The 138369-nt window shown below is 46.9% G+C and overlaps 4 protein-coding genes and 1 pseudogene across 5 annotated transcripts; 1 reads left to right on the top strand and 4 right to left on the bottom strand.

Moving 5' to 3' along the window:
* Positions 1 to 4575: 4575 nt before the first annotated feature.
* Positions 4576 to 11623, bottom strand: CPA1 (carboxypeptidase A1). The gene is made up of 10 exons (XM_036247001.1): positions 11542 to 11623; positions 11052 to 11133; positions 10397 to 10630; positions 10056 to 10157; positions 9180 to 9281; positions 8898 to 9008; positions 8186 to 8276; positions 7492 to 7691; positions 6898 to 6982; positions 4576 to 4847 (listed from the first exon to the last, which is right to left on the bottom strand). The coding sequence occupies exons 1-10, from the start codon at positions 11604 to 11606 to the stop codon at positions 4660 to 4662; spliced, it is 1260 nt and encodes a 419-aa protein (XP_036102894.1). The 5' UTR covers positions 11607 to 11623; the 3' UTR covers positions 4576 to 4659.
* Positions 11624 to 27329: 15706 nt separating this feature from the next.
* Positions 27330 to 50319, bottom strand: CPA5 (carboxypeptidase A5). Of its 2 annotated transcripts, XM_036246956.1 has the most exons (12): positions 49934 to 50319; positions 47566 to 47777; positions 45813 to 45894; positions 44630 to 44764; positions 35727 to 35825; positions 34432 to 34533; positions 32846 to 32947; positions 32400 to 32510; positions 31821 to 31911; positions 28443 to 28642; positions 28070 to 28154; positions 27330 to 27635 (listed from the first exon to the last, which is right to left on the bottom strand). In XM_036246956.1, the coding sequence occupies exons 2-12, from the start codon at positions 47679 to 47681 to the stop codon at positions 27448 to 27450; spliced, it is 1311 nt and encodes a 436-aa protein (XP_036102849.1). In that variant the 5' UTR covers positions 47682 to 47777; positions 49934 to 50319; the 3' UTR covers positions 27330 to 27447. The 2 variants fall into 2 exon arrangements, with proteins under 2 accessions (XP_036102849.1, XP_036102850.1); XM_036246957.1 differs by lacking the exons at positions 28070 to 28154; positions 49934 to 50319 and having other exon boundaries at positions 47566 to 47681.
* A 21403-nt stretch (positions 50320 to 71722) lies between these two features.
* CPA4 (carboxypeptidase A4) lies at positions 71723 to 96009 on the bottom strand. Its single transcript, XM_036246959.1, has 11 exons — positions 95903 to 96009; positions 89847 to 89928; positions 89305 to 89439; positions 87990 to 88088; positions 84789 to 84890; positions 83450 to 83554; positions 82630 to 82740; positions 80553 to 80643; positions 78722 to 78921; positions 77586 to 77670; positions 71723 to 72036 (listed from the first exon to the last, which is right to left on the bottom strand). The coding sequence occupies exons 1-11, from the start codon at positions 95968 to 95970 to the stop codon at positions 71849 to 71851; spliced, it is 1266 nt and encodes a 421-aa protein (XP_036102852.1). The 5' UTR covers positions 95971 to 96009; the 3' UTR covers positions 71723 to 71848.
* A 3319-nt stretch (positions 96010 to 99328) lies between these two features.
* Positions 99329 to 122434, bottom strand: CPA2 (carboxypeptidase A2). The gene is made up of 11 exons (XM_036246893.1): positions 122351 to 122434; positions 120077 to 120158; positions 119285 to 119419; positions 117806 to 117901; positions 115872 to 115973; positions 113749 to 113847; positions 112318 to 112428; positions 111101 to 111191; positions 109320 to 109519; positions 107512 to 107596; positions 99329 to 99560 (listed from the first exon to the last, which is right to left on the bottom strand). The coding sequence occupies exons 1-11, from the start codon at positions 122413 to 122415 to the stop codon at positions 99373 to 99375; spliced, it is 1254 nt and encodes a 417-aa protein (XP_036102786.1). The 5' UTR covers positions 122416 to 122434; the 3' UTR covers positions 99329 to 99372.
* On the top strand, positions 107802 to 107900 carry LOC118620629 (annotated as a pseudogene).
* Positions 122435 to 138369: the final 15935 nt, after the last annotated feature.

Genomic DNA, 138369 nt, shown 5'->3' with positions numbered 1-138369 from the left:
CTGAAAGCTTTGGGGAGGATTCCTTACCCTTCGACAGTTTTTCAGAGTTCACGGGTGCTCTGTGCTGTTTCTTCGGAGCTCTTCCGTCCTCTGGCCCTTTGGATGTTGTAGTTGGTCATATCAGTTTCCTGAAAGTAGCATCTGGGTCTTAGTGTGTTCACGGAACGGTGTTGCCGTTCTTAGAGTCCCCAGAACAAGGGTCTGTCTGCATCCTCAAATCCACCTCGTCCCACTCACCCTTGCAAAACAATTGCTGAGATGATGAATAGCCCTGCACTGGATGAGGGACCAGTGAGGTCATATCTGGATTGTATTCAATGACATTTCAATTTCAACTTCAGGCCAAAGCCAGAAAGCTAAACGTGCGTATCTGAGTGTTAATTCAGGAGACCACCCGAAGGGTTCTCATGGACCACCAGTGGCTCATAGGCCGTATATAGTGGGCCAAGAAAAAAGTGAAATGAGTTCATTGAAAACTAAGGATTTTTGAAAAGCCCTTGAGAATAGGCATAATCAGTTAGCATAGTCAGTTCCCCAGATTGCCAGGGGAACAATCTGAGCAGAAAAGGCTCTTGGGAATTTTCCTCCGAGCTACAGCAGAGTGCTTAGGGAATGGTCCCCAACTGGGGGACACGAGTAACCCCCTTCCCTGGGTAGAAACACTGCTGCTTCCAGCTCTAGCTAAAGTGTAAGTTTTTCCAAAGATAAGAAAGTTGCATTGTTCTGGGCAATTGATGGTGAAATCTGATTCCAGAGCAGAAGAAATGGCAAATTATAAAAAAGAATCTGGGCTCAAATTAAGATGGCTCTTTAGATGTTTAATGTTGATAATAAGTTGATACTAAATAACTTTACCCACAGGTTTTATGGTGTATTTTTAAGCAGCCTCCACTCGATTATTAACATTCATTGCAAGAAATCCAGAAAAGTATAGAGAGGAAAACCATCACCACTCCCCAGGGCAATCATAATTATTGTTGGGGAATGTATCCTTCTGGGCATAGTATTTGTGTGTGTGTAATATCTGTGTGTGTGTGTGTGTGTGTGTGTGTGTGTGTGTGTGTGAGAGACAAAAATGAGATTCATGCTCAACATACTATTTTGTAACCAACTTCTTTTTTTAACAACTGTGTTGAAGCACCAATCATCATAAAATTCACCCATTTTAAATATACAATTTAATGTTACCGTAAGTTTACAGAGCTGTGCAACCATCCACTACCCTATTTCAGAACATTTGTATGTCACGGCCCACCTCTACTTAGGATAGTGTGACCATTTTTCCATGTCAACACAGACCTCAATGGCTTCACAATACTCCATTGTATAAACCTGTCAGATCAGTATCAATATGGTATCTACTTAGGTTCTTTTCATTTAAATTTTTATTATTGCAACCATGTACATACATATTTTTGAACTTATCTGAATATTTTAATAAAATAAATTCTTCCAAGTGGACTTTCTGGGTCAAAGGGGCACTACATTGAAAATTTTTATGTACTTTGCCAAGTTGCCCTCCAGGAAGGTGTAAATTTATCCTCCCACCAGGAGGATATGACAGGTCTTATTTCTTCATACCCTTGTCGGTCTTTTTATTCTTTGTCAGTCTGATGGGAGAAAAATGATATATTTGTTTTTCTTTTGTGTATAAAAAGATTACTCAGAGGATCAGTATCTTTCATACATTTATTGGCTTTTTGTGTTTCTTCTTTAGGGAATTGCCTATTTTTCTTTTGAAATATTAGTCTATTTTTCGAATCCCTTTTACTTATAAGAGCTCATTCTCCCTCGAGGTTGTTAATACTTTTTTATATATTCTACAATACTTTCTAAAATGTTTGCTTCTTTTAGCTTTTGTGTTTTTATTTATAAAATAAATTTTTTATAAATTGTGCAGCTGGTGTGAGCATCTCCCATGACTGAGAGGTCCGGTTCGATTCCTGGTCAGGGCACATGCCTGGGTTGTGGGCTCGACCCCAGTAGTGGGCGTGTGGGAGGCAGCCGATCGATGTTTCTATCTCTCCCTTCCTCTCTCTCTAAAAGAATCAACCAATTTTTAAAAAAAAGAAATTTAAATAAAAATTTTCAGCACTAGATTTTAAAAAATATGTATCTGCAAACAAAATGTAATGCTCTTCCTGCACTGAAAGTACAAAAGAAAAGTATTAATGACGTCCATGTCTTCACTTAACAGGCAGTTATTAAGTGCCCACTATGTGCCAAATACTTGGCCAACCAATAGGGATTAAGTGTTCAAGAGAACAATGCAATCCTGCCCTCCTGGAATTTTCATTCTAGTGCTTCATTCCTTGTCTTTTCTGCTTTCTTGACTCTTACTTGCTCAGAGCCTTACTTTCTAAACTACAGCTTGGGAAATTCAAAATAACTTGGAAGCCTATAATATACAGATTATGAAATTCATGAGTTCATTAGTAAAAGCAGAGAACATTTAACAAATATATATTGGGCATTTGTATGTCAAGTACTATTGATGTTTTTGGAGATTGAATATCAAACAGTATTTCCTACTCTCAGAGAGTACAGTTTATTTTATTTTATTTTATCCCTACCTGAGTATATTTTTCTATTTATCTTCAGGTAGAGGTAGAGGTAGAGTTAGAGGAAGGGAGAGAGAGAGAGAGTGAAACATCTATGTGAGAGAGACACATCAATTGGTTGCCTCCTACAGGACCTTGACCAAGGCCGGGGATTGAACCTGCAACCTAGGTACATGCCCTTGACTGGGAATCGAACCCTTGACCCTTTAGTCCAAGGGCTGACGCTCTAAATCCTGAGCCAAACCAGCCAGGGCCATAGTTTATTTTAAATTAAGCAGTCTAACCTCTTGAAATCTACCTAATCCAGTTTGTTTAAATGATATTTCTTGCTAACAGTATTTTTTCACTTATCAATCTTTATTAAACAAAAAATAAGATCAGCTTTTTACTTGCCCAAATTGAACCATTAAAATTGGTTTCAGCTTATCTTTATAGATTGAAGGAAAATGTTTCCCAAAAGATAACTTAAGGAAGTGTTTTAAAATCTTTAGCTCATGTTTCTATAAAGACTGAAACACTATTTTACCTTGCCTTGTATAAGTTTATGTATATTGTATGTGTAGTCAGCCTGGTTCTTTTTGTTTTTTAGAATGTTTGGTAGCAAAATATATATATATATAAAAATTTAAAAACCTGCAAGATGAAAATTTCCCGAGGGTCCCTTAAAAAAAAAAAGAAAAGCATTTGACCTTCAGACCATTTTATGTGGGAAAGACAAGGCATATCTGTGGAGCTGCACGCATGGTGACATCCCAACCTGGCTGGTGTCGTGGTGGGATGGAAGAGGGTGCCCTTGCACCCCTCTCCTCTGTTTACGGAGCTGCCAATCCACCCCCACCCACTTCCCAGCGACGCCTATAGGAGTCCATCTTAGGGGTAGAAATTATGGCCACTTGAAAGCGTGGGCTTCACTTGGGATGTGGGAGCAGCTCCCCACTCTACAGTCACACCTTAAGAGATTTGGAAGCCCTGGCCAGTTTGGCTCAGCGGTGAGAGTGTCGGCCTGCGGACCAGAGAGACTCGGGTTCAGTTCCCGCTAAGGGCATGTACCTCGGTTGCAGTTTGTCTCTGGCCCCTATTGGGGTTGTGGGGGTGACGACCAGTCAATGTGTGTCTCTCACATCAATGTTTCTCTCCCCCACCCCTTCTTCTCTATCTGAATAGCAAATATGTCCTCAGGTGAGGATAAAAAAAAGAGAGATTTGGAAAAAACAATGTAGATTCTTGCTTTGAAAAAACTTGAGATATCCTATATATTGTTGTGCTAGCCACTGATGTGATATCACAGCCATCAGGATCACCACGCCAAGGGAGGGAAGGCAAATTCTAGGCTCTGTGGAGGGTATGACAAGGAGAGCCTCATGTTGGAGAAATTTCGCAAATGTTAAGGGGCGGAGGTGGGTGAGACAGGAGAGGGAGCAGAGACAGTGGACAGAAAGATTCCGGGAAGGATGCGCAAAAGTAAAGGAAACCATTTCAGTCCCTAACGGCAAAGTCTTCGTGATAAACTACAGTTCATAGACTGTCCCGGGCTCCATGTTCTTCATCTTCAGAAAATGATTCCATTTAACCTAATTGCTCTCCTCCAGTTTCATTCAGGAGCGGGAGACATATTTGCTTTGCCTGGCTGCAACCTCCATCTGGGGCAGCAGTGGCCACCCGATTATCCTATTCCATACTCAAAGTTATCGCTGTGGTAGATGAATGGGTCCCACCAGCTAGACTGTCGTAGGAGCGGAATTCCTCGCCACAGCGGGGTGCCAGGCATTTGGTTCGCAGCTGTGACTGCTGCTTGCTCCTAAGGTATGAACAAATCACCCCACTGACGAGCTGAGCTCAGGGTGGTCTAATTAAAACAGATGCCACTTGGATACAACTTCACAGGACCTTGGAATGCGGGGGGATTTAGGGGTCATCTAGTCCAACCACCCACACATTTGCAGTGAGGCCTGCAGGAACTAAATCACTCCTGCCCCAGCTCGAAAAGGCAGACGCGCCACATGTGTTCCCACACGCACACCCCGAGATCCTGCTCCGTCTACACTCAAACTTTATTTGGTTGCCAGAGAGGCTCCAGAGGAGGAGCCGAAGGGCCGGTTCAGTAGGGGTGGTCCCTGGTGTGCTCCATGATGGTCTGCAGCGCCAGCCAGGTCTCCTGGGCCGTGGGGATGATCTGGGAGGCGGGCAGCAGGAAGCCATAGCGCCCGGTGTCGCGGAGCTCGAAGGTGTAGGAGTACTTGATGCCCTGGTTGTAGGTCCAGTCGATGGTGCCTCCGCTGGCTCGGTCTGGGGCAGGAACAGAAATGGGAGGACAAAGGTCAGTCGCTTTGAACCGTTTCCATGGGCCGGGCTGATGGGCCAGAGCCCAGAGCGTCTGCAGTGTTGGTTGGAGTCAGCGTCTTCTCAGTGCCTGCTGCTAAACAAGCAGCCTGGCTTCCTCCCAAGTAACTGCCCTGAAAGTCCTCTGCCCAAGAGGCCCAGGGCCATGGACCAGCAACGGTTCCCCTCTCCCTGGGGAGTGTGAGAAAGTTCCTGCAGTTGCAAAAGCCCGACTGGAAACTGCTTCCACCCTCCAGGGGCCACTGTGGTCAAGCCTCCAAATATACCAGCGCTACCCACTTGGGTAACCAGGGTTTGTCCCCCGGGGCTGTCGTCTGCAGGGGAGAGTGCAGAGGGCCCCAGCCAAAGCAGAATTCCTTGTCTGTCTGCTCAGAAGAAACTTTGCCCAGACTCGCAGCTGGCAGGTTGGGCAGGGAAGAGGGAGGCGGCTGCATATCAGAATTTAACGTGACAACACGGAATGAAGCAAAACCTTTGACTCAGGGTTGAAACAGCTTCCAAAGAAGGCCTGGGGTCCAAAAGTCAGGCCAGCCCTGGGGAAAATGTGACCCACCAACACCTGGGCGCCCCGGGCAGGAAGAATGAGAAGTGCGTGCCCCCACCTGCCCAGGGCTCCTGTCCCCTGTCAGTTGGTAAACTTGGTGCTTTTCCTCAGTTCCCCACGGATCTGCCTGCATCCCACTTGTCTCCACAATTCTGTGCTCTCACTTGGCTGCAGTCACCAGGGTCTCTGCACTGTTCCTGCTATTCCCGCAGCACTGGGCCAAACCACATGGTAGGACCTTTGTTCTAGAAGGTTCATTCCTCTGTCTGGAAGCTCTTTCCCAGAAAGATAGCCTCTTGGCTCCCTCCCTTATTTCCCTCAACACTTGTCCAAATTTCGCTCTCTCGGTGAGGCCTCCTCCCCTTCAACATACCCGCCCACTTCCACCCCCAGGATTCCTGAGTCCCCTCACCCTGTTCGGGCTTTCCTTTTACTCCCCAGCACCTAGCACCTAGCATCCTGTATCATTTACTCATGGTCATTGTCAGTCTCCCTGGCCAGAGTGTAAGAGTTTTGATCTACGCTTATTTGATTCCCAAGCATGCAAAGCAGGCCCGGCGCACAGTAGGAGCTCCACAAGCATTTGTCGACTTGATTTCATTCTGCACACTGCACATGTAAGTAAGCTGGGAAAGGGGAGCTATTCTCCAGCTGATGGGCATTGCAGCACGAGTACTTCCCTTTTTTTTGGTTAATCCTCATCCGAGGGTATTTTTCCATTGATTTTTAGATAGAGTGGGAGAGAGGACATCGATGTGAGGGAGACACATTGATTGGTTGCCTCCCACAGGACCTCGACCGAGGCCAGGGACTGAACCTGCAACCCAGGAACATGCCCTGGGAATCGAACCCTTGATCTTTTGGCCCAAGGGCTGACGCTCTAACTGCTGAGCCAAACCAGCCAGGGCAGAAGGAGTACTTTTGAAGTTGAATTTCTTGGTGATCTACAAATGCCAGCAGAACACTCCACCTTCTCTGTGCATGAAGCTGGACTTCACCCCAGGACAAGAGTTCTGAGGAGCTGACATGTTTGTTTGAAGGTATCAAAGAAGGCAGAGAGCCCTGGCCGGTTTGGTTCAGCGGTTAGAGCGTTGGCCTGTGGTCCTGAGAGACCCGGGTTCGGTTCCCGCTAAGGGCATGTACCTCGGTTGCAGTTTGTCCCCAGCCCTGGTTGGTTGTGCGGGTGGAGCCACTCGATGTGTCCCTTTCACATCGATGTTTCTCTCTCTCTCTCTGTTCCTCTCTCTCCCTCCCACTCTACCTGAACAACAACAACAACAACAAAAATGGAAAAAAAAAAAAAGAAGGCAGAGAAAGGGTAGCACTGCCCACTGAGCCAGCAGTTACGAGGTAGGGTTGGGGCCGTTCTCCTTGCCCGTGCCCAGACCTAGGCACCCTTGGCCGACTGACTTTCCTCCTGGGACCACCCGCAGAGACCATGCACCCACTTACAAATTGCTTTGATGATGCTGCCATACTTGAACTTGGTGCCATACAGAGAAGCCAGGGCTGTCACAGCAGACTTGGCCAGCTGATCCTGGAGAAAATGCCAAGTAAAACCACCTGTCATGCCTAGCGACACCAGGCCTGCAGAACAGCAGGGCCAGGGCAGCTCGGGGGCTGGCAGGGTGACCCAGGAACATGCACCCCGCAGAAGCAGGTTCCCTGCAGAGAACACAGGCATGCCAGATCCTGCAGGGCCAGCTCCGGAGCTCAGCAGCCCACAATCCTCTGGCCCTGCAAGAGGTCTCCCTGGCACTTTGATGCCCGTGGGTCGTATGGTAGCTCCAAGTGCGAACTTGACGTACAAGTTCAAAGTCTAGCCCCCACTCTCTGTCATGGGACAGAAGTGACTACCGCTCTGTTCTTCCATTTCCCAGACAAAAAAGTTTCTCTAGTCTGCCTTGCTCGTCTTCCCAAGCCATCAGGGTCCAGGGAGGAACAGGGTGCTGGGCATTGTGTAGGCCCTCGTGCCTGAAGCGGGTGTGATGGATGAAACCCTAGGCCTGCCTAAAGCTGCCTTTGCGATAGGAGGGCGGCTCGCACCAGCTCATCCTGGTCGGGGGTGGGCTCTGTGGTGTAGCCGTAGGGGTAGAGGAGGAGCTGCGAGTAGCTGTGGATGGAGATGAAGGCCTTGATGTTCCCGTGGGTCTTCACGAAGTCCACGATGGACTTGACCTCCGATTCCGAGTTGGCGAACTTGCCGTGGTAAGTCTCTGAGCAGGGGTTCTTGCTGGCTCCGGCCACTGCGCGAGGAGAGGGGAGTCCGCGTTCTTCCCGCGAAGCAGTGTGCCCTCGCGCGGACTTGGGGGGAGGCGGGGTGCAGAGGGCTCACCCCCAACCCCGGATTAAGGAAAGACCAGAGGCCTTTTGTAACCTGGGGGTCCTGCCTCCCTCCCAGCCAGGCTTGGACAGAGATGAGGGGCCCGCCCCAGGAGTAGAGAAGGGGTCTGCCCCAGGAGTAGAGAAGGGGTCCTCAAGCCAAACCAGGTCGCGTGGTGAAGGGGCGGCAGAGGCGAGGAGCCGCAAAACCCTGGGAAGGGCTCAGACCTTCGTTCCATTGAGCGGAACCTGCTCGTTGCAGACGAGGGCCACCGGGCCTCAGAGTGCCCCCTCCTCCCCGGGGGTGCAGAGGCGGCTGGCACCCCTCTGCGGGGCCGGATGGGCGGGGCACCGGGACACCGGAGGGTAAGAAAGCATCGGGGTCCACCCCGGCTCCCCAGCTTGCACCGGGCCTTACACCCAAAGCCGGCGTCCCAGTTCCGGTTGGGGTCCACCCCCACGCAGGAAGAGCCGGCCGTGATCGATCGAGTCTTGCGCCACAGGCGGTTCTGGGGAAGGAATCAGACCCCTGTCCGGCACCGTCCCCACGCGGCCTGGGGCGCAGGGCCCACAGGAGCCGCAGGCTGCGCGGCCTCAGTCAGGCCAAGCACCCCGATGAGGAGCGCGGCGTGGACAGCGTGGGCCCGGACACCACTATCAACAGTTTGTCAGGGGCTCTGCTTGAAGGAGAACGGAGGAGACAGTGGGTGGCGTGTGGCCAGAGGTTTCTTCGAGGGGAAAGTGAGAAAGGCGGAAGGTGCCTCCACCCCCGTGTACGTCTGATCCGGAGCGAGCTCTGCCTGCCGTTCAAGTGACATGACACCAGGAGGTCAGGTCTGGGCAGTGGGTCTCCACTGGGAGTTTGTCCCCCCACTCCCAGACATTCGGCAAGGTCTGAAGACGTTTTCGGTGGGCACAAGAGTACTTGGCAGGATGTGCTAACCACTGGGCACCACAGGCCAGCCCCACACAAACGTCAAGAGCGCAGAGGCTGAGAGCCCTGGTCTGGGGCTGCATGTCCCTTTGCCCTTCCCTCGACTCCTGGGGCTTGAGAATTGGGGTGAGTATCTCGCGGTCTCAGGGTCCAGAGGCCCACCCCACTTTCCCCAAGAACAGGAGAGGGCGTCTACCTTGCTGTGGGTGAAGGCAAAACCGTCGGGGTTGGTGACAATCTCCAGGAAGATGTCCATGTTGTCAAGAATGGCCGTGAAAGCCGGGTTTTGGCCGTAGTCTTGTGTGATCTGGTGGAGGGTTGGGAGGCAGACAGGCAGAGTGGGCCAGGTCAGGCATCTGCCATGCTAGAGCAACAGACACCTGCCCTCGGCCTCCCTGAGCGGTCACTGCTTCTGGATGGGAAGGGGAAGCCAGGGCTTCTGTGGGCCTCGGAGTCCCACTCAGCTCCCCCGACCTACCTTCTTTGCAAACCAGATCCCGCTGGCCTGCGTGACCCACTCGCGGGAATGGATGCCCGTGTCGATCCAGATGGCGGGACGGTTGTTTCCCCCAGTGCTGAACTGAACAAGAAGAGCAGAGAAATGGTCCAGCTTGGGCCTGCCCTACCTCCCTGAAGGGAAATGCACCCGGGCCAGAGGCCACCTGCTCTCTGGGTATCATGATGCCATCACTCAGATGGGGTTCGGGAGCAGGGCCCGGACAAGGACGCGGAAGAACTCGGCCTCCTGCCTCAGCCCAAGCTTGGGGCACGTGGTTCAGCCAGGGTTCCCGCCCTGTCCCTCTGTTGGAGATCACAACCAAACATTTACCTGGATCACCCCAACTCCAGGATACTTTCCACAGTGTGGCACTTGACTGAAAACACTTGGGTCACTCAAAAGTTTAAACTGTGGCCCTGGCTGGTTTGGCTCAGTGGTTAGAGTGTTGGCTCATGGACCAAAGAGTCACGGGTTCGATTCTGGTCTAGGGCACGTACCTCAGTTGCAGTTCGGTCCCCAGCCCTGGTCCGGGTCATGTGGGAGGCAACCAGTCAATGTGTCTCTCTCACATCGATGTCTCTCTCTCTCTTTCTCCCTCCTTCCCACTCTATCTGGAGATAAATGGGAAAATATCCTCGGGTGAGGATTGAAAAACGAACCAAAAACAAAAAAAGTTTAAGTTGTGTGCGCAGATATGCACACGCCTAGACCAGCATGGAAACTCAGACCTCCCCAAATGTGGGCACAGGGAGTTGGTGGACAGCGTGCTCCCTGTGACCCTGAGCTCGCCCACACGCAGCGCGGGTGCCCCTTCTCGCTCGTGTGCCTGTGGGCACCCATACGCAGGCCCATCACCTTCAGCACGTAGATGGGACGGCCCTCGAAGGTCTTGCCGATCTGGAGCTTGCTGACAAGCTGTGGGTTCTCAGCCACCAGCATGTCCATGAAGCCGTAGATCTGAGATGGGAGAGGATGGAAGGCCGGCTTTAATGGCTTCCAGGCACCTGGATGCCTCCTTTAACAGCTCCACCAGCCGGCCAGCTGGGAGGGACCCCTGCAACGGGAAAGAGCCACGGCCCAGACCACCCAGGCCACATGGAGACGGAGCAGATGCCACACACACCCAGGCTCGCGCCACGTTCTGCCCCCCCCCCCAAGAGCTTGGTGCTGGGGGCGTGGCCCCAGAGGCCCCTCACCTCCTCCAGGGTGTGGTAGGTGGCGTAGTTAAAGGTGTCCGTGGAGGCAGCCCGGGCCTGGAAGGCGAACATCTGCTCCTGCTCCTCGTCCAGCAGCGACTGCACGTCCTCGATCATGACGGTGTACTCGATGCCGTGGGCCTCCAGGAAGACTTTGACGGCCTGGACGCTGGGGAAGGGCACTCGGACATCGATGGGAGAGCCAGGCTGGGCCGGGCCCCGCCAGAAGTCCAGCTGGGGAGACAAGAACTGGGACTGGCACAGCGCGCTGGGGAAGGGCCACCTGACGGCGGGTGTTGGCGCCAGAATTTCCCACGGAACTGGGGTTCTTAGGGGCAGAGGATGAAGGGAACCCCTGGGCCCAGCACAGAGCCCAGGACGGTCAGAGAAATGGCCCAGGAAGCACAGTGGGGTACAGAGGACTCTGAGACAACAGGGAGGGGAAAGGACTGGAACGAGGGTCTCCGCTTGCTCAGATGCTCAAGGGCACCGAGATTCAGGAACCGGGGAGTTTAATCACTTCCTAACAGGGATCAGTCCCATGACTCCTTTCTGGGTGGCTTGGAAGAGAGAGCCCAGGCTCCTGAAGATGGGGGGCGGGGCGCTGGCCTGAGAGGTCCCCTGGGTCCTCAGGGAGTGCTCCTTGTCCTCTGACCTGCAGATGCTCCAGCTCCTCCAGCTCCATCACCTTCTGGACCTGGGGTTCATCAGCCACAGAAATTCGGAGCACCTGGTGCCTGGGCAGAGGGGGAGGGGAGGCTGAGGGGCTGAGGAGCCCCAGGTGGCAGGAGGGCGGCAGATGGCCTAGAAACCCCAGCTGGGCTCGGGCCTCTGGGCTGAGCAGGGGGGAGCATGAGGGGTCTAAGCAATAGATGGTCTGGGCTCCTTAGACCCTTCTGGACCCTGCTGCTGTCCCCAGTCCCAGGGTAGACTCTAGGTCTCTCTCTAAAGCCATCAGACCTCCTCCCACCTCCTCTCCTGGAAATTCCCCCTCAGAGCTCAGATAGCTCCAGGGCCAGCAGGCTGTCCTGACAGACAGACTTCTTAGTCCTGGTCCCTGGTCAGCCTGCCTCCCAGGGTGTGGCTGGAGGTTGAACCCTCCGTCTCTCGCCTCCGAGCACCCGTCCTCCTGCCCACACCCTTACCCTACGAAGTCCTCTTTGCCGAGGACAGCCCCCAGCAGGGCACACAGAGTCAGCAGCCCCCGCATGCTGAAGCCGGTTGGGAAGGTCAACTGAGGCTGAGAAAAGATCCTGGGCCCTTTTAAACTCTCCCAGGACCGAGGTCCCCTGGCTGTGCCCAGGGGCGGTCCTTCCCGTGCACCTGGGCACTGTCCCACGGGGGCTCTGAGCTGATACCGTACCGTGGCAGGGAACAGCGCAGCTGGAGAGATAAGCAGGTCTCAGTTCCTTGGCTGTGAGGGGCCAGCCTGGGCCTGAAGGTCAGCTGGGGCTGAAGGCCCCCTCAGCTGGAACCCTGCTTGCCCACAGTCCACAGTTCTGAACCCCAGGCACCCCAGCTGGCCTGGGCGGTGGAGGAGGAGCCAAGACCTTGGAGGAGCCGCACCAGCTGGGCCTCATGCAAAGTGTCCCCTTCTCCACGTCTCTGAGCGCCAATTAGCTTGTTCCGGTGACGGAGCAGACGGACCCTCTCCCCCATCCAGCTCCTGTAGCTGCTGCCCCTCACCACACTGGTTTTGTCCAGGGCTCCCCTGCCCTGTGCATGGCACACCCGCTGGGCACAGCCCCTTGCAAGGCACTCCCCAGCCGCACTCCTAGCAGCCTCGATGGCCATGTGGGAGTCGCTGCAGCAGCTGGGGCAGGAGCCCAGTTCTTGCCAGCCTCCCCCCCACCCACCACCACAGGGCTCAGGGCTCAGGATTGCCCTCGATGGGAACGTGAACAGATGTCATCGGAGTAGAGAGTATGGTGGGAACCAGGGCTGGGGCTGGCACTGCACGTGTACGGGAGAAACTGGCATCGCAGGGGGGAATTCGCTCTGGCTCTGGGTGCTGATCTAACTGCAGATGTTGTAACCCAGGAGAGTCATCCTCACTCAGACATCAAGTAATTTTGAATATTAGGAGCTTTATTACCTGCTCAGGGACTGCAGCCAACCTACACAGAGGAGAACTGCAGCCCCGAGCTCAGGGGGAGGGTTGCTTATATAGGACAGGGGTTACTCAAGAGTTTAGCAGAGCAAGCAAGCTACGTGTACAGAAGCAGATATCAGCTGTTAGTAACTGTATAAGTTGTTTGTTTTATATTTCTTAACATTTATTAAACTCTAGCTTTGAATGCCTCATTGTCCCGTCTGGCATCTCCTGATTAGTTAAGCTCATGGTCATGGCTGATCCATCTCTTTAAGAATTTTTGCAAAAACAACTTGGGCTCAAGGAACCCAGGAGAGGTTCCTTCTTTTAGCAGATGGAGAATAACTGGGTTATAACATTCCCCACTGGTTTTATGCATAGATCAAATCTTTGATCTAATGGCAACCTTTGGTTATGAGAGGCTAGGATTAATTATTTGATAGATTGGACCCTCTCTCTTATGAAAGCTATTAATTTGTTTATCATTATAGGTCTACAGAAATAGTCCTAGAAATAGGAGTATGAGGGGGCCCGCTAGAGAAGAGTAGTGAGCCAGGAGGACCAGTTATGAAGGCCTTCAAATTAGCTATTAGAGGCCTCTTCATTTTTGGCCTGTTCTGCGAGGCGCTTTCTAAGAACCTGAATATTCTCTCTGATGACTCCTATCTATTGGCATAAAAACAGCAAGCTTTCCTTAGTGTTTGAAATGCTGTAAGGTGTCAGTGAGATAACTAGAGACACACAGCAGAATTGTAAAGGAGCACTTTATATCAGCGGGCTGTGGGGGGGCATTCCCCAAATTCTCAGTAACTTGTCTTCTTTGTTGCCTGCTTTTAAAGGCACAAACTATAGAAAAAAAACTACATTTTCTTGGCACCGCTTTTGGCATCGTTAAGGGGGGTCTGATACAGAGAAGGGGGAAAGAGGAGCTTGTTTTGTCAGGGCAGCTATTAATCTTATTTTTCTCATGGTTCCTCTGAGTTCCCCAAGGCCATTATTAACCCCTTATTTTCATATTTTTCTTTGGGTTTCTCAAGGCCCTTATGTTTATAAAGAAAGTCTGCTAGGGTGTGTACGTGTAGTAACTGAGGGTCAGAATGGAGTTATTACATCCCCTTTGTGGTGACATTTTTAAGATTTCCCCCAATATCCTATTTCTAAGTTTCTAGTTCTACTGGAGTATAGATTTATAAAGATTCCCCTGTACAGTTATAATCAGAAAAATTAGAGTCCTAATAAATGCAAGAGTCTCATTTTTAAGGAATCTGGAGAGGCCTCCACTGTCTGTTCCGCTTTTTCCGCCTTCAGCCAGGAATGGTGCAGCCAGACCAGGATGCTGTTGACCTTGACAGCCGTTGGTGCAGGCAGGATGACAGTGTATGGTCCCTTCCAGGCCGGAGTTAGTCCCTGGGTGGTGAATTTCTTTATTTATATCGAATCCCTGAGCTGGAAAGGGTGCACAGGTTTGAGGTGGGCACAGGCAGGGCATCGCAGATGTGTTTATAGATGGCCTTCTGGGAAGATTGCAGGGCCTGTAAGAACTGTAAGAGGGTGAGGGGGAGCAGAGTGGTCCAGTTTTCATTGGTTTCTAAAGTAAATTTGGTTAAGGTTTTTTTTATTATATCCCAGACTGTTATTTTATTATTAGGGGCAAGCTCTCCCCTCTCAGTGTCCTATCTTCTTCCCTTCTTGAGTATTCTTTCAATGTCCTGTCTTCCTGTAATATCTATGTCCCTTTTTTTATCCTTCCTTATCTTTTTATTTCCTCTGCATAATCCTTTTCTTTATATTATTTCCCTCTCCATAATCCTTCTTCAGCTTGCTGATAGACCCTCTACGACTTATATAATCCTTCTTCAACTTACCCAGACCCTCTGCGACTTTCTTAGTCCCTCTGACGTGAACCTGAGAGCTTGCTTAATTTATCTACTGTCTGCACATCCCCTAGCTTTTCTCCTCCTTTCCCTATTTAGATCTATATATTTCTGTTTTCTTCTACCTTCTCCTGTTCCCTGTGACCTTACTGGAGTTCAGTAAGCTTGGTGTAACCTAACAGGGTAGTCTGGTGCAGCTGGTTGACTAAAGTCCGACCTAGAACCTCTGGGACTAACAACCTCCCATCAGGCAGTGTCTACTATCTGTTGCTTTTCTTCATGGCTTGTTTCTGCTTGGTTAAGTCATTTTCTGACCCAGTGTAAGTAGGAGTCAGAGGCAAACTTGGGTTTGGCATGGTGACTGATATCTGGATAGGTCCGCACTGGTTTTAGGGCCATCTGTCAAGTTTCCTTATTTGGAGCACGGTTTCCCCTTGTCTCATCAGAAAGCCTGGATTAGGGTTATGAGTTCAGCCCCTTGGATTGAAGTTCCTCTGTTTAATGACTGAGACCAAATGATATGGTCCAGAGTTACTATTGCTGTCCCAGCATACCTGATTTCTTCCTGGACATAGCTGCTCCCGTCTATGAATAATACCTCATCTGATGATGGCAGTGGGTCATCCTTGAGGTCTGGGCGGCAGTCTGCAGTGCTGATTTCCCCCAGGCCATCCTGCAGAAGTTTCTCCGGGTCATCATCTGGAGGCAGGCTGGCAGGATTGACGGCCAACGTCTCGTGGAACTTGATGTGGAGGCTGGCCTGGAGTGGCAGTGGCCAGCAATTGAATGATCTCTGGAGGAGATCACGTTCGAGTAGGGGGTATGGGCATTCCGGCAGGAACAGAAACAAATGAGTCACAGTATTTTTCCCAAGGTCCATAGTCCTCTTTGAAGTCTAGGGGTAGGTTAGGGTCCCATTGGCTCGGTCAGGACTGAGTCTGCTGCACCAGTGTCTACCAAGAAACTAACTAGTTTGTTCCCTATTGTCTTGTATTATTCTGGGTTCCGGAGGGCTCAGCTGGAAGGAGCCCTAGTCCTGTCATTTTTTTAAATTAAAGACGGCTTTTCATTTTGTTCCTCTATACCTGACTTTGCCCTTGTCTTTTTTATCTCTAATCGGGACCTAGGCCTGCTATCCTGAACCTTCCTCATGTTTCCCTTCCTAGGGTGACCCTGTTCTATGTGTCCTGTTTCCCTTAAGTCTGCTATTATTACCTTTGCTAATTCAGCTAATTGGGCCAATAGGCCTAACAGGAGAACATGGTGAAAAGTGTCTAAGGAAGCCCTTCCCCCAACAGTACCACAGTCAGAGGAATGGGAACATTTCCCCTGACCCCAGGTTTACAAAAGGATGCAGGAAAGGGGAGCAACATCCTAACACATATGTTTATGCGGGGCAGAGTGTTTTTTAACTCTTCAAGAGCACTTTGTACCCGTGCCTGGGATTCCTATATTTAATTCCCTAAAGTTCAGAGAAGCCTGTTGGAAATTAGTTGCTACCAAACCTGCTGCAGAGGAGCAGCCCAGGCTGGCATTGAAAGCATTAACAGATCCAAATTCATCTTCTAGCTTTTCTGTAATAAGAACCTAAAGTAGGCAAATTCAGGTTAATTAACATTTTAGTATATCCTCAAGAGGGGTCCTGAAGGACAAGATAGAATGTCCTCTGGGGCTGGGAGGAGTTAACTGTCCTTCAGGGCAGGCAGAGGCATGCATTGTTAACAAAACTGTTTTTCTTTTCATTTGAACCTCCAGACACTGACATCTCCAATCCAAATATCAATGTATACCTTTTATCAGGATGGGAAACCCCGTACATAACGGACCGCATAGCAAACAAAAGACTCAAGTCAAAAGACCCTTCAGATGGCTAATTAACTCTGAATGTTGGCCACTCCAATTCACAGAGGGTCCGGAGGACCCCAGGATCGGCTGGTGTTCTGTAGCCTTGGGATCTCCTGGAAAAGTCAGAAAAGTTAGCAAGAATGCATTCAAGGGGCGTTGATGGTCCTTGTCCCAACTGAAAGCAAAACAGTTAGAGCAGCAGAGAACATGGAACACAAATAGACAGACAACCGCGGTCAAAACACAAAATACTAATTTCAGAACAGATGCACCCGAAAGTGCCAGATGGAAACCCATCGGTTTCCTGCACCCGAAAGTGCCAGACGCACCCGAAAGTGCCAGATGGAAAGGTGCCAGATGCACTCGAAAGTGCCAGATGGAAACCCACCGGGTCTCCTGCACCCGAAAGTGCCAGATGCACCCGAAAGTGCCAGATGGAAACCCACCGGGTCTCCTGCACCCGAAAGTGCCAGACGCACCCGAAAGTGCCAGATGGAAACCCACCGGGTTTCCCGCACCCGAAAGTGCCAGACGCACCCGAAAGTGCCAGACGCACCCGAAAGTGCCAGATGGAAACCCACCGGGTTTCCTGCACCCGAAAGTGCCAGATGCACTCGAAAGTGCCAGATGGAAACCCACCAGGTCTCCTGCACCCGAAAGTGCCAGATGCACCCGAAAGTGCCAGACGCACCCGAAAGTGCCAGATGCACTCGAAAGTGCCAGATTAAAACAGATTGGTACCAATTTCAGAACAGATGGAAACCCACCGGTTTTCCAGGTCAGGAGTCGGCGTCCCGACCCTGAGGGGGAAGTGCGGTTCAGCGGCGTCCCGCCCGCAACAATCCCAGAACGCTCCGGAGCTACCGAACAGAAAACAGATGGAAGGGGAAATCCCTTACCCAGATCCTCGAGGCTGAAGTCTTAGTCCGAATTAGCCGAATCGAAAGCCAGAACAAATGTAGGTGCAGAGGGCGAGGAGGCAGCCCTCCGCGTGGTCTGAGGAGGTCGACCCCATGGAAAAGGGGGACCTCGCGGCTGATCTCGCTGGGGCCTCCAAATGTTGTAACCCAGGAGAGTCATCCTCACTCAGACATCAAGTAATTTTGAATATTAGGAGCTTTATTACCTGCTCAGGGACTGCAGCCAACCTACACAGAGGAGAACTGCAGCCCCGAGCTCAGGGGGAGGGTTGCTTATATAGGACAGGGGTTACTCAAGAGTTTAGCAGAGCAAGCAAGCTACGTGTACAGAAGCAGATATCAGCTGTTAGTAACTGTATAAGTTGTTTGTTTTATATTTCTTAACATTTATTAAACTCTAGCTTTGAATGCCTCATTGTCCCGTCTGGCATCTCCTGATTAGTTAAGCTCATGGTCATGGCTGATCCATCTCTTTAAGAATTTTTGCAAAAACAACTTGGGCTCAAGGAACCCAGGAGAGGTTCCTTCTTTTAGCAGATGGAGAATAACTGGGTTATAACACAGAGACATCTAACGAAAATCCGCCCTGATCCAGAGGGGCCCCCAGTGGTTCCAGCTCCATCTGGGACCCTGCTCTGTGTCAGAGCCTCAAGCTTGGGCGCTGACAACAGCCGGGGCAGCCCTTTCTGGTTTCCGTCTGTTCCCTCTGCCTCCCCACCCCCACTCCCTACCTGGCCAGACTCCTATGCCAAGGCGGAGTCACCGTTATGTTTACCCACAGCTGCCCTGAGCCCAGCTCTGGGCAGATGATAAAACACTAAATCCTCAGCTTGCTTCCCCTCGGGCAGCCTCCAGGCCGGGGCAAGGCTACGTCCTCCCTGGAGCTTCCCCTGGCTTCTTTCTCTCACTTCTCACCCCTTCTCTGAAGGCTCACCCCGTTGTTCTTCACACAGTGCTCTACTGTGGACGGCGCCCAAGGCAGACTGGGCCTGGTCTCGGGGAGGTCCCCGTCCAGCGGGGAGGACAGAAGTACCCAACTAACCCTGTTCTCTCAGGCCCTCCAAGAAGTTGCCACCAAGACAAGATTAGACGTGCCCGAGACCCACGGGGAGGGATCAGGAGAAGGCAGGTCTGAGGCCTGGGCACGGAGGCGGGGAAGGAGGAGGATGAGCAGGAGGACCTCCGACAGCAGCACAGCGCTGAGACCATTCGGCCGGGCTGCTGCTAATCTCTGCGCCGACATTGTAACTGGGGGAGCCCTGGTCCCACGGAAGGCTGGCACTAGTGCTCGGGGTGTGTCACCAGCTGGGCCGAGCCCGTGGACGTGTGGCTTCATCACCACATGACGGTGGGGCCATCGGTCAACTCTGCTCTCCACGGACTGGTCCTGGATCTCAGGGAGCTCCTGGTCTGCTGGGAAAGATGGAAGTAACCAAGTAACATGCTGGTTCTCGGACAGGCCTTACAAGAAGCTGTCACCAAGACTGAACTAGACACGCGAGACACTTCTCGGGGCACTGTCCTCACTGTGGAGACCGGAGCGGCACGTTTTCTGTGACATGGCATGGAAAGTGCCAGAAGGGCTCTGGACTCAGCCCTCCGGGTCCACACGGGAGGGTCCAGGGGAGACTTTACCATGAGGGTGTCATTTCATCTGTGTCTTCACAACAGGGTTTTGCTGGGCAGGGAAGGGAAGGGGCGCTGCCACACGATTCAGGGTTCGAACCCAAACTCACCCCTGTTCCTCCTGGTTGTTGCTGGAACATTGTTCTATCTCCCCAGCGAGACCACCAGCTCCATCCGATCAGGAGCCGTCTTGCCCGGTCCTCCCCTCCTCCTCCAGGCCCCGCGGTCCTCTCGGGCTCTCCAGTCTGTCCCCCGCCAGGAAGGAAGGTTTTGCAGAGCCTTTCTTCGGTCTGCATTATAAAAACAATATTTATTTTCTATATTTAAATCTAAAGCTGTCCTGTAATTTTGACTGTTGTATGTACACAACACACGTGTGGGGGTCGGCTATTTCTTCAGCCTTCTGTGAATTCCAGAAAGCACAAGCCCCGGGAAAGGGTACCGCCTCCAGCCGCAGGCCAGGGTGTCCGAGAGTCACAGAATCTACGTTCTTGCACAGTGGGAAAGAGCAATCCAGTGCTGCAAACAAATTAGGGCCTGCACTGGCCGGAAGCTGAGGAACTGGGTCTTGGGTGGAGGCTAAGCCCAATTCCCTGCGTTTTTCCAGAGCACCTCAGGAAGCTGAAAAGTGCCCCTTGGCAAAGCCCAGTTTGCCAGAATGGAACCTGGGGCAGAGGGCTACAGCTCTGCCTCCCCAAAGCAGGCGAGGGCAAAGGCCACTTGGCTGACAGCTGGGGGAAGAGGCAGAGAACCAACGCCTATTAGCATGAGAAGGAAACCAGCAGGCTGGCCTCTAGGGCCAAGGACGGTGACCAACAAGGGCCTGACAAAGGCCTGCTGTAGCCTCGCTGAGGAGTGGTCACAGTGTCCCTTCCTTCTTCCTGGCTGAACAAACCCAGATTGTGTGGCACATCCTCAGAAAAGTCACCCCATTCCCAGCTCAGGGACTAAGTCTAAGATCAGGCTAAGACAACGAGGAATCCCATTCCCTTTTGCAGGTGATTGGTTTAGGGGTGGGCATATGACCCAGTTTTGCCAATGAGATGTGAGGGGAGGCCAGCCAAGAAGTTTCTAGACAACGTTTCCTCACTCTTGAGAAAGAGGCACCTTTGTCTGGATATTGTCATGCCTGTTGCCCCTCCTGGGGACTGTATAATATAAAGAATGTACATTTCCTCTTCACTAGTTGGGTTTCTATTTTTGTTGCAAAAAGTATTCCAACTGATGCACTTGTTAAGCTTTTAAGTGCTTGTATGGTCAGAAGACAATACAACGTTAAGCCTGGGGGACCTTTATGTGGCTGCTCGGGGCAGATGCAGCCTCTCCTCCTCCCAGCAAACGGGCAACTGGCCACAAGCTGGGCAACTGGCCACGACAGCCCTGATGCCAGGGACGCCCAAGCGTGATCAGCAGAAGCTCCAAGACAATGCTCAGAGACCCTCAAACCAAAGCCTAGAGAACAGGTTAAAGAAACAGAAGAAACCCAGGTGGTGCGGCTCAGTGGATGGAGTGGTGTCCCAGGGACTGAGAGGGCCCTTTTGGATTCCCGGTCAGGGCACAAGCCCGGGTTGTGGGCTGATCCCCAGTAGGGGGCGTGCAGGAGGCAGCTGATTGATGTTTCTTTCTCATATGGATGCTTCTATTAAAAAAAAAAAAAAAGAGGCAGAAGAACCAGTCTCCGTATTAAGGGTCAAAGGGGACAGTGGACCAGGAGATCCTCGAAGGGCACAAACTGGTGCAGCCAGAATGGCTGGGTCGTAGCCGGGTGAGGCTTCAGCTGTCTCCCTTCGGCCGGTGTGTTTCAGGTTGTGTGCGGCACAGTTGTGTGTATGGGAAGAAAAGTCTAGAAGTAGGGCAGCCAAGAGGTAGACTGTAACGGACACCCCATTCCCCCTCCAGGACCCTCCTCTCTGACTAGAGCACTTCCGTGTCCCTTCGCCCTTGAGGCCATGCGATTCAGGCGGACCACCCACCCACCTTCACCCGGCTCTAGGGAAGAGCCAACACATTCCTTTTTCTCCTCAAGCATTCAAGTTGGTCTTGCTACCTGTGACTGAGAAAATGCACAGCTAACACAAAGACCTTCTCTGACTTCAGGAGAGAGGAAGGAAACGGCCACCACCCATCCCGTGACTCCCGGCGGGCCCTGTGCACCCCACACCTCAGTTTCCTCGGCTCTGAGATGAGGAAGGTGGTCAGAATAACCTCCATAGTCCCTTTCAGCTGCGACACTTCATGATTCTAGGACATTTGGATTTTTTTCCCCTCTTTATTGATTTGAGAGAGAGAGAGGAAGGGAGGGGGAGAGAGAGATAGAAACATCGATGAGAGAACATCCACTGGTCGCCTCCTGCACGCCCCCCACTGGGGATCTGGCCCACAGCCTGGGCATGTGCCCTGACCGGGAATCAAACCGGCAACCTCTTGGTGCATGGGTCAACGCTCAACCTCTGAGCCACACCGGCCGGGCGACATTTAGATCTTTTACTCCCAAAACTATCATAGCTGTGCGGAGCGGTTGGGGCAGGGTAGAGAGAGGCTTTCCAGCTTTGTGGGGAGAGCCGCAGGGCCCCCCTGGCTGGGATGATAACTGTTCCCAGGGCAGTGTAGGTCAGGGGGGCCCACAGCCTGCGGAGGCTCCGTGGGGGTCGCAGGGCTTTGGGGTGGCGTGGAAGGCTGGGAGGAGGACGTTCTGGTGGGGCCTCTTAAGTTTTGTTTTCAGAACTGCGCACCCAGGGCCTACTGTGTGTGTGCTTTGAAGCTGCAGAACTGTCCCTTTAAGGTGGCCGGTGGTGCCTGTCTCCAGAAGGGAGCCAGAGTTTGCTGCGGAGGAAGAGGCACAGCCCAGGTCCCAGACAGACCTGGGAGAGGGGAACCCAGCAGGAAGGCCCAGACTGTGAGGGGGTGGGGGAGGGGAGGTTGCTTCTTCCTGCGCCTGAGAGAAACTGGGAGGGATGTTCCTGGACTTGGGGGCCGGTTGGGGCCCCTGGGGTGTGAGCGCAGAGGCACAGGAGAGCGAAGCTGCAGGGAGAGGCCTCACGAAGGAACACGAACCAGCTCAAACCCGCATCCAGTAGAAGAGCTTTGTTTCCCACATGGTCTTTCCCTTCTGTATTCCCAAGGAAATGTTGGGAATGTGACCCTGTGATCTTAGCTGTGCTCTGGGGAGTCGGCAGAGGTGAGCTGACGGCAGGAGGGTGGGTGAGAGCCACAGAGCAAAGCTGGTTAGGGGACAGCGAGGCCAACTCCAGACCCCAGGGCTGGGGGTGCAGGAGGCCAAGGAGGGACCAGCCAAAATAACGGATTTGCACGCGTGTCCTCATCCCCAAAGACCGCCCCAAGTACTCAGGGAAGGAGACCCTCCTAAGGCCCTACAGGCTGGAGTTGTCCTTCAGGACCCCCCCACCGCACCCCCCAGAAGACGAGTATTTGCCTCCCCAGCTCCAGATGTGGTACGGCCTCACCAGGTCCCCTGGGTTCCCTCTCTGCTTGTACGAATGGCTGCCTGAGCCTTCTTAGGTTTCTAAAGAAGCTTTCTTTTTAAAAAAAAAAAAAAAGTAAAGAAAGAAGTTTTTTTTTAAATTAAAAACAAATTTTTTTGGTAAAGTCATTTTCTCTCTGGCCCCGTCTGGGGCTGTCAGAGGGGAGACAGGAGGATGGGTGAGGGTGCACCTCACCGGACCGCCTGGACCCCAGCCATGAGCCCATCACCCTGGGCCTCCTCGCCTGCCCCACACAGGACTCTCACATTCCACGCTGCCGGCCTGGTTTGTTGTTTTAGGAAAGCAATGACCACAGCACATTCACTGCGGTTCTTTATGGCTTTCCATATGTATAATCGCTCTTTCTCTCCTCGGTTTTTCCAATGTTTTTTTCTTTTAAATAAATGCTCATAAATTTTACTGGTGAAAAGGATGAAAAAACATACCTAAAAGGAGCGGTTTGTTGGGAGGAAAAAATAAAAACTAAGCTGAATGTAGGAAAACTGGACTCCTGTTTAGCATTATATACCTAAGAAATAATTTATTTTGAAAGTGAAGGTTTTATGAAAAAGAGATTATTCTGTAATATCTCTAAAATGTGCATGTCTAAGTCTTGAACTTTTCTTTGATAAACGTAACCCCCAGCTGCCAGCTCCCTGCGCTTGCTGAGGAGACCCCTCAGTCCGAGGAGGAAGACCTCTGGCTTCCGTTCCCCAGCCGTTAGGCTCACATGGGACCTAGAGTATGTTGGATGAACCAGAGGGCCCCAGTCTTTATAACCACAAAAGGAGAGGGCTGGACTAGAAGTTTTTATTGTTGTTGTTAATCCTCACCTAAGGATTGTTTTTTTAGAGAGAGAGAGGAAGGGAGGGAGGGGAGGAGGAGGAAGAGAGAGAGAGAGGAAGGGAGGGAGGGGGTGGAGGAGGAGGGGATAGAGAGAGAGGAAGGGAGGGAGGGGGTGGAGGAGGAGGGGATAGAGAGAGAGAGAGAGAGAGAGAGAGAGCGCGCGCACACGCGATGTGAGACAGACACATTGATTGGTTGCCTCTCCAAAATGCCCCATCCGATCTGGCCCAAGATTGAACCCGAAACCCAGGTTCCTGCCCTTGATCGGGAATCAAACCCACAACCTGTCAGTACTCAGGCCCATGCTCTAAGCACTGAGCCACACAGCGAGGGCCGGACTAGAAGCTTTTAAAGAATCTTATCATCTGGAGAGTTCAATGGCTTATAATTAAGTCAGTCACTTGATAAACTCCAGCAAAGAAAAAGGTCTGCGTCCCCTTCAGAGTAGCTGCTGCAGACTCTGCTGGCTGCCTTCCCAACACCCATCCCCCCTCTCCTCTCCAGCAGAACTCCCATGTTCACTGGGGACAGCACGACGCCCAGCTATAAAGCCATCTCCCAGCCTCCCTTGCTCCCGGGCATGGCCACCCAATACAGTCCCGGCAGTAAGATGTGAGTGAAACCCATGGGTGCGCCAGCTCAGCTGGCTCATGTTTTTTGCCCCTTGCCCTTCCTGCCTGGAATCCGGTTACACAATGGAGGTAGACTAGGGTTTCTATCATCTAATGCTAAACCTAGTCCTAATTTGGACTAGGCTGAGGAGGAGGAACAATCCCTCAACAATATTGAGTACCTACTGCGTGCCCGACAGAACTGAGCAAGGGTGAATAACCCAGACACAGACCCTATCCTCCCAGAGGCCTCAAAGGAGCGGTGGGGACAGACAATAACAAATCAACAAAGACATCAGTGGAGGAAATAAATAAGGCCTTGGGCCCAGCCAGTGTGGCTTAGTGGTTGAGCATCGACCCATGCACCAAGAGGTCACCAGTTCGATTCCCGGTCAGGACACATGCCCAGGATGTGGACCCGTTCCCCAGTGGGGGGCACGCAGGAGGCGGCCAATGATGTTCTCTCTCATCGATGTTTCTGTCTCTCTCTCCCTCTCCCTTCTTCTCTCTCTCAAAGCAATAAAGAAAAAAAACTTTTTAAATAAATAAATAAGGCCTTGGAAAATTGAATAACGGAAGTTCTACTTCCAGGGGGTGGGCCTAGGAGGACTAGAGAGGACATGGTACTGAAGGGGACATTCCGAGGAGTGGGCTGTTTGAAGAAAGAGAAGGATGTTTCAGGCGAGAACGAACAGCCCGTGCAAAGGCCCCGGCGGGGAAGGGGCGGAAGCCCGTGAAACTGGAGCTGGTGAGAGAGGCGTGGACCCAGCGGAGAGGAAGGCAGGGCCAGCCACGCAGCACCTGGGGCGGGTTTTATTTTAAGTCATTGGAGGATTTTAAGGAGAAAGTTGCCTTTGAAGAAGGCACCCGCCTGAAAAGCAGTTTCAGTCCCAACTTTTGTGGGCTGCTGGCTGCACAGAGAGCTTGCCAACGGGGCCGTGGGAGCAAGGTCTGGGCCTGCCGTCCGCAGGGGCTCAGGGCACGTGATTCCGATCACCTGAAGGCCAGGCCCAGGCTGGCGTGCCCCTTCGTCTCTTCCCTCTCTGAGCTGCCTCATCTGAAAACAAGGACAGTGATCGTCCTGCCTCCTGGAGCCGTGAGGACGCACTGTGTTCAACCTGCAGTGCGCCTGGGGGCACGCCTGGCACGTAGTAAGTGCCAGAAAAGCTCTGCTCTGTTCACTGTTACTGGGAAGCCCGCCAGGGTCCAGGCCGCTGGGGCAGTGCTTCTCCAACATAGCAGCAGCATCACCTGGGTCCCATCCCCGGAGATTCTGATCCAGTAGGTCTGAGGTGGCCCAAGAATGTGCATGTCCAACAAGCTTCCAGGTGATGCCAATGCCTGTGGTCTGCAGACCACACTGCTTTAGTCCGGGGCCAGCGCAGCCCTATGGGAACGTTTTGGAGGATGAGCGGCCTCCCACTGTTTTAGCTACCTTCCGCCCCAGTGGGTCATGGCAGAGAGTGGGAGACCCAGAGCCCCAACACCCCCTGGAAGAGGCAGGAGAGCAGGGATCAGTGGTTCTCAGCCTTTAAGGGACCTCAGAACTCCGGGGCAGATGGCAAAAATGCAGACTTGAGGAGTCCACCCTAGAGATTCTGTTTCAGCCTGGGGGTGGAACCCCAAATATTCATGTTAAATAACCCCCTGAATTCTGCTGCACGTGTGGCCAAATGGTGGTTTTGTGACAGTGGTTTTGTTTATAGACAAACCCAAGTTCAAATGTCCTTCAACAACTTTCCATCCGTGCAGCCTTGAATGGCTTTAAAACCTCTCCAAATTGTGCTTTCCTTATCTGAAAAAAATGACCTTATTAATACCAATAATATCCTCCCCATAAGGAGGAAATAAAAACATTTATGCAGAGGGCATAAAAGTTGTAATCACAGACTCCTGTGTGCACAGGTATAACTTGCTTTATTGATCTGTAGTTTGTATTAACTTAGCCCATGACCTCGTATTTCCACTAATAGCAGAAAACTTCAGCTTTGCCATTCTAGATCTCTCACACAACTTCCAGCTTAAAAAACACTCAGCCTCTGCCCTGGCAGGTGTGGCTCAGGGCTTAGCGCATCGACCCACAGCCTGAAGGGTCATGGGTTTGATTCCTGGTCAAGAGCAAGTGCCTGATTTGCACGTTTTATTCTGGCCCTGGTCGGAGTCATGTGGGAGGCAACCAGTCAAAGTGTCTCTCTCACATCAATGTTTCTCTCTCTCTCTCTCTCTCTCTGTCTCTCCCCCTTCCTCCACTTCCACTCTGTCTAAAAAAATCAATGGAAAAATATCCTCACGTGAGGATTAACAAAAAACAAACAAACAAGAAAAAAAGCTCGGTCTCTGTTGGGAAACTGCAGCCCGAACTGGGATTCCCTCCTCTTGCTGGCTCGTCCCCTGGAGATAATCTGGGTTCTTCAAGGGTTCATTACCCTGACCTCCTCGGGCCTCCCCACGGCAGCTCTGGGCCTGGGCACAGGCATCCCCCGGGGCGTGGCCTTCTTGCCTCTGCCTAGAACTTTCTCATTTCTTTGCTCAGAGCTCTCACCAGCTGCTCCGCTAAGGTGTACCCAGCCATGTGGCTGCCTCTAATCACCTGCCCGCACCGTCGCTCAACCACCGACTGTCTGCTGCCCAGGCGCCATATTAGAATGGGCCTATCTAGAGTTTTAATCACCATTGACTCTGCCTTCTTTAACCGGTCCAACCTGTGCTTTTTACAGGTTGGCTGGAAAGGGGGACTTATTCTGCTTTCTTCCTTGTCTGTGATTTATAGTAGAACCTTGTTCTCTGCGTCCTGCCAGGGCCAACGCACAGGTACCCACAATCCTTTTATTTTATGGCAACAACAACAGAAGTCTGGCCCTTGCAAGTAAAAGTTTTGCTTTCTGGCCCCGGCCAGTGTTGCGCAGTGGATAGAGCATTGGCCCGTACACCAGAGTCGAGGGTTGGATTCCCCATCAAGGGCATGTACCTGGGCTGCAGGTTTGATCCCCGGCCTCCGTGCATGGGGAAGGCAACCAAATATTACCCCGTTCCCTCCTTTAACCAAGTGCTGACTTAGCACATGGCCTGGCCTGAACTAACCGCTCAGTGCATAACCACCGTGATGACTATGGCGAAGAGGCGAGAAAGAGGATTTCTTCTCCCTGAATGTGCGCTGCTTTGCTGTGCTGGCTCTGATTGGCTGTGCTTCCAAGACTCGGGAATCCTAGGAGGGTGCCCAGGAGGAAGGTCACGATGGACATTTATGGGGTGAGTGGGATCTTCTGAGGGAGGCCTCTCAAATGTGCCCCTGCCCCCTACCCAGCATGGGAAGTGAAGCAGGAAGAGAAGGTGGCTGCCTCTCTGTGCCCACCTCTCCCGCAAGGGGCTGGAAATGCCAACCCTGGAGATCCACTCTTAGGTCAGACACTGTCTGCTCCAGGCTCATCTTAAGATGTAAACACCACCAAGGGGACAATGTGTATGTTAGCAGCTCCCGGGGGCGAGTTTGTGTTCTGGGCCCTGGGACATGGCAGGAGCAGAAGGCGAGGCCTCGGCCTCCTGAATGCCCGGGGAGAGAAGAGGCGTTGCCAGCTGCCACTGTCTCCTCCTCAGTGCTGAGCCCGAAGGGGCGGCAGTCAGTGCAAGAGACCACCAACCTGTTCAAACTTGCTTTTATTTTCTAAGGGGTTGGGGGGGTGTATAACTTGGGGTTCAGAAGGAGCCCCAGGCCTCAGAGAAGAGGATGACCACCCCTGCTCTGCCCTGTCGTGCTACTAGTAGGGGTGATTCAGGGTGTGTATCATAATGGTCCGAATTGCCATCCACGTCTCCTGGGCCGTGGGGATGATCTGTGTGGCTGGCAACAGGAAGCCATACTGCCCAGTGTCCCGGAGCTCAAAGCTGAAGGAGTACTTGATGCCGCTGTCATAGGCCCAGTCGACGGTGACCCCACTGGCCATGTCTATACAAGAAGGCAAAGAAATTCCCCCAAATGGAAGAACAGAGTGTGGCCACAAGGTACAGAAATATCCTGAGTAGAAAGTGAGCCCTGGAGGCCAAACACATACCCACCCCAAGCCACACCAAGCCTCCCAACCCAGGCCTTAACCTGGGCCACACCCTGCCCACCCGGCCGTTCTCCTGCCCCGGCCAAAAAGAAAGCTCCGTGAGGCCACGAGGCAGAGTCTTCACCCTCCCGGAATGCCGCAGAAAGCCAGGCATCGGGAGCTGCCCCGGAACAGCTCCCTGGTGAGGACATCAGGTCTGGCCCAGCCCCTCTAGACCTATGGCGCTGCCCTGTGGCCTGCCAGGCCTGCCAGTCAGCAAGGAGCCTGCACCTGCCGACCCCAGGTGGACATGGTGCCTCCAGAAGCAGCCAGGGGAAGGCTCACTCACAGAGGGTGGTGCTGATGCTGCCGTAAGTGTACTGCATCCCGTGGACCTTGTACAGGGCCTGCGCTGCGCTCTTGGAGAGATTGCACTGCAAGATGACACCCAGAAGGTGAGAGGCTGGGGCTCCCCACACCGCACACCCTCACCAGCTGCTGAGAAACGGAGTTAGGAGTCCTGGAAGTTGAATGTGTAAGATGGCTCTCGCAAGAAGGGAACACAGGACCTCCAACTTTGGACTTCATCACACATGAGATCGAGCTCCCCACTCCTCCCGACCATGGGGTCACTTGGTCCAGACCCTCATTTCAGAGCGAGGGCCTGAACCCTCTGGGCGTCTGCCCAGTGCCACCCCCAAGCCCTCAGCGGCCAATCTCACCAACTCCTCCTTGCTTGAAACGGGCTCCAGCGAGTAGCCGTAAGGGTACATGAGCATCTGAGAGTAGCTGTGGATGGAGATCAGAGCCTTGATGTTCCTATGGTCTGTGATGAACTTCACAATGGCAGACACCTCCGGCTCCGAGTGAGGGTAGGGCCCGTGGTAAGTCTCTGAGCATGGGTTATCATTAGAACCGTTTCCTGGAAGTCAAAGAAAACCACCCAAAGGGTTCAAATCCCCAGGTTCGGGAAAGACACTCAGTGCTCACAACATTGTCTATGTACACCTCTAGGTTTCCCAGCCTCCTTTGCGGTTTGGTTGAGGCCATGTGTGCAGTAGTGACGTGTCACCTCCAGTTCGAGGCTGTTAGAGCAGGCACAGCTGCTCCACACTCTCTTCTGTCTGTGTGATTGGAAGCAAAAAACTCCGGATAGAAGAAGTGTCCTGGATCCCTCTGCCCCCGCTGGAAGAGACCTGCCAAGGAGAGTCACCTGCCCACTCTGGTCTTCATGTGCATGAAAAACAAACATGCACTGTGCTGAGCCGCTGGGTCTGGAGGCATAATTGTTACTGCTGCATGCCCTAGTCTAATGAATGCATCGGAGGAGTGGAGCTCCCTGGGCTTGTCCTTTGCTTAAGTCCTGACTGTGGCTCCATTAAAAAGGTGAGCCTGTCTCAGCAGTCACCTCCAGAGGAACTCCAGATCGCCAACCTCAGCTTCCCCTATGAACAGCCACCCCTCGGAGCTGACCGTTCATTGCCAAACCTCCACTGCCACGGGAACTTGGGTCAGCTGGAACTGGTGACAGTGACGGTGACGGCTGGAGCTGTGCCCCAGCCCCAGCCCTGGGAGCAACAGGGACTGGGGGCCAGGAAAAGAGAGAATAGATTTCCACAACTGCCTGAGGCTGGTGTGGGAACCACAGATACAAGTCTGAAAATTCTACTTAGGGACCTAAACTGGGGGAGGGGGCAAAGAGGAGCGGGGTCCGTATTTTGTTCACAAATTTAATCTGTTCCATCTCCTCCTAGATTCTTTGCTCCCATCTCTTTCCCTCCTACCCACCCCCCCCAAAGGGCCATTTAGTGGAGGCCTGGGCTGGGCTGGTCCAGATGTGTGGGTTAGGAAAACATCTGGAAAGAGCCATCCCAGAACCTCCTCTCCCTCCTTCCTGAAATGACTGCACACGAGCCTGGTCCAAAGGCCAGGGATCGCCCCAATTTTGGAAGCCTGCTGAGAGCACTGGAGCACCCCTTTCAACCTGCAGGGCAGGGGGCTGGCTGGAGAGCTGGGGACTGGCCCAGGACCAGCTCAGGTGCCGCTCGGGGACGACAGCAAATCGCTCCTCAAGAGTGCAGGTGAGGGCGGTGCGGTGGGAGGGATGATCTACGCATTACTCATTATGCAGTAATTACATGAAGGCAATCATAAAACCATAAACAAAATCTTTCTGCCTGAGTCACCAACCCAGACACATTATCCCTGACCAGAGGCAATCCTCTCCTGGAAGCGCACCCCCTCTCCGTCTGCAGGTCCCACCTGGGGCGGGGGCCCCGCGTAGAAGGGATGTGCCTGCAGGAGCGAGGGTGCGAGGAGCAGTCCCAGGGGCTGGAGTGAGCCCAGCTGACAGTGTCCCTGATTGTTGTGTCTGCCAGGAGCGTCTGCACCTGCTACACTTGATGAATGACAAATAGCAACAGATGAGCAGAGCGGGGAGGCTGAAAGCTTTGTCTGCGTTTGCAGCCCACGCACGGAAAGCCGTTGCCAGCGACCAGGTGGCTTTGCCCAAATATGGAGGAACACTTCAGGCCATTAGTTCTGGTTTGAGCTAAGCAGAATAAACTAATCTTCCCCTGACCAAATGGGAATTAGCTGCCTCCTCTCTCTGCCGCTCACAAAGCCCTCTGAGCCCGCCTGTTTCACAAGTACCTGCTAATGGATTCATTAGCTATTTATTTTTCCTTCTCTAAAAATGTAATTTGTAGCAAGGGGAAGCCTCTGGAAGGACATGGTAAATTATTAAAAGCAGTAATCTTTGGGTAGTGGGATTATGGGAGCTTTTTTCCCCTCTGGGCTTTGTGTGTGTGTGTGTGTGTGTGTGTGTGTTTACTTTGTGTGTATATTGATTTTTTTTTCCTGTGTGAAACAACAAACGTTATTTTCTTTAAGAAGTAATTTGTCTTCCTACTAGCCAGTCCATCTGGGTCAGTGGGCACTCGCTTCGGCCAGTTCTGAGGGGCCGTGTGGATGACCACTTGGGACAGGTGTCTGGCCATTTGGAGGTGGAAATGCCTAATTGTACACAGCTGTGTTCTCTGACACCGGCAGTTACACACACGCCTCAGAATCACAGGAAACCCCCACACTGTGGACCGAGAGCTTCTCTCTGGATACTTCAAAGCTGTCTTTAGTTTTCAATGAGAACAGACCCAAAGAAGGCAGATTTTCAATGGCGGGCATCCAGATCTGGGATGTTCTATCACGTTGGTTTAGCCACCCATCTGTTGATCTGCTTTTCAACAGCAATGGCACTGTCTCCTGTGAAGCCAAACCCCGACCCCCCCCGCAGAGTACAGGTGCCACATCAGGGGCAAAGGGCCGTGCCCACGCAACTCTCTCCTCTGGACACCGTCCTGCCTAGACCCAGGATCCCACCCACTCAAGTACTGCGCTCCCAGGTCCACATACTCTCCGGGCTTTCTGGAGGCCTCAGTTCCCTCTCTAGTCCCATGCCCCGGGCATGGTAAAGCAGGTGTCAGGAAGAACCAAGGAAGTGGGGAGGAAGCTGCCCACGCCTCCCTGAAATCATACAGCCCTGCAGATAAGCCCCGCCCATCAGCCCAGGGTTACAAAGTAATTGGGTCAAAAATTTAAAACCAGGCTCAAGCGGTGCTAATGATCAGGAGTCGGCTTATTCTATATTTGAGTATTGTTCAGGCCTCCCCAGAGGGCAAATTTAGGTCACAGCTCTCAGGAAATGAGTTTGGAGGCATGTTCGTGTGGCCTGCCCCCTTCAGGGACCGGCCAGAGGCATTTCGGGGGCGGCAGAGACTCTGGGTTTTAAACAACCAGCAAGATCCCCTGCACCTCCTCGAGCCCTTCTCTGGCGTATTTCGGATTTGCCCATTGCAGTTAGTCCCCATGCAACACACTGTTTCCATGTTTCTCATGAAGGCTTAGCACATGTACACCCTTCACACACATGTGCCACCTGTCCCCGTCTCCCAAGGCTAATCCTAGGCACGTGCTCGCTGTCCCTGGCCGTGACTCACTGGCATGGGCTAGCCACGTCGCCTCCTAGGTTAAGTCAACAGTCGGACTGTGTGGGAGATGTGTCAAGGACTGGGTCCTCCGGCCCTGCCCCCAGACTGCCATACCTCCAAAGCCCGACTTCCAGTTCCTGTTAAGATCCACACCAATGCAGGCGACTCCGGGTCGGCTGGACTTGTTCTTCCGCCACAGGCGGTTCTGAGAAAGCCCAGGATGGATGACCTGGTTACTGAGCCCATTCCCAGAGGTGGGAGCCCCTGACATCCTGGCCTAGGAAGGAGGGTCTGGGGAAACGGAGGGGCAGAAGGAAGGACTATCTCGGGCAGGATGGGGCTGGCATGGGGGTGGGCTGAGGCTGCAGACCAGACTCTGCAGTTAAAGCCAGGGTTCGAGCACACATATACTTCACGGGCTCGTGCACAGGAACCTGCACACACGGGCCCCCCTCTTGGACACCTGAGCACAGGCGGCCAGCAGCGGCCTTCCCTGAGCAGCAAGAGGGAGGTCGGAGGACAAGAGCCGCAGCTTCGGTACAGAACAGCCCACCTTCCTCAGTGAGACTCTGCAAGGAACCCAAGGGGCCAGTCCTCAGGGAACCTAAGCCCAGCTCCCAAAGACGAAGTGACCTTTCCTCCATCCCCCCAGACCTGACCCCTGGCCCCGACCCACTTCCCAGGTGTCCTTACCATGCTGTGGGTAAAAGCAAACCCGTCAGGGTTGGAGACGATCTCCAGGAAGATGTCCATGGTGTCCAGTATGTTGGTCAGGATGCAGTCCTTGCCATATTCACTGACAATCTGCAAGAAAAAACAGAGGGTACAGGAAGAGGGATGGGCTCTCCTCCAAGGCGGAGCAGGACATTTGCACAGCCAGTGGCTGCAGGCAGAGGGGACATCAGGCTATGAGATGCATCCTTCGTACAGAACCAAAGGCTTGGATTTTAAGCAACTAAAAGGCAGAGGCTAGATGTGAGCTCTGTGCTGCAAAAGACCAGCTGGCAGCTGTTCCAAAGGGCAGGAGGGTAGAGAGCACCCTGAGTTTAAGAAACCAAGTATAATATTTCATCTGGAGGTGCCCTTAAATAGGCAAGCAGCCCCCGCCCCCTACCCCAGCCCCCATCATCCGTGCTGACCTTGTCGGCAGTCCAGATGCCGGTGGCATGGGTGATCCACTCCCGGGAGTGAATTCCAGTGTCGATCCAGATGGCCTGGCGCTGAAACCCTCCCGTGCTGAACTGGGGAAAAGCGCGGGACTCATACAAGTTTGAACCGGGACAGCTACAGGGCTGTCCCTAGGGTGCCTGGAAGGAGGCCCCGGTTGTATCCTCCCTGCCTGGGGTGGCCCTAGGTGCCCAAGAGGGGGGCCTGTATGTGCAGGTTCCTATGCACGAGGCCATGAAGTGCACGCGTGCCTGAACCCTGGCAACACAGCAGTGCTGTGGACAGCAAAGTGATTCAGCCAGAAGCACAGAATTGTAAGTATCCTAGACACTTCTAGTGCCTCTCAAACTTGAAAGGGCACAAGAATCCGCCCCCCTCCCCGCCCCCCCAGGGATCTAACAAAAATGCAGATTCGGATTCAGTAGGTCTGGGGAAGGGTCTGAGATTGGGCATTTCTAACAATCTGGGGATGCTGCTGCTGCGGGTGCAAGACCCACACTTTGAGTAGCAAGGAGTTGGTAAATGGAAGGAAGGAAGGAAGGAAGGAAGGAAGGAAGGAAGGAAGGAAGGAAGGAAGGAAGGAAGGAAGGACGTGGACGCCCCTGGGGTGAACCATCACAGGGACAAAGTCAGGTCCCAAGTTTGGTGAGATCACTTGGCCCTTCAGGAGAGTCCCCAGGGCACTGTAGAGAGCAATAGTGTCTTCTCTGGGGGCTTGATATCAAATGCCCTCATGGTCCACCCTCCTGAGTACCCTTTGGGGCACAGACGAAATTGTTTCCAGTGGATTCCACACTCTACTCTGTCCTGACTCCATTATGACCAAGGTCATTGCCACTGCTATGTCTGCTCAAACTCTGTTTCCAGTGGTCCCTGTGAAGGGCTGGGAGGTTTCCCCATAGACTCAGGCTTATCTGGGGGGCTGCTTGAGCCAGATGTCCTCTGTCTTTTGTAAATGAGGCCTCTATGTACCTCTCTTCCCATTTAGCAGATGAAGTAACTGAGGAAACAGCAAGAATGCCGACCCACCCATACTCATACCCCAAGTCCAGGGTGACCAACTGCCACTCTGTCAGTTCATCTCCGTAGCAACCCTCCCACCTACTTCCTGACCCAGGACATGCCAGGCCACCACACTGTCACCTGTTCATGCCTACAAGGGTGTGCCCCTGATTACCACAGTCCCATAGTTGATAGGTCACCTCAGGACAGGAGTATACACATCTTCTCTTTCCCTAGAACTCCCACCCAGCCCTGGCTGGTGTGGCTCAGTGGGTTGGAGGGTCATCCTGTGCACCAAAGAGTTGTGGGTTCGATTACTGGTCTGGGTGCATGCAGGAGGCAACCAATTGATGTTTCTCTATCACGTTGATGTTTCTCTTTGTCTCTCTCTCTCTCCCTTCTCCTTCTATCTAAAGTCAGTGAACAAATCCTCGAGTGAGGGTTTAAAAATTAATAAATAAAGACCCCCCCACACCCAGCCACGACCCCACATGAGCTCAGTCCTATGCCAGAGGCTCTCACTGTAGGTCTAGTGGTCAACACTATTAGCTTTTACCTTCAGGACAAGAATGGACCGATTTTCAAAGCTCTGGCCAATCTGAATTTTTGAGACAATATTTGCATGCTCAGTTACAAAGCTGTCAATCCAGCTATATATCTGAAAGGAATGAAGTTTATCAGATGGGCAGTTAAGCAAGGAGAGGGTGAACCCCAGGACCTCTCTGAATAGTCTCCTTCTCCCATCCCACCCTCCTTAATGCTCTCCTACCTCCCATGAGGATCTGAAAGAACCCAGATCAAAAACTACAAGAAGACAACCTTCAGGCTTAAGGCAACAAGCTGTGGTCGGCCAGGGTTCCCAGGCTCCTCACCACCATGCAGAGCTAAGGCTTTGCCTGGAAGAACAGCATGTGCTGAGCCTACTCAGTGCCCAGGGTCGGCCTGCAAGGCTCTCTCAGGATGGAAGTTTCTCTTGCTTCCATACAATACGTTTGACAGATTTCATAGACCTTGCAGTGTTATTTTCGGTCTTCTTGCTCCTTGCAGATTCTAAGCCACTTGAAAGCAGGGTTCTTTATCTCTGACATCAATAAATGCTAATGGGTTATATTAATTCATTCTCTTATTCGATACATATCATTGAATTAACAAATATATGAAAGAAAATGGATCCTCTACTACAGGCCTTGTGAAATGGGAAGAGTGAAGATGATGGTGATAGAGGGACAGTACCAATAATGTCACATCCTTCACATGGCACTGGGAGCTGTGCCTTGAGTTTCTTTCTGGACTCTCCTTGCATAGTCTCCTTTATAAACGAGCCACAGTCAGCCATGCCTGCCCCAACTGGCTGTAACTATGATCATGAATTTCTACAACTATAGGCAACTCTGTTCTACAAAATGGCTCTCCAGTATGCCTGGCTTCCTGCCCTTTCTACATTCTAGTACCCACAGTGGGGGCTACTTAACACCAGGAGTGGTTGTGGAGAGATCAAGACCCCTGAATCCCTAGCCAGAGCCTTAGATATAAAGGCGCCTCCACCTGCTCCACTCTGGCCAGCGACGGATCCTGCCTTAGTGTCCCACCTAGTAGACCCATCACTCTGGTCCCGTACCTGCCATGGGCTGACTGTTGAACAGTGGTTCCCTCGATCTGAATCCTGGCTTCTGGATCTCTGAAACTGACTGTCTACCTAGCAGACCTCACCCAATGTCTGCTCTGCACTCCCCAAGTGTCAGTTATGGTCTCCCCTAGACCCCAGAGTTCTTCACTAGTCTTTGCCTAAATCTGGAGACCCTGAGGACCCAAAGGGAAAACAGAGGCCAGAGCCTGACCAAGCAGACCTACCTCCTCCAGGGTGTGGTAAGAGGAGTAACTGAAGCTACTGGTGCTACGCTCCAGCCGACGGGACTTCGCCATGGCTTCTCTCTCCTGATCCAGCAGCACCTAGGTGACAGGAGCACAAATCGGAAGGGAAGGGTGGGATGGGACAGGCATGCCTCTTCTGAGCCTGCCTCAGCTGGCTGTGCACAAGACAGCATCAACACGGGAGAATGAGCCACCCTGAGCGTGAGCCGCAAGGTAAGACGGGATGCCGGGTTTCTGAGCGACTCTTCTGCCTGACAAGCTGGCGCTCATGATGCCACTTCCCAGATGAACACAGGGCAAGGAGCTGGGAGAGCCATGCTCCAAGTCCACCATTGCCACTCACTTACGGTCTAACCTTGGCCTTCATTTCCTGTGTGATCATTGGGACAGCAACTCCTGCCTTGCCCATCTCATAGGATAAAATGTAATCAAGGATATGAAAGTGTTTTGGAAAAGATGCTCATGGTCTACTGCCAACGTTGCTTTTGCCCTCTGTGAACACTCTGTTAAGGCCCTTGTTGAGCCATGAACACTGACCCCTGGGGAAGCAGCGGGCTCCCTGACCCACAGCATCCACTGTGCCCCCAGGAAGTGGCCTAACAATTGGTGTCCAAGCCATTTGGAAAGCCAGTCCAAATCATCATCATTAAAGTGCCAACAGACTTGCACTCACCATCTTAACTGCCCCTTAAGCACCGCGTAGGTAAGCCAAAAGCAATGCCCTCGGGTGTCAATTTGGAGTAGGCACTCAGTCCTCATGTGGTATGTCCCACTGCCCATAGAGAGGGCAATGTCGTGCCCAGGCAGGGCTCACATCCCACGTCATCCTGGGACATTTTCCCCATCTTGGGACTCAGTGGGGTGTGCAGGAGCCCTTCACCCAAGCTTACATACCCTCACACTGGCATCCGGGGACCAAGGCAGCCTGGGGCTCAGCACGGACTGCAGCAGGGGACGTGCCACAGAGGGCGCTGGGAAAACAGGCCCTCAACCCAAAGTTGCCCTGCTTTGCAGCTCACAGTTAAGTCTTGATGATGCCTTGCTTCAGCCAGAGCCTTTCGGTTTACCAGTCATCTTTAACCTCATTACATCATTTGATCTGGTCAGATGACCAGATGACAGGGCAGGAATTGACTATTCATGTTTTAGAGAGAAAACCAATTAAAGAGGTGAAGGGGCCCTGGCCAGTTTGGCTCAGCGGTTAGAGCGTCCGCCTGCGGCCTGGAGAGACCCGGGTTCGGTTCCCGCTAAGGGCACGTACCTCGGTTGCAGTTTGTCCCCGGCCCTGGTTGGTCGTGCGGGTGGCGGCCACTCGATGTGTCCCTTTCACATCGATGTTTCCCTCTCTCTCTCTTCCTCTCTCTCCCTCCCACTCTGTCTGTACAAAAAATGGAAAAAATGTCCTCGGGTGAGGATTAAAAAAAAAATAATAAAATAAAAATAAAAAAATAAAGAGGTGAAGGGACTTAATGGCAAAATTAACCAGGGGCAGAGTTGAGATAAGAAACCATATATCCTAGTTCTTAACCTTGGATTCCTTACGGCCACCTATCCAGCAAAGCTAACAAGAGCCCTGGCTGGTGTCCTCAGTGGTTAGAGCATGGGCCCACGCACCAAAGGGTCGCATGTTTGATTCCCAGCCCCGGTTGGGGCACGTGCAGGAGACAACCAATCAATGTGTCTCTCTCACATCGATGTTTCTCTCTCTCTCTCTCCCCCCTTCCTCCCTCCCTTCCACTCTCTCTAAAAATCAATGAAAAAAATGTCCTCCAGTGAGGACTAACAACAACAAAAAAACCCTAAAAAGAATTATATCTAGATATAGGTATCTATAGATGTAAATGATGATATAAATACAGATATACACATATAGATATGCATATGTAGGTATGTATATAGATATATGGTGTGTCTATGCATGTATGTATACAGATAGTGAGAGCCAGCAAATATGTAAAATGCTGACAACAGGTGAAAGTCCAAGCTATTATTCTTGCAATTAAAAAGTGTTTTAAGCCTGGCCGATATGGCTCAGTGGTTGAGCATTAACCAATGCACCAAGAGGTCACCGGTTCGATTCCCAATCAGGGCACATGTTCAGGTTGTGGGCCAAACCCCCATTGGGGGGCATGCAGAAGGCAGCCAATCTACGTTCTCTCTCATCAATGTTTCCATTTCTCTCTTCCTCTCCCTTCCTCTCCCTATAAAAAAGATCGATAAAGAAAAAAAGTGTTTTGTCCTGGCCGGTTTGGCTCAGCGGTTAGAGCGTCTGCCCTCGGTCCGGAGAGACCCGGGTTCGGTTCCCGCTAAGGGCATGTACCTCGGTTGCAGTTTGTCCCTGGCCCTGGTCGGTTGTGTGGGTGGCAGCCACTCGATGTGTCCCTTTCACATCGATGTTTCTCTCTCTCTCTCCGTTCCTCTCTCTCCCTCCCACTCTACCTGAACAAAAAATGGAAAAATGTCCTCGGGTGAGGATAAAAAAAAAAAAGAAAAAAAGTGTTTTAGAATAATGAAAGAGCAGCACCCTGAGCCAAGGACAAGACACTAAAATGCCAAAAAATAAACCAAACTGCTAACATTAGGATAGAAGAATTATAATTTGACACATTTTTTTTTCCTTTTCTCTGCTTTTACATTTTGGCAACGTCCTTAAACTACTCCAATAAGTAAAACTTTCTAAATGAATAAATAATACTGCAACCCAAACAGAAAGTCCCCCCCGCGAAAGCACAGCCGTCTCGGCCGGAAGGGAGCCCTCCCCACGGCCCCACCAGCTCACTCACAATCTCGCTCGCGTTCTCGGGTTTTACGTGTGGGGCTCGTTTTCTTTTCTTTTTGCGCACCGACTACACGCGAGGCCACCGTGCTTGCAGTTTTGCAGCGGCACTGACTGGGCTGAGGGGGGCCAGCTGGGCCGCCGGCTGAGTCAGAGATGGCTGGAGCAGCCCTGATCCTCACTGGCACGAGCACCACCCTGGGAAGCTCTAACTAAAGGAATTTGTCTGCTTCCCAGGAAACCAGCGGAAATCTCGGCGGCCCCCATGACCCATGTGTGCCCGCCACTGAGCCGGGCACTGCCAGCGTGATGAGCAGCTGCAGGGGAGGGCGCAGGCCGGTGCCCTGCACCGCAGTCGGCCCGTCCGGCTGTGCGGCCCCCGCAGAATAAAGGTGAAGGGTCCATGTGGCACTAAGGAACGTCCTGGGGACTGGTGGAGGCCCAGGCTGTGGGTGACGGTGCAGGACAGTGAGAAGTTGGCAGGAAAGGGCCACAGGGTCCAGCTCTTCCCACGCGGCCAGGGACACCCACAGGAAGACGGCTCCCAAAAGGCGTCCTTTGTTCCGCACGACAGCCTGGAGGCAAACGGGGAGCCAAACTGCGAATATCTTTCCAAACACCCTCGCAGCCCTGGGAGTGCATGTGACACCCGCTTACAAATCGGGAATGCTCAGCCCTCACAGCTGGGCCCCAGTTCCAGGAACATCCATCTGCCTGGCCCCAAAGAGACCCAGATGTTCCTCCCTCGCGGCCGGCAGGGGAGGACGGAGCAGGACCGGCCTGCCGGGCTCAGGAATGCCTAATTACAGCCCTGTCAGGCTTCTCCGAGAAGGGAAGGAAGGAAAACCCTCAGCAGCCAGCCATTTGCCTCCCTGGAAGTCATAACCTGACAGGGAAAGTAATACCGAGGTGTAAATTAATTTATGACAGGAGTGAGGAAGGATGAGGACGTGGAGCAAAGAACAGCACCTCCAGGAAGAGGGAGGGGAGGAGACTGGGGGCCCCAAAAGAGAAGTTAACACCCGAGGGAACGCACGGGCAGAGAAACTCCAACCACAGACATGAGATGGACAGATGGAGACAGTGGGTGGGGGCAGGGGGCGAGCTCTGACCCCCGTGACAACAGCAGTCACTCTCCTCAAGGCCCTGGCTTCTCTTCCAGGCCTAACGTGTGCAATAGCAGCTGCGTGGCTGGTGGCAACCAGGATCCATGCCTACACGGAGGGGGCGGGGCCACAGATTGGGGGTGTTAGAATGGACCCCTGCAGCAGATCAAGGCTGCAATGTGGCATCACTACCTGAAAGGCAAACTTAAACCACCGCGCGCACACACGGACACACACACACACAGACAGACAGACACACACACACGGACAACCTCTGAGAAGGCAGAGGGCACAAGAGCAAAGCAAAGGGTGCCAGTCCTGGAGCCAGACTGTCTCAGACGAAATCCTGATGCTGTCACTAACTTGGGCAAATTGCTAATTTCTCTGTGTCTTCATAAAATGTTATCAGGAAAATGTTATCGTTCAGCACATGTTCTCGTGGAAATTAGAAGGGTTAATACATGTAAAATGCTTAGCACATTGCCTAACATGTAGGAAATACCAGCTGTGGATGATGACTGTGACAATGACAAGACAGCAACAGTGACTCTTGGGGTGACTCCAGGACTGTAATGGAACAATCATTGCAAGGCATGACCAGGAAATCTGGATTGCTCCGGAAGGGAGTGGTGTGTGTAGGACTTGGGACGGCGGAATGCTCTCATTATGGTCACTTGGATGAGTCTGTAAGCAAATGTTGCTGCCTAGGACCAGCAAAGGGGCCGGTCCTTCTGTCCCTGTCCCCTTGGTGCAGCCAGACCGCCTCTCCCTCAGGACCTTGCCCATGACCGCCTCCTCCTCCCCTTGTCTTCTCTTGCACTCATCCCTACCTGTCCTCCTCTCCTCCTTAGAGCTGCACCCCGCCCCCACCCCAGCCGACAGCATTTCCACGCTTGAATCTCTTCCAAACAAGTATTTGCTGAGCACACACTGGGCACTAAAGATATGGCAGCCAACAAAACAAAACTGCCCGTCCTCATGGAGCTTATAGTCTAAGAGGGGTGACAGACAATAAACAAGATAAATAAGTAAATTCTATAGGGTATTACAGGGTAGTAAGTGTCAAGGAGAGAAGTGATAAAGAAGAAGGAGGGAGGGAATTGGGGGAGTGTGGAGAAGAAAGGTACAATTTAAAATAAGGTAAAAGGGTGACATGTGAATAAGATTTTGAAAGCAGTGAGGAACTAAGCCATGCAAGTATCTGCAGAAACAGCATTTCAGCTATAAGGACTAGCATGTGCAAAGGCCCTGAGGTATGAATCTGGTCAAGGGCCCTGAGGCAGGAAAGGGTGGGGCAAGTTTGAGGAACAGCGAGGAGTGTCTGAAGCAGAGTGAGCAAGGGGGAAATAGTCAGTGATGTGGGGTGGGACGTAGACCACGTAGAGCCTTACAGCCATTTTAAGGACTTTGACTTTTACTGTGAGCGAGTTGGGAATGACATTGAGCGTTTTAAACAGAGGAATGATACAATCAGACGTGCAACCAAAGGACCCCTCTGGTTGCTGTTTGAAGACTAGGCAAAGAGGAGGCAAGGGTGGAATCAAGGAGGGTAGTTAGAAAACCTCTGGAACAATCCAGGTGAAGGCTGATGGCGTGTTGGCCCAGGTGGTGGCGTGTGGTAAGAGATATTTCAACGGGAGAGCTGATGGAATTTGCTGATGGATTGGCTATGGGATGTGACAAAGGAGTCAAGGATGATTCCAAGTGTTGCCATTTCTTGAGGCGAGGAAGGCTGTGGAGAAGCTTTTGGGGGCCCTGGGAAGCTCGGTTTGGACCCATGAGGTTTGAGACGCCCATTAGACAGCCAGGTGGAAAATGCTGAGTAGGCAGTAAGGTTCAGGTCAGTAGGAGTTCAGGTCGGATATATGAGGTTGGCTAGCGCTGTAAATATGAGAGTATTCAGGAGGTCGAAAGTATTCAATGCCATGATCTTGGATGAAGGGACAGAGGAGAGCTGGGAAACGGAACATGCAAAGGACCAGCCTGTACGATGGGTTCACCCAGGCAAGAACAGATGTCCAGTTTCGCTCTACAGGAGGTGGAGAAATGGGGTGATAGTGGGGGGGGGGGATCAAGGGAGGATTTTTTTGAAGATGAGAGAAATAACTCTATATCTGTATGTTAATGGGAGCAATTCAGTAGAGAGGGGGTGAAGCAATATTTACACTAAATTGTATTTTGCTCTAGATCCTCAGAGCATGGGTGATTTTTGTTTTCTCCTTTGTGCTTTCCCTCTATTTTCCAAATTACCTAACATGAATATTTATTAATTTTGTAATCAGAAAAAAAAAGCCATTAAAATCCACAGAGCTGATTGCTCAAGTGAAGCTTTTGCACGGTGACTCATCCTGCAGAAAATAAAAACCACCACCACCAAAGCGCTGAAAAGAACGAGGAGGTGAAGAAAAATTAAATGCAAATAGAGCTCACTCGAAATCAGATAATTTCTTGCCTTGCCCACTGCAATTTCCTCACCACCCTCCCTCCTGTCAGCCTCTCCCTGCTCCTGTCCCCGACTCAACATTGTCACTGTCAGAGGGATTTTTCTTAAATGCAAATCTGATCCTGTCAGAGACCTCCACTGGCTCCCCTACGGTTTTCAGGATAAAAACTTGACCTCTTCACCCCGCAGAGGATGCCCTTTGTGATCTGGATGGGCCTCATCGCCAATCTGGGGCCCCTTCCCCTCCTGTCCCCCTCTGCTCTTCAGCCACACCGTAATTACCGCCTTTTCAGAGCGACTTGCGGGGCCTCTTGTACTCGCTCCCATAGCAACCTGCTCCACTCCCTCCGTGCTCTCATCCACTCCATTGTAGTCGCTGATTCACCCCTCGGCTCCCCGCCCCCACGACACTCGGCTCCCCTGGATACAGACCCAGTTCTCATCTTTGTATTTCCAGCACCTTGCCCGGTACCCAGAACACAGTAGGCATCTCAGTCTCTGTGCATAGAATGAATGAACCCACCTCTTCTATCTCAAGCATCCCTCTGATCATAGGGGGAGGGGGGGACACATCCCTCCTCAAAACTCTGCAGTGCCTCTGGCCAAAGGGAAGGCGAGCACCAAGGCTTGTCACGCCCATCTCAGCCCACAGCTAACGCATCCTGTCTCCTTTCCTTCTCACACCCACTAACTCAGCTAACATGTATTAAGCCCCAGCTAAGTGGCAGGCCCTGCAGTAGGTGCTGGGGTATAAAGATGGACACGGGGCGCGATCCTGGACCTTGAGGGGCTCGGGGAAGAGGCATTCCTCTGGGCATGCTCCTCCTGAACCTGCCCATCCAGTGATTCCGCAGGCGGCTGTTGAGGGCCCACCGTGCGGGAAACACCGTGCCAAAAACCGGGGCTGAGATGATCCAGAAGACAGGGAGAAACCATGCCTGTGCGTTAATAGCTAAAACATCAGACTGGAGGCCAAAAACCTGAGTAGTGCAAAGCCCTTCCCCTCCTGTTAGCGCCTCTGAGCTTTCCTCCTCCTGGACACCTTTCCCCATCATCACCACAAATCAACTCAACACGGCAGCCCGCCCCACCCCCAGCTCCCTCTCAGCCAAAATCTGATCTCAAATCTGACCATCGGAGCTTGATGCGTTGCAGACAGAGCGAGTTGGCGAAAATCCTGCCTTGCTGGGCTAAGGCTGAGAGTTCAGGGCATTTTACTGAAAATGAGAAAAAAGCACCCCCCCCAAACCCCCACTTCCAGGGATTCCAGAGCTGGGGACCATGGGGGAGGATGACTCGCTTCAAAGAAGTCAGGGAAGGCTCGGAGGTGCCTCTGGAGCTATTCCCGATGTGCAGAAATCAACAGAAACTTTGTAGCGACCTCCGCGTATCTGCTTGCCAAATGCTGCGGGGTTTCCAGGACCAGGAAGGAGCAGGGAAATGCAAACTTCAAAATGCAGGCATGAGCAACAATGAGAACCAAGCACTATTTCTTTTGATGTGGTGGCCTCTCTTGTCTGTGGGAGTTTCCCCATTTTTGTTTGTGGGGATTTAATTAGAGAAATAGCCCACCCCCCACATGTGGAGCGGGAAACAGATGTGCCCGATGAGGATAAAAGTCTTTGAATGGGCCGGAGTGCCCCAGCCCTGTGCTCGCCTGGGAAAGGAATGCCGCCTAATGCGTTTATCCCCTGGCATGTGGTGTCAAGTGTGTGCGCTGCAGGAGACCCTGTGTTCCCACACTCCCAGCCCCAGAGATTAGCTGCAGCGCAGCATGGTTGGGAATGGACCTCTGTGGATCCGAGGCTACAGGTATGCTACACAGGGATGCCCAAAACACCAGGGGAAGGAGGCTGCTGGGAATATCCTTGGAAACAAAACAATGGAAATAGAATTCCAGAGTGTTCAGGAAAGATGCTGTAGGGGGCAGCAACCAGGTGGCAGGGGGGGAAGGGGTACCCAAGAGGAAGTCTCCCTTCGCCCTACCCAAGGGCAGGTCTGCAGCTACTTCTCCCAAAGCCCTTCCTCTGGGAGAAGCCAGCCTGGGAGAGGTGCCTGGTCCGGAGAGCCTGCGGTGGAGGCGGGGCAGGGAAGCCACAGCAGGGCTCACACTGGGCGTCTCTGGAATGTAGGAACTCCCTGGTATGGATGGCTGAGACACGTCAGGGACAGGAGGAGCAGTCAGAAGGCAAAGGGAGCCCTTCAGACTGCCTCCAATGGTGCCTTAAAAAAGCTCCAGCTGCCCGGCCAGTGCGGCTCAGTGGGTTGAGCATCATCTCATGGACTGAGAGGTCCCGGTTCAATTCCCAGTCAGGGCGCATGCCTGGTCGCTGGCTTAATCCTAAATAGGGGATGTGCGGGAGGCAGCCGATCAATGTTTCTCTCTCACATCGATGTTTCTATCATTCTCTCTCTCTCTGTCTCTCAAATATCAATAAAAACATATTTAAAAAAAGAAAAACGAGCTACTTCCTCCTGTCTCACTTCTCCACGTTTAGCTCTGGGTCTTGTTTCTCTGCGTCGAGCCGACCAGAAAGGCGGCGCGGCGGGACCTCACCTGGATGTCCTTTATCATGATGCTGTAAGCGAGGCCGTGAGACTCCAGATACTCTTTGACGTCTTTCAGTTCAGAGTAAGGAACTCTCATGTCCACAGGGAGGCTGGGCCTGGCTGGGCCACGCCAGAAGTCCACCTTATTCACAAAGGAAAGAAAACGGTGCCTTTGCTGCATGTCCTTGCACACAACCTCCACGGCACCCCGGAAAACCAGGTGATCTCTTACAGACACCAAAGGGCCCCAGTTCCAGAATGAAAACCCTGAGGCCAAGCAGAAGGATGGGCAAAAATGAAAAATCCCCAAGTCACCGGGTCTCCTTCCCTAATTTCAAGCACCCTTATCACCCAGGCTCACACTGCAACGTTGTCAGATCCAAAGAGCCCATAGCCGTTGCCAAATGAGACAGCTCCTCATGTGGGACATTAACGTGGACAAGAACCCTGGTTAGAGGACAGAGATATCACTGTCCCCAAACCTAAAGAAGTAGGAGAGGCCTAACCTGGATTCCCAGGGCATACAGCTACTACATCCATTTTTCAACTTACAAAGTGGAGAGAATTGCTCTAAGGTGTTATGAGTCCTGGTTGATAGGGGCGCTCATACAAATACGAACGAGGACTCTGGGTCACATCCAGAAATATCTGGTTGTTTCAACAGTCCTCAAACAAAATCCTTCTATTATAATGGTTGGAGGAAATGTTTTCCATTGTGGAATACTTGCAGAGGACAAATGTTCTTGGAAACAAATGCTCAGGCTGACAGGGACGAGCCCAAATAAAACACAGGCTTGCCAAGCTAAGCCCTTCCAATTCTTTCACTTGGCAAACAGATGTGTCCAGTCTGTGTGTTGCATGGCATCCCACCCAGAGACATGTGTCCCATCCCCCCGACCCCGTGTGGCTTCAGGACATTTCAGCTGTTTTCGGAGCAGCCCCCGACAGGGTCTCCTCAGCAGACCCCCATCCAGGACAAAGGGGAAAGCCAACAAGAGCCGCCCAAACTTCTGGGCAAGTGTTCCCAACCTTTCCTGGAGAGGAGCCACAGCCGATTTTCCCACAGTTCTCTGATCTCTGGCAGAGCCATCAGAGAGCAGGTCTGGGTGCAGGGCGCAGGATGGGAGCCAAAGGTGCAAGCCACTGTGAAGGAGAGAAGAACACGTCCCCAAACCCTGAGGAGTCCTCACCTTCAGGGGCTTCAGGCCCTCCAGGTCCCTGAGAAGTGAAAGTTGCTTGTCATTCTTAGCCAGGACTCGAAGAACCTGGTCTCTGGAAAGACACAGAAGGGGCAGAGGGCGCTGCTGAGACGGACTCCTCGCAGCCGTGCTGCTTGGAGGAGGTGGCGTGGAGATCCGAGACCAGGCTGAGGGGAGCTGGTAGGAAGGCTGGGAGGCAGGCACCCGGGCACATGGAGGCGGGAGGAGCAGGAGGACTTGTAGCTCTGGGAAGACACAAGTCCTTCATCCTGGGGCCAGCAATCTCTCCAGCCGCAAGAACAGACTACCCGGTAGACTAAATAAAGCCTGCCAATGCTACTAATGAACCCAAGGACAAGACAGAGAAGAAAGATGGGGAGGGATGTGGGGGGTGGAGGAAGGTATAAGAACAAGATTAAAAGCCCTGGCCGGTTGCTAAGTGGTTAGCGTGTTGGCCATGCGTTCAATTCCGGTCAAGGGCACGTACCTCGGTTGCAGTTCAGTCCCCGGACCTGGTCGGGGTCGTGCAGGAGGCAACCAATCGATTTGTCTCTCTCACACTGATGTTTCTCTCTCTTTCTCTCTCCCTCCCACTCTATCTGAAGATAAATGAAAAAAAATATCCTTGGGGGAGGATTGAAAAAAAAAAGAACAGGAAGAATGAAGGGGAGAAAGGAATAAATACTGGGGTTACAGGGGCAAACAACGGCCCCAAGTGCTCTTCATACAACGGTCCCAAGGTCATGGTCTTCTCAAACCTCGTGCCCCAACCTGCTTTCTCCCAAGAGCTTGAGGACATGGAAGGGGAGATCAGCCTCACTCTGCCTCCTGGAGCAGCTGAGCTCCTTCCTGTCGCTCTGGAGGGACAGGGAGGCAGCGGAAGTGAGCAGCCTGCGGCGTGGCCCCCGGGGTCTGATGCCTGGGATGATGTTGGCTCCATCCCTGACTGGTTCTGAGACCATGAATGATGACCCTGCTCTCTAAGCTTGTGTCCTCTCTACGGCGGGATCTCTGGGAGGCTGAGAACTCATGTCCTTGCTGACCTGGGATATAACACTGGTGCTCATTGTTATTTAAAGGAGTATAATGCTACATCCATCTGTGGCAGGGTGCATAGTCTTTTGGGGGTTACTAACTTCTTTAAGAATCTGAAGAAAGCTATGAACCCTTCCTCCAGAAAAAAAAAATACATACACAAAATATTTATGTATGATTTCAGGGGATTCTTAGAGCCCTAAAAGCTTATCCAAGAACTCCAGAGTAGCCCTGGCCGGTTTGGCTCAGCGGTTAGAGCGTCCGCCTGCAGTCCGGAGAGACTCGGGTTTGGTTCCCGCTAGGGGCATGTACCTTGGTTGCAGTTTGTCCCCGGCCCTGGTTGGTCGTGCGGGTGGCAGCCACTCGATGTGTCCCTTTCACATCGATGTTTCCCTCTCTCTCTCTTCCTCTCTCTCCCTCCCACTCTGTCTGTACAAAGGATGGAAAAATGTCCTCGGGCGAGGATAAAAGAAAAAAAAGAACCCCAGAGTAAGAATTCTGGGTTTGGGGAGGGACAGTAATACAGCCATGTGTCCCATCCTTGAGCACAAGAGTGAGAGATTACAGAACTGGAAGGGGGTTTAGGATGAGGATCGAAGTCCTGACTCTGTGCCCTGACCAGCTCCCAGCAGGATGGCCACCTCCCCGCTGGGACACCCAGTCCCTGAGCTCCTGGCATCTTCCCTTCTGCTATGGAGCAGTCACTCACCCTGTGAAATTCATTTGGCCCAAAGCTGATGCCAGGAAAAAGCTGCAGACCAGGAGCGTCCATCGGCCCACAGCACAGAGCCCAGGGCCCGAGCCTCCTCGGAGGGTGCCCTGCATGCTCCTTCCTCCAGGCGAGCTTCAGGGGCTTTCTGCGCGCACGGGCATGACCCAGGTCTCAGCACGGCACAGCACCTAAAGGCCGGCAGGCCCGGCCTGACAGTGGGTGTTAGGCTCTCTCTGGGGAGACCCAGTGTGTGACCCCCACACACTGGCCTTGGGAGAGCTAGGGTGGCCCCTCCCCACTTCTAGGCAAATCCTCTCCTGGACAGAGGCGAGGAAAGAGAAAAAGAGGAAGACAGGCCCTTAGCCTTCTTTCTCCCCTGGATGTTTACTGGGTCAGCCTCTTGTGAGCATCAAAGACGCCATCTTGGAAGAAAGATGAGCATAGCCAGAAACCCAAGAAAATCACTCATTTCCTCCCTCCCCATTTAATTGTTTCCTTTTTGCTCTTCTTCTCCCTCCCCATCCACTCACACTTTCCCTGGGCCATATCCTCCTTACACATAGGCTGTGGACGCCACTGAAAAAAATTTGGGTTTAGAGACAGAACTGGGTGCTCGCTTTCTGTCTAAAAGAGCTGGAGCAATTGACCTAATCTCTCTAAACCTCAGTTTACTCATCAGTCAAATGGGGTTAATAACACGTCCCTTATACATCAGATAAGGGGTTAATTTTCAAAATATAAAGAGTACTCACACAACTCAACAAAAGGAAGACAAAGAATTCAATTTAAAAATGGGCAGAGGACCTGAATAGACATCTCTCCAAACAGGACATACAAATGGGCAAGAGACATATGAAAAAAAATGCTCAACATCACTAATCATCAGAGAGATGCAAATTAAAATGACTCTGAGGTCTCACCTCACACCTGTCAGAATGGCCGCCATCAACAAATCATCAAACAACAAGTGCTGGCGAGGGTGTGGAGAAAAGGGGACTCTAGCACACTGCTGGTGGGAATGCAGACTGGTGCAGCCACTGTGGAAATCAATGTGGTGTTTCCTCAAAAAATTTAACATTGAACTGCCATTTAATCCAGTTATCTCACTTCTAGGAATATATCCTAAGAAGCCTGAAACAACAGTAAGAAAAAATAAATGCACCCCTATGATTATAGCAGAAATATTTACAATCGCTAAGGTCTGGAAACAGCCCAAGTGTCCATCAATAGACGAGTGGATAAAAAAGCAGTGGTACATTTACACAATGGAGTACTATGCAGCTGTAAGAAAGAAAGATCTCTTACCCTTTGAGACAACATGGAGGGACCTGGAGAGTATTATGCTGAGTGAAATAAGCCAATCAGAAAAAGACAAATATCACATGATCTCAGTTATTTGTGGAATATGATGAACAAAATAAGCTAATAAACAAAATAGACCCAGAGACATGGAAGTAGGAAACAGACTGACAAACCTCAGAGGGAGAGGGGGTGGGAGGGCGGGGAGAGATAAACCAAAGAACTTATATACATATATGCGTAACCAATGGACACAGACAACAATACTGTGAAGGTGGGGGTGGGGGGGAGACAAGAGCAGGGCGGAGGGTGTCAGTGGGGGGAAAGGAGAAACATCTGTAACAAAAATAAATTAAATAAATAAATAACACCTCCCTTCCCTACCTCATAGGTTTTGGGGGGCGGGGTAGTAGAAGAGACAATGTGGGTGAACTGGCTTGGCAAAGACTTTCAAATGGATTATTATTTCAAAGCCATTAACTCGTTGTCACAACTGCATCTTAGGTCAGTACTCCAATTGCAACAGAGAAGGGGAAGAGAAGAGAACAGGGAGGGGAACAAAGGAAATACACTGTATGAGAAGGAATTCAGTGAAGAGTCCCTTTTCTCTATCTTCGGGTGGTCCCCATTATGCTGGAGTACGTAGGGAGTTTTCTGCTGGACAGGAAGGTCCCTGCAGTCATTATTATAGTTCTCGACAGACAGCAGAGTCAATTTCTCGGTCCTGCTAAAGCCCCGCACAGCCCCCTTTATGGTCTGGCAATAGTAGGAAGGGAGCAGAGGCCAGCACACAGAGCAGTCATATTGGAAGCAGAGACTGAAAGATGATGTCTGAATGGTAAATGATGAATCTAACAGAAAATCCACAGGAGGTAGAGGAGAGGCAGAGACTAAATCCAACAAAGTTGCTCAGCAGAGGATGTCAACAAAAGGCCACTTAACTGTTACCAGCGATTCTCAGAAGCCCCCCTCCCCGTCCATACCTTCCCAGAATGGCCAATTAACCGGCCATGTGTGCAGAGAAGGGAGCTCTTTTATTGACAGAATGCCCTGCTCCCACACCCGCCGGACCTACTCCATTATTTTGTGGGTCAGCTGTTCAGACATGCCAAACTCTCCTAGAACCCCGGTTTTGGGAACTCTCAGACAGAAACACTAGCAAAGGGTTGAAGGACCTAAAATAGAAAGCAATTACGCTTTCCACCCAAGTAACTTTCAGCGTTAGTAGAAATAGAAATAAAAGAATGTATTAGTAAACAATAGCTCAGGGATGTAAGAGAAAAAAAGTGGGGATGGTGCTAATCACCAAAAGTAGCCAGCATCTTCTTGTTCAAAAGCATCATTTTAAGTCACTAATATTAAGACAACCCTCCCTGTGCTTGTTCTGGGCCTGGGGGGAGGGGGAGAGAGATCAAGAGCAAGAGTGGGAGAGACAGAGGAAGAGGGGCAGTTAAGAATTCTCCAGAATTCTATGACAGCACTTCCCATAGAACTTCCTGTGATAATGGAAATGTTCTGTCTTCGCTGTCCAATAGGATCGCCACTGGCCACTAGCAACTGAAGATTTGAGTTTTTAATTGTATTTCATTTTAATTAAGTTGAATAGCCACAGGTGGTAATGGCACTGTGTACACAGCATAGTTCTGTGGTAACTCACCAGCCCGAAAACACTGCCTCCAATGCTGGATTGGAAGCAGAGACACACAACCGTGCTTGATCTAATATCTAATATTGGCATTTCCGTCAAAATTAATTACTCATCGAATCATTTATTTAATAAATGTCTACTGAATGCCTACTATGTGCCAGACACTTGCTAAGATCTGGAAATAAAATAGTGTTATAGACTTGTTCCTTAGATTTCTAGTGAGGTAAGTAGAAAATTAATTTAAAGAGTATACAAATAAATATTTAAATGTAGCTGGTATATGTGCTACAAGGGAAAGGTCCAGTGTGGCACAAGGACTGGTGACATGGATTCCAAATAGACTGAAGGGACAGGGAGAGGTTCCCTAAAGAAGTTTTGTAGGAGGATCTTTATCTCCTGCAGGTGGGTGGATTAGACAGATACCTAACCACTCCTGCTCAAATGAAACAACTGAAATGCTGGATAAAATATGTTAAATAGCTTTTTAAATGTATCACTCAGGTCCTGGACAGTTGCTCAGTGGTTAGAGCATCGGCCCTCAAACCAAATAGTCACAGGTTCGATTCCAGCCAAGGGCATGTACCTCAGTTGCGGTTCATCCCCGGCCCTGGTTGGGGTCGTGCGGGAGGGAACCAGTCAGTATGTGTCTCTCACATCGATGTTTCTCTTTCTCTCTCCCTCTCTCCCACTCTATCTAAAGATAAATGGAAAAATATCCTTGGGTGAGGATAAAAAAAGAAAAAGAAAAATGTATCACTCAATTGCATGAAAGTAACACTCTACAGATCCCAAAAAGAAGTAAAATCAGACACCAGAGCCCTGGCCGGGTGGCTCAGTTGGTTAGAGTGTCGTCCTATACACCAAAAGTTTGTGGATTCAATGCCTGGTTGGGGTGCATGTGGGAGGCAACTGATCAATGTTTCTCTCTCAGATCGATGTTTCTCTCGCTCTAAAAAGTGATATCCTCAGCTGAGGATTAAAATAGTAATAATAATAGCCAGACACCTGAGAGATAAGCAAACTTTCTCCCTAGAGTTCACTGAATCCTTTCCTCTATGGTCATTTGCCTTCTGCTTGGGTATACCTTTTAAAACGTTTCTTGAGTGGAGTTCTCTGTTTTTATTTGTCTGAAAATTCTTTATTTTGCTGGGTTTCAATTCTAGGTCATTATTTTTCTCTCGACATGTTAAAAACATCCCACTGTGCCCTGGCCAGTTTGGCTCAGCAGTTAGAGCATCGGCCTGCGGATGGAGGTCATGGGTTCGATTCCTGGTCAAGGGCACGTATCTGGGTTGCAGGTCCAATCCCTGGCTCCCAGTCAGGGTCGTGAGGGAGGCAACCAATCGATGTATCTCTCTCACATGGATGTTTCTCTCCCCCACCCCCCTTCCACTCTATCCAAAAATCAATGGAAAAATATCCTCAGGTTAGGATTAACAACAACAACAAAAATCCCACTGTCTCTGGCTTCCATTTTTGCGGTCCAAAGTTCCATTTACTGTTCTATAGTAGGTAATCTTTTCTTATCTCTGATTGCTTTGAAGATCTCTTTGTCTCTGATGTCGTGCAGTTTTACCTTCATGTATTCTTCACATACACCACAGTGTGTCTAGATATAGATTTTGTTTTTTTAAGTTTATTATGCCTGAGATTCAGTTGGATTCCTATATCTGGGGATGGCTCGCTTTCCACTATTTTCACAAATTTCTCAGTCATTATATTTTTAAACTTTGCCTCTTTTTCATTCTATCACTTTCTGGAACTTTTGATTACATATGTTAGGTCTTCTCATTCTATCCTCCAACTCTCTTAATCATTCTGTTATATTTCCATTTTATTGTCTCTCTAGGCTACATCTTGGATAATTTATTTTTATCAAATATTTGGGGAGTTTTAGTCCAGTTAGCTGATTCTCCCATAAGCTGAGTTTAATCTGTAATTTAATCAATCTACTAAATTTTAGGTTTCAATTTCTACAGTTCATCAATTCTAAAACAGTTTTTTTCTTATATTTTAATACCTCTGAAATCAGGGTGCATGTCATAATTAGTGGCATCTTGCAATGATAATTGGCAGTGTTTCTGATGGCTCATAAAAGTATAGTGCATCCTAGTTGCATTTCATAGTCAACACAATATGGTGTTCATTTTTACAAGTCCTACTCGATTTTTTTCAAACCCAAATGACAAATTTCTTATCTATTTTAGAGCTCCTTGCTTGTTTCCTTAAATTTATAAAATATAATTAGCCCTGGCCGGTTTGGCTCAGTGGTTAGAGCGTTGGCCTGTGGTCCAGAGAGCCCCAGGTTTGGTTCCCGCTAAGGGCACGTACCTCGGTTGCAGTTTGTCCCTGGCCCTGGTCGGTTGTGCAGGTGGCAGCCACTCGATGTGTTCCTTTCACATAGATGTTTCTCTCTCTCTCTCTCTGTTCCTCTCTCTCCCTCCCACTCTATCTGAACAAAGGATGGAAAAATATCCTCGGGTGAGGATAAAAAAAAAAAAAATTATAAAATATAATTAGTTTATATTCTATTTCAGGTAACTGCAGTGTCTGAAGACTTTGTAAGTCTATTTCTGTTGCAGTGTTTCTGTTGGTTCTTACTCATGGCACATTGTTTTCTTGTGCCATATACCCATTCATCTGTTGAGTCAATCATTTTCTTTGGACCTTTAAGTGTAGACATCCTTGAGGCCTAGATTGAAATTGAAGTCTTCCAGAGAGGATTTGCATTTACTTCTGGGAGTTTCAGGGGGGCCTGCATAGTTAGCACAAATTTAGATCCCAAACTCATGCATGGGCTTACTTGTTGTTACAAATTCTCCGGGGATATTTTCTTCCCGATCACCTAACACCAAGATTTTAAATCCTGGACAATAATGCACATTACTTTCAAATGAGTAATCAGAGTTAGTGTTTTAAGGTCCTGGAATTTTGGGGAGAAAAGGTAGATATTGATAATTTTCTAGACTTTGGTTGAGTGTGCAATGTTCAAATAGCTAGAATAAGAACTGAAAGACTCCAAACAGGTAGAAAGGGTAAAGATTAAATGACAAAAGGGGTGAGGGGTGGGGAGAATAAAGCAAAAGAAAATGAGAAAGGAAGGGTTTTTTTTTAAAGGAATTTTTTTAAATAGGACAAGTAGAAAAGGGACATAAAATGAAGAAACTCACCTACATCTATTTTTAATCATACTGAATGTAAAAGGGTGTAGCTCTCTGGTGAAAGATAAAAATGATCAGAATAGATTTTTTTTAAAAAAAACCTACCTATATATATTCACAAGAGATATGCTTAAAGAATAAGAACAAAGAGAAACTTAAAGTCAAACATGGAAAAAAGATATTCCAGGTAAACGCTAACCAAAAGAAAGCATCTGTAGGTTTATTAATATAACATAAATTTTGATGCAAAAGGTCTAATCAGAAATAAGAGGGTCAGTACATAACAACACTACTTTCAATTTCCCAAGAATATTGACCATATAAAAATATTCTAGAATAATTCTAACAAATAATATGCAGTCCTTCTGAGAGACAATTATAAAACTTTATTGGAAAATGCTAAGGTTCTAAACAAATCTGAAGATATGCTAAGTTTGGGGGTAAGAAAACTCAGTGTCATAAAATTATCCACTCTCCCCAAATAGATCGACAGTAGAGAGTCAATGTAATGCCAGTCAAAAGCCCAACAGTTCCATAGAAGTTCACAAGTTGACGGAAACATATACGTAAACATAAAGATCTTAAGAAGTGTCAAGATAATCCTGAAGAATAACTACTCGGGGAGCTTTCTGTACCAGACAGTAAGACATACTATGAAGCAATAGTAACTGAGACACTGGTGTATCGGTACAGATAGACGAATAGAACATAGCACAGAAACAAAACCAAGCATTCTGGCAATTTCATTTTGTGCAGACTTAACCCAACAGATCGTTGTGGAGCACACAGCAATGCAATAACGTTGCTGGGACAATTGTAGATCTATATGAAGACACTGGAAGGAAGTCCCTATCATACCACATACCAAAATTAATTCTAGGTAGATAAAAATATTTAAATAGATAAGGCAAAAAACTATAACACACTTAGGAGACAATATAGAGAATATTTTTATGACATTGGGATAGGGAATCATTTTTCTAAATAAGACACAAAAGAAAAAAACAAACAAACATAAAGGTTCCCATAAAGGGAGAAATGGATGAAATCAACTACATTAAATTAAGAACTTCTGTTCTTAAGACCCTTGACAGAGAGAAAAAAGCAGACCTCAAACTGAGAGGACATATTTACAACACACAAAACTGGTCAACAGTTAATGTGCATGACATGTAAAAACATCTGTGAATTATTTTTTTAATGGGCAAAAAACATGAAAGGCCATATGAAAATTAGTAATTAATAATCAGGGAAAAACAAATGAAAACCACAGTGAAATTACCACATCACACCACCAAAATGGCAAAAGTTAAAAAGTCTGTCTAGCCCTGGCTGGTGTAGCTAGTTGGTTGAGTGTCACCCCATGCACGGAAGAGTCACAGGGTCAATTCCCAATCAGGGTATATACCCAGGTTTTGGGTTCGATCCCTGGTCAGGGAGCATTCGGGTGGCAACCAATCGATGTCTCTTTCTCCCTTCCTCTTTCTCTGAAAATAAAATAAAATAAAACATATTCCCCAATGAGCATTTTTTAAAAGTCAGTCTATATACCCAATGTTGGCAAAAACAGGGGGCAATAGAATTTCTCTTCCGCCCTGGCCGGTTTGGCTCAGCGGTTAGAGCATCCGCCTGCGGTCCGGAGAGACCCGGGTTCGGTTCCCGCTAAGGGCCCGTACCTCGGTTGCAGTTTGTCCCCGGCCCTGGTTGGTCGTGCGGGTGGCAGCCACTCGATGTGTCCCTTTCACATCGATGTTTCTCTCTCTCTCTCTTCCTCTCTCTCCCTCCCACTCTGTACAAAAAATGGAAAAAAAAAATGTTCTCGGATGAGGACTAAAAAAAAAAGAATTTCTCTTCCACCGCTGGTGGAGCTTTATAAATTGATGAAATCACTTTGGAAAACAGTTGTTACCTAGTCAAATTAAAAATGTACTGCACACCCGACAATTCCAACAATTCTACTCCCAGCTTTGTGTTCTGGAGGACCTGCTGCGCATGTGCACCGAAATACAGGAACAAGTCTGGATAAATGGAGATGGAGTTGTGTTCATACCAACCACAACAGAGTTGAGACAATGAATCAATCACAGCTACACGCAACCATAATGTTGAGTGAAGGAAAAAAAATCAGAACACACGTTGTATGTTTCCATTTAGATGTGCTCAAAGACAGGTAAGACTGAGCAATATATTGTTTAGGAATATGTACACACATGATACATATGAAGAAAAGGAAGGAAATTATGAGCATGGACTAGTGGTTTCATCCAGGGAAGGGAAGGACGTGCCATTGAGGGGCAGTTTCTAAGATTATGTTATGTTCTTGTCCTTAAGCTGAATGATGGGTAAAGAGTGTTGATTTTATTTTTAACAGTGTGTGTAGGTTTTATACAGGCTCTGTGTGTTGCACTTCACAATACAATATTTTAAAGAAAATATGGGAAAGTTAAATTCTTATTTTTCGTAGGGAAAAAATCAATAGATTTTAAAAACCTAAAAAAATCAAGAAGTAGTAATAGAAGAGCCTTCTCTGGGTTTGTGGATGTGAATGTCAAGGCTAAAGAATTCAATATGGCCCTGGCCAGTTTGGCTCAGCGGTTGGAGCGTCGGCCTGCGGTCTGGAGAGACCCGGGTTCGGTTCCCGCTAAGGGCACGTACGTCGGTTGCAGTTTGTCCCCGGCCCTGGTTGGTCGTGCGGGTGGCAGCCACTCGATGTGTCCCTTCATGTCGATGTTTCTCTCTCTCTCTCCCTCCCACTCTATCTATACAAAAAATGGAAAAATATCCTCGGGTGAGGATTAAAAAAAAAAAAGAAAATAAAGAATTCAATATGGCCCGGCTGGCGTGGCTCAGTGGCCAAACGTCGACCCATTCACCAAGAGGTCACCAGTTTGATTCCCAGTCAGGGCACATGCCCAGGATATGGGCCTGATCCTCAGTGGGGCGCATGCGGGAGGCAGCAATATTCTCTCTCATCGATGTTTCTATCTCTCCCTATTTCTCCTTTCCTCTCTCTCTAAAATCAATAAAGAAAAAAACAATTTTTTTAAAAAGAATTCAACATGGTTATTGCTGGAGAGAAATCACGGGAGGAGGAACGGGTATTCTGCTTTTCCTAACGTCTTGCAGAAATACATGACTCTTTAAACTATTTAACTGTATAGCTGATTAAAATACATCTGAAGTTTAAAAGGTGGCATTTGATACCTAGGTGGTGGCCAGGGGCTGGTGGGAGAGGGAAAAACGTGAAAGTCCATCTCACAGAGAGGATTAGTGTTTAGTGGGGCCAGTGTTTCAGTTGGGGAAAATGAAAAAGTTCTGGAGATGGATGGTGAGGGTGGTTGTACAACAGTGTGAATGTAATTAACATCGCTAAACTCTACACTTAAAATGATTAAAGTGGTAAAGTTGATGTTCCATATATTTTACCACACACACACACAAAAATAAAGCTCGGAAAAAAAAAAAAAAAAAGAGAGAGTGACATTTGAGCTGAGTTAGGTGAAGTATGAAGTAGTTAATTAGCTGAAGCAGTGTGAGTAGGTCAGAGGAAATCTGATTCCGGCCCCGAATCCCTTCTTTATTAAAGGTATTAATTCCCACTGCTGGTTGGGAGCCACCCTGAGGGTCTCCAGAGATTGCATGAGGTTGTCCAATATTTGCAAATAAAACTCCCAAACTAAATTATGTTTAATTTCTAAAAGTCCCCTTTGGGTGCTTCATGGAAATAAATATATCTATCGAGCGTAATCCTTTTAAAAAAAAAAAAAAACCCACACACAGAAAAACAGAAGTGTCATCATTCACAGTGCAAAAGGATTCTTTGATTAACAAAGGGATTTACCAGTTTCTTAATATAGCCAGCCCCCACGGTACACTCAAAATGTGATTTAATTAACAAAAATACAGACTTATCCCACCTTCTAGAAATATGCCATACAGGTTCTTTCAAAGGAAATAAAGTAATAAAAATCCAAGAAAACAGCAACCTACCGAAAGGGGGTTAATGCTCTAGACTAGAGTTTCTAGATCCTCTTCATCACTCAACATCATCATTCAAAAGCCCCTCCCCCCAGAAGCCCTACTAACCATATCTCCACTAATCACACTTCGTGCCTCCCTCCACCATTACACATTATATAGATTCTAAGACTGTACAAGCATCTGTCTAACAAACTCCTCATGGTCTGGTGCTGTGTTACATTCAACTGTGTGACCCCAGGAAGCCTGCATACAGCCCAGGCCACTGCCTAGGACCTACTTTTTGATTGATGCACTCGTTCCAATGACTGCCTACAGCTTAGGGAACAAACCCTTGCTTCCTAGGCCTTCACCCTGCCTGTTTCACCAGCTCTGCATCCATCAGCTCAGAGCTCCTAAATCTTTGTTCTGTCCTGCTCCTCATTTTAAGTGAGTGGACCTCATTCTCGCCACCCACAGCCATCACGTGGTGTCATCTTCAAGTGCAGTCCTCCAATGCCAGGGTCTTGCCTTCCCCTCCCCAAGGACAGGTGTCCAGTCCCAAGCTTAGGCCCAGCAGTTGATGATAGGTTCTTAGGCCACCCTCTGCCACATGGCTACCTCCACCTGGGCACCCAGCAGGCCTCCTTCCAACTGCAGGATACCCACCTCCTGTCCTGCTGGGCCAGCCACCTACTAAGGGAGCCCAAGGTCCAGCCCACCTCTACCCAGTCTCTGAAGAGAAGAGAGTTTGCCCAGTGACATGTCCTGGCCCTCAGCCCATAGATCTCACTGCCCTGTGACAGAAGGTCCGGCCACCCAAGGATCACCACTCCATAAGGTACCTACAGCCACAGTCCAAGAGCCTGCGCCCAGTGAGGCAGAGGGTTGGCAGCCGCCACCTCAGAAGCCACTTCCTACTCTTTGGAGGAAGGCTGCCTACAGGACAATGGCCAGCCCCGTGGACAGAGAGCCGCCTGTGAGGCTCCCGTGAAGTCCCTCCTGGAGGAAAGGCAAAGGCGACCTAGGCACAAAGGTGACCCAGGGGCCAGCAAATTCTTTCTGGGAAGGGCCAACAGTAAATATTGTAGGCTTTGGGGGTCCAGAGGTAAGACAGAACAAGCGTTCTCACTGAACAGTCTTGCTTACCCTGAGAAATATGAAAAGCAGTCTTAGCTTGCAGGCTGTACAAAAAAGGTGGAGGCTAGATCCGGCCTGGAGTCTGTAATTTGCCTACCCCTGGTCTAGTTGAAGAGGCAGGTGAATGAAACTATGAGAGAGCTCAAGGTAAATCAGAGACAGAGGTTAGAAGCATGCTTTGATCAAATCCCGTGATCTCCACAGTGAGGCATTCACTCCTATATCGGATAAAAAAAGACATTATTATTATTATTATTATTATGACTGCTACTGTATTTTTTTTTTTTTTTTTTTGGTACGTGCCCTTAGCGGGAACCGAACCCGGGACTCTGGTCCACAGGCGGATGCTCCAACCACTGAGCCAAACCAGCCAGGGCCTACCGTATATTTTTATCTCATCCTTTTTTATTTCAATTTTTGTTTGTGTTTTATAAAATACTTAATATGAATACAATGATATTTACATAGAATTTATAAATATGTAATTACGTATGTTGAGTGTGACATGCTAATTTTTTTTAATTATGGAGGTGCAGTGTGAATAAATTTGAAGAATGCTGGCCTAATGACCTGGCACGAATTGATTCTGAAAAGCTGCACACTGTCACGCCTTCGTCTATATGAGTACCTCTTCTCTGACATGGTGTTGGGTAACAAAAGCTGACTTTTTAAATGGAAATGTATTTAAAGCAATGTTGACAGACATTGGAGAATTTTACCAACCTCGACAACACTGTACTGGGGGGCTACTTGAGCTCTGCTGTGAACAAGGCCGTGCCTCTGGAAGCTGATGTCTGGTCGGAGCTTGGAAACTGCTGCTCCTTTTTGTCACGTTGAATCAGAACCATCTTCCTGCCAGGCAGGTCTTTGGGATCAAGAATTTTAAGAACATGTATTTCTGGATCCACGTTGACTCTAAGCCTTCCTCAACGTACATCGATTATATAGTAACACTACCTGCACATGCCTAACCCTGTCTCCTGTACAGCAGCAGGCTTTGGGGCAACAGTGGGAGTTGTGGGGGGGGGGGCTGCCAATTTAGCTCCCGACCTCACTTGATTTCATCTAAGCAGCAGTGTTTATGCATTATCCCACATTTTGTGAAAATGGGAAACTGAAATGACTAGTGCCAGTGATTAAACAATTCAGATAAATTTGATGCCACTGATATAAAGACGGAAATAAACATTCTGGAAATAAATAGCCTCACTTGGACATTCACTGGACTAATGGTAACTAGGGATTGATCTGGTCTGGAAAAGAATAAAACTATAAAAGATGTTGTCAAAATCCCCAGAAGAGGGTGTGGTGGGGGAGAGATAAACCACGGAACTTATATGCGTGTGTACATGAACAGTGGACATGGACAGCAAAGCTGGGGACAGGGTGGGGAGGGGGGAGGGGGGAATCAGTGCGGGGGGAGAAACATCTGTAACTAAAATAAATTAATTAATAAAAATAAATAAATAAAAATAAATTTAAAAATTTTAAAAAAAGATGTTGTCAAGAACTCTGAAAGGTTGAAGATTTTACCCCGCTTCTAGCTAACAAATTAGCTTGCCGTAGTTTTACAGGTGCCAGCAGAAGACACAAAGCTCCTGGGTCAGAGACAAAGAACGTCATTCATCGTGGCAATGTCAGCATTTGTGCCGGTTCCGTGAGCCCCACTGTCCAGAGAGAAGGCCAGTGACACCTGCTCGGCCAGGAGGTTAACTTGCAGGAGAGGAATCCTGAGTGTAGGGAATCTGAAACCTTTTATGATTTCCATCCTTTTAAATTTGCCGTTTTTTTGTATGTTTGTTTGGTCTTGTTTTGTTTTTATGGCCCAGAATGTGGTCTATCTTGGCGAAAGGTCCGGGAGAGCTTAAGAAGAACATGAATTGTACTGTTGTTGGATGGAGTGTTCCATAAATGTCAATTAGATCAAGTTGATTGATGGTGCTGTTGGGGTCCACTGTATCTTAACTGATTTTCTGACTGCTTGACCTATAGAGTACTGAAAGAAAGGCGTCAGGTCTCCAACCAGATGGTGGATCTGTCTGTCTCTCCTTGATTCTCTGTCTGTTATTGCCTCATGTATTGTGACACTGTTGTTAGGTGTTTACATGTTAAGAATTATATCTTCTTGGAGAATTAAATCCTTCATTGTTACATAATGCCCCTCTTGATCCCTAATAATTTTCCATTTTCTGAAGTCTGCTTTGTCTGAAATTAAGAGAGCCACTACAATTTTCTTTTTGATTCATGTTAGCATGGGATAGTTTTCTCTATCCCTTCTCGTTTAACATATGTGAATGTATTTAAAGTGGAGTTCTTGTAAACAAGTTAATAGTTGAGTCTTGTTTCTTTATCTGGTCTGACAATCTTTGTCTTTTATTTATGTATTTAGACCATTCGCATTTAAATTTATCACTGATATACTTGGAGTAAGAGCTACTGTTTGCCACTGTTTTCTATTAATTATATTTGTTCTTTGTTTCTTTGGTTCCTCCTCTTTTCCCGCCTTCTGTGGTTTTAATTGAGAATTTTCTACAATTATATTTATCTTTTCTCTTGGCATATCAAGTATACTTTTTAAACAATTATTTTATTTTATTTTATTTTATTTTATTTTTTTATCCTCTGCGAGGACATTTTTCCATTTTTTGTTCAGGTAGAGCGGGAGGGAGAGAGAGGAACAGAGAGAGAGAGAAACATCGATGTGAAGGGACACATCGAGTGGCTGCCACCCGCACGACCAACCAGGGCCGGGGACAAACTGCAACCGAGGTACATGCCCTTAAGCGGGAACCGAACCCGGGTCTCTCCAGACCGCAGGCCGATGCTCTAACCGCTGAGCCAAACCGGCCAGGGCTTAAACAATTATTTTAGAAATTGCCCTAGAGTTTGCCATGTGCACTTTTAACTATGTCCACCTTCAAATAACATTATACTACCTCTCATGTAGGGTTTTTTGTTTGTTTGTTTTTTATCCTCACCCGAGGACATTTTTTGCATTTATCTTCAGATAGAGCAGGAGGGAGAAAGGGAGGAAGAGAGACACATCGATGTGAGAGACACATCGACTGGCTGCCAACCACACAACCCAACCAGGGTTGGGGACAAACTGCAACCGAGGTACATGCCCTTAGTGGGAACCAAACCCAGGACTCTCTGGTTCATGGGCCGATGCTCTAACCACTGAGCAAACCAGTCAGGGCTCATATGTAGTTTTATAAGAGTATTCCCAATTCCTCCCCCCTATCCCTTAAGACATTGCTGAAATATATTTCACTTATTCATAAGCTATAATCACAGAATACATTGTTACTGTTATTACTTTAGAGTTATCTTTTAGATCAGTTAAGAATAAGAAAAATATTTTTCTGTTACCTTTATTTATTTCTTTTCCTTCCCTTTATGTAGATACAAATTTCTCACCTATATCATTTTTTCTACCCTCAAAATAACTTTTTTTTAATACTGGTAGTGAATTCCCTCAGTTTTTGTTTGTCTGAGAAAGTTTTTCTCCTTTACTCTTGAAGAATAATCTCACTAGATAAGAATTCTAGGTCAGTGGTTTCTTCTTCCAATTCTTTAAATATTTTACTCCACTCTCTCCTCGCTTGCACGGTTTCTGACAAGAAGCCCTCTACAATTCTTGTTCTTGTTTCCTTATAGATAAGGTGATCTTTCCCCACCTCTGGATTCTTTCCACATTTCCCCTGTCTTTATTTTTCTGTAGTTTGACTATGATGATTATATTTATTATACTGGACAGTAAACAAATCTGCACTTCACTCCAGAGGGAAACATTATCTCTGTCTTCCTGGGCTGTTTGTTGTTCTAACATCCTTGGAAAGGTAATCTGGAATAATCTGGATGTGAAGAAATGTAAAAAGTCCATGAGCACTGTCTCCAACTGATGCATAAAACACTGGGCCCCAGCCAGTTCAGCTCAATGGTTAGATCATCGGCCCACGGACCAAAGAGTCGTGGGTTCATTCCTCAGCCCCAGTCTAGGTCATGTGAGAGGCAACCAATCGATGTGTCTCTCAATCGATGTTCTCTCTCTCTCTCTCCCTCCCTCTCACTCTATCTTAAAAAAAAAAAAAAAATCAATGGAACAAATATCCTTGGGTGAGGATAAAGAATAAATAAATAAATAAAACATTGGGGGGGAAAGCACTGGAGACTGGGTTTAAAACTGCGGTCCTCAACCTTGGCTGTCCATTAGCATCACCTAAGCAGATCATTACACCACGACTGTCCAGAGATTGTTTTAATTGGTCTGGGATGGAAGCCAGGCATCAAGAGTTTGCAAAAGCCCCCAGGTGATTTTAATGTATAGGGCCAGGGTAGAGAACCTGTCTGAAAGACCATGAGGTAAAGTGTAAATAGTAATATATATATTTTAGCTCATTGCTTCCCAAACTTTGCCAGGCATGTGAATTACCTGGGAATCACGTTCGATGCAGATTCTGATTCAGTGGGTCTGGAGCGAGGCCAGAGATGCTGTTTCTGACAAGCTCCCCGGGATCCTCGCCTGATGTTTTCATTCGACTTCGAGTAGAAAGGTTTTGTTTGGCTCACTGGGAATGCACTTCTTTTATAATCCGTGTCCACTGCTAGACGTCATACCTCAGGCTTTATAAACATACAGATTCAGGAATTGGTCATATATGAAAGGAGAAGGCAGCCTGACTCTGGAAGAGTGAAACCCATCTTTTCCTGGGACCCTGGGTTTTGAGATTATGAGAGATTTGAGAGATACTTCATGATGTTGAAAACCAGAGACTTAGAACCCAGGGCCATTGAGTCCCAAGCAACAGCTTTGCTCTGAACTTTGCATCACTCAAATATTGTTGATGATAGCAGTTGGGGGAGTCTCCACAAATCTGGATCCAAGTGTCAGAGAAATAAAAAGTAAAATCCTGATGTTGGAGCAAAAACTCTATCAGGTTTGAGCAACTCAGGAAAACATCTATCAACTTGTTATAATTTCTCCTTCTATTGGAACTACGGGAAATCTTCTCTGGACCACCTCCTCCCAATCTCCTGGCCTAATTCCCAAAGGTCACCACGCGTTGGCCTGCGAGACGGCGGAGCTGGCACCGGCAGCCTCCACCACCCTCAAGCCCTGGCACGAGTTGGAGAGGAACACCCTCTTTCAGGGCAGTGCTGTTCATTGCCAGGTCTTCCCCAGCGTGGCAATTTGTCCACGTTCCAGTTTGAACGAGTATCTTTCTGGCTCCACAAGTCGTGTGTTTGTTTTCCAGAGTAATTGGAAGGCTCCTAGACCTCCTGCCAGGCACCAGGGAGCCCGAGGACATTGAGAAACATGCCTGTTAAATATTAATCCTATTGATGTCCCTAGAGCTGGGGGGCGGGGAGGCTCGGATGGCTTCTTTGACATGCCTCCCAAACAAGTTAATACCTGTCCACCACCAGCCGCATCTGGAAGCGTTTTAGAAATACCACTTCACGCTGATGAGCCAGGTCATCACAGGGCCTGGCATCTGAGCTTTCTAATCCAGATTTGCTGAAATTGGAGCAGAAGGTCTTCGCTTTCCCTGACCTCTGTGTTTTTCACGTCCACTAGAAAAGAACAATGCCAGGGCCAGGTACTCGGAGCTGAGGAAGGAGACGGCCTTGGCCAGTTGGCGAAGTAGAAAGAAGACACTGGGCTCCCTTTGGAGCAGGCGTGAAGCGGACACCGCTGCAGCCTTTCCCTCAATGCCTGCGTGATGCTCCATTATGATGCATCATTATGAGCTTAGGTACTGGAGATCCAAAATAAATAAAACTTTGGCTCTGTCCTTGAGGGAATTACGAGCTCAAAACCTGGGTTAATGGTTTTCTAAGGTTAGGCCCAGCTGTTTAAATACGCAAACAGAATATATCTATTTGTTTGTTGAGAGAAGTGGACATTTTATCATCCAAGGTTTCGAGAGGCTAATAGTTAACTGTAGGGGTTTGTGATTCTGCGGATTGTCTAATCCCCATGAAAGGGCATAAAGTCCTAGAAGTAGTGTCTTTGGTCCATTTTGAATGTTTCAAAATAATTAAAACACTATCCCAAATTATCCCTGGATGACCATCTCAAGCGCAGGCACAGGAGGGGTGCGAACCCATAAGAATCATACTGCAACCCCCCAATTGGCAGTCAGTGGACAGCAGGCAGCAGGGCCAGCCAGGGGGTGACCTGGCTCTGTTTCCTCCCTGAATTCCCTCCCATCACTGCAAACTGGAAGCTCAGTGGCTTCAGAAGCTGGGCACATTATACAGCGCTGTGAGACCGGGGGGACTGGACAAACTCTACGCATTTTAAAGATATTCAAGTTCAGCCCTGGCCGGTTTGGCTCAGCAGTTAGAGCGTCGGCCCGCGGACCAGAAAGTCCCAGGTTCGGTTCCCACTAAGGACACGTACCTCGGTTGCAGTTTGTCCCCGGCCCCAGTTGGGGTTATGGGGGTGGCAACCACTCGATGTATCTCCTTCACGTCGATGTTTCTCTCTCTTCCTCCCTCTTTCCCTCCTGGTCTATCTGAAGATAAATGCAAAAATGTCCTCGGGTGAGGATAAAAAATAAAATAAAGATATTCAAGTTCAAAAACAAAGTCCACATAATGGTGGCCTCTTGGCTTTCTCAGTAACAATCTGTAGAGACAGCCTTGGGACACCACCATTCCCCCGTGTGCGCCTGGGCACAGTACTGCTCTCAGTTCAACAGGGACAGGAATACCCAGTCGGCACAGATCATCAGGTGGTTGTGATAATTTAATTATCCTATATCTACAAAAACATTTTTAAACTATAAATCATTACAAAAATGCAAGCAATTTAACAAATATCAAGTCTTCCTTATCTCTGAAGGTTTGATTTATGTTCTGTCTCTCTTAGAATTTAGGGACATGCATTCCAATCTGTTTTCCAGAAATCCCCTGATAATATTTGTTGGAAAAAGTACTCTTTTCCTGCTGCCCTAACTTGTTGAACGCGCGGCTTATGCAACTGTTAATTTGCTGCCCTGCAGCAAATCGAATCAACAAATATTTACTGGCTGCTGAGCGTGGCCTTGTATGAAATCCAGAAAATGAGGAGATTCGCTTTCTGCATTAAAGGAGCAAATTGGCCAGCTGCACCACAATACCCATATATTCTAGAGGAGGAAAAAACTGCCCGTGCTCTCTGGATGCTCCCAACACACCTGGAGCTTTACTTCAAATACAAGAAACAGCTGGTGTTCATGATTTAAGGCTCAGTACAAATGGTGGAGAGAATTTCTTTTACAAGCTGTCTGTTTTGGCAAAATTCCAGAATTCATCAAACAGAAAGATAAGGATGATGATGATAAAAATGATTCTTCATAGTTGGTCTTAATATAGTGATATAAAAGAAGTGTGATCTACATAGGACATTCCAGAGCTGGGACATACCCTCAAAATAGACTTACAGCAGGGCCTCCCCAGCACCTGTGAAAACCAAAGATGACCCACGTACTTGACACGGTTGTGCTGGGAAGCCGGACCGGGGAGGGTTTTAGGCAATGATTCTTTGTATTAGTCCAGTGAAAGGGCATCCACTTCTATTTAACATGGGGAGAGAAAGAACCCCAATATTCCCACACCCAAATACTAAAAATAATTTAACATCCAACTAGTGATTTTCTGTGAACTATTGAAATCTTTCCCATTAAGTCTCATGAAAAGTTTTTAAAGCCCTGGCCGGTTTGGCTCAGCGCTTAGAGCGTCGGCCCACGGACCAATGAGTTGTGGGTTCAATTCTGGTCAAGGGCATGTACCTCGGTTGTGGTTCGTCCTCAGCCTTGGTTGGGGTCATCCAGGAGGCAGCCAGTCAATGTGTCCCTCTCACGTCCATGTTTCTCTCTCTCTCGCTCTCTCCCTCCCACTCTATCTGAAAAAAAAAAAAAGAAAAGTTAAAAAAAAATTAATCTTCCAATTAGGGGAAATGTCAATGACTTAATCCATAAATGAATGTCCACCACTTGGTGAGAAAAACAATTCCAGCTAACATTGTGCTTGGACTGCCAGGTACGGTGCTGAGCACAGTAGCTCCCTAAACTCTCTTGATAAGCCGTTGTAAATAATATTATTATTCTCATTTTAAAGATGAGGAACCTGGGCTCCCAGAGGTTCCTTCATGGTCCAAGGCCACATGGCTGAGTAAAGGAGCTGGGCTACTCCGTTCTCCACACCATCTGTAACCCCAGAGACAGAAGTGGGTGTGGCCTGCCTGGCAGTAGGCTGGCAGGTCAATGTCTGGCTCCAGCTCTAAGTGGGCAGCACTGGACAGCACCTAATCCCATCCATGGCCATGAACCGTATCCTTCACCCTGCCGGCTACTTCGGGGAGGTCTTCTCTTGGTCCCCATCAGGACTCCGTGTAAGGCCAAGAGATGGCTCAGCAAACCCTCTCCCCATACTACAAACAAACAAACATAAAGAACTCAAAATACTTTTTTCTATAATCAATGTTCACTGGTGTCCTTAACAGTAGAAAATTTCATAGAGACTGATTTCATACAAAAGCCTCTTGAACTGCAGTGTATTTCAGAAACTTAAGAATGTTGCCCCAGTTGGTTTGACTCAGTGGTTAGAGCGTCGGCCTGTGAACCAGAGAGTCCTGGGTTCGGTTCCCGCTAAGGGCATGTACCTCGGTTGCAGTTTGTCCCCGCCCTGGTTGGGGTCCTGTAGGTGGCAACCAGTCAATATTTCTCTCTCTGGGTGTTCCTTCCTCTTTTTCTCCCACTCTATCTGAAGGTGAATGAAAAAAAAAAAAATGTCCTCGGGTGAGGATATAAAGAAAAAGAAAGTTTATGGTTCCAGTTTTCTCTTTTTCAGTGGGGCCTAAATAGAACATATTAATTCTTTGTCTTGGGCAGGACACATATTGCTCTTGAAATTTCCCCCCTGTAAAATGTGGATAATAACATCTAGCGCACCTTTCTCGCGTGGTTTGGGGGAGCATAAAAAGAATACGAAGAAGAAAGTGAAGAACAGTGTTATATACAATCCCAATGGCGATCTTTTCTAAGTTTCCCAACCTAGAGGCCCCACCACAGCCCATCACTCTTACAGCTGCCAGTTTTGTTTTATTTAAAACACTTCTCATTACCCAAATTAAATTTTTTAATTTGTTTACTCGAGTATTTCCTGCCTCTCCAACTACAATGAAATTCCACACAAGAAGAGACGTTTGTCTTCTTTGTTTCCATTGCATTGCCGGCACCTAAAACTGTCCCTGGCGCACGGTAGACACACAATCACGGTATGATGACTAGTAACACCTTTTTGTGTGAAAATCTGTATCTTTATTAACATTCTTCAAATTAGATTTCAGCTGCAGAAAAATAGATTAATCACCCTGGCCAGTGTTGCTCAGTGGTTAGAGCATTGGCCAGAGCACTGAAGGGTCTCGGGTTCGATTCCCAGTCAAGGGCACGTACCTGGGTTACAGGTTGGATCCCTGGCCCTGGTCAGGGAGCATCTGGGAGGCAACCAATCATGTGTTTCTCTCTTTCTTTTTCTCCCTCTCTCACCCTCCTTTCTACTCTCTCTAAAAATCAATGGAAAAAATATCCTCAGATGAGGATTTACCAAAAAATAAATAAATAGATTGATCATAATCCTTGGTTAATGGTATGCTCATCATTGATCCCTGCATGATCCTCTTTTATTATTTATTTAGCTATTTAATTAGGATTATTTAAATCATGTAATAAAAATCTGAAAAGACAGAACCTAAAACAAAAGCTGGGTTTCGTTATCTAACCGTAGGGCCCCGATCCCCATCTCGTCCCTCTGCCTGTCCTCATCATCATTCAGAATCCCAGCTTCTTAGTTTCTTACTGTCTGAAGTCTCTTTCCCTAGAAGCAGAGACTGAGATGATGCGGTTCGGGTGTAAGTGATGTATTGAAGAAGTGCTCAGAAGGGAACTTGGGGAAGCAAGGTGGTGCTGGGGAAAAGCCAGGCAAGAATGCAGAATCAGCTGGAGACTGCTAGAGCACACATTGCACTATAACGTTGACCCACCTCGAGGCAAAAGACTAACTCTTTGTACCCCCAAGTCAGTCAGTCATTGACTGACCTTTGGGTGGGTGCAGAGCCTCCTGGGTGAGGCCCCCCCATTTGGCTAAGGGCAATTTTTCAGAGAAGGATGGAGCCTTGAGCTGTTGGCAGCCAATACTCAGAGCAACTAGGAATCAGTGCACTTGACCAGGAAAAGGGGGTCTGGGCATCTCTCCTACATCTTGCATCCCTTTTTGTAGTTTTATCAAATTTTGTATGTCTTCCTTAAAAGAATGTATATACATTGTTTTCCAGTTATTTGGAACTTTCTTGAAAAAAATCATACTAAATTTTGATGTTGTATAATACTTTTCAGTATGTGAAAATACCATATTTTATTCACCCATTCTCCCACTGAGGGCTTTTGCTATTATGAACAGTGTTGCTAGGAACATTCTCATATGTATCTCCTGTTATACATGTGCAAGAATTGGTGGAGGGTGGGGTGGGTTATGCCTGGGATAGAATAGCTGGGTCATAAAGTATGGACTTTAGAAGATAATGCCAAACTGTTTTCCAAAGTGCTTTTACTAATTCATATGCTCACCAATAATGTATCTACGAGCTCTAGCATCTACATGCTGTCCAACATTTTTTAGTTTTATAAATTGAAGGAGTATACAATGGCATCTCATTGCGGTCTTGATTTGTATGTCCTCCGTCACTAATCATCTCTTCATATGTTTATCAGACATACTTCTTATGTGACATGCTTGCTCCTTTATTTTATCTATTTTTCTATTGAATTATGTGTGATTTTCTTATTTATCTGTAGGAATTCTTTATCTGTCCTTTGTCTGTTGTGTATATTTTAAATATTGTGAATATCTTCCCCTGGTTTGTAACTTTTTTCAGTTTTTTTATGGTGTCTTTTAATAAATAGAAGTTCTTAATTTTATTATAGTCGCAGGTATTCTTTTTATGGCTTTTTACATCCTGTTTAAGAAATTTTTCCCTTGCCCTGGCAGGTTTGGCTCAGCAGTTAGAGCATCGGCTGCGGTCCAGAGAGACCCGGGTTCGGTTCCTGCTAAGGGCATGTACTTCGGTTGCAGTTTGTCCCCGGCCCTGGTTGGTTGTGCGGGTGGCGGCCACTCGATGTGTCCCTTTCACGTTGATGTCTCTCCCCTCCCCCCCACTCTATCTGAACAAAAAATGGAAAAGTGTCCTCGGGTGAGGATAAAAAAAAAAGAACTCTTTCCCTTAATGAATCTAAAGGACAATCTCCATCTTGGGACGGGAGACACAAAGGCAGCAGGTGACGGGTGAGTCACAGAGGTGAGCACTGCCATGCCGACCGAGGCACTATTCGGTCGCAGGCAGCCCTGACCAGCCAGCACAAGCAAGCAGCTGGCTGGCTGACAGGTGTGTTCTGGTTATAGAATTAGATATATCATGTATTAGAGCTCGATACCATTAAAAATTCTAATCATAGACTGTAATTAACTTTCCTTGCTCTGATGCCTCGCTCACTAAACAACCTTGTGATTATAATTTGGCTTTCCATGTATCTTGCCTACAGGGAGAGAATGTACTATCCAGGCCGACGTGAGGATTCAATTCACTAAATAGTTATATGCCATAATGTAAATTAATAAATTCGTATTCTGGTTTTATCATCTGCCTCATCTGAGCTCTGTAGGCGTGAGTCAGCATCCCTGAGTCTAATCAACACGGACACTGAGAATATCAAGCTTCTGAGCTGAAAAACTAAGAACTAGACCCAGGACCAGACTGAAATCACCAAGGCAACACAGCCCTGGAGGCCCCTCGACCTGATGGAGAAGGTCTTCCTACATGTCATGTGATAAGAATAGGGATTAAAATGAACTTTTGACGTTATAAAGAGCTGCATATTCAAAATCGTGGCTTGGTTCCATTCAGGTAAAGGTGAAGAATAGGAGACAATCATAAGACTCATATTGAATATTTATTGGCGTATGAGCACACACCAGATGCTGCACAAATCCTAGGCAGAAGGATAAGATTTACAGACATGTTTGGGGGGGGGTACAGATGGAACATGCTAAGGCAGAATGGAACAAGTGGAGCTTGACTGATGAGGCCTGGCTCCACCGTGGTACTCATGGGCCAGGGTGCAAAATAAAAGACTTTAAAAAAAAAAAAGGAGAAGGAAATACAAGGTACACCGGAGCACAGACAGGAATGTGCCAAGGCAGTGAGATTATCCAGGCCAGAGGAGTGATTTAGGACTTGTAGGGTAAGGGCAACATCTTTGAAGTAAGTTCAAAGGCGAAGTGGAGGTGAGCATGGGACAGAAGAGGATAATTTAGCAATCCTGCTGTTAGAGCATCGCTTTATCCAGAGTTTCTGGATGAGCAGTCCCTATAGGGACACAGACACCCTTCTGATCCCAGTGACCCTGAATAATAAAAGGAAGAATGTGATCAGGACTGTAGTATCTGGGAATCTGGGGCCCAGTGATGAAAAGTGATCCCCTACTTTGCATTCAGGCTCAAAACATACAAAAATAAGAGTGGGGGCTAGGATGATCTATCCTGATGACCCTGCAGGATTTGTTTTTCAAAGAAAAATATGTTCAGTAAGGAGAGAGATAAATTAAAGAAGTCCTTTCTGCATCATCTTTGAGACCAACTGCATTGTTTCCCATAGCACCTGCCTTGGGGCCCCCACAGAGCAAGGTCACCAAGCTTGGCTAGATTGGATAAGATTCGAGAACCATCTCAGATACCCTTTTGTCCCAAAAACGAGGTAGAGACATGCCCCAGTAAGGGGTGATCCTAAGTGTGGCCTAAGGAAAGGCATCCAAAGGGCTCGGCAAAACAGCAGGACAAAAATATGGCAAGTGTCAGAAGCCCCCCTCTCAGGTGTGCCACCACAATGCAGGGGTTTCAGGGAGGGGTGCTGCAGAGGGCTGACCTGTGTCCTCTCCAAAGCCAGAGGCTCTGACACATGCTCCCTTTAATAGTGCCTTCAGCGTGTGTAATACATGGGGATAAGAACGTGCAGACGGAGCAGGCTCCCCATCTAGTAGAGGTGGTCCCGCACATGCTCCATGATGGTCTTCAGCCCCAGCCAGGTCTCCTCTGCAGTGGGGATGATCTGGTTGGCTGGCAGGAGGAAACCATAGTGCCCAGTATCTCTTAACTCAAAAGTGAATGCATACTTGATGCCATTATCATACGCCCAGTCAACGCTGCTCCCGCTGGCTGGATCTGCAAACCAGAAGAGAAAACACCTGTGAAGCCCAGTTTCTTTCAGGGTGAGGTGAGAAGGGGCCGGGAGTTCTGCCTGCCTGCGGGTCCTTAGGGATCCAGGGTTCTTCCTGCAAATCGTTAGGCCTGTGAGCATAAGCACGGGCCCCATCCCTATGTCTCAGGCTGTCCTGCACCATGAGGGTCTTCACTGGTCTCAGATGAGGAGACTTTATTTATTTATTTATTTTTATTTATTTTTTTTTATCCTCATCCAAGGACATTTTTCCATTTTTTGTACAGACAGAGTGGGAGGGAGAGAGAGGAAGAGAGAGAGGGGGAAACATCGATGTGAAAGGGCCACATCGAGTGGCTGCCACCCGCACGACCAACCAGGGCCGGGGACAAACTGCAACCGAGGTACATGCCCTTAGCGGGAACCAAACCCGGGTCTCTCCGGACCGCAGGCGGACGCTCTAACCGCTGAGCCAAACCGGCCAGGGCTCAGATGAGGAGACTTTAAACCCTCATCCCCAACTTGTCACTAACTCATTCCACAGACTCCTGCAGGTCACGTGAAATCAATCTTTACGAGACAGAGTATGGTAGACAGCCTCCAAGACAGTCCCAACGATCCCCGTCCCGAGACAGTCTTGTCCCTATAGAGCGCCCTCCTACACTGATTGGGGCTTTCCCGACCTGTGTAACTAACAAAAGACTGCAGAAATGAAGGTGTGTGACCTCCAAGGCTAGGCCATGAAAGCTACTGTGGCTTCCACCTTGCTCTCTCTTGGATCACTTGTTCCGAGGAAAGCCAGCTGTCAGGTTGCAAGGACACTCGAGCAGCCCGAAAGAGGCTCACGTGGTGAAGAACCGAGGCCTCCCGCCAATAATCGGCACTCACTTGCCAGGTGCCTGAGGGAGCCGTGGTAGACGCTGACCCTCCAGCCCAGTCAAGCATTCAGACAGCAGAAGCCTTGGACGACAACTCGACTGCAACCGAACGAGGGACCCTGAGCCAGAGCCACCCAGCCATGCCCCTCCTGAGTTCCTGACCCACAGAAACAGTGTAGGAAAACAAATGTTCGTTGTTTTAAGCTGCTAAGTTTTAGGATAACCTTTTACATAGCAAGAGATACTGATACACAGAGAGAGCACGGCCCTGGGAACTTCCCTTTGCCAAAAGGTTAGGCAAAGGCAAAAGGCCTGTTGTTCTGCTGCTTCTTAAACTCTACTAGAGCAAAAATCGGGTAAGAGTGCAAAGCATAGCCCTACCAGTGTGGCTCGGTGGTTGAGCATCGACCCATGCACCAAGAGGTCATTGGTTTGATTCCTGGTCAGGGCACATGCCCAGGTTGTGGGCCTGATTCCCAATGGGGGGCATGCAGGAGGCAGCCAATCAATGTTCTCTCTCATCAATGTCTCTCTCTCTCTTTCTCCCCCTCTCCTTTCCTCTCTCTCTAAAGTCAATAAAGAAAAATAAATTTTTTTTAAAAAAAGAGTACAAAACGTAAATGATATTGAACAGTAAAATGATGATGTCAACAGCAGCTATGATTATTGTACATCTACCATGAGCCAGGCATTATACTGGAAAGTTTACATTCATGATCTCACCTAACCTTTGAAACCCCAGTGAGGGTAGGTATTATTGTCCTTGTTTTTCAGATGAGGTCATTTATCTAAGGAACTATAGATGGAAAATGGCAAGGGTGAAATATAAACCCAAGTCCATCTGAGGATAAAGGCCATGCTTTCTTCAACCTACTTCCAGTGCATTTGGTATATGACATGTAGGTTCAATAAATATATGGGACCTTTCGTTTTCCCATTGTTCCGGAGGGCGTTTCTCATGATACCATTTGTGATTGTTCTAGAGATGCTGGCTCCTCTGAGTTACCTGCTCCCTCAGATTACAGAACATGCTCTCCTACACCCTCTGGAATGTTTGTGTGGTTTCCACAGCCTTTCTCTATCCTGAGAACATGCTGAATAAAGAACAGACATTGGCGCCCTGGCCAGTGTGGCTCAGCGGTGAGAGTGTCGGTCCACGGACCAGTGAGTCGCAGGTTCAGTTCTGGTCAAGGGCACGTACGTTGGTTGCGGTTCATCCCCAGCCCTGGGTGGAACCTGCGGGCGGCAACCAGTCGATGTGTCTCTCTCATATCAATGTCTCTCTCTCTTCCCCTCTCTCTTTCCTTCTCTCTCCCTCCCTCCCACTCTATCTGATGATAAACAGAAAACAAACAAACAAAAAAAAAAAAACAGGCATTGGCACCAGAGGTTTCCCGAGGCTACATACAAAGCAAGCTCAAGTGTTTCAGAACTCATTTAAAATTCAGGAAGGAGGCGCTCCGGGCGGTTTGGCTCAGCGGTTGGAGCATCAGCCTGCGGTCCAGAGAGACCCGGGTTCGGTTCCCGCTAAGGGCATGTACCTCGGTTGCGGTTTGTCCTCGGCCCTAGTTGGGTCGTGCGGGTGGCAGCCACTCGATGTGTCCCTTTCACGTCGATGTTTCTCTCTCTGTCTCTCTCTCCCTCTCACTCTAACTGAACAAAAACAAAAAACAAAAAAAATGTCCTCAGGTGAGGATTTAAAAAAAAAAAAAAATTCAGGAAGGAGGCAAGAAGCCCACTGAGCAAAGTGATCAAGTTCATAAACTTCACTTTCTTGGGTCCCTGTTCAAAGTCTATCTACTCTCTAAAATAAATAAATAAATAAACAAACAAATAAATAAATAAATAAATAAAATAAAATAAAAGGCAAATGGGATCATACTATCTACGCTGTTTTGCGCATTGTGTGGGCCCACCTCACTCATTTAAGGGCCGTTTCATTGATGAATGCACCAAATGTGTTTTATCTAGCACTCTGTTGATGGACACTCAGATGCTTAGCAGTCCTCGGTGGATTACCAGTGTTCTGTGACTACAGCAGTGCTGTCATAACCATCCTTGTGAGCCAAATCTAAGGAGCCAAACCAGCCCAAAGAACTTGTTTCCAAGCCCTTAGTAGATCAAAACCAGTAACAGGAAAGGAAAGGGCTGCTGGAGGCAGTTGACCTGAAAGAAGTACAGTCTGACCAGAGGAAGGAAACAGGAAAACTCTAAAGAGCAGAATTAAAGAAGCAAAACAGGCCCGGGCTGTTTAGCACAGGGATTAACTAGTCCAATAGGGCACAGTAGGTCTTCAGGATATAAAAACTGGTGTCCAGGAGGCCACTCAGTCATAAAGAAAGGAGCTTAGCCCTGGTCCATGTGGCTCAGTTGGATGGAAGATCCTTGTCCCGTTCACTAAAAGGCAGCAGGTTCAATTCCTGGTCAGGGCACATACCCAGGTTGTGGGTTGGACCCTAGTTGGGGTGTGTACAGGAGGCAGCCACTCGATCTCTCTTTCTCTTTCTCTCTCTCTCTGTCCTCCCCCTTCCTCTAAGATCAATAAAAAATTAAAAGAAATCAAAAGAAAAGACATGCTCTATTTAAAAAGACAGGAAAGCTCCGTTGGTGTGGCTCAGTGGATTGACTGCCGTCCCACAGACTGAGAGGTCCTGGTTCAGTTCCCGGTCAGGGCACATGTCTGGGTTGTGGGCTTGATCCCCAGTAGGAGGTGTGCAGGAGGCGCTGATCAATGTATCTCTCTCACATCAATGTTTCTATCTCTCTCTCCCTCTCTCTCTAAAAAAAAAAAAAATCAATAAAAACATATTTTTTTAAAAGACAGGAAAGTGTAAAATCCATTTTAGAATGACTTTTATCAATTTTATTTTTCATCTAAAATGGTAAACCTAAGAGAAGGTCCAGTTCTTGAAGGGCAAACTTCAACTATTTGTGTAGCATATTCCATAACCCATGGAGCTGGAGTGTTATCATACAAAAATCTATTACATTTTGGGAAAGCAAAGAGGGCAAACAAAGCCTATAAAGAACACAGGAGATGGGCTCTTCGAAGAGGTAGGGAATAATATGTCTCCTGGACAACACTCAAAAGAGCCTTCCTCCTCTCCTGTTGAAGGAATCTGATGAGTATCTCTTGACTTTGGCACAGCTAAGCTGGGGAGAAGGATGTGTTTGATGTGAGAAGGCAAGGCCATCCTTTAAACTGGTATTTGACCCAAAAGCCCGGATCCTAGTGACCCACAAAGATCTTTTGAGAGGTCCTCCTCAGAGGGTTCCGACCAAGTCTGTTTAGCTCTCTTTGGTCCGGGACTCGATTCTGACTAATTAAGAAGATGGAGAAACTCTCCTGATGTGTTTGTTCTCTGAGGAGCTCCCATTTAACAACGCTAATAATAATAAACCATGAATAATTAATGGCTGTTGCTGCAATTAGCAGCACAAACACCAACATCATGCTATCTGCCTTAGGAAGCACAGCGGCTTGTGAAACACAGCCAAGGGCTGAGATCAGAGGACCGTGGAGCTGAGATGAAGAATCTTCCCAGAAGAGGAAGCCTGAAGGGAGCAGTTAGTGGAGGGTAAAGCAGGTAGGATGGGAGAGAGATACAATACAGAAGAGGAAACAAATACAGTATTGCCTAGCTTGCAGGGACTTGGAGGGTGGATCACCTGTTGGAAACCATAGAGATGAGGCATTGGTGGGAACAAGAAGGGCACTAGCTTAATATATTTTTCTTTTTTTATTGATTTGAGAGAGAGAGATGGAAACATTGATGAGAGAGAACATCAACTGGCCTCCTTCTGCATGTCCCCTACTGGGAATTTGGCCCGCAACCTGGGCATGTACCCTGACCTGTTGGTGCAAGGGTCGATGCTCAACCAGTGAGCCATACCAGCCAGGCAGAAGGGCACTAACTTAAAAGGGGTCAGAGTTCAGCTCCCCACATTTGAATGTACATTTCCCATTTATAACTAAGGTCCTGGAGAATGATCATTTTCTTCCATTTTAAAACTTAGAGATCAGACTCACAAAATACAGGGACTCGAAGGATCTGAACAGGAATAGAGTGAATTGCTCAGATGAAACACTCCCCTGAGGAACCCAGACAAAGGTTATTTTCTCAAAATGAGGTTGAGGTTGTGGGTAATGAGCCTCAAGATCATCTTCAGATCTGGGGTCTTGGTAGAGTTTTGGTGTGTGCTTTTTTCCTTTGTTTGGCTTGATGCCAACCACTGTTGGGAGGACCCCCTAACCCAGTTCCCATCCTGCCATGCTCCAACATTTCTGATAGCAAGATGAGGAAGTCTCGTCCACGCCACTACCACCACCTGAGTCTGCCAATCCAAAGTGGGTTTTCATTGAAAATGGAATGATGGGCTTGAGAAAATTTTGATAAACGATGGCAAGATCTTTAATGGAAGATAAGGAACACAGACTCTACCACGTTGTCAGGACAAGTCATCATGGGCACATGATAAATGGCATGACAGTAGTGATGACGTTGATGAAGATGACTGTCTGCAATAGCTATTACCACACAGGCCTGACATAACTTCAGTCTATTACTAATAACAAAAACAATCAGATTGCAGCGTAGGAAGTCTAACTTACAGCTCTCCTGCTCCATTTCAAGTTTCCTCTCAAAGCCTTTTCTAAATAACGAGGAAATACTTACAGACAGTGGTGGAGGTAGAACCCACGCGGTACTGAGTGCCGGACAGGGAAGCCAGAGCTTTGGCCGCGCGCCTTGCCACCTTGTCCTAGGGGGGGAGGCAGCGGAGTGAGAAAGAGGGGACCCCACAGCTGATGTTCCTCAGCTGCTCTGCACTGCCATGGTTTGGAAGAGTCTCGGCCATTCCCCCGATGTTCCCTTCTGGTCTCCTCCTCTTTCCCATCCAACTAAAGCCGAGGCCTTATTACAGAGTGAGGGGAACCCCTCTTCCCTCACATCCCCAGGTCTTGACTTCTAGTTTGGGGAAGAGGGTATTGAAAGAGGTGAAAGAGGATGCATATGCACGCTGATGGTGTGTGTATTATACACTCAAGTTCTCCAAAGACCTGGAGGGCTGCTCACCACCCATTAGGAATCTGGTATAGGCACCACCATCTTCACCTATCCTAAGGGAAGGGAGGCCAAGTATGCTCAAGAGAAACATTTCTAAGAGTTGGGTTTTGCAGGGTGGAGGTAGAAATGGGGCTGCCGTATGTGGATGTGTCCTATGCGGAGTGCCTACTTAGACCAGAATCTGGCCCACACCCAGCCAGGAGCCCTGTGTCTGCTGGGAGGTTATGGGCTGGCTGTGCTGGGCAGAAGGGCACACTAAAGCCAACCAGCACAGGGGGAGGGGCCTGCAGCCACTCTGCAGAAGCCAGCCCAGCTCCATCAGCCCACCTTCCATGCCTGTTCACATCCTAGAGTGAGTCACTGTCCGTGACACAGAGGACCCTAGGCAGTGGCCAACCCCCTGCTTAAACTCTACCTTAACTGGAGTGAGGAGCACCTCCCCCTTGCCCAACACAATGGCACCCCCATTTCTTGGTAAGCAATGGGTCTGCAACAAGTCTTGGTCAGAGAGACAAGTGAGGAGGAAAGGCAGGGATCAGGTATGGTTTTTGGAAGTCACTGCAAAAACAGAAATAAGGGCACCATCTTCTTCCTACCCCCAGTAGGTCTGATAGGCAGGGGAAGAGGACCCTTACTGAAATAAGCCTAGGCTCCTGGACTTCCCTATAAAGCTGCAGAAGCACCCCGTTGGCAGCAGCTGAGGGTGAAGCAGGCCTGGGCTGGGTGGGAGGCAGCCCCTTACTCACCAGCTCGTCGGCATCTGGGGCCTTTTTCGTCGTGTACCCATATGGATACATCAGCAGCTGTGAGTAGCTGTGCAGATCGATGAAACCTTTGAAATTCCCATGCTTTTGAATGAAATCTACCACCGATTTTACCTCCACTTCCGAATTGGCATGGGGGCCATGGTAGATTTCAGAGCAAGGATCGCCACTGGCTCCGCCTCCTGTGGGGGGAGGCCCAAACAGAAACATTGACCCAGAGGCCAAGAAAACAGAAATGAAAGATCCACAGCCCAGAGGAGGGGCAGAAGCTATGGGCAATGGGCATGTCATTGCTAAATGCCCCTAAGAACCTAGTCCGTGGTGTGTGGATATTGAGGGGAGGGTACAGGTGTGGAAAGTCAGGGTGTTGGATCAGCCACAGCTGAAGAAGAAAACAGGCAGGCCTCCTTTAAAAGGGTAGAGTTGACCTTGTATCGTATCATTAACAATTGTCATAAATAATTAATATACTTGACAATGAGATGTAATTAATAAGTATTCTAGATAATTAATATGAATACCAATTAATAACAAAAATGACTTCATTTATTCTGGTGTCAACTCGTTCTCTTGGTTCAGATCTTAATGGCAAAGCACTGCCAACATAATCTATTGTTGTGGCTAAAATCTCTTAATTATTTGACAGGTGTTAGAAATACTGTCTTCAATATTACTTCACAATATAGTTCCCTGCGGTATCTGGTGTATGTAAAACCGCTCCAGCTGTGGAATATCTGACCTAGCTTTGTATCAGCTCCTCTCCCACAGTCACATTATTTTTCCCTCAGTGGTTTGCGTGGTATTTCTAGGCAAGTAAAAGTATATTAAGAACAAAACATCTGTGGAACAGTGAGAGAGAACTGCTCAGATTTGGAATTGCAAGGTGAGTTTAGATTCTAACTCTTAACCATAAACTCCTGAGGTTGTCTCTGAGCTAACCCTGTCTCATTTCAGATAATAAAATCCACTCACTAGGTCAGAAGAATTGTAAATAAGATAATATATGGGGAAGTACCTGACACACAGTTGGCACCATGGTGAGAATGATTTTAAACAGCTGGAGCTCAGAACCCAGTTCTCCTAATTCTCACTCTTTCCATCACATCAAAGATTTGAGGTTCGTATTCACACATCTAAGGGTAGACCACAAGATCTTGCCTGTTTCGCTAACAGTGTTTGCCCTGGCTGGTGTGGCTCAGTTGGTAAGAGTATCGACCTGTGTATCGAAAGGTGGCGGGTTCAATTCCAGTCAGGGCACATACCCAGGTTTTGGGTTCAGTCCCCAGTCGGGTGCATATGGAAGGTGACAGATCAATGTTTCTCTCTCACATCGATGTTTTTCTTGCTCTTCCTCTCTCTCTCTCTCTTTCTCTCTCTCTCTCTCTCTCCCTAAAATCAAAAATAGTAATAATAAAAAAAACCATACACTTGGGTGAGGATTAAAAAACAAAAGGCTAACTGCTCTCTTCTGAGTTGCCTCCAGGAGCCCTTCAACCCACCCAGTGACTTGCCCAGGACAAGCTGGAGTGGCCAGTGTATAGGAAGAGGCATGGATGTATATATTTAAGACTATGATGGTTTTTAAATAGTAGCATTCTCTCAGGCGGACAGAATTGCTAAGTTGTTCCCTTTCAAAATCACTAAAGAAAAATATTTTAAAAATAAAAAACAAGACACAGGGGGCATAAGAGATTTGCCCAAGTCTCTCAGTGAGTCAGCAATGGAGCCAGCCTGGAACCCGGCTCCCTCCAGACCAGCTTGGAGCCCCATGGACCAGAGGTAGCAGGATTTGAAAACCGGCTCCCCAACCTACCAGCAAAACTAGCGTTCCAATTTCTATTTGGATCAACACCAATGCAGGGGCTTCCAGGATTTTGGGACCGTGTCTTCCTCCAAAGTCGGTTCTGAAAAATCCACCAAGGAAAAACATCCAGAGATAAGTCAGGGCACAAGAGGAGTGAAGGTTTTCTTTGGGGACCAAAGATGGAGGTGGGCACCATGAATGGTGTGAGCTGCGTACGGTTCTCCCTGGAAAATCCTCGGGGCTCCCATCCTCTCACCCCAGAAAGGGGAGGCTGGGACAAACAAACATTGCTCACCTAAATGATCACTGATATGATAGGAAGTGCACAACTATTGTATTCTTGCCTGAAAACTTAATATGAATCCAACCAAAACCTCGAGATCTGGCTACCAGTACTTAGGGAATATGGAGATGAGAGAACAAATGAAATGGCACATACGAAGCCATTTGGCAAGTTCAGAACGTGAGATGTTCTACAGGACACTTTATTTGGTTTCTCTAAAAATGACTGATATTTTTTAAAGACATGTGTAGGGAGAGGGATGCTAATTGTTATGAAATAAAAGTCTACAGAGCCATAACAAACAAATGCAGGTACAGGCCCTGGGCAGTGTGGCTCAGTTGGTTGGGCATCGTCCCATGCACCAAAAGGTTGCCAGTTCAATTCCCAGTCAGGGCACATAACCGGGTTGAGGGCTTGATTGCCCCCCATGTGGAGGTGTGCAGGAAGCAGCTGATGTTTTGCTCTCACGTCAGAATTTCTCTGTCTCCCTCACCCTTCCTCTCTCTCTAAAAATCTATTTTTAAAATCTTTTTTAAAAAACACAGATATAGCCCTGGTGGGTTTGGCTCAGCGGTTAGAGCATCGGCCTGCAGACCAATGAGTCGCGGGTTCAATTCAGTTGCAGTTCATCCCCAGCCCTGGTTGGGGTCGCTCCGGAGGCAGCCACTCAATGTGTCCCTTTCATGTCGTGTTTCTCTCTCTCTCTCTCTCTCTCTCTCTCTCTCATCCTCTCTCTCTCTCCCACTCTGTCTGAACAAAAATGGAAAGAAAAAAAAAGTCCTCGAGTGCGGATAAAAAAACAGCAACACAGATATAGATCCTCTTTGGACCCTGATGTCAACAAATCGACTTAAAGAACCTTTACTTTATTTTCTAAATTTTTTTTCCTTTTTTAAATTTTTTTTTTATTATTGATTTTAGAGAGAGAGGAAGGGTGAGGGAGAGAGAGATAGAAACATTGATGAGAGAGAACATCCACTGGCCGCCTCCTGCATGCCCCCCACTAGGGATCTGGCCCACAACCTGGGCATGTGCCCTGACTGGGAATCGAACTGGCGACCTCTTGGTGCATGGGTTGATGCTCAACCACTGAGCCACACCGGCCAGGCAGAACCTTTACCTTTTTAAAGGTGATAGTGGTTTACTGCTAATTTCTTTGTCTTAACTATCATTAGCCAGAGGTGCATATGAAAGAAGATTTGGGTGAAATACCTGATGTCTTGGATTTGGTTTAAAATACATCAGAGAGCCCTGGCCGGTTTGGCTCAGCGGTTAGAGCGTCGGCCTGCGGTTTGGAGAGACCAGGGTTCGGTTCCCACTAAGGGCACGTACCTCGGTTGCAGTTTGTCCCCGGCCCTGGTCGGTTGTGTGGGTGGCAGCCACTCGATGTGTCCCTTCACATCGATGTTTCTCTCTCTCTCTCTCTGTTCCTCTCCCCCCCCCCCCCCCACCTGAACAACAAAATGGAAAAATGTCCTCGGGTGAGGAAAAAAAAAAAAATACATCAGAGAAAAAATGTGTGGGAGGGAAAGAAATTAAAAAAAAAAAAAAAAAAAAAAGATTGGTAAGGTGTTGATAATTGTTCAAGATCCATGTAGGAAGTTCATTAGACGATTCTCTCCAAGAAAAAAATATTCCCTGGTGATTCTCAGCTCAGAGAACGACTGGAAAATGAGACCCCAGAAAAGCTTATAACATGCACATTGTGGACGTTTTCTCCAAGGTCATACAACTATTTAGTGGCAAAGCAAAGAATTCAACAAACAAGTCTTACCTCCAAGCAGCCCATTCGGTATTACTCACTTGAGTGTGCGTGTATACATAGCCATCAGGATTGGCCACAGGCAACAAGAAAATATCCATTTTCTCCAAGATGGAGGTGATGGCTGGATCCTTCCCGTAACCAGACACAATCTAAGCAGAGATAACAAGCTAGTCAGCTACGCCCTCGAGGCTGGATCGTTAGGTCTAAGCCCGGGAATCTTCCCCAGATGCCCAGCTCCTGCGACAGCATCCACCCTCTGCAGCCTCCTGCCAGGGTCAGAGACACAGCTCTCTGCAGAGCCCTCGGAGTGCTTGGAAACCTGGGGGGATATGGCTGCAGGAGGATATCACCTGCAATGAGCCCTGGGCTGTCTGGTTTATTCTTTCCTTCCAGGGAGTGGGAACAGGAGAGCCACACATCGTAACAGTCACTGGGAATCTGAGCCCCACGCTTGGGGTGGGAAAGATGGATCCCTCCTCTCCCAGGCGGGCTTAAAGTGGGCTTCCCAGAGGGACATGGAGACAGCATGAGGTCCCCAAGGGCCTGGGGGAAGGGACTAAAGGCAAAACTCATCCGACTCTCACTGCTGACAAGGCCCTTCTCCTTTTGCTGGGATAACTATGGGTCAGTGTTTCAGGGCCACCTCTGCAGCTCATTAGGGTGCTCACTGCCATGAATGCATTTTGTCATTTAGCTACAGTGGCTTGTCCAAGGGGCTCGGACCTTTTACTTCTCCGAAATGAAAAGGCCTCTAGCCTACTGCGTCTTCCCACCTCACCCCCTGGGCCCAGTCTCATGGGAGGCTGCAGGGGCACCTCGGGCCCACCAGAATTCTCGCCTAATACCAGGCGACATGACCTTCCGCGCGGTCCACATCGCCGTGGCCTGTGAGATCCACTCCCGGGAATGGATGCCCGCGTTCAGCCACAGGGCCGGCCGCTGACAGTCTCTTCCCGTGCTGAACTGCAGAAGGAAAAAGACCAGAAAATGACCCTCCTGGCCCCATTCTCAGCTCACCTCTCCTCTCTCCAGCTCGCCCCTATCCATTTAACTCATTTAAGACAATTCAGAGACCAAATGTTCCTGAGGTCACTATCTATTCATCAGTTTATCCGTGACCAGGGAGCTTAATTGGCTGGCTCAGCCTGGCGGGCCCAGCCGCAGCTCCAGGGTTGGAACAAATGGGAAGGGGAAACAATTGCTGTTGTGGATGATAATGCCAATGTGATTAGAGATAATATTGTGTCCCCTGAAAAACCTCAAATGGTAGCCCAACAGAGAGAGACAGGAGTGCGTGAACCAGCCTGTTCTGGTCGATGCAATAAACGAATTCAGTTTTTAAAAAGAGGAAGAGAGGGTTCGCTACAGCTTTTGGTAAATGACAGTCAATGAATTCTCGCTCTTGCTTTTTAGTCCCCACCCACCCCCGCCGCCCAGACCTTGGTGCTAATGAAGCCAGGGTCTCCATTAAATCGGCAAATATTCTAAATTTATGAAGATTATTTTAGCAAGCAGCTCAGCGGCAGGTCTCGTCCGGCGGGTAATTTAACCATTGCTATACACCTGGGTTCTCCAGGGCTGATGTGAAGCTAAGAATCTGTCCAAAGCTCAGCATCGTCAGTCATTTCATGATTCATAGCTCCAAATTCTTTGTTATTCATTTGTCTCGATTATTTGTGTAATTTACGTTACTGCCATAAATTCTCTACTTCCTTTACCGAGATAGACCTGAGTCTGTTAGAAATACCTAGAAATTAGGCTTTGTGCAGCCAAGGATCATAAACTGGGCTTAAAATTATATCAGCCCTAAAATTAACTTCCTAGATTGCTTTTCAAATAAGTATCCCTAGAAGCAGGAGAGAATTTGTAGAACTACCCCAATTTGTCTTGCTATTTACAGAAGGCGGGAATGAAGGAAGAACACTGTGTGTGGCCTGAGAGCTTTCTGGAATACTAACCCCCCCCCCAACCTTCACCCCAAAGGCATCTCTTTAATCCTGCCTTTTAGTCAAAACCTGGAATGAGAATGTACAAGTAGAGAACTGTCTGTCAAATCAAATTCCACCGCTGGTAGGTGTCTCACAACCTCACCCTCCTCCCTGAAGGCTGCCCCGGTGGAGGTTCGATAGCTGGGTCCTGGGCACAGGGAACCAGGAGCCCGAGTCCAGTTCAGCCCTACAAAGAGCCTGGGCCTTACCTTCAGTACATACATCGGCCGGTTTTCAAACGAACGCCCAATCTTCACCCTGCTCGCCAAGTCAGGAAAGTCTCCAGCAATGTTGTCCATCTCCTGGTAAATCTAATGTGTGAGAAAGTGAGCCCAGAGGCATTTTTAAAATGTGTTCAGCTCTGGCTGTTCACAGATAGCTGTGAATTTTATGTTGTTGATCTTAACGATTCCTTCCAGCCCCCTAACCTTGAGGTTGACAATATAAGCGGCATGGAATGCTTAGTCTTGAAGAACTGCCTAAAGAGTCTCTTTCTACAATTTTCTAGAAAATAATACATTTGTATCCATCCACAAAATTATAGTCCACTAAACTAGTCCACTGCTCCAACAGTGTGGCCCTTAGCACCACACTAGACTGGAAAAATAGCTCGGCCCCAGCTAGCCCAGGCTCTTTTTTATTTAATTTATTTACTTTTTTTTTTTTTAATCCTCACCTGAGGATATTTTTCCATTGATTTTTAGATAAAGTGGGAGGGAGGAAGGGAGACAGAGAGAAACATTGATGTGAGAGACACATTGATTAGTTGCCTCCCACATGATCTCAACAGGGGCCAGGGATCGAACCTGCAACCAAGGTACGTGCCCTTGACCATGAATCAAACCCATGACTCTTTGGTCTTTGGGCTGACACACTAACCACTGAGCAAAACTGGCCAGGGCAGCCCAGGCTCTTGAAATCAGTGTTATCCAAACTTTTTCGATCACTTCCTCCAGCAGTTAAAAAAAAATTAGCATAGCCCTGGCAGGTTTTGCTCAACAGTTAGAGCATCAGCTTGTGGACCAATGAGTCGCGGGTTCAATTCTGGTCAAGGGCACATACCTTGGTTGCAGTTTGTCCCCAGTCCTGGTTGGGGTCATGTGGGAGGCAACCAGTTGATGTGTCCCTCTCACGTCAATGTTTCTTTCTCCCCCTCCCCCTCTCCTCCCCTCCCTCCCTTTCTACCTCCTTCTCTCACTCTATCTGAAGATAAGTAGAAAAAATATCCTTAGGTGAGGATAAAAAAAAATTAGCATGCACTATGTATGTGCAGAAATATAAATAGAAGTTGCGATCGTTTCTCTCCATCCCACCGGACAGGCACTCCAGTTTGGAGATGATTCCTCTAAAGGCTTTGAGAGAACAGTGAAGAGCTGTCAATCATGGTTATGAGTGATTTAAATAGAGTTAGTTCATCCATCTTAACTGCTCAAACCTTTTGAGGGTCAAAAGAAAGAAATAAACAAATTCATATTTAGACCTTAAAATGGGAAGAAGGACCTTTACAGAGGAGGAAAATGTGCAATCAATACCCAGAATAAAATCAAGCTTAAAGGGTCTATCAGAGTTGGCGTCAAAATGGCAAATTGAAGCAAGAAACCACTCCCAAAATACATAGGCAAGCCAGATAAAATACAATGAAAATTATTCACAGCCAAGTTAAAAAGCAAAAAAAGGGGGGTGGGGGATTGCAGGTGCCAGAAATAAAGAGGGAATAAGCTGGCAGAGTCGGGGGCAGAGGATGAAGCCCACATATCTGCCTTAGGTGCTGAGGGTTCACCGCAAACCAGGAATAGTAATAGAGGGCACGGGACCCAGTACGGGGCAAGGAGATAGGACTTGAGACATGGGAATTGGCAACTGAGCCTTGAAAAGGGCCTGGAACTCTATCCACTGACCCTAGAAAGTGGAGCAAAAGCCAGATGCCTGCCCTGGGCCATGCGGGGAAAGAGTCACCCAGGAAAAGTTAAAACACCAAGCTGAGTCCAGACTGGTGGAGGACGTGGGGGAGGGGGGGTGTCCAAATTCATAGCCAACATCAGGGGAAAACTCACCTAAGAAACAAACAAAAATAACAGCAACCACAACACACACTAAGGGTCTGAAACTAGAAACCCTGGCAGAAATAAACATGAAATTCCCACTGAACAACTGAGACCTATGTGGTTGTAGGACAGGAGCTCTTAAAAACTCTTTTTAGGAAAAAGCTGAATATGACCAAGCCAGGAGGGAGATGATGACACACCAAACCACAGTAAAAGGCCTCTCGGGGAACAAGGGGTAGCTGTAAACCAGATGACAATGGCACCTAAAGCCAGGGAACAAAGCCGCAGCAGGCAAGTGAGCCGATGGAGCTGCTAGGGTTTGGGTGACATTTGCAACTGGTTAGCTCAGCTAGGGAGTGCCCGATGGTACTGACGCTAACTAACATCATGGGTTTTAATCCCTATTTGGACCCTGAACTCTGCTTTTGTCTGTGGCCCTGGTCTGAACTCCTAACTTTGTCCAGCTGTTTTGCAGATGTATGTCAATGGTCACAGGAAGGATCAAGGGACAATGCAGTTGGAAGTGTACACAATAAACGAAGCTACTGATAATCACAAGAGAAACCTGCAAATAGTTGGTCAGCCTTTGAAGTAATTCCTCACTAAAAGATAAACAACTCAAAGTATATGCTTCGTGAAAAGCATACCAGGAGCACCATCTTTGGATACCAAGAACAACGTGTATTGAGGTATAGGAAGGAGGCCACCAGTTTAGATTTGGCTTGTGTTCCTAAGCCAAGAGTTTCCAGGTTCATGAAGAAGACATTGAGGGACATAGGAGAACTGCACTGTGTGTGATGCGATTGCATTCTATTAGCTCTCTGGATTCCTCAAGTTCCAATATCGCATTAAATTATTCCGCTCCAAGTTTTTCATTTGAAGTGTTGGCTTACCTTGAAAGTCATTCATCTATATAAAGTGGTTTCTAACTAAACACAGCACCAAAATGCATTATGGAACAAATATATGTTTTAAGCAGTCATGATAAATGAGTGGAAATACTTGGTTAACCTTGGAAATAATCACTTGTCTATTTGCCTGGAACAAGTAACATTTTAACTTAGGAGACTAAAAGGGTTATGGTGGGGCACGAGAAGGTTAACGTAAGCACTGGGGATGACTGCAGGTATTTCATGGCTTCCTTTGAGAGTTACTTAAGAAAAGGACACATGTGGGAGAAAGTTTGTCTTTTCACTAGGCTCTTAGGTGCTGGCGAACATTAAACAAACCAAGGATTAGAAAGGAATCACCGTGTACACATTTTAGCCCCTCAGTGAAGGACAAATACCTCCTGAAAGTGAAGAAAAGGGTCACAAAACTCAGGAGACCGATAACCCTGATCTTAACCTGCTCTGAAACACTTACAGCTTCCAGGGAGTGATAGGCCCCATAGTTGAAGTTATTACCGCTTCGTTCTTGCTCTTCGTTGTATTGCATTTCTTCATTTTCCTTATCTAAAAGGGCCTAAAACAGACATGGAGACACTGAATGGTCCGCTGGAGACTGAGATTCATGAGTTTCCACCATGACGTGGCCCATGGGCCAGCCTAGATGGTGGCACCTCAACACATATATCAAATGCCTTGAACATCAAAGTGTAAATGGAAGTCAGATATCTTCCACGTGACTATAAAAACTTACTCCTTGGTGCCATCGTACATCACCCCATTGAAAACCCACTTACTCCCTGGAAGCAATAGATATGCTATTTTTTTATTCTATACTTTGAATTCTCTAGACATCAGCCCGCATCTGGTATCCAGTGCCTCTGAAATACACAGCTTGGGAAACCATTCCGAAACAAAGAAATTCTTATAACCACTCATACTTTGAAGGCTCCTGGCAGATGTCTATGACATGTGAGGATGATTAATAAGCTCACAGCTGCTCACGCCATCAGGAAACTCCCGGGCCAAATCACCAATTAGTCCATAACCCACCTCGGTGAAGGAGAGAACATTAGCCAGACACTGTCCTGCTGTTCAGATACAGGTCGTGAGGCTGATGCCTGGCTAAGGTGGTGATGTTCCCTCTGCTGGGGGCTGTTGGTGACACTCCCCCTTTCTCAAAGGATACTTTCTATGACTGGTCCCCAGCACCCACCTCGCTCTCTTCTTCCCTCCTGACTTCCAATAAGAAAAGGGAGAAAGACAATACTTGTGGACATCTCTGACATACCAGGCACTGTTAGACATTTGACATACACTTAATCATTCTTCTCGATAAATTGTATAGCCCTGGCCGGTTTGGCTCAGTGGTTGGAGCGTCGGCCTGTGGACCAGAGAGTCCTGGGTTCGGTTCCCGCTAGGGGCATATACCAAAAAAATAATAATAATAATAATAATAATAATAATAATACATAAATTGTATGAAGTAGTTATCACTATTAACATTATACCAATAAAGAAACAGGCTCAAGAGGTTAAAAGCTCGTCCAAAGTCACACAGCTGATAGTTAGCTAAATCAGGTTTTGGATCCAGATCTGTCTGGTTCCACACCCTGTGTATGCCCTTTCTACTACAACATGCTCCTCTAACAAGGCATTGCTCTTTATTTCATATACCTCAATGTCTGCATCTGTAAAATGGAGAAAAATAAGACCAGAACTTGGAGATGTCTCGAGTCCACTCTGGCTGCTTTGTCCCATGCAAGACAAGCAAGGAGCCTGGGTTTACCCACCTGCAGGTCTTCAATTGTCACTGAGTAATCTAAGCCGTGGGACTTGAGGAAGAATTTGACTGGTTGCAGACTGACAGATGGGACCAGGACATCCACAGGAAGACCCAAGGTACAGCAGGTTTTCCAGAGGTTGACCTGAAGAGAACAGAGAGAAAAATCAGGTTAAAGGACAGTTCAGGTAAAAGGCATAATGAGCTAGTTCATTCTTCTAGAGCAGCTGCCAAAAGTCAGGGCGATCCCTGGGGAGCTGGGTTCTGCCCAAGGGCAAACTTTGCCCATTTCACAATTGTATCTGGTCAGGCCTGTCCAGCAGGCAATACCCAGCAAAGCCCAGGAAATAATACTAAGTCATGGCGGACGGGAAGATGGAGCCCACTGCGGAGGCTTCCCACACCCAGCACCCCCCACACACCCCATCAGCCCTCTCCAGCGTGGAAATGCACGTTGGCCAGTACACACACTCTCCAGAAATAATGTCAGTGGCGTGTGGCTTCTCCCACCAAAATTAGAAGACACCCGAGAGGACTAGGAAGAACCAGTACCTTAAAGTTGTCTGAATTCACTAGCTCATTTAGTTTGCTGATCTCGTCTCCATTTCTGACATTAATCCTAAAAACTTGGTCCCTGGAGAAGACAAAAAAAAAAAAGAAAAGAAAAGCAAAAGATAATGGTGAGCTTTCCGCTGGCAAATAAACCCCAAGCCCACTGTCCCAGACATAATTGCGCCGAATGAGAGGAAATGGTCTAGCCTTTGGTTATAATGTATAGCCATTAAAAATAAGACTACGTGGCAAATATGAAAAAGTGCTTATGGTATAACTTTAAGGAAAATATTAAGTGAAAGAGCAGGACACAGAGTTGTATGTATGCCATGATCACAAGTATGGAAAAAGCAGATGCATTGGAAGAAAAACAGACAACGGAAATCTAGCAAATGCTGACAGTGCTTATGTTCGGGTCATGGAATTATGGATGACTGACTTTTTTCCCCCTTGTATCTGTTTTCTGTAATGTGGTCATATTACTTTATAATGAAAAACATATATATTTTGCAGGAAGGAATGTTCCTGAGTTACACGCAAAGCTAACTCAAGACATAAAGAAGCACTTCTTCACTGTCAGGGGCTCAGGCTGGAACCGGCGGGAGAGGCGGGTGCAGATGATGTTTTGTTGAGTTGTCCACCTGAAACCTCTATGATGTTGTGAACCAATGTCACCCCCACAAATTCAATTAAAAAATAAATTTTACTTTAATTTTTTCTTAAAAGAAGAAACTCTGGCCCAAGGTCCATGCTGGCAGCAGCCAGAAAAGGGAGCAGACCTCCCATCCCTGGAGGGTTAGCTATTTTCCTCTTAGCACAGAGGGGAGAGCTGAGAGCGCATTCGATCTCGTCCAGTTCCAAGACCCTGTAAAAATTCAAATCAGAGTAGGGCCAAGGTGCTGGGGCTGAATTGGGGAGTCAGTCCTCCCCAGGGGACCCTGGGAGGGCCCAGGGGGAGCCCCCCTTTGTTGTCTGGCCTGCAGTTGTTTCATGTACGCTATTTAGCATCTGCGGCAGCAGCAGGGGTAGAGGCCCCCCAAGTCCTGTGCGTGGGTGGGAGAAGGTCGAGCCTGAAAAGCTGCCTTTGTGCTCTCGGCTGGCTCAAGTAGCCAGGGGAGCCATTAGGCTGTTGCTAGGTGACGAGCCAAATGAATCTGCACTCAACGCTGTCACATGCGTCATCCCTTTGACACGAATGAATGCGGGAAGAGCTGGTGGAGAGAGCTGTGGGCTGAAGGACCTGTTGACAGAGAAAATAGTTCTGTCGCAGGGAGCTAAACGTGCAGCCTCACGTGGCAGATCGGGCTCTCCTCGCCCGAAAGCCAGCTCTCTCCCACGGACTCTCGGGGTGGAACGCTGTTCGGGGAGGTTCTCCCGGATCTCTGGGGGTCTAGTCCAGCCCCAAGGAGACAAGGTCCCTGAAGAGTTGCTACCATTGCCGGCGGCAGGTCAGGAGGAAATGCCAGGGCCAAAGGCTCGCGTTCTCCCAGCTCATGTGGTCTCCACAGGGCCCTGGGAGCTGGGCAGCAAACTGCATCCATGGGTGCTGCTGGGCCCTGGTGGGGAAGCTGCTGGCTGGACGGTCTCAGTCTGAGCCCAACAGGCCTGGAAGGAGTTGGACCGCAGCCCTGGGAAGATGAGGAGTCAAACCACCATTTCCCCGACACAGGCAGCCTGCCTCACACAAAAAGGGCAGGGTTTAAAACAGAAAGGAAATCCTCACTCCTGGCTCCGGACCAGGCCCATCTGCCAAACTCATGCTCTGTCACAACACACCCCAACACTCCAGAAAAAGAACGTCTTAGAAGTGGTGTTCTAGAAAGTGCTTGGGCCCTGTTATTGGCCAAAGTAGGCATTTGTAAAATACGGCGCTGACCAGAACAATCACAAAGAAGCAGGGGAGGGGAAGAGAGAAAAAGAGGATCATCGAACTAAGGAGCTCTCTCTCTCAGAAGTATAAAAACCATGTTGCACATTCACCCAGAGCATTTGTTTTACTTTTTCCAAAGCGGTTACTGCGCCACAGATCGCCAGCGCTCCTGGAGCCCGTGACAGTGGGCCACAGTGAGTCTCGCCGGCCGATGATGATTCAATTCACAGTCCATTCACCGTGCCCCAAGCAGCCCGGCGACGGAGGTTAGAGACACAGCCGCAGCATTCAGAGAGGCAGCGAGGAAGATGTGGACCAAAAAAGGGGGCTCTGTAATCTGACCAAAAGTAACCTCACAGAGTAATCTGATCATAAATTTCTAACCGGGCAGGTCCCAGTGGGTAGTCACGTTCCAGGTCTATAAAAGGCTTATCTTCAGCTTAAGCAAAGCCCTGTCCCTTGCCCTGGTGGACCCAGGTTAACACGCCTTTGAATGCCTCTTTTCAGACCCCTCCAGGGAGCACATAATCTTGTTAACTGTCCTATAATCCCCACCTTCATGTAATCTTCCTTACCTTTCCTCCTTAAGTCCAAATGTATAAAAGAAAGTGCAAAACTCTCCTTTTTCTGGAGCATTTGAGAGCTTGCTTCCCTGGCGTGTCATCTGTTTGGCTCAAATAAACTCAAAACAATGCATATAAAAATTCTCTACAGGTTTGGACACTTTTTACATTGACAGTGGGCTGGTAGAGTGGAGTCCGTCCCCGTCTGTCTTGCTTCCACCTCTCCCTCCTATGCCTGCTTGACTCCAGACTCACTGAAATCCCAAATTCCCCAGGTACTTTGCCCCTCCATGCCTTTGCACACGCTGCCCCCTCCGCCTGGACTCCTCGCCCTTTTCCTTAGTTGCCTAGCAATCTCCACCCAGGCTTTAGGAACAACTCCCATCACCCATGGAGTTTCCCCTGCCCAGAGGAGGCAATGTGAGGGACAGTCTTCAGGTGGCGCTAAAATGGAGGAGAAGGGGTTGTTTAATTAACATTATTTCCCTGAACAAAAGTCCATCAAAACCTGGAGGAGCCCTGGCCACTTTGGCTCAGCAGTTAGAGCATTGGCCCGTGGACCAGAGAGTCCTGGGTTCGGTTCCCGCTAAGGGCACGTAGCTCGGTTACAGTTTGTCCCCGGCCCTGGTTGAGGTCGGGTGAGTGGCAACCAGTCAATGTGTCTCTCTCACATTGATGTTTCTCTCTCTCTCTTCCTCCCTCTCTCTCTCCCACTCTATCTGAAGATAAATGCAAAAATGTCCTTGGGTGAGGATAAAAATAAATAATAAATAACTAAATACCTGGAAGCGGATAACATAAGTGGGTGCCAGGTAAAGAGCAGCCTTTTTTTGTGTGTGGTTTTTTTTTTTTTTGGTCCTCGTCGTCTTTGTCTCTATTTGGAAAGTGCCTTTCCTAGCGTGGGTGGCTGAACACAACCTGTGTCCACCATCTGGAAATTCCATTCTGATTATGGAAGGGTGGCCTGGGAGGAGGGATACGACGGGATTCCCAGGTTGCCACACTCACCCCTGCACTCCACACAGGCATCCTTACAGCTCTTGTTAACTCTGGCCTCTCTGCTACCCAGGGCTGTCCCACTCTGCCTCCACGATGGTCGGCGATCCCCTCTCCCTTCCTCACACTTGTCCCGTGTTCTGAAGTCAGAAGTCACCTTGGTGCTGAGCTTCCGCACCTCCCCAAGTGGCCTGGTCTTTGTGCCTTTCTCCCTGCATCCCTGACCGGGCTTAGCACCTACCACGAGTACCGAGACGGCTGCACAGAACTCAAATGCCTGCCAGCCACAGCGATGCAACCAGTTCTGCGTCTACTTCCTTTCTCTGCCTGCCCCACACCTGTGGGCATCCTGGCCACCTTCCCATCCTTACGATGACTGAAGACACCCGCAGAGACAGACTAGGGAAGTAGGTGAGTTGAGTAGAAAGAACAGAGACTAGGATGGAGGGTTTGGGGGCACCATCATCTTCCTCTCCTCAGCGCTGTACCCCCTCCAAGCCAACCTGTGTCCCAGCCACTTGAATGCTCAAAGGCCAACTTCCCCTTGCTCTAAATGTTCACCTTCTGGGACTTGTCTGTGGACCCCAGGAAGGATTCCACCACCTTTGCTATGGGGTGAGACCAGATTTGGGGGTGAGGATGGTACTGATGGTCATAACCATCTGCAATTAGCCCAGACACACAGCCCTTCCTGTGCCCGCTCCTGTGGCGAGGACTCCAGGGCCCAGCCCAGCTGTCTCAGCCCAGGTGCCCGCTGCTAAGAGAAGTCTGAGAAAGATGGTCAGTCACGTGAACAGCTGCAGTGGGAGCCCAACCACTCCCTGTGTCGGCCCACACGGCAGCGTAGTTATTACACTGAGCTGCCTAGGACACATCTCCTTCCCCGGCCACCGCTGTGCCGAAGCCTCTAAGCTGTTTGGCAGTACAGACCAGGTGTGAACAGAAGTCATCACCATAAAAATTACTCGATTTCACAGAAGGACAGTGGTTCCCCCTTATCCGCGGTTTTGCTTTCTGTGGCTCAGTTACCTGCAGTCTGAAAGTATTAAATGAAAAATCTCAGAAGTAAACAATTCATAAGTTTTCAATTACACACCGTTCTGAGTACCTCGCTTCATCTCCCATCACCACAGGACAAAGGGTGAATACAGTACAATAAAATATATATATATATATTTTAATCCTCACCAGAGGACATTTTTCCATTTTTTGTTCAGGTAGAGTAGGAGGGAGAGAGAGGAAGAGAGAGAGAGAGAGAAACATCGACGTGAAAGGGATACATCGAGTGGCTGCCACCTGCACGACCACCAACCCAGGCCGAGGACAAACTGCAACCGAGATACGTGCCCTTCGTGGGAACCGAACCCGAGTCTCTCTGGACCGCAGGCCGACGCTTTAACCGCTGAGCCAAACCGGCCAGGGCCAATAAAATATTTTGAGAGAGAAAGATCACATGCACATAACTTTTATTACAGTGTGTTGTTATAATTATTCTACTTTACTGTTAGTTATTATTGTTACTCTCTTAATGTGCCTAAGATATAAATTAAACTTGATCCTAAGTATGTACGAATAGGAAAAAACATACTATATATGGGGTTGGGTACTCTCTGTGGTTTCAGGCACCCCCTGGGGATCTTGGAACAGATGCCCCACAAATAAAGAGGACTACTGTAATTACCTCAGCAAACAACCCCAAAGTCCCTTTCGCCAGATAGTATAATAGAATAAACTAGTAGCTATAGATACATCAGTGAGATAGAGGATTCTAATCTGGAGATTACCTTGTGTTACAACAAAATGGTATGGGTTTTGCACTCAGAGTTTCATCTCCCCTGCTTACCAGCTAAGTGGCCTTGGGCAGGTTTCTTAATCTTTCTAAGGCTGAGTTTTTTCATGTTTAAATAAAGGAAAATAACAACCCTGCCTGGCAGAGTTGTTGTGTGATCCAAAAGATAAGGCACACTAAAGCTTTTTGCAAATGGCAAAGCATTTGTGCAGTAATGAGTTATTAGAATTCAATCTTCCAGCAGGGTATCATGGCACCCTTTCATCTCTCCTGCCTCCCCAGTGCCCTCTCTGCAAACCACAGAACACTGTGGAGACGCGGGGTCTGTGCGTGCACGGTGTTCGGGTGTATGCTGGCATGTCCATTTTCAGAGCCGTGGCTGGGCAAGGCCTAGCAAATCTCCATGCCCCGGGTGCCATTGAGAAAGCCCTTAGCCTTAACCGTCATCGGAGAGGTGAAGCCAGGTTTGCCCTTAAGAGGGACAGAAATTAGAAACAATTTCTGATTATTCTTGTTCCTTCATAATATAGGAGGTAAGAAAGTAGAAGATGCCAGGAACTGCCTGACAAATAAGAACTAGGAGGAAAAAGAATTGGCAGGAGAGGAGGGAGCTAGAGAGGACTACAGCGACCACCCGGGCCTGATTTCACACGTGCAACTGAGCGTGAGAGATAAGTAACTCGTCCGGGGTGACACAGGGCAGAGCTGGGATAGGAGCCCAGGTCTTTTGCTCAATGCGTACCGCTGGAAGTATCATCGGCCATGCATTTTCAAATTCATTTGACTCCCGTAACTCTAAACTAATCAAGTAATAATAATAAGTTCAAAGGGAACTTACCCAAAACACTTTTCTCGGCTGCAGATGCTGGGTCCGATAAGGGCCCCAAAGAACAGTATCCACATCATGTCCCAAAGGTGTCTGTCACAGTGGCTGAGCCAAGTTGTATTTATAAGGACTCTGAGGCAGACTCAGTTCCTCAGAAATGCTAGTGTGATTCCCAAGCAGCCTTGCCACCCTAATGGCAGGCAGGTGGGCCCTTAGGCATGACTCCTCTGTCCTGGTGAGTGACAAAGGCCAGCCTCCTGACTCACAAGATCGGGAACTTGTTCCTCTGGCTGGGAGACTGTGCCAAAGGTACCACATTGCTCAACATTGGATTTAAGTAGTGTTTTCTGAATAAATCGGAGGTCCCACAGTGCCAAATAGAATTTCTACTAATAGGAGAAGCCAGGTTATAAACCTAAGACAGAGTTACCTCTAGAGTTAAAAAAAAAAAAAAAAAGTGAAGACTATCAAAGAAACCCCAAGCCAGCTCCAAGCCCTGTCAGAGGACTCACCAGAGCAGGTCACCATGATGACGGTTTGTGGCCTCTGTCATGAATCTGACACATAATTCTTAGGACTCCAGTAAGCAAGTGGAAATATATGAGGTAAAGGGTATTGAAAGAATGTTAGTCTGAATAACTTATCAGTTTTCCTTAGGGTCTGAGCTAAAGTGTAGGCTTAATAGTATTATTAAAAATAAGACTTCCTTACATTTACTAGACTCTGGGTCCGGTGTCCTTTCCCCCATGTCCCAGCATAATAAATGGGAGCCCCTCGTGGTCTCCCTGACTCCTTCCTGGGCTCTGAGGCCTCTGAGTCTGTCCTGAGAGCCCCAGATCCCACAAGCCTCCCCCATCCCACTGTCCCCATGGTCTACACTCTTTCTGCACTTGCTAAGGGGAGTGGATACAACCAAAGGTCATGATTGGGACTGTTAAAAAATTATTCTGACATTTGTTAAAACTGTAAGGAAGACTTTGTTCAAAATTATTGCAATAGGGGCCATGAAATAGGAAAGAGTAGCCTGGCTGGTGTGGCTCTGTGGTTGAGCATCGACTCAGGCATCAAGAGGCCGCTGGTTCGATCCCCAGTCAGGGCACATGCCCAGGATGTGGGCCTGATCCCCAGTGCGGGGCATGCAGGAGGCGGCCAATAGATGTTCTCTCTCATGGATGTTTCTATCTCTCTCTCCCTCTTCCTTCCTCCCTTTAAAATCAATAAAGAAAAAAAAGTTTAAAAAAATATATATGTGAAAAAAAAATAGGAGAGAGTAATTGTGTTCAACTCCAACCACAGTAAAGACAACTGAGTGAGGGGTCGGTGGATGGACAGTTGCTAAGAGGAGACATCAAGGTGAGGGACTACTTGCTTAACTGACCTAACAGGATTCTTGCTAGAGTAGGCCAAGGACTGAGACATCACAAGTGGAGGATAAGGAACTTGATCAGATATCAAGGATTGGAGAATGATTTCCTTTGAAGGTTTCTTTGCTAAGACTGACTTAGGGCCCAAAAATAAGCCTAGTCAAAAAGAAGACTCAGAGAAGCCTATCTAACTAAGGTTTGATCAAAAAGGTTCTTTGGCCCTGGCCGGTTTGGCTCTGTGGTTAGAACGTCGGCCCTTTGGGCCACGGGTTCAATTCCTGGTCAAGGGCACATACCTGGGTTACAGGTTCCATCCCTAGCCCCAGTCGGGGTCATGTGGGAGGCAACCAATCAATGTGTCTCTCTCACATCAATGTTTCTCTCTCTCTCCCCCTTTCTACTCGTCTAAGAAAGTTAATGGAAAAATACCCTTGGTGAAGACTAACCCAAAAAAGGAGGGTCTTTCCCAGAATCTGTGGGCCGGGGGCGCCTATCAGGGCTTTTTTATCCTTTCCACACTGAAAGGGAACTCCTATACCCACCCCGGCCCACCACCAAGACTGGGTCTCTCCTTCACCAAGAAAAATTTCAGCTTTGAAATTAGTAACGAGAAGCTGAGACCTGAATCTATAAGAAATGTGAGCTAAAGAATGAAGTACCCAGCCCTGGCCGGTTTGGTTCAGCGGTTAGAGTGTCAGCCTGCGGTCCAGAGAGACCCGGGTTCGGTTCCCGCTAAGGGCGCGTACTTTAGTTGCGGTTTGTCCATGGCTCTGGTTGGGTCATGTGGGTGGCAGCCACTCGATGTGTCCCTTTCACGTCGATGTTTCTCTCTCTCTCTCTCTTCCTTTCTCTCCCTCCCACTCTATCTGAACAAAAAGTGAAAAAATGTCCTCGGGTAAGGATCAAAACAACAAACAAAAATTAAAAAAAAAAGAATGAAGTACCCAGAATTCCAGGCAAGATAGAATTCACTTCCCACCCTTTCTTCCAGAGAAAGCCACCGATGTACAGAAAATCTAAACCCCTAATGGAAGCAAATGTCGAAAGAGAAATCATATGGCACATGAGCCGAGACTTGATAGAGCAACCAGGAAGGAGTGTCGCTGGTTTGAGTGCCCAGTTTTTATAGCCAGCATACCAGGAATGGAAAGGCAAAGGCAGTGATGGAACCAGACGACACCTCGCCTAATGCTTGGAACGATCTAGTTGCTTAAATATGATTTGTTGAATAAATGAACTCAAAAGTCCCTTTCTTGCTCTAAAATGCTTCTCTACTAAGATGAAGGAGCATGTCCTGGCCAGTTTGGTTCAGAGGTTAGACCACTGGCCCGCAGACTGAAGGGTCTTGGGTTCAACTCCCAGTCAAGGGCACATGGCTAGGTTGTAGGTTCCATCCCTGCCCCAATCGGGGTCATGCGGGAAGCAACCAATCAATGCTTCTCTCTCACATTGCTGTTTCTCGCTCTCTCTTTCTCTCCCTCCCTCCCTCCCTCCCTCCCATCCACTCCACCTAAAAATCAATGAAAAATATCCTCGGGTGAGGATTAACAACAACAAAAAAGATGAGGGAGCTGACACATGCCACAATATGGATAAACCTTGAAAACTATGCAAGTGAACTAAGCCAGTCACAAAAGGACAAATACTGTCTTTCCTTTTATATGTGATACCTAGAATAGGCAAATTCAGAGAGACAGAAGTGGACTAGAGGTTACTAGGGGCTGCAGGGAGGAAGAACGGGGAGTTACTGCTCAACAGGCACAGAGCTTCCATTTGGGATGATGAAAAAGTTCTGGAGATGGATAGTGGTGATAATTGTACAACACTGTAAGTGTACTTTATGCCACTGAATTGTGCACCTAAAATGGTTAAAATGGTCAATGCTATGATATGTGTATTTTACCACATCTTTTTAATGCTGAAAGGATGTTGGGAGCATTTTGCTAAGGATGGATTTTTTTAAAAGATGAAGGGGTATAGCTCAGTGGTTTGCTGTATTTTAGGGCACCATAAATTGAAGAAATAATTCTCCTAAATTGAGATTAGAAAAAGGAATAATCACTCCCCCACTTTGTTTCAAACTAGAGAGCCTTTATTGGTGTTTGTTCCTCCAGAGCCCTAATAGGGATGGTCTCGAACATGCTCCATGATCGTCATCAAGCCAAGCCAGGTCTCTTCGGCTGTGGGTAAGATCTGCTTGGCAGGCAGGAGGAAACCGTATCGACCCGTGTCTCTCAGTTCAAAGGCAAATGAGTATTTGATGCCGGAGTCATAGGCCCAGTCAATGCTTCCTCCACTGGCTTGGTCTGAAAGGCAAGTAAAAATAAAGGCTGGTTGTGCTATACCCACTGGCTTCTCACAGCTATGTAACCTCTAAGTTCTACCATTATTAAAAAGATAAGTTAGGCCCCTATCTGCAAGGGCCTTGAGAACAGGGATAGCTTAGTAGGGGGTCATGCTTATGAAAAAAATACAAGATTAATTTGAAAAGCAAAAGGTGTAATGTAAATGGACACCATACTTAGCCTTCCTCTGGTGTTCTTAGGAGGCTCTGGCTTCACCCACCCACTTGGAATCCTGCCTGCTCTCCTAATTGGCATCTTCTACAACTTAGGGAGGCCACCCCACTTCCTTCTTTAGAAAAGTGCTGCTTGTAGATATTGTTTTCTCTAGAGAGAAAGGCGGGATTACAAATAGAAGGGGAAATGTGGTCCCTGCCCTCGGGATTTTCAGCAGAAAGGTGGAACAGGCCTTGTTCTGATATCAAATAACGTGCCCGGTACCTCTGCGTGATGTGCTCACCCAACAGAGCGATGCACACCTGTTAGGGTGGGGCCATGACAAGACAGATGATGAAGGACGGTGGCATTAGCCTACAAAGACTTGGGGCAATCATGACTCAGAAAACGGAGTCATGGACCATCTCTGAGGCCCCACCCAGGGATGACAGGTAGAGGTCAAATGAAGGAGATGGCTGAGGCTGGTAAATAACAAATACCAAATGGCTCCTGACTGGAATTGAACTTTCCTGGGTACCAGAATTACTAACTTATGCCTTTGCTGTGGCTACATGACACCGCCAATCCCACTAAGAAGCCTACAGTGGACGGAAGGCTAGCTTCAGATTGAATTCTGAGTCTGCAAAACATTAGCTGGGTGACCTGAAGCACGTATTTACCTCACTGAGTCCAAAATGCTTCATCCATCAAATGGGGGTAACAATACTACTTATTTCACAGAGCAATGAGAATTAAATATAATGTTCACGACTCCAACACTTGTTGAATGCTTACTAAATGTGATAGGCACTATGCTTAATTGGTTCATTTAATCACCCCTTGAATCAAAAATATTAGTATTATTTCCATTTTACAGATGAGAAAACTGAGGTTCAGAGAGACTAAGTGAAGAAGCTAGGATAATGCACGCAGAGTAGGCATTCAATAAATGTCAGTTATTGTTATAACTATGATTATTAATAAATGCCTAGGATCCTACTTTAAAAGTTGGGCCACATTAAAGATAAGAGGTATTTAGAGGACAGCAGTTCACCAGGAAACTAACAAGGAACGTTTATATAGCGCCTTAGAGTTAGTGAACACTTTTAATCTACATTCTACCTTTTGAGCCTCTCAACAACCCATTTCACAGATGAAGAAACCAAGGGAGGCCCTGGCTAGTGTAACTCAGTGATTAGAGCATCTCCCCATGCACCGAAGGGTCTCGGGTTCGATTCCCAGTCAAGGGCACATACCTGGGTTGCAGGTTCAATACCCAGCCCCAGGGTACATGGGGGAGGCAACCAATCAATGTGTCTCATATTGATGTTTCTCTCTCTTTCTCTCTTTCCCTCCTTCTCTCCCTTCCTTCTACTCTCTCTAGAAATCAATGGAAAAATATCCTTGGGTGAAGATAAACAAAACCAAATTAAATGAAAATACCCAGCCGGTGTGGCTCAGTGGATGGAGCATTGTCCCATAGACTGAGAGGTCCCAGTTCCATTCCCAGTCAGAGCACATGCCAGGGTTTCGGGCTTGATCCCCAGTGAGGGGCGTGTAGGAAGCAGCAGCCAATCAAGGTTTCACTCTCACATCAATGTTTCTATCTCTCACTCCCTTCCTCTCTCTCTAAATATCAATAAAACATAATTTAAAAAATAGAAATTTAATTTAAAATTGAATAAATAAAATTAAGAGAAACCAAGGGAGGATGAGTGACCTACCCAAGGTTATTTAGTGAAGCTGTAACTCAAACCCAGGCCTCTGTCCCCAAGGTCTGTGTTTTTCCCCCTACACCTCCCTGAGAAAGAACTCAAGTAACAACTCCTCCTGGACCAAAACCTACGGTGGTGCTGCTCCTCCCAGCCCTCTCCAAGGGAGAAATCGCCCAGGGCACGTCTCACCCACCACAGAAGTCCAGCCACCGCGTGGGTGGAGGGAAGCAGGTGCTCAGCTCACAGCTGCACACCAGGCTGGGGCAGGAGGCAGAAAGTCCTTACTTGGGACTAGCTCCTAGAGGCAATGCTTGTCCAAGCTGGAATGAGGCCAGGATCAAAGATAACAGAGTCAGCTCTGGGCAGAGATGTAGCCAGAACTTGCTTGACCACTAATGGTCAGGTTCCAAAAAAACTCAGACAGCAAATCCTATACTTGTCTGATATTTGCTTACTAAAAATGTCTTCAATATCTGTGACCTTACCAAGAAAAGCATACTAGACCCCAGCCTTCCAAGGTCTACTTTACTTGTAAATACCTCAGCCAAGGAGAGGGGAAATTAGATTCCTTGTAATAATATGGCCGAGGCCCCATTTGAGGGTCTCAGGGGCATATGATGCCATCCCGCTGACATTCCGAGCTCCGGCCTCCACTCAGAAGCTGCCAACCAGAGAAAACTTGCTTTCCTCAGCCTTAAGCGGCCATGATGACCTTCCTTCCTACTGCCACCATTCACAAGGCCCTCCTCCCTGGAGGTTCCCCTGCCAAGGGGGAGGACAGTCTCACGTGGGAAGTGGTTTAGAAGGTCTGGGCAATTGTAAGCAAATCAATCTTCCCCAAGAATAGCCTAAGAAACATGTAACAAGAGCTCCAAAGCTGTTCATTCCATTTGACTTGGAGCTCTGGCCTTGGAAATCCATACCAAAGAGATCTAAAAGAGAAAGGAGTTGCACCAACATGTTCCTAGTAGCATTGTTTAGCAATAACTTGAAACAATCCAAAGGCCCAGGAACTGGGATATAGCATTATAATGGAGTAACAAATACCTAGAGTGGAAAAACATAAAATTACACAGGAAATCATGTTAACTGAAAAAAAGCTAGACACAATAGAACACTGACATCGATTACAACTCATGGACCAGAAAGGGGTTGTAGGGAAAGTAGTCTCACAGTGTGATCTGATCGTAAATTCCTACCTGGGCAAGTCATGGGGATAGTCACGTCCCAGGCCTATGAAAGGCTTGTCTTTGCCTTAAGCAAGCCATGTCCACCATTCCTGTGCATCTAGGTTAACATACTTTGGAAATGCCCCTTCCAAACCCCTTCCTCTAAAGCATGACCACCCCCAAGAGAGCCAATAATCTAACTGTCCTGTTACCCGGCTGCACCTTGCTTTCTCTCACCCTTATGTCATCTTCCTTACTTCCCTCCTTAATCGCAAATGCATCAAAGAAACTGCAAACTGTTATTTTCTGAAGCATTTTTCTCAGTCTGTTGAGATTTTTGTTTTTCAAATTATAAGAGAAAGTTTATTTAGAAAGTCACAGAGGTAGAGAAGTGCCCTTGTTGCTTAGGAGAGAGAAAGGCATGGGTAACACATCTGGAGGGAGGGGCCTGGTGAGCTACTGAGATCTGTTGAGATCTGGCTTCCAGGTGTATCCTCTGTTTGGCTCAAATAAATTATTATATATATATATTTTTTTGTTATCCTCACCCGAGGACACTTTTTCATTCTTTGTTCAGATAGAGCAGGAGGGAGAGACAGAGAGAGAAACATCGATGTGAAAGGGACACATCGAGTGGCTGCCACCCGCACGACCAACCAGGGCCGGGGACAAACTGCAACCGAGGTACATGCCCTTAGCGGGAACCGAACCCGGGTCTCTCCGGACCGCAGGCCAACGCTCTAACCGCTGAGCCAAACCGGCCAGGGCTCAAATAAATTATTATAAAAGTTCTCTACAGGTTTGCCAGTTGTTATTTCAACAAACTAGATAAATATCTGTGTGTTCATTGAAAAAATCATTTAATGAAATTGAAACAAAATTAAAATGTTGGCTATTGGATACTTTTTTTTTTTTTTATCCTCACCCAAGGACATTTTTCCATTTTTTTGTTCAGATAGAGTGGGAGGGAGAGAGAGGAAGAAAGAGAAACATCGACGTGAAAGGGACACATCGAGTGGCTGCTACCGGCACAACCAACCAGGGCCAGGGACAAACTGCAACCGAGGTACGTGCCCTTAGTGGGAACCGAACCCGGGTCTCTACGGACCGCAGGCCGACACTCTCACCGCTGAGCCAAACTGGCCAGGGCTGGATTCTTTTTTTATAAAGTTTTTAAATGCATCAGAATAGAAAAAAAGGCCCTGGCCGGTTTTGCTCAGTGGTTAGAGCGTCGGCCTGCGGTCCAAAGAGACCCGGGTTCGGTTCCCACTAAGGGCACGTACCTCGGTTGCAGTTTGTCCCTGGCCCTGGTTGGTTGTGCCGGTAGCAGCCACTCGATGTGTCCCTTTCACGTCGATGTTTCTCTCTCTCTCTCTTCCTCTCTCCCCCCCCCCCCCACTCTACCTGAACAAAAAATGGAAAAATGTCCTCGGATGAGGGTAAAAAAAAAAAAAAGCATAAAAGAAAGGAAAAAAATCATAATCTGGAAAAAAAAAAAAAAAGAACTTCTGTGATCTGAAATATTATCAGATCAGTAGTTTCTGCATCTTCATTAACTCTGCTAGATAAGAAGAGTAAACTCCTCTGCTCTCCAGGACTCCATTTAAGAGAAACCCACAGGCCCAAAATGGCACCACTTGAGCTAAAAGCCCATGATATCAAACACAGATTTAAAACTTGATCTAACTGCAGTTTCGGTCTCTTCCAGGAATGGCATTTTATTTATTTTTTTATTTTTTTATTTTTTGTATCCTCACCTAAGAACATTTTTGCATTTATCTTCGAATAGAGAGGAAGGAAGAGAGAGAGAGAGAGACACATCGATGTGAGAGAGACACATGGAGTGGCTGCTACCCACACAACCCTAACCGGAGCCAGGGACAAACTGCAACCGAGGTACGTGCCCTTAGCGGGAACTGAACCCGGGACTCTCTGGTCCACGTGCCAACGCTCTAACCGCTGGGCCAAACTGGCCAGGGCAGGAGTGGCATGTTAAACAGATCAGTTTGGAATCTCCTGATCGACACTGATGAGGTAATCTGCCTGACAAGATCCCCCTGCCTCCTCTAGAGCAGCGGTTCTCAACCTGTGGGTCACAATCCCTTTGGGGGTCAAACGACCCTTTCACAGGGGTCTCCTAAGACCATCGGAAAACACATATTTCCGATGGCAATTCATAACAGTAGCAAAATTACAGTTATGAAGTAGCAACAAAAATAATTTTATGGTTGGGGGTCACCACATGAGGAACTGTATTAAAGGGCCGTGGGCTTAGGAAGATTGAGAACCACTGCCCTAAAGGAAGGTGTCCTTAGCCAGACCAGTGGTTGAGCATCGACCCATGCACCAGGAGGTCACCAGTTCGATTCCCTGTCAGGGCACATGCCCAGGTTGTGGGCCCAATCCCCAGTGGGGATATGCAGGAGGTGGCCAATCGATGTTCTCTCTCATTGACATTTCTGTCTCTCTCTCCCTCTCCCTTCCTCTCTCTCTCAAATCAATAAAGAAAAAAAAAAATTTTTTTTTTTTAAAGAAAGGTGTCCTTGCCTGAAATAATACACTCTTAACTTCTTAGTCCCACCTTCTTTCTTCCTAAAAAATCCTTCCATCCTATACAACCCCCAGAATGCCCTTTTAGTTGCTAGAGGAGATGCTGCCTGATTCATAAAGTGCTTAATAATCTCAATTAGATCTTCAAATTTACTGGGTTGCATTTTGTTTTTTTGTTTGTTTGTTTGTTTGTTTTATCCTCACCCGAGGATATTTTTTCCATTTTTTGTGCAGATAGAGTGGGAGGGAGAGAGAGGAAGGGAGAGAGAGAGAGAAACATCGACATGAAGGGACACATCGAGTGGTTGCCACCCGCACGACCAACCAGGGCCGTGGACAAACTGCAACCGAAGTACGTGCCCTTAGCGGGAACCGAACCCGGGTCTCTCCAGACCGTAGGCCGACGCTCTAACCGCTGAGCCAAACTGGCCAGGGCTGCATTTTGTTTTTAAATGACTCCCATTAAGAAAACCATGACTCACAAATGTTCATCCCCTCAGCTTTGCCCCACCCTCCTACGGATGTAGCTGCCTTCGCCCCCCGCACGTCTGCAGACTCCCTCCTCTTGTTCAAGCCTCATCTGCACACCTCTGCTTGTCCCCTCTTGCCCCTCTTCCCCCCCACTCTGGAACTGTATTACCTTGGTCATTTCTCTCTCTCCTGTATTTTTCACCAACTCCCTCTCTTAATCCTTCCCCAAAATAAATCTCTTCTCTCAAAAAAAAAAAAAAAGAAGAAGAAAAGGATCCTTGATTCCTCTCTCTCCTTCCCTTCACATCCGGGTTCCTCTAGAGGAGTCTACTCACCAGCCTCACCTCTCCCCATCCCTGTACGCTTCTGACTACTCTCACCACTCCTCTGGGACTGCTCAGTTTAAGGTCATCAATAAGCTAGTGTAGGGGTTCAGAATAAATTACCCCCAAATGTGCCTGTGTGGTATGCAGGTTGTTCTGAGCTTAGGTCAACCAGGACCCTGTGGGCTCCAAAGAAACTTCTGCCCTTTCCCACTTAACTACCTAGAAGAATCTGAATTGGGGGCCTTTCCCATAATTAGAGATTATCAGAGATACTCTTTTTTCTTTTTTTGACCGATCTATAGGGCAGAGTAAACTTCCCTCCCCTAGAGGAAGGTGTCCTTGCCTGAAATAACACACTCTTACCTTCATGGTCCCACCCTCTTTCCACCTGTGAAGTCCTTCCAGTTTGTACAGTCCCCAGAGTGCCCTTTTAGTTGCTAGATGGGATGCCGCTCAATTCATGAATCACTTTAAAAGGCAATTAGATCTTCAAATTTACTCAGTTGGCTTTTGTTTTTTAACACTAGCGATGAAAATCCAATGGTAAATATCCTGTCCTTGTAATATTTGGCCTTTCTGTGGCCTTTGTCACTGTCAAACACTGCCACCCTTCCAGCAACTTCTCCTCCCCGGTTCTGAAACACAGGGTTCTCTGCCTCCTCTCTGTCCAGCCCTGCTGTGTCTCTCTCCCTCGCTGTACCCTCTTTTTCTGCCTATCACTTTGCTCCCGTCCTCTGCCCAGGGCTCTTCCCACTCCAAATAATCTTGATCTTGCTCTCCTGTACCAACATCTCTCTGCCAACTACCCCTAAATCTCTGCAAAATCTTAGGGCCATGTAGCCCAAAGCCTGCAGGACATCTCCACTTGAAAACAACCCCAATATTTCCAGAGCTGAACTCAGTATCTTTCCAACCCCACTCCTACACCTTCCTGGATGCCTCCCTCAGTTAATGGTACCATTCAAATGGCACCAAAGGGTCTTGGGATCGAGTCTCAGTCAAGGGCATGGACCTGGGTTGCAGGTTCAATCCCCGGCCCCAGTCGGAGTGTATGCAGGAGGCAACCAATCTATGTGTAGGTCTCACATCAATGTTTCTCTACCTCTCCCCCTCATCCCTCCCTTCCATTCTCTCTAAAGTATCAGTGGAAATAATATCCTCAGATGAGAATTAACAACAACAACCAAAAAAAAAGGTGCAATTGATAAAAGTGATGACTTAGGACCAGGTCTTGAAAAAGGCCCGTTTTCAGGCACAGATTCCACATGATGAGAGTGAGGTGTAAGGATTGGGACAAGCAGAGCAGCGAGCACACAACTCCAAGATTTAGAAAGTTCTTTGTCCCAGATATCACATAGTAAACATGTCATGGAGGAGACCTAGCCTTGCTGAGGGAAACTGGATAAGGCTGGGTTTCATGCATGAAAGCATATCCATTTCACATTAGGGCATTTAAAGGCTTTGGCCCAAAGTCACGTGGTGCCTGCTATCTTGGTGGGTCATTTGTAAAAACACGTTAGATACTTACAGATGACTGAACAGATAGGTCCCACTTTGTAGTTGGTGCCGTGCAGTTTTTTCAGAGATTGGGTAGCCTTTTGGGCCACTTCATTCTATAGTAAGAGAACCAAAGAAAGGTGAGTGGACAACATTTGTCTCTTGGAAGAACAGGTACCCAATAGCAGAGCGCAGAATAGTACAGTCTGGTTAACTGAACTCTCTGGTTAATTGAGGATTAAGCACAACACCTTTGGTTTCAACCATTTTCACTGAGAAATAAGCACAATTCACTTTTGTTGGCTTTTAAAATACAACATGATCACTTCTCGGCCTTTTGGCTAAGATTAAGTGTAGCATCTGTTCTTGTTAGTTTAACATCTGATACATTCTCTATAAAAATAAAATAAAATAGCCATGGTCGGTTTGGCTCAGTGGTTAGAGTGTCGACCTGTGGACCAGAGAGACCCGGGTTTGGTTCCTACTAAGGGCACATACCTTGGTTGCAGTTTGTCCCCAGCCCCCATTGGAGTCGTGTGGGTGGCAACCACTCGATGTGTCTCTCTCACATCGATGTTTCTCTCTCATTCTTCCCCCCTATCTCCCTCCTGCTCTATCTGAAGATAAATGCGAAAATGTCCTCGGGTAAGGATTAAAAAAAATAAAAAATAATACAATAATAATAAAATACACCATGAAGACCCTCATGTTTATTTGATTCTCCAGATGTTTACATTAATAATGACCAGGGTCATTATTTTGCCACAAGCTCTTGTTCAGGGCTGTGGATGAAAACAGGGTGGGAGTAAGGGGGCTCAACAGAACATGTACTGACCCCAAGCTGTGCCCAGAAAGTTGATTTTTTTTTTTTTTTTTTTTTTTGCTAGATCCTTACATTGGTTTATTTCCCTATGGCTGTCTCTTTTTCCAAGAAGTAGAGCTCAGCAAAATATTTTCCATTATTTGAGGGTTCCAATTTTGACTGATTGAGGCTTTACTATTCTTGCTAGGGATAAATGTAAGTAAGGTCTTAAACTTGGGGCCAGGAAAACAACTGTGCAATTACCAGATGGGGGGAAACCTGGCTCGGTAGAATCCTCAGAGAGCCTGGGGGTTTCAGTTGTCAATAAGCCCAACATGAGTCAACAGGACAGTGCTGCCAATTAACTGACCCTCAGCCACATAAGCAGAAGTGCACAGTCTGGATGAGGGCAGTTATGGTCACGCTCTGCCGTGCTGGTTAACCCACAGCACAAGTTTTACATTCACTTCTGGGAGCTACTCTTGAAGAACACAGAAAAAAACAAAGCATGTTTAAAAAATAGCAACCTGAATGGTATGGAAACTTGGGACCATATTATGAGTGCTTGAAAGAACTGGTAGTATTTAGTAGAGATAAGAAAAAACCTAGGAGAAACAGGCTACTGGTCTTCAAGCAATGAATGGATTTGACTCTCAAAGAGAAATTAACTTGCTCCATGAAACCAGATGATAAATCAGGGCCGGTAGGTGAAAACCATAAGGAGGTGGTTTGGCTCTCTATAAGGAAGAATGCAAACAATCAAATATGCCCCAAATGGAATAGGCTCCTTGAAGCCAGGAAGCCATCCAGCTTATGTTCAAATCAGGGTTCTGCTCATCTAGATTAAGGTAATAGTAATTTCATGAATTCTAGTTCCCAAGGAAACTTAATTTAGGAAAGTCCATATCACAATCTTCTCGGTGGTGGACATATTATGCCTCATTCATCTTTATAACCAATCACTAGTGCACTCCCAGTATACTTGTCCACACAATGAATATTTGTGGCTAGGCTAAAATGAAGATTCAGAAACTCACCAGCTCATCAAAGTCATCTATCTTGGTACATTTATACCCATAGGGGAACATCAGCAGCTGGGAATAGCTGTGGAGGGTAATGAAGGCCTTGACTTTTCCATGACTCTTGATGAAGTCCACAATGGATTTCACTTCTACCTCAGAGTTAGCACTGGGTCCATGGTAGGAATCAGAGCAAGGGTTCTTGCTGGCTCCAGGTCCTGATGGGATACAGAAGAAGCCCAAAGAGAACAGTGAGCTTTAAGGAAACATTGTATGGAGGCAGTTACCAGACATCAAGAAATTTCTCCTCTGGAAATCAGAGCTAGAATGTCATAGTCAGGAAGCCTAACTGAAGTGAGTCTGGATGTATCTCTTCTTTAAAATATGGTCCTTCTATATGGCAGAAAGAACTATCCAATTAGATCATCTCCTCTCTATGGGAGTTGTTGGAAGAAAATTTAATATTTAATATTATAGATGGAATTCCTGCATCGGGTAGGAGTTGAGCAAGTTCATTTTCTGGGATCCCTTCCAATTCTTAGGGTCCAAGAGTACCCTTAATTCTACGCATCTGTACTTCTAAGTCATAAAGGAACCTCTGACACTTTCTACAGTGAGAAAAATCACAACTTTTTTGACAACAAGGAACATTTGGCCTTGATTTTCTCAGCAACTAGAGTTACTCACTGAAGTGGGTCCACTGTGGCCTGGCCAAAGCTATGAATGCTGGGATGGGTAGGGGCTGGGACTCCCCAGGGTCTCTAAGTGATATGGACAAAGGATAAATGTAGCCTATCACCCTTATTGTAGGATTGTTTTATAAGAACAACATTATTTTGCATCTGATACCTTGATTATTTTTTCCTACACTAAAAAAAAAAAAACTATTGTGCCCTGGCCAGTTTGGCTCAGCGGTTGAGTGTCGGCCTGCGGACCAGAGTCCTGGGTTTGGTTCCCGCTAGGGGCACGTACCACAAAAAATAAATAATAAACATTTAAAAAAAACTATTGTAAAATTGATTAATGAAAAAGTTGCCACTCATCTATCCTGTCACAATTCTCTAGCATGTTCTCTCTTGGTTCAATGAATCTCACTAATTTATTTGTCTTACAAATATTCCGTGATTTGCCTCTATGTTCCAGACACTGTGCTAGGTGTTGGCAAAACTCCACGAAAGAGATAGTTTCTCATCTCACTGCTATCATACCTAATAAGGAAAAATCAAACAATTTTCAATTCTGCGATCAGAGAAATCTGAGGAGTTTTAACCCATGCCAGAAAGCACGAAGGAGCGCCCCAAACACTCTACCGCTGAACTCCAATAATTACAGCTGCAAGTCAACAAAGCCGGAGCGGGGAGCTCATATTCTCCCTTTTGAATCTATTTTGAAAATCAATGTCTTAATCCTGTTTGTACTTTAGTTTTCTTTCTCGAAGCCTCCATGGATGATGTAATGCGGCTCCTGCGAACAGATCCTAACCCCCTCTAGCGGTGGGTCGCGGGCTGCCGCAGGCCTCTCGCCGTTGCGCAAGGTCTTGCTCCGGGGAGCGCAGCGGCCGAGCCGGCTGCAGCTTGTGGGAAGACCGAGAAGTGAGACAAAATACGTTAAATGCTGCTCCGAGCTCTATGACAGCACTGCGCGCCTGGGAAGGGAATTTAGTTAAGTGTTTTTCAAATAGGTTTTTAAATGGCTCGCCTCCTGAATGGGCTTAGCCGGCTGCCAGCCCTGCAGAGCCACGCGGAACGCAGGCTGGCCGAGCGCCCCTGCCCGCCCCGCAGGCCGGTGCCTGCGCTCACCTCCAAAGCCTGCGTCCCAGTTCCGGTTAGGGTCCACACCGACGCAGCGGCTCCCCGACACTGTGGACCGGGTCTTTCGCCACATACGATTCTTTAAAATCCAACCGAAGGAGAATATGGGGGGAAAAAGAAAAGAAAAAAAAAAAAAAAAGACGGTCATTCAGCCAGATGAGAAGGTCTTTTTAGAATTCTATTAATTTCCCCGGATCCCTTCCGAAGGCCCTTTGGAACTGCACCAATGTCCCTTGCCACCGGGGTGTGGAATGTACAGAGTTCTGCGTGGAGCCTCAGGGCCACAGAGAGAAGTGGGCATTTCCCCATCGCCTCAATGAAGACCTGCCAGGCCGTGATCCTAGAACACCAGTTCTATTCAGTGTCAACAACGGAAACAGGAACAGAAAGAGTGAGGAGAGAATATTTGGGGGCAACATAGGACTAAATTGGCTGATTTACTTTAGAACTCCTGAGGATTTTTTTTAATGCTCTAATATTTTTTATGAAACTCCAAGAGAAGGATACAGTGGGCGATATTTCCCAAACTTGAGTGCGTCACTTTTATTCATAGGGTATCTCATAAGATGAGTACTAGTATTTGTATGAGTTCCTTTTGAACACGCGTATGTACACGTTGAAAAACGCTATCCTTGTCAGATCTCTCCAGAAATAAACTGGAGGTTCTCACGCATTTTGAACATCTGTGGGGTCACAATTGCCACAATGGTGTTTTGTAATGAGATTTTTAAAGGAAAAGAAAAAAAAGAAGAACGGCATAACTCCTTTTAGTAATACTCCAGAGGATTTCTTCTACAGATTTTAAGTAAAATGTTAGATGTATTGTACTGCCTACCTAAATCCTACCACAAATCTAATTGTCAGCAGGTAATATCCGCCTCCTCTTTTCTATCAATCCTACCACAAAAACACAGAGATAATTGGAACAAATCTCCTAGGTGACTCACAGTGAACACTGAACTCTAATAGCCCAGCCTAACAGCTGAAATAAGGCTCTGACGGAGGCAATGTGTGAAGACATCATGTGCTGGAAAAAGAGGTGATTATAAATTCCACTGCATGCCTCAGTTCAGGGCCATTATTGAGAGATTAGGCATTCTATTTACGGTAAATCAAGGACAGAAAGATTACTTTTATTTTGTTTTCCAGGTTCCTACACATCTCCTTAGATGCTTGTTTTAAGAAGAGAAAAAGTCCAGGCTTACTTTGGTTTGAGAGAACACATATCCATCAGGGTTTGTGACTGGCAGCAGGAAGATATCCATTGTGTCCAAAATGGAAGTGATGGATGGATCATTTCCATAATCAGAGGCAATCTGAGCAGAGACAACAATATATATGTCAAGCACACCTTCCCTTTCACTGGGGAATACAGGATAGACTATTAAGGCAATGTGTTTTTTCCAAACATGAACTAGGTATCACTGCTGGTCAATTAAAGTCTCACAGGACTTCATCCAATCTCCTGCAGTGGTAATGCATTTCATATGTCAGCGTCCATACTTTTATTTCTGGTCAGAATTATTTACTTCTATTTAATAAAATCAGATATTACTTATCCATTTTCTCTCAAAAGCAGTAGAACTCTTCCTATCAATTCTGGTAGGCAATGGCATATATGTGGCTTATAGGGATCTATGAACCAAAGAAATGTTTGCTGTTTTCCTTAATCACCATGCAGGGTAGCTTTCCAAAAGAACTCACAACCAACATCAGATAACTTAAATATGTGGAGACTTTTCTAAAGATACAGAGAATCGGTAAAATTCCATTTGGGGAATTAAATTTCTACCTGCAATCAATTGCAGTAGAGTTGAAGTTTCTGCTGGATTAAAATTTACTCATTTCCTGTGCTCAGCCATCCTAAAGCATTATTATTCAACTGTTAAATATCCATTTCATAATACCCTAAAGGTAACCGCATTTTAATTGAAGGGGAAAATGTATCAGTCGGTATGCACGTGGTTGCACATGCTTGAATGATCTGATGTGGATTGATTTCCTTTGCTCATGAATTAACATTCTGATTTATAGCGTGTCACTTTTGAATTACTTAAGAAATACCAGACGAGGTCACACCCAGCCTGGTGTCCTGACTCTAATTCCAATGAACATGTGGAAGAGAGGTATTGCTACACCCTGACTTCAAAATCGGATTTGGAAAATTTTCAGAACCACCAAAAACCCTTACCTAATTCCGCTTTGGATCTGTAGGTCAAAGTAAACTCTTCTAGCACCTGTTCATATTTTCCATCTGAGCCCCTTTTGTGATTTTATAGATTTCTAACACGTCGTGCCTCAGCCCTGGGAATTCAAGACAGACAGCAAAGCAATTTTTCTCTTGTCTGTTCTTATGCTGAAATCTGACTCCTGGGGGTCTTTCTTTGCTACCCTCTCAGTCTCTTCTAGCTTGCTATTTCTTTTAACAGGCACACAGTGGCCCACCTGAGGGAGAGTGACAGGGTGCTGGCTGGAGCAATATCAAAAAAGGTTGAACGGATCTGTTTCCTGCCTATGTGACAAGAGAAGCCATTGGGCTGAGAGCGTCAGCTGTTAGGACTACAGGGACTGTTGTGTAGTTAGGTGGGGTCTGATCCCAAAAGACAAAATAATTGAGGAATTTTAGGCAAAATGACCTTGTTTGCTGTCCACAATGCAGTAGCTTGTGTAACCCACTCTCGCGCATGGATCCCAGCGTCTAGCCAGATGGCCGGCTTGTCTCCTCCGGTACTGAACTGCAAGAGAAGCGTGGAAATGTGAATGATCCACCGCTGTGGGCCCCAGTCCCCTGTCTTTTACCCTTGTCTGTCCCTCTTTCTGTACTTGATGTGATTGAGACAGAAGGAGGAGGTGTAGACAGTGATGCATCAATTAAGTCTTCTCACTTAACGTGATTTTTTTGGTCTCCTTCCTTTCGTTTAAATGTAAGCTTAAGTGCAGGATAATGAGAGCACAGACTTTTTCTTTTTCCTTGTTTGTAAAAAAAATCATTGCAAATAATGTAAATGACATGAAAATATGTTCATTGTGGGTTTGATTCCGGGTCAGGGCATATGCCTGGGTTGTGGGCTAGATCCCCAGTGGGGGGCATGCGGGAGGAAGCCAATCGAAGGTTCTCATCTATGTTTCTGTATCTCCCACTCCCTTCCTCTCTCTCTAAAATCAATAAAAACATTTTTTTAAAAAGAAAACAAAATATGTTCATTGCATGTTGTGAATTTTAAAAAACAGGTTACAGAATAGTATGATGCCATTTTTATTTTCTAAAAAGGCTAGTTGTACACACACAAACATATCAGCAAAAGGGAGAGGGAAAGAAAAACAGAAGGATACACAGCAATATGTTAATAGCTATTATTCCATAGTTGTGGAATTAGGAATGTGGGGATTTTTTTTTTTTTTTTTTGCTTTATTTCTCTACTTTCCAGTTTTATGCATTGACTGTGTTATTTTTGTAATAAAAATGCTCGTGATAACCTTTTGAGTCCTTCATAAAAACAGGATGGCAAGCTCTGGAGGCACTTTCCAGAGTTTAAATTTTATGATCTAAGTGACTCAGTTTTATTTGGAGCAGTGGCTTTGCCAACTGGATCAGTAAATGGGGAGGAAAAGATTATTTTCGCACCATCAACTTCTATCTCTGTGCAGCACTCTAAACATAGCAGATAAGGTAAATGAGAAATGCAAATCCTTGCTAAAAATTACATTTCACGGGTTTTGAGAGTTTTCGTTCAAAGTGTTCCCTGCCTTTTTCTCCAAAGGGTTCAAATGTAAAAAGCACGGAACTTTCAAAAACACCTAACATTCTCTACCACCAACCACCCGCAGAAGGGAAGGCCAGGAAAATTGGGGGGGAGGGGGCTGCGGTTTCCTGACGCAGCTGCAGGAGAAACAGGCAAGAGGAAATTTTTAAAAAGAAAGTAGTGAATATTAACAAATGTAGCCTAGCCCAGTGTCAATAAAGTAGGCAAACCACTCCTCTCCGGCCTGCTTTGAGAAAAACATTCTGGTGAAATCCATCTGTCTCAAGTCCCTTGGTTCTCAGCCATAACGTTTCCAAATTTAGCAGGGAGTTGTGACATTCTTTTTTTTTTTTTCCCCTTAAACTCTTTCTAGGAAATCTGGGAAAATAATTTGCACCCTTTTCAAGGCAAGGTTAAAAAACTTGGAATTTCCGCACTGAGTCTGTTAGAGGTTACAGGTTGGAACACCTAACATGTGCCCGATTTCTGGGCATTTGCCCTTTGCGATTTCGTCGCCTGCCCTCCTTTCGCACACCGCGGGAACTCCTGTTTTTAAATGCGGCTCTGGCTTTGGCGCTTTTTTTTTTTTTCCCCTAAATCGGTTTTTGAAAAAAAAGGGGGAGAGGGGGGCAAAAGAAAAGAGAAGGCGCAGAACTACTAGCTTGATTAATTGCAGACTAGCGCCGCTCTCCCCCACCCCTGCCCCCAGCCCCCTCGCTCGCTCGGCGGGCCACCCTCCCTCCGTTCCCATTGGCGCGTTGGTCTCGGGGTCCCCGCGCGGGAATCGATCAAGATGAGAGCATTAATTCACTGCGCAGACCTGTGTCAGTGCGCGCAGGAAGGGGAGCGGGGGGCGCGGGGCGGGGGGCGCGGGGCGGGGGCCGTTGGCCGGAGGTGGACACTCGGGACCGGCTGGGGGGCGCTGTGCGGGCCGAGGCCGGAGGGACAGCCAGCCCGGGCGCGCGGGCTGCCCGAAGCTGGGAGGAGAGCCCCGCTGCACATGGCTGTTTGTGTACCTTGAGCACGTTCATGGGCCGCTTTTCGAAAGAATAGCCAATAGTCACTTTGCTCACTAGTCCAGGGTGCTCGGCCACGAGGCTGTCCATTGCTTGGGAAATCTGGAATGTTTAAGAATAAACAGACATTTGCGAATGAACGCGCCGATGCCCCCTCGCGCCTTCTCGCCCCTTCCCGCAGGACCGCGTGCCCCGGGCGGGGCCGAGCCGGGGCTGGAGCCGGAGCCGGAGCCGGAGCCATTTTTCCTCGGCTTTGCTGGGAACAAAACAGCCCGTCTCGGGCTTGGCGCCGGCTTCCTCGGCCGGCCCTGCAGCGGGCCTTCCCCAGCCCTGCCGTCTCGCCCGTGCCCGCAGGAGAACACACGCGGCAGGGCCATCGGGGGAGGCGGATGTGGGGGCGAGGCGGCGCCACGGGACGCGGCGGGGCTCGTGCAGGCCGGGCACCGGGGTGGCCGCCGCCGCCCTTGTCGCCTCGACCTCGCCTCCTCCTTGCGAAGCTGATTGACATGCTGTGCAGCTGGGGCGCCCATGCTGTGTCCATTGCAGGGATGGAGACATGTCTGGGCGCGTCTGGAGAAGGAACAGCGTGAAGACAGCTTCTCCAGCTGTTGCCAGCATTTGCTCTCCGTGGGACACAGCAATGTGTGAGGGAGTGTGGTTGCCTTTCCTCCCGCGCGGCATCGACCCCCAGCCCCCCAGCCGAAGTCCTCAGGGGCCGCACGTTTTTCCAATTAAGGTTTTTGAGGGAGGTGGGAAGCCTGTGCTGTGTGTTATACCGGTTGTATGTTCTACCGGCGGTGTTGCTCCCTGTTCAGATACATGGATGTTTCTGGCAGTGACACAAATGAGGAGCAAGTCAGTTCGGGTCAGATTTTGCCCCCAGATGAGTTTAGGCTAGGTTTTGCCACCAAATAAATTAGGGGGGAAGCTTTGTCTTCAGAGTTCTTTGCATTTTGTAATTCCTAATGGGGGGGATCAGTACCTACCAGATACCCCCTTTCTGGCTCTTTACTACTCCCCCGCCTCTCCCCTTCAACCCTCAATCCCATGTTTTCATCCCCTTCCTTCTATCCCTCACCCCCAAATGAGTTAGTGCAAATAGACCGCAGTGGGTCTGACAAAAGTTTTGTCACAGAGACAAGTGCAACCCTGACCGGGTCCCCGGGTGTCAGTGTGTGACTGAGGTGGAAGAAGGGGACTTCTTCACTCTAGCAAAAGTCGTGAAAGACAGCAGAGACTGCGACTGTGGGGAATGGGAGCTTTGGGCAGATTGGGAGACCCTGCCCTTGGCTGGAAGTCAGAGGTGTCAAGGAGTCCCCTGAGTCTACCATCAATGACAGCCACAAAGCACAGCTCCCAAATGGCTTTGTAAGCAGCACAGGCCAGAAATCAGCAAGAGGGGCTTGAGCAGAGAGCACAGTAGGCTGTGTGTGTGCTCACTTAAGACGATCCTGGAGCCCTGGCCGGTTTGGCTCAGCGGTTAGAGCGTCGGCCTGCAGGCCGGAGAGACCCTGGTTCGGTTCCCGCTGGGGGCATGTACCTCGGTTGCAGTTTGTCCCCGGCCCTGGTTGGTCTTGCGGGTGGCAGCCACTCGATGTGTCCCTTTCACATCCATGTTTCTCTCTCTCTCTCTCTCTCTCTCTCTCTCTCCCTCCTGCTCTATCTGAACAAAGAATGAAAAAGTGTCCTCAGGTGAGGATAAAAAAAAAAAAAGACGCTCCTGGATGCTTCGAAAATAATGGGATGGCTGCTGGGATGGGCAGGTGGGTGTCAGGTCCTGCCTTCAGGCAGTGACAATACTGGGTGAGAAACCCTAAGGAAACTTGAAGTTAGGAAATATGAGAATAATTTCCATTAAATCACCAAGTGGAAGTGTAGGCTTTGTCATCTGAGAGAATGGCCCATCTCTCAAATGTTCTTTTTGAAACACCTACCTCTTCCAAGGTATGATAAGCCTCAAAGTTGAAGTTACCATTCCGTTCTCTTCTCTGATTAAACAACATTTCTTCATTCTCTTTGTCCAACAGAACCTAAGACAAACCAGTTATACCTGTGATTTGTTTATAGCAATGCATTTGCATCTACCATTGTGAAGGAAATGGTGACACTCAGGTCCCCAGTCCCAAACATTCCTGTCCTATAAGCTTTGGGGTCATGCCTTTCCCTTATTGTGGTGGCTCCCCGAAAGTGAATGGGACATTAATGGGGCTTCTGGCCAGCCAGATGCTACAAAATATAGGATGATGGTCAGTCCCATGGTTGTCTTGTGGCTCACCCTACCTCTCAGGGAACCCAGAGTGTATAGATGTAGATGTGAACCAAACCAACTCCATCTCTGTGTCTCTGTGCATTTTTAAGTTTCATGCTATGTCCTTTGAACAACTTCACAGTCCTCAGCAAGCATATCAAAGCTTTCTAATTGATGATTATCTGTGTTCCTTAAAATGTAACCATGAATATTTTTTGTTAGCAACATCCAGAATGACATGACAACTGAGATAAATATCAAACTGGCAAAAGTATCGATTATAAACAATCATCTATCACAGCAGTTGTCAACCTTTTTCATCTCGTGGCACATATAAACTAATTACTAACATCCTGTGACACACCAAAAATATATTGTTTGCCTCTCTGACCAAAAAATAGGTATAATTTTGATTCATTCACACTGGACAGCTATTGTTGTGTTGGCCGTTGTCATTTTTTTATTTGACAATCTAAGGGAAAAGAGGTCAGTGCTCCTGACTAAATACACAGGTATTGCATGTTTTAAAAATTCGTGCTGCACACCGGCTGAAAAATCGCTGATCTATCACAAACTGTCAGGAGGGATGGCCCCACGAGCTACTGCCTTCTTTGTCCCTTTATCCTGTCAATCATTAGTATCCATGTTATACTATAAAAAAAAGTATACACACACACAAAAGTACAGAAACGGGTCTGGTAGCGAAGAATAATTTGCACAAAACTGCTGGGCCATCTGTCTGTCTGCTCTGGCCCAATCTTCCTGGAAGTAAATTACCCTATAATAAATTCTGTTATAGTCTATGGCGTGGACTGCTTTGTCTTCGGTTCACACGGCCTAAGGTAACCTCCAATTAAAAACTAGATGAGTAACACCTTACTGTGACCTACTCTAACACCCACCAGTTTGCCTTTTATATGTCATGCCAGAGACTGTCTTTTGCCCTTTCCCATACATTTGCTATTACCATATCCCATCTGTGCCAAATGCAGAAGGGAGGACAGTGCCTCCCTACGCACTCTGCAGAGGTGGCCCAGACTGCAGGAAGGCCCTAATGGCACCCACAGGTCCCCTCCCTGGCAGAGGGTACCCAAGGATAGAAGGATGGTCTTTCAGTTCGAGTGGACCAGCAAGCCTCTGGAAGGATGGCCTGTGGGGTAATTACCTGAACATCGTCAATCATGATGGAATAAGCAATGTCCTGGGACTCCAAGAAAACTTTGACTGCCTGGACACTGACAAAGGGAACTCGGACATGGGCTGTCTCTCCTGGTATGGTGGGTGATTTCCAGAAATCAAGCTGAAAGGGATAAAAGGCCAAGGCAATAAGTGGATAATTCCAGGGAAAAGGACAGCTCAGCACTGATAGATTTCAAGAAAGAAGTTTATATCTACTTAACCTCAAGCCCACAAGACTAAAATCATTGTAGAATCACTATGATATTGCAAGAAGGGTTTTTAAATAGCCAAGCATCGGCACATGTGTTATAACCCCCCACCCCCACCCATGATTAGATATTAAAATGGGCAGAAGGAACAGATTATTTAAAACAATGGCAGTTTTTTAAACAGTTGACATTTAAGTGGTCTAATTGATTTTATAACAGAATGTTAATACTATAAATCATTTAGGAGGGAAATAATGCGTTAAAGGTGTTGGAAATTTTTCAAAGTAACTTCAATCTCTCTTCTCATTCTTACACTAAATCTGTAAGATAGAAAGATGGTTTATTCGTTCTCATTATACTGAATGGAAAAATGAGACACAGGAAACAGGTGACTTGCCCAATGTCACATAGTTGGGACAAGAGCCCAGGTTTTCTGCATCCCAGCTTCACGAGTTAGCTCTCCACACACTGTTAGAGAAGATGAGATACAGTCCAAAGGAAGAGCTCTCCATCATCGCGTCTGCGGAGTAGCCACTCTGGGGAACAGACACCCCCTCTAGGACAGATACCTGAAGATGTTGTTCAGCCTCCAGTTCCATCAGGGTTTCTATTTGTTCTTCATTCCTTGGTATGATCTCAAGAACTTGATCTCTAAAGAATATGAACCACAGGCATGACCTTAAAAGCAAAACCTGGACACTGTTTCCTGTTGCTTTCTGCTCCTCTTAGTCTCCACATGCCGGGAGGTTAATAATCTCTTTGACAATCAAGAAACTAACAAATAGTATACTGACCCACATCCCCAGAAGGAGCAGTTGATAGAATGGCTTTGCTTCCCCAAGGGTATGTTATCTAAATAATAATTAAGAGGTGTACCTGCTCCTAGCAGGAAGCATGACATTAAAGTTACCTTTCCTTTAGCTAATGATTATTCTCGAACAGCACCTGCTGCTCATAAAGAATTGGCTTTTAAAACTTGTCCGTTCTTGTTTTTCAGATATAAGGGTCTTTTTTTTTTTTTTAAGTGGAATAATTAGTTTAGTGCATGTAAGAGGAATTGAATTCACATCTGGGTAGATCAAGGGTGGGTTTTTTTGTTTTGTTTTGTTTTGTTTTGTTTTGTTTTGTTTTTGCTGTTGTTAAATGAAATGTATCAGAGTTCTATCACCAAACGCCAGTTATATAGCCCAAACTTGAGATACAGCTAGGGACAATTGGGATCCAGGGAAATCATGGTGTGCCTCTGTACACACACACACACACACACACACACACACACACACAATGGGGAATAAAGGATATCAAGAATGACTTGGCAGGAAAAAGAAGTTGCAAAACAAGCAAACACATCTTCAGAAAAAGTTGGGTAACAGCTGGATTTTTGTCACTCTTGGTAACAGCTGTATCTCCTCTATCTCTTTCTCCAAATAAGCTGATTTCTTGTGTCACTGCCCTACCCATGTGTACGGTGGGGAAGGGAGTGGTACAAAGAGTCATATACAGGGATAAGATCAGGTCTTCTGAAATCAAGTGCCAATGAACTCAACTGGAATACAGGTGATAGAATGAGGTCTTCAAGGCTCTCCTGCCTTCAAGTATTCACCTGCCAGAGATGGTCTGAAAATTCTTCCATTTCAGTGTCATTCCTTTTGATTAATACATAGACTCCCAGGAGTCCTCCTTTAAAATGGGAAGGCACTGGGAAAAGTAATACATTAAGCTAATATTTCCTGGTGTGTATACTAAGGAATGGTAGCCGTTTGAGTTGCTCAGTATTTTTTAAAAAGTGAGAAGTTTGATGATCAAAAATGCTGGATAGGCCCTGGCCGGTTTGGCTCAGCGGTTAGAGCGTCGGCCTGCAGTCCCGAGAGACCCGGGTTCGGTTCCCGCTAAGGGCATGTACCTCGGTTGCAGTTTGTCCCCGGCCCTGGTTGGTCGTGCGGGTGGCAGCCACTCGATGTGTCCCTTTCACATCGATGTTTCTCTCTCTCTTCCTCCCTCCCCCCCCCCACTCTACCTGAACAAAAAATGGAAAAATGTCCTCAGGTGAGGATAAAAAATAAAAAAATAAAAATGCTGGATAGATGCAGCAACCTAGATCCCCTCTCATAGATTTACAGGGCGTGCTAATTCAGTAAAAGAAGCTAGAAATCCAATAGTTTATTTAGCCCTCTGATTCCAAAGTTTATTTGACTATCCGCTTTGGGGGGCCAAATTTGTTTGACCACTTTGTTAGTTCTCTGGAATCCTCTTCGAGAAGTGCCACCTAAAGTCTTCAGAGAATCCTGGAACCATAGTACTTTGGAGCAAAGATGGATCTTACAAAACCATGAGTGTTGGAGTTGTGAAATCTGCTGTCCTAGTCTTCCCACTTCATGAGGCTCCGCTACCTGGTCACTAGATCTGAAGATGGGAAGACAATGGTTCACATGGAGATGAAGCCCAGGAAGGTAGAGAGGATGAGGCGGGGAATAACCCATCACTTACTGAGATGGCACTCAGATAAATGATCAAACAGCTTTATTTTCACTCATGTCTCTCATCCTTTATCCCGATCATCAGAGGGAAAAATGAGTGAGGACAGAGAGAAATACGGTATTCGAGGGGTTTTTTTTCCCCTTTAAATGTCATTTCTCTCTCTCTCTCTCTCTCTCTCTCTCTCTCTCTCTCTCCCTTTCTCTCATCACTCATTTCTGTTACTCCCACTATCTCCTCTCCAAATCTAAGAGAACTCTCTGAAAATGCTGAATACGTCCCCGTGATTCTGCCACAATCCAGTGAAAGACACCGTGAATCAAGTAAGCAAAATTCAAAATTCAAAAATATCAGAAAGTGTAACTTACCCCACAAATGTTTCTCGGCAGTAGATATGCCCCAAAAGGGCACCAAAAAACAGAATCAACCTCATGGTCACCGGTCTTCCCTGAGTCCAGAATTCAGTGTCAGTCCTGAAGTTATTTATAGGGAACATGACTGGGGCTGACCTGTCAGTAGTTGAAGAACTCAAGTGAATTGCCACATGGTAAAATTCCCACCTGCAGGTCAAATCCTCAAGGTTGTAGACAACCACCTGTGTGATATCACCAATTTGTACATTTTCCATCCTTCTGATGAGATAACAAACTCTAATGGAAAGAGCATACCAAGGGCAAATTACGTGTGCATAATTTAGAACATGAAGTGCCCCAAGCTCTACCCAATGATAGAAGCCAGATTAATAGACCTAGAGGTTGAAGTCCTTTCTGGGTCTTTGACCAAAAAAAAAAGACACAGCAACCAAAAAAAAAAAAAGACACAGCATTTATAGTAATTACTTGGGCATTCTGTCTATCACATTGCATTAGTTTGCTCATTCGTTTGTTGTTATAATGTTTACCCTGCAATCACTGGGTCCGCATCTGCGGGCTCTCCCTGTAGATGAGGCCCTGTCCAGTCCTCACTCTGTGTTAAAACTAAACAGAAGGCCTCTTAATATTCAATTTTGAACTGTCTCTAAAGTGATCCATCTGCATTTGTATCAAATTGATGTCTTTGTTTCCATTCTCCTTCCCCAAAATGAAAATGTCTTTCTGATTATGACAATAAAACTGCTTATAATTGAAAGTTTGGATAAAACGGAAGTGTTTTTATGTAATTGTCAGTAATTTCTACACCCCCCCCAAAAAAATCGTTTGGTGTATATCTCTCCAAATTTCTGTGTTTTAGAGCCTTTCCTTAAACAAAAATGATATCATATCATAGATTCTGATTTTTAAACACTTTTTAAAAAAATAAAGGTGATCTTTTTTTTTGTCTATAGCATAGATCTACATTAATCTGAATTTGCTCTTCATTGCAAAAGAAGAAAATACTCCTAGCTACTTTTAGGAATCATACTTTATTGCATTTTAGACATTCACATACATTATATTCAGCCTGGCAAGAATCAATCATAAACAAACACAAGGAAATTTTCATCTGTCCTCTGTGTGTCACAGTCCATTTTTGTTTTGTTTTTTTCTTTCATCCTTACTGGAGGATATTTTTCCATTGATTTTTAAACAGAGTGGAAGGGAGGGAGGTAGAGAGAGAGAACCACTGATGTGAGAGAGACACATCGACTGGTTGCCTCCCACATGCCCCCAAAGAGCCAGGGATTGAACCTGCAACCCAGGCACATGCCCCTGACCAGGAATCGAACCCAAGACCTTTCGGTCCATCAGCTGACGCTCCAACCACTGAGCCAAACTAGCCAGGGCTGTGTGTCATATTCTTCATTTGCATGAACTTTAAATCCCTGGGTTAGAATTCTCAAGTAACTACTTGAAAGGGAAAGGGTATTTCTGGTTTAAGAAACTCCTGAATAAAACTTGGTGTTTTGTTTTTTGTTTTTTTTTAGTCTCTTGGGTGTCTGGAGAAAACAAAGAGGCTGAGGACACAATTCATCCTCACGTCCCCAGCTCCTCTCAAGTAAACAGTAGTCACATGAATGGAAGTAAGTGTACTTGGAGGATCAGTAAAAGCTTCTTGACAAAGACGGGGTTGGAACTGAGTCTTAGGGTGGATAGGATTTGCTGAGACAGCCTGGATTGGTGGCGGTAGGGAAACGTGAGAAAGGTAGAGAAATGGGAAAACACACGGCACGTGGCTGAGTTCGGGAGGAAAGGCCCCACTCGCGCAGACTTGACCTTGGACGGTGGGAAAGGTGAAATGTGAGAAGGTGGGGCTGCATGGTGGAGGGCCTCACATTTCAGCAGAGTTCACGCCTGATGAGATGGGGAAGAGAAGAGCCTCGGAGGGTTTCTGAGCAGGTGAGTGATGATGAAGGCAGTGTTGAGTCTTGCAAGACGGACTGCCCAGCAGAGGTACTCTAAGCAGCTCTCCAGAGAAATCCAGACTTCAAATGATGCATCTGGACTAGGTGGTAGCAGAGGAAGGCATGAGATGGGCTCAAAGAGAGATTTCAGTGGAAGAATCACAAGTCCCTGTTGAGGGACTGGACCTGGCGGGGGACAGGAGAAGTCAGGGGAAGGGTGCTTTCCAGATGGCCACCTCCATGGCAGTGTCTCAGCAGCTCCTCCTCCAACAGTCACCTTCTGGGAAGCTCCAAAAAGTCAAGGAGGAATTTTTACTGGGAAGTACCAGCCAGTGAACTGAATTCACTATGTGTTAAGTACACGAGAACTCTCTTTTCTTCCTGAAAAGGACAGTGGGGATGAGCCAAGAGCTGCAGTGAGGATCCTAGATAAGCTTGGACCCCTCACTCCTGAGCCTAGAGTCAGTCCAAAGAAGAGAGAGGACGCCAAGATCATGAGGAAAAAGAACATTCCCTGGAATGGATGAAGATAGTAATTAAAAATAAATAAATAGCCCTGGCCGGTTTGGCTAGCAGTTAGAGCATCAGCCTGCAGACCAGAGTCGTGGGTTCGATTGCAGTCAAGGGCACGTACCTCAGTTGTGGTTTGGTCGCCGGTTCTGGTTGGGGTCGTGCAGAAGGCAGCCAGTCGATGTGTCTATCTCACATCGATGTTTCTCTCTTCCTCTCCCTCCCACTCTATCTGAAGATAAATGGAAAAATATCCTCCGATGAGGATTTAAAATACATACATACATACATACATACATACATATATAGAGTCAGAGGAGGAGAAAGCACAAGCCTTAGTAGAAGGCTGTAGGGACAACTCCAGACAGCACTATTATTTCTGTCACTGTTGCTCCTGACAATATAAACAGACCCTTATCAAATAGAGCTTCATCCTTCTACCCCCCCACCACCATTCTAGAAGCTGCATAAAATTTGTTTATATAGTTGTATTGAGGTGTACATAACATACAATAAACTGCTATATTTAAAATATGCAATTTTAGCCCTGGCCGGTTTGGCTCAGCGGTTAGAGCGTCCGCCTGCGGTCCAGAGAGACCCGGGTTCGGTTCCCGCTAAGGGCATGTACCTCGGTTGCAGTTTGTCCCCGGCCCTGGTTGGTCGTGCGGGTGGCAGCCACTCGATGTGTCCCTTTCACGTCGATGTGTCTCTCTCTCTCTCTCTCTCTCCCTCCCGCTCTATCTGAACAAAAATATCCTCGGGTGAGGATAAAAAAAATATATATATATGCAATTTTAGCCCTGGCCTGTTTGGCTCAGTGGTTAGAGTGTCGGCCTGCGGTCCAGAGAGACCCGGGTTTGGTTCCCACTAAGGGCATGTACCTCGGTTGCAGTTTGTCCCTGGCCCTGGTTGGGTCGTGCGGGTGGCAACCACTTGATGTGTCCCTTTCACGTCAATGTTTCTCTCTCTCTCTCCCTCCCACTCTATCTGAATAAAAAATGGAAAAATGTCCTCGGGTGAAGATAAAAAAAAAAAAAGCAATTTGATCATTTTTGACACATGTATACACATCCGTGAAACTATCACCACAATCATGAACATACGCATCACCTCCAATAAAAGCTGTTTTTGAGAATCACTGAGAAACTGTCGAGCCGGAAAGAGACCACTTGCTTTGCAGATGAGGAACCGAGACCCCACGCGGGGAAGGGTCTTGCACAAAGCCAGGGCTGATCGGGGCTTGGAGTAGCCACTAGGAACTCTGTCCTCAGACCCCAGGTCACTGCTCCAACACTCTGGACTGGCCAGTTATCCAAAGTAATTCTACTCAGCTCTAGGAAAAGACTGTTTCAGACCAAACACTTCCTTATCAACCTATCCCTGGGGAAGCTATAATTCAGAAAGAGAAAGATGATCGCTCTCTTTAGAAAAGTGTTCTAATGGCATGCTGTTTCCTGTTAAGGATGATGTTAGGCACACTTCTCACTTTTGCCCTTTAACTTCAGAAAGTGAGTAGCCTAATAGTAGGGAGAGTAAGACACTAAATGGAGCCATAGGAGAACCGACTACAACAGACTCCAAAGCACTTCAAAATCAAAATTCTGAATGTCTTTGCATGTAGAAACAGGGTTACTTGTAGTAAAAAGAGTTCTATAGCTCTGTTAGTAAACTATTAATGATATTTAGAACATTTATGGATTAGATAAACTCCTGTGCTCTGACTGGAAAATACAAAAAGTCATACTTTCTGGGGGGGGGGGGGGGAAAGTGCTCCAAATTTCAATCAGCTGAACTTTAAACCAAACTTTCCATCAGAGGAAGATCATTATATCAGAGCTGCTTGATTCTCTGCCACACACGAACAAAGCAACTCGAACATCGTATGGGATTGCTTTGTTTTGACATTATACCGTGGTTATGCAAGATGTTAATGTTAGGGAAAGATGAGTGAAAGATATACAGAAACTCCCTTGGCAACTTTTCTGTCTTGGCTAGTTTTCTGCAAATCCAAAGTTATTCCAAAAAGTGCTCTAAAATTAAAAGTTTATTAAAAATAAATAAAACTTTCCCTGGCCGATTTGGTTCAGCATTTAGAGTGTCAGCCTGTGGACCAAAGAGTTGCGGGTTCGATTCTGGTCAAAGGCACGTACCTCGGTTGTGGTTCAGTCTGGCCCTGGTGGCGGTCATGCTGCAGGCAGCCAGTCGATGAGTCTCTCTCACATCGATGTTTCTCTCTCTCTCTCCCCCTCCCACTCTGTCTGAAAATAAATGGAAAAATATCCTCGGGTGAGGATTTAAAAAATAAATAAATAAAAATAAAACTTTCTGGGAAGCCACATGTGAAAACATGAAGAAGCAAACAATGTACAGTGGGAAATATTTGCAGCATTTTATTTATTTATTTATTTATTTATTTATTTATTTATCTATCAAATTTGCAGCCAAGAAGGTAAGCATTTATGAAGGACATGGTGCCATCCTTGGAATCACAGGTAGCTAATGCTTACAGACCTGACTCACAGCAGCATATATTTTAAAGGGTTAATATCCTTACTATGGAGACAGTACTTACAAAACCATACAAGAAGAAAATATCATGAAGAAAATGGACAATAATAAAAATAGGCAGATCAAACAAACACACAAATACACTCAAAATACATAACCAACTATTTAAAAATGTTCAACATCTGTAGTAACCAAAGAAATGCTATTTTAACAAATGAGATGCCTTTTTTTTTCATCAGTCAGGTTAGCAAAGTTGTTGGTTTCTTTATTATAAAGGATGCTTGGCCCTGGCCTGTTTCGCTCAGCAGTTAGAGCGTTGGCCTACGGACCAGAGAGACCCCGGTTTGGTTCCCGCTAAGGGCAAGTACCTCGGTTGCAGTTTGTCTTCACCCCAGTTGGAGTCATATGGGTAGCAACCAGTCAATGTGTCCCTTTCACATCAATGTTTCTCTGTTTCTCTCTCTCTCTTCCTCCCTCTCTCCCTCTCGCTCTATCTGAAGATAAATGCAAAAAAAATGTCCTCAGGTGAGGATAAAAAATAAATAAATATATAAAGGATGTTTGTTTGCTTGTTTCTTTTAAATTTATTTTTGCCCTGGCCAGTTTGGCTCAGCGGTTAGAGCGTCGGCCTGCGGTCCAGAGAGACCCGGGTTCGGTTCCCGCTAAGGGCACGTGCCTCGGTTGCAGTTTGTCCCCAGCCCTGGTTGGGTCGTGCAGGTGGCAACCACTCGATCTGTCCCTTTCATGTCGATGTTTCTCTCTCTGTCTCTCCCTCTCACTCTAACGGAACAACAACAAAACGAAAAAAATGTCCTCAGGTGAGGATTAAAAAAAAAAAAAAAATTAGATTTATTTTCAATTACAGTTGACATACAATATTATATTAGATTCAAGTGTAAAGCATAGTGAGTAGACATTTATCTACCTTATGAAGTGATCACCCCAGTAAGTCGAGTATCCACCCATCTAACGCCATACATAGTTTTTACAATACTACTGACTATATTCCCTGTGCTGCACTTTACATCCTATGACTATTTTTATAATTGGTAATTTGGCCCTGGCTGGGTTGGCTCAGCGAGGACCAAAGGGTCATGGGTTTGATTCCAGTCAAAGGCATGTACCTCGGTTGCGGTTCAGTCCCCAGCCCTGGTCCGGGTCCTGCAGGAAGCAACCAATCGATGTGTCTCTCTCACATCAATGTTTATCCTCTCTCTCTCTCTCCCTCTCTCCACCCTCCCTCTCATTCTATCTGAAGATAAATGGAAAAATATCCTCAGGTGAGGATCAAAATAAATAAATTAATTAATTAAATTAAATAAAACGTTTAATTGGCGATTTGTACTTCTTAATCCCTTTCACCTTTTTCACAAATCTAGGAATAAACTTAACCAAGGAGGTAAAAGACCTGTACTTGGAACCTATAAGACATTGAAGAAAGAAAATGAAGAATGTACAAATAAATGAAAGGATTTACCATGCTCATGAGTAGGGAGAATTAATGTGGTTAATATGCCCATACTACCCCCCAAAAATCTATAGATTCAATACTTGTGTTTAATATTATCCAGAACTGGTGAGGGTTTGGGGAAACGGGTACGAGTGGGAAGTGTGTACTATGACAGCTTTCCAAGGGACAGACTGGCAAGTCAATCCAGAAACTTATAGATATGGATCTCTGCACCTACCTTTCTACTTTCAGGAATTTATTCCAAGAAGATCTTCATAAATACACATAAAGATTTACCTAAAATTTATGTTTTTTAAATGGTGAAAATTTAGAAAAATCCTAGTGTCTTCTAATTGGCAACTGGTTAAATCAAGCAGAGCAAATCCACACCAACCAAAGATGATAAGAATTGTATATGAATATTATGACGATGCAGAGACATGGAAAGATATGAAATATTTCGGGGTTTCTTTTTTTTATGGCAGCTTACAAAACAAAACGTATTCAAAATGATGATATAGGAAGGAAATATACCAAAAAGTTAACCCAGTGACTTGGCTAAACAAATTGCCAAAATTTCTTTGTAGTTAACAGTAACTTTCATTTTCTTCATTTTACTTATAATTTAAAATTTAAATTTTAAATAGAAAAAAGCAAATCTGAGGTGGGAAACCACAGATCTTGGCATCTTCCTTACACTTTAGTCCCAGCCTGGTTTGGGGTCCCTCTTGATGTGCTTTCTAATGTGCCTTTCCCTTTGGTCTGTGAGTTCCTGGTTTGGGTTCACCCTAATATTCCATTTTCCCACCAAGCCTTCCTTTGGGACTACCCAGCACTCACCATCCTGCCCACTCTCTGCTGCCCCCTCCTGTCACCAGCAGACAACCACTGTGTTAACCTGTGGGACCTAGATTACCTCCAGCTTTCTCCTTCCAAAGACCGCCTTTGCACTTGCTTGAGTCTAAAATCTGTTACACAAATTCTTTTTTATATTAGTCAGTTGGGAAGAGCAAACAGACTCCATTGATTATTGCTGTTTGCAACATCAAGCTGGGAAGACCTCCAGTACAATAACTATTTGTCCTTCCTCAGCTGGAAGTAAAGAGAGGCCACCAACACCACGTTGTAAAGATCTGTCTTCTGATCCTCCTCTTTCTGCATCAGGGTTCCATTTACGATCACCCCAGTTCAAGATCCATGCCTGGATCGCTCATTTCTGGAATACCTATTGTGTGACACGTAGGGCTCCAAAGATCAATAAGATTTTATCAGCCAAGAGCACACTGTCTAGACCAGCACTGTCCAATAGAACTTTCTGTGATGATGGAAATGTTCTATCTCTGCACCGTCCAGTCATGCAGCCACAAGAAAGATATGTGGCCACGGACCACTTGAAATGTGACTGGTATGACTTGGAAACTGAATTTTTAATTTAATTTTAATTAATTTTTACTTAAATTTAAAAACTGAAGCAGTGTAAAATATGTTTCCTTTAAACACACTTTAATGATTTGGTAGGGGCTTTTTAACTGTTGAAAATATAGCATTCAAATTGAGATATGCTATAACTGTAAAATACACATCAGATTTCCAAGACTTAGTACGAAAATTAAAATGTACGATATTTTAATTTTTATATTCATTAATAATTTTTATATTCATTACATGTCAAAATAATAGTATTTTGGATATATTGGGTTAATAAAATATATTATTAAAATTAATTGCACTTGTTTCCTTTTAATTTTGTTTATTTGTTTGGGTTTTTTTGTTAATCCTCACCCAAGGATTTTTTTTTATTGATTTTTAGAGAGATTGGAAGGGAGGGAGGAAGGAAGAGAGAAAGAGAGAAAAACATCGATGTGAAAGAAACATATCAATTGGTTACCTCCAGCACACGCCCTGCCCTTGACTGAGAATCAAGCCTGCAACCTTTTGGTGTGAGGGCTGACGCTCTAACCTGAGCCATGCCAGTCAGGGATCATTTTACCTTTTTTAATGTATTTACTAGAATATTAAAAATTTCATATGTGGCTTGAATTAACTTCTACTGGTCCAGAGGGAAAAAGTGATGTCTAAACAGTCTTTTACTAACATATATCTATACAGTGGAATACTATGCATCCACTAAAAAGAAATAAGATCTTTATGAATAAAAATGGAAAGATGTCAAAAAGGAAGCAAGAAAAAAAAAAGACAAGTGGTTGAATGGAGTGTATTGCAATTCAACTTTTGTAAGAAAAACAGTATTTGTACAATTATCCCTGGCTATTCAAATCTATTGATTTCTAAATTCAGATAGCAAGAGGTAAAGTTTGGGTAGTGAATTCAGATAGTGAAGGATATTAAGTTTTCTAAACGTACTCAGCTCCAAAGTTTCAGACAGGGAACAGCAGGGTTTAGGATGAGGAGAAATACATCTCAAAATATTTATCTGAATTCATTCAGTTCCTAGGTTTGGCAAGCAAGAGTTTAACTTGTTACGGTACACGTGTTTATGCACAAAAATGGTCTGGAAATAATATTCATTGAACTGTTAGCAGTAATCATCTTTGGGATACAATATTCTTTCTAATTTAACATAGCTGCCATTTGAATTTCTTACAACACACTCGGGTACTTCTAATCAGAAAACAACACAACAAAAATATCATTTAAAAAATCACATTCTAGGAACATGGCAATCTAAATAGATACAATACGTCAGTAAATAACATCCTTAAGTATGTATCTATATATATTTTTGTATATCTGAAAGGATATTTCTGTTGTACCTATTCTTTTTTTTTAAGAGATGACTATTTTATGGTTAATTTTTTTTTAATTGATTGAGGGTTTTTTTTTAGAGAGAGAGAGAAATATCAATATGAGAGAGACACATCAATTGATTGCCTCCTGCACAACCCTAGCCATGGTCGGAATCAAACCTACAAACCAGGTACATGCCTTTGACTGGAAATCAAACCCGAGACCCTTTGATTCTCGGACCAGCGCTCTAACCCCTGAGCCAAACTGGCCAAGACAATTGAACCAATTCTTAATAATGGAATTGCTAGGTCACAAAGTACAAGCATTTTTTATATTCGCAGGTTGTCCTCCAAAAAATTACACCAATTGTCTTTCCCATCAACATTGTTTTGAAAGGGCCTGATTCCCACAGCTTCTCAATACTAGCTCCATTAAATATTGTACCTATGTCTATCTAAAATAAGAAATATATTCATTGTCTATATTGTATTTTTTTTTAATATTTGTGAAGTTGAGCATCTTTTTAAATGTTTACTGGAATTCCTCTTCTGTAAACTTTCTATTCATATATTCTGACCATTTTTCTATTAACTTGTTTGGCTTTATCTTATTTTAAAACTACATAGTATGGATATTAAGGCTTTTCCTAATTTTGTGTTCCAAAGTTTTTCCTAGTTTGTCTTTGTCTTTTTACTGAGTATCTCTCTCTCTGTCTTTCTCTCCCCCCTTCCCATCTCTCTCTCTTTCTCAGTTTCAATATTTTTATGCAATTCACACATCAGTCTTTAAGACTTCTGGATTTTATTTATATTTTGCTTGGAAAAGTCTTCCCTACTGTGAAATTAGAAAACATTTACTAGTGCTTTTTTCTAGTACTTTTATGGTTTCATTGTTTTCTCTTTCAATCTTGTTTTATCTGGAATTAAAATTTATATAAGGAATTAGTTCACATCACCTTTCAGATATATTCTTCAGGAATGTATTTTTCAGCATTTTATATGTGTTCTCTAATTTTGACCTTTTTTTTCCCACAAATGAACAGAGTCAACAGGCTTAAGTCCAAATATGTGACTTATGCTAACTAAAATGCACCCCTTCCAGCTTGTCTAATGATTTCCAGCTTTGTTTCAACTGCACTAAATGTATTAAAATCTACTCTTCTTATCACTAACATCAACATTCATTTTTCCATGTGTAAATATTCAAATAGATATACAAACACTGATGCACACGAAAAATTGATGCCAATAAAATTAAACAATGCAGTTGTTTGAAAAGTTCATTCATGAGCTTAAGTAGAAAAATTAAAGTTCTGGGAGTTTAGGGGTGTCAATGCAGAGTGCCCCAAACTTCCAGTTATATTTGAAGATCAAACATTTGAAAGACTGGTTTCATTACAGTAAGCTCAGGGTTACAACAGAGATCTCAACTGTGGGAACCCAGCTGTCCTGGGAGAGCCACAGAAAATGTTAGAGGGCTGATCTTTGACATTAGTCTTAAAATTAAGGAGAAGTTCAACACTTGAAGAGTTCAACACTTCAAGATTTGGTGACTGGCTTTTAGGTGGAGGAATCAAATGTGGGAAGGTGGCTAGGCTGGAAGGGGTTTCTTCAAGTCCCTATTCTATCTTTGTCTACCCCTCCCAACCTCTCCTTAGCAAAGGAGGGAGGGATCTGAATCCAGACTTACTCTTTTTTTTTTTTTAATCCTCACCTGAGGATATTTTTTCCATTTTTGTTCAGATAGAGTGGAAGGAGAGAGAGGGAGAGAGAGGAAGAGAGGGAGAGAGAGGGAAACATCGACATGAGAGAGACACGTCGACTGGTTGCCTCCCGAACGACCCCGACCAGAGCTGGAACCAACCGCAACCGAGGCACGTGCCCTTGCCAGAATCGGATCCTCCACTCATTGGTCTGTAGGACAATACTCTAACCGCTGAGCCAAACCGGTCAGTGCCAGACTTACTCTTACTGATTATTTGACCTCATTCACAATAAAAAATATTACTCTAAACCTGCATATGCATGTACTATCTTCTTATCTGATCTTTAATTGTGCAATAAAAGGCTCTTCCCTCTTTAAAGGAACTTCAGACAAAAGCAAAGCAGGTCAGGAGATTTTACAGAAGAGGCCAAATGACCATTAGCTCTTTGTTAATGTGGTAACCTGGGGTACCAGGTAGCATTGCTTCTCACCCCTCAGAATGCCCCTCCTGACTGGTAGAAGGTAATATGCTCCTTTCTGCCACGGCCTGGACCCTCACCGGTCACCTTCATCAACACCTTCCCAGTTGCACTCCAGCCTCTTTCCTTTCTTCAGCCTCCTACTTCCACCTCATCCCAACATACCCGGATTACTATCATACTGAAAAAAGTATTTTTTTCAGCCCAGCCAGTGTGGCTCAGTGGTTGAGCATCAACCCACGCACCAAGAAGTCGCCGGTTTGATTCCCAGTCAGGACACATGCCCAGGTTGTGGGCCTGATCCCCAGTGGGGGGCATGCAGGAGGCGGCCAATCGATGTTCTCTCTCATCGATGTTTCTATCTCTCTCTCCTTCTCCCTTTCTCTCTCTCTAAAATCAATAAAGAAAAAAATTTTTTAAATAAAATAAAAAAACAAAATCTTGGAATCTCAGGATTCTGGTGAATTCCAAAAAAATAATAATAATAAATTATATTAGATAAGATGACCAAGACCCTATATTGGCTGCAAGTAACAGAAAAGCCAACTTAAAATGCTTAAACAATTTTATTGCCTAATAAGTTAAATAGTAAGATGATTCCAGAGTTTGTTCATTCAGCAGCTCAGGACTTATTCTTTTCCACATTCTCACTCTGACATGTTCAGAGTAATATCTGTACCGTGTAGCTGTCAAAGTTGCAGTCATCATGTGCAGACTTGACATCATCCACCAAACAAAAAGGAACCATTTCTTCCCGGTGCAAGTCTTTATGAAGACCGAAAAGACCTTTCTCAGAATGCCCCCACCAGCACACTACCCTTTCCAGAATTAGATCATGAACCCATGCGTAAACCACTCATTGACGGAAGGGCACAGCCATGGTTGGCTTTGACCAATCAGGACCTAATTCTAAATCTTTATGGGAGGTGGAACAATGGAACAAAAATGAGGGTCTGCTTGAATAAAAGGAAAACAATCAAAGGAGGCTGCCACAGACCCTTTCTGCATCTGAACGGGTGTAATCAGAAAAAAGAGACAAAGAGATTCTGGCCCTAAGTGGCATTTCTCCAGGCCCCTTTGTCTCTTACTCAACTCTGACCTGCCAGTCAGTCTTACTAACCCTGGCTGCAGACCCTTCCGCTGGGACCTGGTTTTTATCTCCCCGTTTCCCCCTTTTGATTTATACTAATTAGTAGCAGAGTTGGCTCCCTGCCTGATGTTCTCACTGCTAAACCAAGATTTTGAACACATGAAACTTCACGGTGAGAGAGGGCCCAAACGAACAAAGACGATTATGGACAACAGACCCTGTAATAAAGCAGCTTGAGGCAACTGTCCATGAAAAAAAGCCAAGCTCAGAAGATTTTAAAAAATAAGATAAGGACAAGAAAACTGTATTGCCCAGGATTATAACATTCTTGTCTTTTAGGATTTTTTTTTTTTTTAGAATATTCTGTATTTCCTTTTGTGCACTGAATGGAAATCTGCAATGAGAAATGTTACTTAAAAAAGAACCAGTATATCTTAGCCAACTTCTCTAGGCCTCTCTAATAATTTCCAGTTGACAATTTTAAAAAATCAGTTTTCTGTTTTCATCTGTACCTTTGTTAAATTTAGATAAAAAGTGCAGCTCTTTTTTATATCAAAAAAGTGACTATAATCTAATATTGTTGATATATAATAGGTACAAAAAAAAGCATTGTTTCCCTTTGTCTCTTTCCCCACCCCTGTGTGCTTGTGTCTATACTCTCTCAAGTACCTCTGTGACCATATGTTCCTGACGCAGAGAATATCCAGGTCACCTGGTACTTGGAAACTTGTCAGATGTTATTCAAAGCAATAAAGAACACATCATACAAGTCTCTAGTATATTGTTACAGGGGAACCCTGTTTAGAATTTACTAATTGGGAATTTGTGATAATTTAAGGAAGGGCTGGCTGAAGTTAACCTTTGTACTATCTATGGAGGAAAAAAAAAGAGTTCACTAAAGTTTCGAATAGTATAAACAAGATTGGAAAGGGGAATAATTATCTACTTAAAAGAACCAGTTGTTTTGAAAAGCTTTAGAAGTATCCTTTTACATACAAACAGGGTAATTATGATTTAAACAAAGGCTGGCCTGTTTCTAAGACTTCTTTGAAATGTCAATTACAAATTACTCTTGTCTATTCACCCAGGCTAAACCACCCCTGTGTACCATGGAACAGTTGGTTAGCTTGCTCTATTTAGAAATCATAAACATTAAATTCATTTAAAGTAGTCAAATTTAATTCAGGCTTTTCAACTGATCTAGACAGTTGGTCCATCCTATAGGGTGGATGAAGATTTTACTAATTACTAGCATACAACGATCAGGAATGCATGGAGTGACAATGCCTTCACTAACTCAGTGGAAGAGCTGGTTAATACTGAAAATCTACAAAGAAAACTATTCCAGAACACTGGCTTTTCTTTTTTTACCATAGTAGGAAACACTTTCGCATTGCAACTGAGTAGACACACACTGAAACAGAAACAATCCTGATTACGTGCAATACTCTGTTACTTTCTAATAAATGCTAGTCACAAAGCACTAAATTGGTTTCACAATCTTTTTTTTTATCCTCACCCAAGGACATTTTTCCACTTTTGTTCACATAGAGTTGGAAGGAGAGAGAAAGAAAGACGGAGAGAGAAACATCGACGTGAAAGTGACACATCAACTGGTTGCCTCCTGCACATCCCCAACCAGGGCCGGGGACGAACTGGAACCACAACAGAGGCCCGTGCCCTTGACCGGAATGAAACCCGCGACTCATTGGTCCATGGGCTACGCTCTAACTGCCAAGCTAAACTGGCCAGGGCAATTTCACAATCTATTAATGGGCCGCTATAGTATTCCTTCACCCGAGAAAGGGGTGGGGTAGGAGGGCAGAGTGGTGGTGCTATCTGGTTTCCAGATGGTGTCCTCTCCCCAGTCTTCTCTCAAATCCCTGGTCATCAACCTCACTGGTCTCCTCACTCCTTCCTCTTGTACCTTGACACTCAGTGCAAAGTTCATTCTTACCCTCACTGTTGTGTCAGCGAGATAACCAGAGACCACAGCCGAATTGTAAAGGAGCACTTTATTACACTGGTGAGCTGAAGGGGGGCTCTCCCCAAATCGACAGCCCCGAACCTCTTTGTTGCCTGCTTATATAGACACAAACTACAGAGGAAAGAAAACTACATTCTTGGTGCTGCTTTTGGCACCGTTAAGTGAGGGAACTGATAGAAGGGGCTAGAGCAGGTGTTAGAGGTTAAGGCAACCATTAATCTTTTTCTCATGATTCCTCTGAGTTTCTCAAGGCCATTAACCCCTTATCTTTATAGTTTTCTTTGGGTTTCTCAAGGCCCTTATGTTTACAAAAAAGAAGCTGCCAGGGTGTGTATGTGCAGTAATTGAAGGTCAGAATAGAGTTATTACATCACCACTGGTTTTATGTACAAGTCAAATCATTGACCTTTTTTTTTTAATTAAGGACTCTGTCCCTGTATTATTCCCAAATTATTGGCATAGAAACAGCAAGTGTCGCCTAGTGCCACACAGAGTCCTCCCTGCTTGAGGATAAAGGAGATCTAAATCTCGTCTGTTTTGTATTGCTGGAGGTTATACTTAGATGGGAGTATGCAAGAGCCTTGCCCCTGGATATCCCCCAAAGTTAACTTGGGCTGGTCTTATGTACAGTTGTCAGCATTTGAGGTCTGAGAAATTGGCTCAGAGAGGCCTAGCCCTATATAATAAGGTGGCCCCAAATTTAGGCATAACTAGCAGTCAGCCCCTATGTCCTTCCTGTGGGCTAATAAAAGTCTGGCTGACTAATGACATTAACCTGAATGGGGTCAGATTTTCCTATAGGGAAACCCTTGGGCTTGGTTAACTTTCTAAAATCTATATGAGAGTCCCTGCTTCTCAGATAGCCCTTAGCAGTATATATAGTTTTATAACCCCAAGATAGACAAAAGTATTCATTTGCATTTAAGCAACTTGTGGTGACTGTACCGCTTTCTGGGCATATATAGATTCCTACCCCTGGTAGTCCCCATTCCCCCGTAGATGCCCTATAACCCCAGAGTAGGGGCCCTTCTATATGACATCAATCTTCAGTAATACTATCTGTGCCTATGGTGCCTCTCATGAGGTCACATAGGTCAAGACTGAAAATAGGTTTTTCTATCCCCTTTGTGGTGACATTTCTTAAGACCTCCCCCAATATCCTATTTCTAAGTTCCCAGATCTATAAAGATTCCCTTGAAGAGCTATAACCAGAAAAATTAGAGTCCCAATAAATGCAAGAGTCTCATTTTTAAGGAATCTGGAGAGGCCTGGACCGTCTATTCTGCTTTTTCTGCCTTCATCCGGGAATGGTGCAGCCAGACTGGGATGCCATTGACCTTGACACCGTTGGTGCAGGCAGGATGACAGTGTATGGTCCCTTCCAGGCCAGAGTTAGTCCCTGGGTGGTGAATTTCTTTACACCGAATCCCCAGGCTGGAAAGGGTGCACAGGGTCCGAGGTGAGCACAGGCAGGCATTGCAGATGTGTTTATGGACGGCCTTCTGGGCGGACTGTAGGGCCTGCAAGAACTGTAAGAGGGCCAGGGGGAGCAGAGTGGTCCAGTTTTCACCGGTTTCTAAAGTAAATTTGA

Source organism: Molossus molossus, unplaced genomic scaffold, assembly GCF_014108415.1.
Source record: "Molossus molossus isolate mMolMol1 unplaced genomic scaffold, mMolMol1.p scaffold_m16_p_7, whole genome shotgun sequence".
NCBI classification, from domain to species: Eukaryota; Metazoa; Chordata; class Mammalia; order Chiroptera; family Molossidae; genus Molossus; species Molossus molossus.
This window is presented reverse-complemented; position numbering and strand designations above follow the sequence as displayed.

Excerpts from the sequence above, each read along its gene's own strand:
- CPA5 (XM_036246956.1), bottom strand. The coding sequence starts at position 47,681 with ATGCAGGGCACCCTCCGAGGAGGCTCGGGCCCTGGGCTCTGTGCTGTG. Across the intron at positions 28,643-31,820 it reads CTGGAAGTCGGGCTTTGGAG|GAAACGGTTCTAATGATAAC; the intron begins GTATGGCAGTCT and ends TTTGACTTCCAG. Across the intron at positions 27,636-28,069 it reads CAGCATCAGCACCACCCTCT|ACATGGCCAGTGGGGTCACC; the intron begins GTGAGTGAGCCT and ends CTTCTTGTATAG.
- CPA1 (XM_036247001.1), bottom strand. The coding sequence starts at position 11,606 with ATGCGGGGGCTGCTGACTCTGTGTGCCCTGCTGGGGGCTGTCCTCGGC. Across the intron at positions 7,692-8,185 it reads CTGGGACGCCGGCTTTGGGT|TGGCCGGAGCCAGCAAGAAC; the intron begins GTAAGGCCCGGT and ends CTCCTCGCGCAG. Across the intron at positions 6,983-7,491 it reads CCCCCGACCAGGATGAGCTG|GATCAGCTGGCCAAGTCTGC; the intron begins GTGCGAGCCGCC and ends CATTTTCTCCAG.
- CPA4 (XM_036246959.1), bottom strand. The coding sequence starts at position 95,970 with ATGATGTGGATACTGTTCTTTGGGGCCCTTATCGGACCCAGCATCTGC. Across the intron at positions 78,922-80,552 it reads TTGGAACGCTAGTTTTGCTG|GAGGCGGAGCCAGTGGCGAT; the intron begins GTAGGTTGGGGA and ends CTCCCCCCACAG. Across the intron at positions 77,671-78,721 it reads CCCCAGATGCCGACGAGCTG|GACAAGGTGGCAAGGCGCGC; the intron begins GTGAGTAAGGGG and ends CTCCCCCCCTAG.
- CPA2 (XM_036246893.1), bottom strand. The coding sequence starts at position 122,415 with ATGAGGTTGATTCTGTTTTTTGGTGCCCTTTTGGGGCATATCTACTGC. Across the intron at positions 115,974-117,805 it reads CTTATCATACCTTGGAAGAG|ATTTCCCAAGCAATGGACAG; the intron begins GTAGGTGTTTCA and ends TAAACATTCCAG. Across the intron at positions 107,597-109,319 it reads TAGATGACTTTGATGAGCTG|AATGAAGTGGCCCAAAAGGC; the intron begins GTGAGTTTCTGA and ends CTCTTACTATAG.